The sequence below is a fragment of the Ixodes scapularis genome, unplaced genomic scaffold, assembly GCF_016920785.2.
Source record: "Ixodes scapularis isolate PalLabHiFi unplaced genomic scaffold, ASM1692078v2 PGA_scaffold4__175_contigs__length_147842914, whole genome shotgun sequence".
Taxonomy (NCBI): Eukaryota; Metazoa; Arthropoda; class Arachnida; order Ixodida; family Ixodidae; genus Ixodes; species Ixodes scapularis.
The window spans coordinates 101,300,057-101,444,235 of record NW_024609879.1 but is presented as its reverse complement, the minus strand read 5'-3'; the positions used below and the strand labels follow the sequence as shown (position 1 = coordinate 101,444,235).

Here is a 144,179-nt window from a genome sequence, read left to right as displayed (position 1 = left end):
ACAATCAATCAATATCTTTTCATATTACTCGATTCCTAACAAGAACACATTAAGGTTATAATTACAGTATTTGTTTTCTTTTCTTTCTAACACACTGATTGGTTTCGTGATTTTAGCGACACTTCAACTTTCAAAGGTGTGACCTTCACAGCGTGTGCATGAGGTGGGCTTTTTCTCATGTAGGGTCCTTTTGTGGCAAAGCACCCTTTACAGAGCAGAATGTCGTAATCTTTATTTATTTATTTATTTTGCTAAAGCCGACGACGATATATGGGTATCGGTGGCCGTGGGGGCAAGCGCGCACTAAAGTCGCTGGATTCCGGGAGAGTAGCGCCATTGCCTTCCCTGCCTGCTAGCCGGACACAAACAGATACTAACATACGGACGACCAAAACCTCGCAAGGTGATTGGATGATGGGTGTCCGTTGCCATGGCAATCGCCATTTTGGCCCCTCCACACCTTCCAAGCTTCGAGAGGGTCGTTCTAAACCAGTCGCACCAAGATTGCTCTGGAGCATCATCGTCCTGGAAGCGTTCCTCACCAATATACGCGTCTCTGGCATTGTGTATGCAATCAACTTATCAATCGCGCCCATCTCCACGGATCTCTTACGATGATATTGGTCTTTTTGCGAATCGGAAGACAATAAAATTAGTTTTGAATGCCTGCAAGCACCGACACCGCATGTGGTGGCGCTACAAAGATGTACGCTTGTTTCGCCGGTGCGTGGATATCAAAATCTCGGTATACAAGGAGCGTATCTATAAAGCTACCCATAACCAGCGAATTTAGATTGGCTCACCAAAAACGGAGAGGTCAAGCGGAAATTGCTCATTTCATGATCCAAAATGGCGATCATACGGGGAGCTTGGTGCTACTTTCACAAGATCCAGTGGCCTTAGCGCGCGCCAGCTCGGAGCATGTGAAGCGAAAGCTCGCGCTGTAGAACACAGGGACCCTGGGTTTAATCCCCACCCGTGCCCGTTTCGATACGGATGAGTATCGTATCGTTGTGCAGTCGTGCATCACTACCGCGTGATGCACGTAAAAGACCTCAGGCTAGCGGTTGTACTGCACTGGCTACATTTCTCATCTACAGCTGAAAAACCAGACGTCCATCGAGGCTGACAAACTTCCGGCTGTATTATCATACGCACAACATTATTATAAACGAAATAAACAGCTGATTTCAATTACGCTTACTAGTATCCACACGTGTTCTTTTGTGGTAAAGAATTATCATGAATCATACGTAAATCAGCTTTTTATTTTATATTTACTGCTCTCTTTTTTATGAGTTCGTCCAGTCCCATGATTATCATAGGAATGTAGCGTGTTGCGACTTAAAAAAAAAAAAAAAAAAAACAAAGAGAGGCACCTCCTACAAAGTTCTCTGCTCGCCCTGATTGGTGGATTCCTCCTCTCCACATACCACCCCTCCGGGGCTTTCTCTGCTAAAGGATAAAGAGGGATAGGTCGTGTAAGAGGAGCTTTTGTCCCAGTGAAAATAGTAACAGCCAGAAATTGGGCAGTTCTACGCCACCATTCGGTCGATGGCTCGGCATTAGCGTCACCTAGAATTGTACCTTCCTTTGTTTAGATGGAATACAGGTAACCCCGTTTTAAACGAGACAGAAAAGTGGATTTTAGATTTCAAGACGAATTGCTCGAAACTTGGAAACTGTTATTTCAAGGGATAATCCGGATAAATACCTTGACGCGCAGATTCACGCGTTTTCTCTTCCCCGTTTTGGTGGAAAAAGCAAAATGCGCCAAACGCGTCGCGTGGTTTGTAACCACCGACGTCACAGAATCTTGCTGCTGACGAAACAAAATACTGATTAGCAAACCGCTCGATTTTGAAATGCAATTTGTGCACTATTCCTTTCGAGTTAATTGGGTGTACGTGATAGGTTCAACTTATCAAAAAATAGAAGAAAAATTTCTTCTCCTGCCGTGAACCCTTATTTCGCCCTTAATGTTGCTAGGAGTTTTACGTTATAGGTTTGCGTTCGTACTACATTCAACCATTCTTCTATCTTGTGTACCTCGTGTTATTTTGTTTTCTTGACAATCATTTATTTTATCTTATCGGGAAGATGCCGATCATCTTGTCGAGTTTGTAACTTTCAGCAGAATTCATTTTTCTTCTTTTTTCTATTTGTGTACTATCGGAAGCAATATGAAAAAGAAAAGTTAATCTTTCTTCTTTTTAATTTCACGGCTCCCACAACCTTCGTTAAACCTCAACCAGTCAAACAGTACGTAGTTTGGGTCCTAAACTTCCGCTCTAGCCCTCGTCGGGACCATGACAAGTTCAAAATCTGTAGGTACGTCAAAAAAGCGAGGAGGTCTGTTCCTTTCATATTGTTGCTTGTACTGCCTATGTGAACCCCAAGGGACTGGTGCCTCGTCAGGCTTCTTAGCCTATTGTACTAGCCCTTCTTTCAAACCCCGTGTAAAAACAAATTAACGAGATAAAACAAGAGCTTAATGAGGTTCAAAAAGAAAGAAAAGGAGAGCTTTATTTTTTTTTCCTGATATCCGCTGTCTCCAGTAAATCAATACGCCCTTTGACAAGACCTGTACGTCTCATTTGTGCCCGTTGCGGGTTATTTTCTCCCCAAATTTTGCACAAAATGGCTTCTTTGTCATCCACGAACGAGAAAAAAAAAAGAAAGAGAGAAAGAGCATGAATCCATTTTCAATGCTGCTGAATAAATTCTCAAGAAATGTTTGTTCTGGTAGTTTTTGTTTTTTGTTTTTAAGAGTTGTTTTTTAAGGTTTGGGTGGGACGTCAGTACAATGTAAAATATATGTTAGGTACATTATTAGGTTTGTGTGAATGCTTTACTAGAAAATACAGTCTAATTCTCGAAAATCCAATGCCCTTGGCGCAGGCAGCTTTTGCCTAGTCGGAACATCTGGACGCGCGCAGCCTTTTCCCTTTTTAATTTGGAAGGGGGGGGGGGGGGGGGGGGGGGGGGGGCCTGCCGCCATCTATCGTCGTGGAAAGTCTTCGAGACAGCGGAGACAGACGTCTCTGCCGTCTTGGGAAATCCGGTATCTCAGTGCGTCGGCGGCAGCCCTCTTCTTCGGCGCAGCATAGCGCGATGCGCATGCGTTCTCGCGGACGGGGGGGTGTCCCCACCGCTAGGGGAGGATTCGGCGCTGTAGGCGCCTTGTCTATTGAAAATGAGCGGAATAGATTGTGTTCTTCTTGGAAAGTATTTTTTTTTTTTTATGCACACGTCAATGTTTTTGCTTGCATTCTCTTTTTCAGAAAAACGTGGGACAGAACGGAGGCAAGCCGAGGTTGGACCTGAACGTGGAGGCAGCTTGGGCGCAGGGATTCACGGGAAAGAATGTTACGACAGCCATCATGGACGACGGTAAGCTCAATGTTCCTTACTGAGCTTGGGGTTAGAAGTTAAGAGCAAATCATATGAAATAACAAGGAAGTGCGTAGAAAAACTCACAATCCCATTCGTAGACCGGATATTGTTTTGAGGTGCCAGAGATAAAGTTTTCAGATAAATGAACAAGTAATTATATATATATATATATATATATATATATATATATATATATATATATATATGTTATTCTAGCAGAAAAAAACATTAAAGGTATTTTACGTGCCGAGAAAATATGCGCAACAGTGTTTTTGTTCAAATTGAAAAAAAAGTTGGTATTTTGGGTCTTAACTTTAATATTTGTAAACTATGACTTTGAACTCTCTTCGGTTTTGCTGTTGTATGCATTTTGTTTTACAGTGTATTCGAATACCTCCTACATGTATTGTCATGAATTGCCGTAGTTAAACGAGTCCATTTCCTCGCTAGACATCTATTGCTTTTAGCCTTGTCGCCGAAAACCATTGTATTACTTTCTATAGATTTTCTTGAAGGATGTACATATGTATGTATGTATGTATGTATGAATGGATGCATGCATGCATGAATCCATTCATACATACATACGTATGTATATGTGTCAAAAAAAATGTATTCAAAGTAACATAATGTATGTATAACTATGTGTATCACCGTTAAGAAGCAGATCTCAAGAAATTATACGTTCGAAAAGCAATTATTTTTAGTTGCTCCTCCTCGATGTAAAACGGGGAAATATTATATATATGAATCTGAGAAGACATCGATTCGTAGCGAATCGGTTCATCCTAGGCGATTCGTTGCAACGTGAAGAATAAATTGTTTATGTAACTCTTACGATAGTCAGTTACGTCTATTGCTACAGTGTATAAGCTATTGGGGCGCATTAAATGTATGCGTAACGTAAAACAAGAAAAAAAGAGACATGATTTTAATAACATGTAATTGGAGAGGGCAAGTCAGATTAAAAAAGTTTCTAATTGTTTCCGGATTTTCTATTTCTCAATACGCTAGCTTTCATACAGAACTCTGAATTTGTTTATTATTATTTTTCTTAATAGACTTAGGTTTCAAATGACCTAACTCTATCAAAAGGGTGCACCAAACGATACTAAACTATTGTGAAATTTATAGTAAACGGAAATGCATTAGAATGTTCCGACTTTTGTGCATAAATACAAAAAAAATCATTATTCGCTAACAAGCAAAACTTTAAAACAATAAATATAAGTTCATCTTGTATCCGAAGCTAAACGCGCTCAGTTCAATAAAAAAGCGCAAGCCTTAAAAAGCCATTTGATTCTAGCGATATCAGTGTCGTCAAGCGTGTCCCGTCGCGCATAAGAACAACAAACTACGCCCTCAGTTGTTCCTTTTCTTGCTTCCCATTCTCCAGGGGTTGACTACATGCACCCGGACCTTCGGGACAATTACGTGAGTGACCCCTTTCCCTATGCCGCCCTCTCTTAACCACCGTGCGCATCATCGATCTCCGCCTTCTCCCGCGTCTCGTTACTGTTTCTCGCTGTTACGCTAGATGGCGCCCCCTGCTTTCACCGTGCTTCCGCGCGCTGAGGTTGTTAATTGCAAGACTGAGAAGAAAGGAAAAGCGGAGGTAGAGGGAAAGGGCGACGATCACGCCTCGTTGTCTGGCTAGTGGGTTCGAGGATTAATTAGCTCCTGTGAGCGTCGCGCGTGGAACTCCATTAGCGGGAAACAAGCTCTTAAGCGCCCACCTGGCAACAGTGCTTAGACAAGGGTCCGAAATCTGCGGCCCCGCGCCTCGCTCAATCTGTCACCGAGGGACGCGATGAAGGAACTGCCGCGTGCCGTTGTCGGGATCGTTTAGCCGGCTTTGTGCAGGTCCGCTGTGTCGGGGTTGTCCCTACTGGCCTAGCTCAGGGGCGAGCACGCTGCCGTCGAGATAGCTGAGAAAGGGGATGTTACGTAGCTAGGCTTCTCGTACAGACATATGTAGGCGTTACTAAGAACAGTACGTAAATACCGTTACTTGTTACTCGATCAAAACGTAATTAAGTACGTTACTCCTTACAGAAATTAGAAAAAAGTTTACGTTACATCAGCTCAAAATTAACGAGTTACTTTCTCGTTCCTCATAACGTGCCGTTTTTTTTTTTTTTTTTTTTTTTTTTTAAGCACAAGCCGGTTTAAATATTTTGGGCTGTTAATAATGCCTAGCTTTTTAAGACATTCACGGGCAGTTTTTTATTTCTTCTTGCTTGCAGTTTTTCTTTCTTTTCTTCTTTTTGCCTTGAAAGTTACAGACGCGAGCTGGGATAAAGCCAAATAGGTTAACTTGTATTCTACCCGTTCCTCTCCAAAAGTAAGCAAATACAGTTACTTGTTACTTCATTATTATGTACCGAAAATATGTTGCTCGTTTCTCCTCTCAAAAGTAACTAAGTTGCTACTTCGTTACAGAAAAAAGTAAGGTAAACGTTCGGCAGAGGGCTGACGAACGTTTACCTTCAAGAAACATGTAACTACAGCATGTCCACTAACGCTTTGAACCCACTTTAATGGTTCGCAAGAATCCGTTTCTACAGAAGTGTGACTAAGTAGTGGAAGCTTGGAGAGAAAATATCAGCGGACGAACGTACCTTGTTCAAAAAAAGAAAAAGAAACACCTGTGTCGGGCTTTCTGCCGCGGCATTCGCAAACGACGTCCTGACCGGGCTCGCCTAGTTGTATCTGCCGCCGACAGATGTCGGAGGCGTTGAGCGTGCTGGCCAGAGACGTGTATAGAGAGAGCTTGGTCAATGAGAAGTGCGGGCAGAGCCAAGGCGTGCACCAGACGCAGAAAGAGGGCTTGACATGCTCTCTTGGCCAACCAGAAGCCGAAAAGAATCGCACAGCGGTGGTAGCGAGAAACTGTTTTAATCGTAAGTATATGTTGGTATATGGTTTTAATAAGCGGGTAAGAGTGAAAGGCAGTACCTCTTCATGGTTGAAAATAGGGTGCACGTGACGTTTCGATCATGGTCATGCAGAAAGATGTCAGAAACGAATGTGCCGCTCAATAATGTTTTGCTCGGACAGTGTGAGACCGCTCGGACGGCAGCTTCCCGGCCCTCGGGGCCTGGCGCACGGATTATGTCAATCGTTCCTTAGAGTCGCACTCTTTCACCATGATTTTGGATGACCGTGATTGAAACATCACGTGCACCATACTTTCAGTCATCGAGAGTTACTCTGACGCACTTATTAAATCTGTTTCTCGCGACCACCACCAGGGTGTTATTCACGGCTTCTGGTTGGCCACATTAGAATTTTTGAAGACGCCCTGGAACACTCCCAGCCCGCTTTTGGCCAATGGCGCCTCCTCATTTGTCTCCTATACTTCCCAACGAATGGCCAAACTCTCTACAAATACGGCTCTGGTGCTGACTAGCACCAAAGCTGTATTACAAAGAGTTTCCAGCGGCTTGATCGGGGTTACGTGGTCACGTGGTTTATATGCCACGTTTGCAATACGACTTGCTACGAGGTGGCAAAAGCGTTGACCGTCTGTAAACGTCTCCGCCTTTGCACCTGCTTTCCCCCCACCAAGTGTGGCCATTGCGCTTGAGCGAAAACCAGATTTGTGAGAGATAAAGCGTTTGCCCATGCGCCGTGCCGATAGTAGTGCCACCACAGCGACAGGATGCCAGATCCAGCGTGGGTGTATAGCAGGGAAAGTGCAGAAGCCCAGATCGTCTGCAATCGGAAGGTTTTCAGGAGACTGGCGTCTAAATGAACTATCAGAAAATTTTGTCCGAGCCTTTGCCGATAAATACTAGAATAGGTTCTTCATTTTCGAGCGAGATTGTCTGCACTTTCTGAAAATGCGCCGACTCTCTTCTTTTATTCTTGAGATGCCATTGCAAGGCGCTCTCAGTTCCTTTCCGCTGCCAATACCTTTTAAAGTGTAGTGTGTTTTTTTACCTGTAATCACCCACAAAGAAAAATGACTCCTACATTTTCACATAGCATTAGCAAAGTACATTTCAAAGGCGAAAAGCTATGCATGCCACTTAGCCCCTGATAGGATAACAACGGCAGGGAGATCTCAGTTGTACTAATCCCTGCTTTCGCTAACACGTGGGAGTCTTGCGAGCTTTGAGCGTGCACCTGGAGCTAAAGCACGACGGGAAGCACCGAGCGTGTGCTGGAAGCTGGACGTTCGAAAGAGTCGTCCGGCGGTTTTCTTCTCATTTCGTTACGTCACCGATAAGATGCTGTGACGTCACTGGTTGTCAGTCACGTCACAATTTTGCGCGATTCCTCCCCTCCACCGATACGGGGCCAGAGACAACGTAACCTAGATATAAGGCCGTAGTGGTGAATATTCGACGTCACCTACTGAGGGCCTGCGCGGGGACATTTATTGGACAACGCGAGTTCTATGTCAGCCTTTGGCTCTGACTCGCATTCTGACTTATTACACACAAGTTCCGGTCAAACGCCGACGTAGCCGTTGTGCCCAATGTATGCCCCACGCCTGCCCTCGGTAGGTGGCGTTGTCAAATTCAGCACTACAGCTTTCTGTCTACATGATGTAAACTAACGTTTCTTACGTACTTTATGCGGCTCGTCGGTAACTTCGGTTTCTCAGTGTATTGTGCTGATATTTACTACAGAGGTGCTACCATGCGGTGGAAGGACGGGGTGAAGATATCAGCGAATGAGCTTACCTTGTTCAAAAAAGAAAAAAAAAAGAAAAAAAAACTGTTTCGGGCTATCTGTCGTCGCATTCGCAGACGACGTCATGACCGGTCCATGGCCTCCGAGATCCCGAAGCGCGCGAACACTTCTTCGCGCGCGCGCTTCGGTAGCTCGGAGGCCATGACCGGTCTCGCTTAGTTGAATCTGCTGCCGACAGGTGCCGGAAGTGTCGATCGCGCCAGCAAAGACGCGCTCCGGCACAGCGAAGTTTCCGAAGCTCCTCTGCTAAGTTCGGCGCCGGCGCGCTCAACGCTTCCGACATCTGTCAACGGCAGGTTTAACTAGGCGAGCCCGGTCATCGCGTCGTCTGCGAATGCCGCGGCAAATAACCCGAAAAAGGATTATTTTTTTAAAAAAAGGTAAGTTTTTTTTGTTGGTTGATATTTTCATCCCATGCGGTTTCACCTTTGTAGTAAATCTCAGCGCGTTACGTTCAGAAACCGATTTTTGCAGGCCGTGTGAAGTGCATTAGAAGCTTTAGATTACATTTTGTATATTTCGTTCCAGCTTAAGTCCAGACGCAGCCGACGCTACGAGTTAACGAAACCAATCAAGCAGTGTCAAAAGTGCATGTCACTTGGCTTGTTTTGTTTATGATTGATTCAGCGGAGATAGAACACTAAAAAATATATGACGAAGACTCATGAGGTGTGCTTTAAACGATGTCAGATTGGTGCCATCCGCTCGTAGCGTCCAGTCCTGAAGAGTCACTAAACCCCTTGCTGCGATAGTTTTTTTTTTAATGGTTATAACTTAATCAATGAGTTCTAAGCATCCTAAGAAACCAGGTTTGTGCGCGACCAATTTCTTTATTGAAAAGAATATCAAAATATCGACACTAGATGGCGTCAGCGGCAGACCTTTGCTAAAGCCCCTACCCGTGCCCCTCCTCGTACGACCGCGCCCTCTGGTGTCTACGATTGTTCCGAGGAAATTGATTTTTTGATACGGATTTGAATAGATAAATTGGCCATGCATGAAAGTAATGTTTGGACTTTACTTTTAGGGTGCTTAGAGCCCATAGATTGAGCCGTCTCGGTGGCTCCGAGGCGAGAGTTAATTAACGGCCTACGGAACCCCAGGTGGCGGGTTCGAATCCCGACCGAGGTGTCCGCAATCTGACTAGGCTTATTGCGGAGAAGGCGCCGTGTAACCGAGCTTTCGGTTGCACGTCAAAAGATCCCCAGGTGGTCCAAATTAATCCTCAGTCCTCCGCTGGGGCGTGCCAGATGCCCGTCGTTGGTTTGGCACGTAAAACCCTCAAATTTGAATTTTTTTTAGAGCCCATAGATTGAGCTATGACCACAAATAGGCTATCGCAGAAGGTGGTTTAGCGTCCCCTTAAGGTTACACGAAGTATTGCTGGTGTTTTCAGATGGCTAGAGCATATTGTAAGCGGGTAAACTAGGAAAGGGAAGCACGGGGAAAGGTTTGAGATAACCTCCCGTACAGAAATGTCAGATATGGCAATATCATGAATTGCGCCAGTAAGATCCCATCCAGGTTGTTTATCTTTTCTTTTATATATATATAATACAATAAAAATACGGTTGGGTATAGTTGGTTCATGTCATTTAACAGGTTAAGAGCTGGAACTGAATAAATTCAGTTGTAAGTGGCGCCTGTCCTTGTACGTGTTTCTCGTTTCTTCCGTGTTCCATTCCGCGCTTTTAACTTTTCTTTGTTGAAGAGTTTACAGATTTCTTAAAAACTACACTAATACGGTCTGTGCAGGTGAGTTATAGGACCAAGGGAGAATACCATACAAAAATAATCATCTCAATAATTGTAAAAATGAACTAAAATTGGTAATTAACAATTTAGTCGTCAAAATAGATATGGCTTCAAACGAACAGCAATTGCTGAGCGTCATCGAAAACTTCTAAATAGGTAAATTTAATAGAAATTTGGGGCATGTGGAAAATGCGCGGCGGTGCGCTCATGGCACCACTCGTGCAATCAGGGGCCGTGCTTACCGGGACTCTACATGTTCGCGGACTATAAATGTTTAAAAGTTGAATGTTTAGGCTATGCGGACTATCTACGCGTGCGACTATACACGTTATGTTTTTGTTTTTTTTTGTTTTTTTACAAAATCGTGTATTATACATTGTGCGGACAATTCACAGGGGCGGACTAGACATGATTTGTTTTTCAGTCGTTTATACCTTTCTACTTTTCATAACTTCGAGGCTATTCCCGGTTAAACTGGTGGTGAGAGCCGCACTTTTTCTTCGTCGCACGCACTGAGTCACAATCTCTATGGCGTCAAATTGTGCGCTAATAAAGTACTATACCTATAAAATATTTGTCAATACGTGTTTTGTGTAATAATGTAGTGTATGCGGACTATGCACTAGGTGTGGACTATCTAAAGGATTCTTTTTAATGAAATCGGCCCCTGTGGAATATACATCGGGTGTTGACTATTTGGCAAACACTTTTCTTTTTCTTCTTTGCCTGAATTGGCTCCGGCAGACTTAACGCTGGGAGCTGATTATAGACCGGAAAATACGGTGCTATACACCATGTGGCGCGAAAACAGCGCCCGCGCGGTTATTTCCGCCTTTTATCGTCCACGCTTTCGTGCCAACAGCCTTGCACGAGTGTTAACTTTAGCGTAGCACTGCGCATGCCACGCGTCTCATAATGTTTTTAAAATACTCATATTGTGGGTTTTGATGATGCTTAGCAAGTTTTTATTAGAAACCACATGTCTATTTCCCTCATTAAAACTGTAATAACAAATTTTAGTTAATTATTCCACTTATTCCACTTATTGTGACGATTTTATGACAACATTACATTCCCCTGACCGTGCAACTTACCTGACCAGAGTAGTGCAGCTTTCTACGGGTTTTTAAAAAAACATTTTTGAAGCCTATAATAATACCCTGTATAGCCATATATTATACAGTATGTAGCCATATATGGCCATACACTGTATATACTATATACTGTATACAGTATGTGGCCATATACGGAATTTCTTTACGTACTGTTACGTCACTATCGTGTTCCTTTGGAATCTCTAGAAGCATTTTAGAGTAAATAACCGCGACTGGGCATATTCATTTTGAGATACCGTCAATAGCGTAGAGCCGTGTCAATCACTGCATGTTGCATCACCTTATTTTCAGAATGCCAAGGCCAGTTACGACTTCAGTAGCAACGACCCCTTCCCCTACCCCAGGTACACAGACGATTGGTTTAACAGGTAAGGCACTGCGCTCATCTTCGTTTGACTCAATGTGTATTTGTGGAAATGTAAAATGCGTTCCTACTATCGAAAACCTGCTGTTTCAGGCAGGAATAAGACCCGAAGGTAGACATACGCTATCTGTTATTATACAGATAAAAATCTCAATTATGCGTTGACTTAGACGGTATACAAAGCTGAAAGATTACTCTTAAAAGTAATCAAGTTATGGGCTTTGTTACTCGAGCTGCAATGTAACAAATGACAAAGTCCCGTAAAGGGTGCGACAATGTTAGTGCAAACAAGCGATTCCCGTATTTGCTTTTCTTCAAGAATCAAAGGGCTGTAATAAAAGCTACTATATAGAAGAGCGAACACTGGAGAGGAGGTCGCCTCCTCTCCACCGTTCGTTCTGTTAGAATGGAAAGAGGTGGGAGGAGCTACCCCTGAACACTTAACCCGTCACCAACCATAGTATGATAGAAAGTAGTCATTTGGGGCACTAACCTATGCGGTAAAATTTGATGCCCGCATATGCCCTTTCGAAGGAAAATGCGAAGAAGCGTTCATGTTGTGTTCGCGCTAAGAGTGTCAAGCAGTGAACATGCTTTCAAGTGTGTCTTGTCACCGTTACAGCTAACCACAAGAAGTAACTGGGTTACGTTCCTAGTAAATCTAATATATCTCATGACTACATGGTACATTTGGGGTCGTGTCCACACGTGGCATATTCATGTTGTTTAAAGAATGTAAATTCTTGTATGTTTCAACATAACACTAGAAAGTGCAAGTGACGTGATTTACGATTTGCTCTAGAGTCTAGACATTCAACTATGTTATCGTTAAATATGTTTTTTTTTTTTAAATTGGCATACATTTAAAAAATATTTAGTTACTTAAGGTGTAAATACATTGCATCTCATTGATGATGAGTTAAATCTAATTCGGTTTTAAATTGATTTCAGTTTAGAAATGTGAACCTACCAAGAAAAAAGCTCTAAAGTTTGATTACGTATCTCAACAACAAGAAAATGAACGATGCGTCGTTGTTGATAAACTGTCTCGCTGATGGTGAAGTCAATTTTAGGCTTTTTTTTTTTTTTTTTGAAATCTGAAATGCGATATTTTAGTACGAGAATATTGTGCTTTAGATAGTAGCATCGCTGTTGATAAATTATGTTGCTAATGATTACAACAATTTTAGGTGTTTTTAATATAAATTACAATATTCTAATAGAACCTGATTCTGCTTCAGTTTGTTTGTAAACAACTCATAAGTTTTTTTGGTGAAGATACGTCAAGTAGATTTAATTCAAACCGTTGTTTGATGCCATATATATATATCCACGCTCGCGCCAGCTACACGCAGGCGGCACTATTGTTACAGTGCCTGGGGTCCGATTAGTGTTATTGTGAAAGAGAGGGCGCCGCAGCTTACGCGTAATCAGCCAATGAGACATTTTTGATCACCCGTTCCCGAGTTCACAATCGGATAGTGTTTTGGTAAAGACGTCTCACGAACATACAAATATTGAGAGAGATCTCGCGGCCTCTGACCTGGCAGACATCGGTTCTCCTTCATTCACCGGTCGGTGTCAGCTTTTGTAGGGTAGCAGAACAACTTGAAATTAGCAAACGAAGCCCGGGTTTTCAGTAGCTTCCAACGTGAAAGACAGACGATCACAATTTAATGCTGCGTCCGATCTCACTCCGCCGCGGTGCTCGGTTTGTAGCAAAAGATCAACATGTTTTTTCTTTCAGCTCTGTTAGCAGAAAATGTTTTCTTGTTGTTTTTTTTTGTTTTTTTTTTTTTGTTTTTTTTTCTACGCGTCTCCGATTGGTCTGTTTAGCGTCCTAAATGGCGTCGCAAGGGTCACCGGTGATTGTTACCGGCTGTCAGCACGCTGGTGGTCGGTTGTAAAAGCGCCGGCGAAGAAAAGAAACAGACGTAGAAATCGCTGTCGTCGCAGCGTCCCAACTCCCGGCGGATGGAATTTCCGTTGAGCGGTCAGTTACAAAGCGAGACGCAAAAGAACGGGCGTCTACCGTATCCGCATCCTTTGCTACGCCACCACCAGGATCGCTGCGATCCGTAGCATTTCGCAGGTGTGACGTCACCATCTCTAACTCGATTGATCCAAATAAAGACTTGACAAACGAATCAGTTGGGCACGTTTCCGAGGCACCATAGCGCACTACACTTCGTTTTATACGTTGTGTACAACACCTTCAGAGTCGTCTCATTTGCGCGAAATCGCGTTGTATATCCTAAGGACCAATGTATAAACATTTATACTTAGTTCAAAAGTGAGCGCATTGGTGAAGTTAAATAAAACAGAAAGAATAAACATAGGGACGGACAGAACAGCACCTCTTTCGAAAGAGGTACTGTTCTGCCCGTCCCTATGTTTATTTTCTCTGTTTTATATAAACATTCGCAATGGTACCTTTTGGTAATTAAACATAAGGAAGATACACAAAAAAAAGGGGGGGGGGGGCGGACAATGAATACTTTCAAGAATTCATCAGGATCAAACTCCGAGGTCGGTTGCTTGGGACAAGACATGAAAGCTCACGTGAACGAATTAAGTACAAAACGAGCGTCTTGATAACGGTAATTAAACATGAGGAAGATACATAGAAATGGGGGACGGACAACGAAGACTGCGTTGTCCGTCCCCCCTTTCTATGTACCTTCCTCATGTTTAATTACTGTTACCAACACTCTCGTTTTGTACTTTTTGGATCGGTGAAACTACCTGTGCCGTTTATTGTAACCAGTAATGACGCATATGCATTAAAAGGTTTTACAAACTGGATAACAATTGTCATAGATATATTTCTCGTTTGTTTTGTAGAAAATAACGAGGCTTTATTATATATAGATGCAGAGTATTTTATGAGAATTTCGAACACAATTGAAGCAACAATTTGAAATGATAAAAATGTCTGGACCATGTCTGTCCCCGTTTTCTTAAAAAAAAATGATGAACCACATATTTATTCCGCACGGCAGTTGCATAAATTTAAGTTAAACTAAAAGACACCAGAAAATCAATTCAGACGGTGGGGTTATTTAATTCGATTTTAGAAGCAATATAAAACTGGCTTTTCCAGCGTTTTTCTTTCTTTCTTTTTTGTAGCTTCCTGTATGTTTAAAAAGGCGTATTTGGGTAAATCGATAGTTAAGAAGACTGCATTTGTTAATATTTTTATTAAAATTTGAATTTGCATATACCAAAATCATTTGGTCTGTTTCATATGGGTTGAATTGGCAGGTTTGTAAAGCTGCTGGTTGCTTTGCGCTTCGTTCCCTCTTTAAAAGATTATCGATTCACTTTGTCCGGTAGCTATCTATTATTTATTTATTTCATAATACATTGAAGGCCCCGTTACAGGGCATTACAAAAGATAGGGGACACTAAAAGTTTCAATGGAAAAACAGATATACAAGCTCGTGAGCAGCAACACAATGAATGACAAGCTGAACATTTCAATATAGAACATAGTAATACAAATCCGTGAGCAGCAATAAAAATACAAATAAACACAAAAAAATAAGTAAATGAAGGGCACGATATTAACATGTTAAGACTCAGCATTGTTTGCACAGGGATCTAAATGTTCACCTAGTAGCTTTTTAAATACGTCCATATTATTAGTTGTAACTATGTTATCAGGTAAAGCATTCCATTCTAAATTGTCAAAGGAAGAAAAGAATTGGCGTAGGAGGTGGTGGAGGCAAATATAGGCTCTATTTTACAGCTGTTGTCTAGTCTTGGGGAAAACGAAATGGGACGTGGGAGTAAAATTTTCCTAAGCGTAGGGTTGTGGTGGTAGATCTTGAAAAACTGCGTCAATCGAGATATCTTCCTTCTTAAAGCGGGCTCAGAAAGATTCGCTCGCTCTCGCAAACCAGAAACACTAGTGTAAAAAGAATAATCAGAATAAATCAATCTTAAACCTCTGTTTTGCACACATTCTAGTTCTCGTTTAAGGTAGCTTTACCACGGGGACCATACGGATGCAGCGTACTTTAGCTTGGGGCGGACTAAATTTAGGTATGCGATCTGTTTCACTTTAGGGGGGCGAGTTTTAAGTTCCTTCGTAGAAAACCCAGTGTGCTATTTGCCTTAGCGATTATGTGATTAATATGAGTGGCCCATGTTAAATCGCTTGTTATATGAAGACCAAGATATTTGTAGGTTAAAGCACTACTGAGCACAGTGTCGTTAATATTGTGGGTGTAAGAAGATAGTGACAAATACGAGAACAGGTCAGCACTTTGCATTTATCAAAGTTCAACGGCGTCTTCCACGTGTCACACCAATGAGCAATTGATGATAAGTCGGTTTGCAGGGATGAATGATCGTCAGTATTCGTGATTGTGCGATAAATTCCGCAGTCATCTGTAAAAAGGCGGATGATGGAAGAGACACAGAGAGGGAGATCATTAATGTAGATTAGAAAAAGAAGTAAGTCCGTGTACGCTTCCTTGAGGGACGCCTGATGTTACGTTAGTTCGAGATGACTCCGAGTTATTTGCGACGGTGTATTGAGAGCGACCAGAAAGAAATTTCGATATCCAGGCCATGATAAGGGGATCAATTTTAAAATAATGAAGTTTGGTCAAAAGACGATTATGAGGTACCCTATCGAAGGCTTTTGCAAAGTCAAGGAAGAGGGCATCGACATGTTTTTTTATGTTCAAGGTTAGAGTGAATGTTATGTACGAATTCTAAGAGTTGCGTTTCACATGATAGTCCTTTCCTAAATCCATGTGGATTAACGTTGAGAAGGTTATTGGACTCAATATATTTTATGACGTTTGAAAATATGATGTGTTCAATAATTTTGGATGGGGTACTAATGAGCGATATGGGGCGATAATTAAGAGGTGAATTTTGATCCCCGGACTTGTGAACAGGGATAACACGGGAGATTTTATGGTCAAGGGGAATGTAACCAGAAGCAAGGAATTCAGGGAAAATGTCAGACAGGAAGAGAGATGATATGTGTTTCGTGTTTAATAAAATCTTGGAATTGATGAGTTCATCCCCTGTACTTGAGGTAAGTTTCTGATTGTGAAAGGTTTTTAAGACGCTAAACGGGTTGATAGCAATAGTTGATAGTGCTTTATAACGACATTTTCTTTAGCTAGTTTGGACTCATCTCAAAAAGGAAGGCACATATGGGCGATTATTGGTTTCTTGTTCTTAAATTACGTGGTACGTAAACGCACGCCCAAGTACTTAACCCGCATATTTTGATTCAGCGTTTGATACCGTCTATACTGGCGCTGAAACTAAATTTAAACAAATTGTGATAAATCAAGTTTTTGTTTTACTTACGTGGATGTTAAAATGCGGTATACTCTATCCCTCAAGTTTTACGCAACGTAGCTCCACAAAATTCTGAGTCTTCTCAGACATTGTGGCCATGAAATACGTTTCTAAAGCCACGCTGCTGCACCTGTGACTCTCACAACGCTTCGCAAAAGTCTTGTGAAGAAGCATATTAATGTAGACTCCAGTAAACTTTGAATATAGCTAGTTCTTTTTTATAACAAATTCGTTTATTTTTATTTTTTATTTTTATCTCAAAATTCCCCAATTGTCAACGTTTCTTAGATCTGGGATACCGATACTAAACGTTGTATAACATTTCCTTTTATCTAAAAAGTATCTTCCAAGAAATATAAGCCTGTTGCAGGTAAAGAAATTCCGAACAAGCTCCCCTCTCCACGTACCTTCTCCCCACTTCCAGCTTCTTTGTACGAACTTCGGCACATGTGAACAAAGAGGAACTATGTGAACAAAGAGGATTTTAGGCTGATCTTCGAAAAGTAGCTTTTGTCCTCATCGTGAATGATCTTTTGTGTCAAAGTTTATTCAAAGAAACCTCATTTCCCTCCTGCTTTGCCAGCGGAGGTAGCGCTAAAAGTGGTAAAAGGACCTTCTTTTATTTTTTTTTCTTGGGGGGGGGGGGGGGTGCGTGTTTTGTATTACTTGGATGGAAGAGCGCGGTTATACAGTCACACTCACAGGCACACAAGAAAGAAAGACTCACAGCGCTGACTAACAACTCAGTGATATATTTCTCCTTCCTCAAATCGTCACCTTCTTCTCCTTCGCCGTTAAAGAGATTTTAAACGTTTTAAACACAGAAACCAAATAGCCCATAAACATAAATAAATAAATAAATTACAAATAAAAATAAAAGAAAAAATTAATATAAAAATTAATACGTTTTAAAATTTTTAAATATTAATAAAAAATTTTAAATACAAAAATTTAAACTTAGAAATAAGAATAAAATTAAGAAATAAACATAAAAAATAAACGAAAATTACCCATCACTATTGGTATTTTGATGTTATCTCGAGATAAAGCAATTTTTTCTTTGATAAAGCTAAGGATGGGGCACTGACGCATTGCTTGTACAACATGACTATTGTTTCAGCTTCGATAACCTAGCTCATGTCAGCTGATTACCACTTCTGGCAATGACAGTGCAGTTTCTCAAGTGTGCTGAGCACCCGCAGTCCCGGCAATGGATGCCTAGGTTACCTGAGATTGCTCTGTTTATGGAATGATGTTCTTGTAACCGGTCATTCAGACACTCCCGGATTGCCCGACATACTGTTTACCGCATGAGAGGGTTATCGCATAAACCACTCCTTCAGAACACGGAACAAAATGGCCGTGATGCTTTTTTATACAACCTAAGGTTCTGTCGGAGGATGATTTGACTTTTTTAGATTAACTAGAACTGGCACGTAGCCAGGATTTTGTTTCGGGCAGGGGGGGAGGCGGGGCCCGGTTACCATGGGCTCCCCCCCCCCCCCCCTTCCCCTGGCTACTTGCCTGAACTAGAGAGCTTGTCTGGAGTAGGCAACCACGTAAACATCACTACGTTGATGTTTACGTGGTTGCCTACCTTTAAATACCAAAAGAATAATTTTGAATATAAGCCTCAATCGCTGGCCTTTGGTTTCGGTTCCTTTTCTGACATTGGGTTAAATCGGGATTTTTAATTTTCTGAAGGAGTTTTTTTGTGACAGATAATAATAAGTGAATAGGGTACCCCACTGATAGTAGCCTAGCTATCTGCGCGCCAAGGCTAGTTTTTAAAAAATGCGGGCATGACTTTTTGATGAAATTTTTGAGGCACAAGTTAACTACACCCCTCTTAACTAACTTGGAGTGCGCCGATTGATAATGGAGGAGTAGCTTTTTTACCCTCGTAGCATAGGACCAACATTCTGATGAGATAGAAAAATACAGTCTGAGGTCTAAGAACCTTAGGGACTCTTCAACCGGAAGCTCATGGGTTATGTCAAAAGGATCCAAACAATTCTTTTTTTTTTTCAAATCGAGGGGACATTGGATACGGTACTTGAAATGTCGTTTCTATCAAGGGCCAAGAAAATAAAAAAAAATTCAATACATAGCGGAACACTTTCACAACTTTTGAAGTGTCAAAAGACCGTTGTAGTATTTTGTCTTGATTTTCTAAGTATAGGTCACTAAAACGAGGTGCAATACAGGATCCAATGCAAACACCTTTCGTTTGTCAGCAGATGTTTCCATCCCACGTGGTGTAAGCAGCTTTTAGGTACACTGTAAGCAATTCAAGAAAACCAATTTGGGGCATTCCTGAAGCATTTCGGAAAGCGATAATGCCGAAAGGGTCAACGCAGGTTTCAATGCACATTAAAAATCATTCTTGGGGTATAGCATAATGCAAGACTTTGATGTCGATGGAGAAGGCCTTAAAATCACTGTTGTGCTCATTTAAGAACCTTACGACTTCATGTGAGTTGTTTAACAAGAAAGGGTCGTCAACTGTTAGCCAATTGAACTTCTCTTGTAAAAATAAGACCACAGACTTCTGCCACATCTTCATTTTTTTCTTTCTTTCTTTTTTATACAACCTAATTAGGTTCTATAAAAAACATCACACCCGTTTTGTTCCGTGCTCTGATGGGATGGTTTATGTAATTCCCCTCTCATGCGGTACACGGTATGTCGGGCAAACGGGGAGGTGTCTGAATGACCGGTTACGAGAACATCACTATAAGATAAACAGAGTAATCTCAGGTAACCTAGGAATCGATTGCCGGGACTACGGGTGCTCCGCAGACTTCAGAAACTGCGCTGTTATTGCCACAAGTGGTAATCAGCTGACACGAGAGGTTATCGAGGCAGAAAAAATAGTCAGGTTGGACAAGCCCCATCCTTAGCTTTATCAAAGAAAGAATTAAATTATCTCGAGATAACATCAAAATACCAATTGTGACGAATAATTTTGTCTAATTCTTCTTTGTGTTTTTTTTTTTATTTTAATTTTTATTAAATTTTTATTTTTTGTATTTTTATTAAATTTTTAAATAAAAAAAAATCATGATTTTTATTTTAGACTTATTTTGACTTTTATTTTAGTTGTCATTTATTTACTTATTTATTTACGTATTTATGTTTATTGACTATTTGATTTTTGGTGTTTAAGAAACTTAAAACGTTCTCTTTGACGGCGAAGGAGAAGAAGATGACGTTATGACGAAGAACAAATATATGTTGAACCAACTCGCCTGCATCGCCACATAACAAATATATCACTGAGTTGTTAGTCAGCGCTGCGAATCTGTTGTCTTTCTTGTGTGCCTGTGGGTGTGACTGTATATCCGCGCTATTTCATCCAAGCATGAATTACCAACTAGCCCAAGCCTCCGTATCATCAAGCGTCTTTTGTATTAACCACATCATGCACACTGCGCGATACTGTTAACGCAAAAACGACGTCGGCGCTTTTCCGCATTTTACACCGTCTATACTCCGTCTCATCCTACAATGGACTAAAGCCCAATCCTACAGACCGCCAAGTCCAATCACGAGCTTGTTAGACACCATGTGGTATATTTTCTCCGTCGTACGTATCAGTGCTCCAACAAGCGTCATGCGGAGGCCAGTTTTTCGTCTGCTTATGGAGCCCTCGCGGCGGCTCCGTCTCCTTGCTACTACTGAAGACTATTGAAGGGATTAAATACTTTCTGGAAGCGATGGGACGAAGAAATTCCGGGATTAGAACCAATGGTCATTAAAGAAATGAAGATGAGTCAGATCAAGTGCTCGACACACGTACACAAAGATTGGATTGGATTGTTATGGCTAAAAAGAAACGAGTATATTTCAGTTTTGCCTGCGCGCCCTCCAACTTCTCCAAGCAATTGACATGTTTACGAAATATGGCAAGAACGTTTATGAAACTAAATACCATGTACCTTCACTTCACCAATATAAAATAGCGCGCTATCATAATAGAGAGCCATATGCGTTAGATTAGTGCTCTTCGTACTCTGCGTATGGGAATTTCTCTCGCGCACTCTTTTGCAATGCGGATGGAAAGTTTTCTGAGGTAGTGCTCCGCCCGCCAGCCTTCGGGGCCCTAGTCCATCGCAGGGTGAGACGGAGTATAAAGTGCATCAAAATTTACCACTTGGGTTAATGCACCAATTGAAAACTTTTCACCACTTTTGATGACAGTCCTTCAGTGCGGAGAGAAACAGAGAGCGAACCGGCGATGGCTCGTTCGTGCCAACAGTGTCGCGGAGCGTACGATTAGCAGACGTAAATTTCTAACCTGCGGAAAACTAAAACTGAACCCGTTGGAACATTGCCACAATGTTTAGATAAACTATACGTACTGATCTGAAAACTTTGGAAGTTTACGCTCTAGTAATTTTTCCCCCTCAATGAGGAGCAAAATAAATTGAAAATAAATAAGAAGTTAAAAAAAAAAAACATGTTATAAAAGTGTTGATTGTTTTAAAGCAGATGTAACACACTTCGCGTGGTGTTGCCATTATGCAAACTAATACGATTGATGGTGTGTCCAATCCTGCATTTTTTTAGACGGGGCCGTGGGGTTTTATGAAAGATACACGCAACCAGGGACTTTGCCCCGAAGCCACGTCCATTGTTCTTCGAGCGATCTGATTGGTTGACTCCTGACATTGGCTGCGCTCCTCTGGGGCTTCGATTTGTCCCTAGGGAAAGCATTCTCACATAGACTGACGAAAAGATTCCATACCAGGTAACCTCAGGGACGAGGTATTCCAACGTCTCGTCGTGCGAGCGCATTTATCAAAGATCCCATCAACATCCAATAAGGGATGCCACTCTTTCGTCAGATGCGCCCGCCAAATATTACGTTTATAACCACGTATCTTTGGCGCTTCTCCCGGCTCGTAGCGCCAGTAGGAGTTATGCAATCAAGCCAATATGGTCACTGATAGCAACCCTAATTTAATGAAGAATGTCGTCTGATTATATCACACGTTTATGGGCGGGAGGCTAATGCTGCGGTTTTGGCTACGTTACCTTCGAAAAAGTTATACTTCTGAAACATATTTTGTGTCGTATTTTACGTAATTACACGCGGTAATTCAATATCAGATAGTATGGACGCGATCCTTGAAGTGTTGACGATATTTTATGAAGTAAATAGAACCTAAAACACTTTGTAATGCCACGGATGATTGCTCTTTCATCCTTTCAAAATTTCTTGGTTCGTTGACCTCTTGTAACCCATCCCATCCGCGATATGGATATAGGTTTCAATATTTACACTGCTTCGACTGTTTTTAAAATTAAATTATGTTTGTCTTTATTTTTGACAATTTTCTTTTATCCGCCGCCCGCTGATGAGTTTGTTTATTTTTCTTTTTAATGCGTATGTGCTTATTCGGAGCTATGTATACAAATAGACGTACTCCACAGGTATAATTATTGTTGAGCTCTTCTTTCAACCACGCCTTAACCAAAGTCAGCTGTAAAGTGACATAATATGTACAATACTTGCGACGACCGTAATGCTTCGGGGGTGGCCATCTTGACTTCCTCAAAGTTTCCTGATCACTATTAACACTGTCCTTTATCACACATCGGCATTGAGGCTACAATGTGTTCGCAACTCAACGTCGCTCTCCCGACACTAAAAAACGGAGGGCGATGAAACGTAGATCATCGACCCTTTTTGGCGAGAAGGCGCACATAATCTGTCGAGATTTCAATGTGACCAACCTTTTGACTTGCGCACTTTGCTTGTGGCTTGGCGAAATTACCCCTCGCGAACGAGGGAATAGTTCCCGCTAGGTAAAACATTACAAATAAAAGCAAAACACGTGTAACCTTCTAAGATTGTGGGGACAGCGAAAGTTTTACGAAACAGCGGCTTATAAAACGACCTGCGACAAAAATTCTCAAACGCGTGATCGGTTAGATGGACGCCCAGATGCATGAAAACACAATTCAACCAACAAATGTTTCAGCACAGCGGCCTTCACATTTTATTCCCTATTACGTTACAGAAAAAGAAGAAACCTTGTTCATTTTTTTATTTATTCGTTTTACTTCAAAGGCATCTAGCGATCTCTACAAAGTGGTGAGACTTGGAAAATGATAAAAGCCGTGTTTATACATTGTGCGTAAACAAAAGTCATATCAAATAGTGACAGATATCTCGATTTTATGCCTGCACGTATACATATATAAATCAAATTTATAACAAGTTAGCTCTACAGCTATAGAGACGCAACGACGTTAAAGCAGACGAAAAGCGGAAGACTTAATATAATTGTTTCGCTTTCATAACTAATCTTAATCTTCAAGATCAAATTTTCACATTAATCTTTAGCGAAAAAAAAAATATGTGTGTTTTTTATGGTATAACGTAAGGGAAGGAACACGGATTTATTATTGTTAAGAAAAACTCGGACCAACACGGAATATTCGGGCGGTTGTTACGCGATAAGGAAAATTAATTATTTGAGTCTCGTTTTCAAGGTTGTATACGGAAATTATATAAATTTAAATAAAAACTAATAAAAGCTGCAACAATAAAAAAAACTAATAAATTCGTCGCGTTTTTTTTTCCGCTTGTTCGCTTGTTTTTATTTTTGCAGTTTCTCAGGAAGGAATAGACAGAAAACATGTGGCACACTGCGCTCGCGCTACGAAGCTGCGGCGAAAAAAAAAAAGAATTACGTGCGAAAAAAAGCATGACGTCAATACCCTTTGTGGCGTCACGAATTATTTATGTAAGGTACACACACGTTATTTTGAAGCCCTGGTCTTACGGTGATCTCCTTCGTAATGCAGGATCTTTTATTAGATTATTTTCTTTTTTTTTTATATTACGTAAAAAAATAAGAAAAAGGAAAGGGAAAAAACAAAAATACGAACGAGAAAAAACGCTTCTCCAGATGGCTTGAGGAGGCTATAGGAAAGCTAGTAATCACAAATGATGTGATCGGTTTCTAGAGAAACCTTTTTGTAAAGATAATAGCCTAGCCGAGTTGTGTTGGAGTAGTCCCTGTTTCCTTTTGAAGCGACAAATTTCGAGATCTCCTTTAATCTGAGTCCCAATTTTCTTTTGAATTCTTTCAACGCCTTACACACTTCGTAGTTGCAGAACCTAAAGCCCGCGATAGCGAGAATATGAAGGCGGACTAGTGTGTTAAGAGGAAACGATAGTATTGAAAAGGCAATAATACGATTATTCTAGCAATTACTACGTAAGACGTTATAAAACAAATACAGAATTACTTCAAAAACAATTGATTATAAGTCATCTGATTACTTGTAACAATTGCGTGCAACTCTTTTGAAGCAGCGATAGCCTTTAACGTAGCTCAAAATAGTTCACGCCGAGCATGACGTCACCACACGCACCATGTCCTAACGTCACATGACATCACGTCACCGTGTGACGCCATGAGCTCACGTGACCAGTGACGGCGCGTAATATGATGACGTCACGTGACGTTACAGAGTTACGTGGCACCCTCATGTCACGTGCATCACCAAAAAATACGATTGATTTTTTTTTTTAAGGTGAAAGGTACATGTTTTTTCTTTCTTCCAGCTTTCAAAATTCCACCTTTAAAATAAGACTTCTTTTCGTTACTATTATCATGTCTATTTTTTTTACTGCAATTTTGTAACGATTCTAGCGAAACTTCGTTTAAAATCGCTCGTCGCTTATGCATGAGCTCTTCTATAACTGTACCGTAACCGATAAAAAAACAGTAAAAAAGGCGGAAAGCTTTGAAACACGAAACGCGGTTCGATATGCAATTCGGAAAATGGCATTCTTTTTTTTTTTTCTTTTTTTTTTTTGTACTTTTAGGGTTCGGAGGTATTACATAGGGAAAAGGCAAAATATAACATAAATATATGACAAACGCAACACTATTTTTAAAAGAAATGCAGTAAAACCTTGAAGCATTCAAGGTTTACATGCTACCGCTTCGCGTTACAACCGATTTGAAAGCCGACGCCAGTTTTCGCAAGGGGTTCGACGGACGGCAACCCCTTTTCAGAAACTGAAACCTCGCTTTCCAAGCTTAGGTTACAAAAGGCAATCGCTTCCGAGAAAAATAAAATAAAATAAAATAAAAAGAAACATGACGCCGGTAGCAAAGTTTAGTAGGTCGTTTTGCATTGAAATGGCGATACCCGATACTCTGCCGACGCCTCTGCAACATGCATCGTACCTGCATTTTTTTTTTTTTTACAGCGACGCTGTAAAGCATGTCGGATTTCTGGAATTGTTTCGTGTCGTCGTCCTCACGAAAAAAAAGAAAAAAAAACCTTCAGCGATTAAAGCGAAACGTGCATATCACGCGTACAACATACAGCACAGCATTCGTTTCAATAAAGAACAAGCACGAAACAAGCATCCGAACCAGATAATTGATCATAAGGCGCTCCTGATAACAATGCGAAGCACGTGCGCTCACCGCATGCGTTTCGCGGTAATGATTACTGTTGCGCAAGCTGCCGCGGCGAAGGCAGTTTGCGACGCGAGGAGTGACGTCATTAGAGCCTTTCGTTAATAAAAAAAAAAAACGTTTTGGTACAGTACGTTTACTTGTCTTTCGTCAATCATTTGGCATATACCCTTTTGCTGATTACAAGCATGAACTGCCACTTGCGTCCAAAGTGAATTCCGGTCGGGCCGTCTTTGGAAGCCTCTTGAGCTTGCTTATGTCACCAATGCTAGAAAGTATAAATGCTACACGGACAACAAAGTTGGAGAATTAACGAGGGCCTCCTGCTGTACAATATTACACCGTGGAGGAGACAAGAAAGTTTCCAAGAATGCTTGAACAATTTTAACAAATCTCGCACTCCTTCGTTCTTTTGGCGTTCACCTGGAGAATTGGGTGTTAAACGTTCCATCTACGTTTCAAGCAGCGGTGCTAAGGAGGCGTTTGTTCATTCTCTTTATAAACCGAAAGTTCTCAGGGACGTCAAAGACTGGAGCACCACCTGGTGACGTTTGCCATAAAAGGGTCTATAGTGCAGTAAGCAATTGCTGCAGATGATACCAGAGGTTCATTCTAAGAAATGCCTGCGCGTCTACTTCCCCACAAAACACTCGAAGAGCCAATCTCTGCGATCTACGAAATCAACTCAGCGAATGATGACGCGGAATATCTGTTTCGACCTCAAAATGAAGTCTGCGCTGTGGCTTTACGCAATGCAAGCATGACGCTTTCCATTGCGTAATGCCACAACGCGCACTTAGTTAATTTTTAGGTCTAAACGGGTGTTCCGCCTCATCATTCGCTGTGCTGATTTCGTAGATCGCAGAGATTGGCTCTTTGAGTGTTTTGCGGGTAAGTAGGCGTGCAGGTATTTCTTCGAGTGTTCGGTGTCTAACCACCTTCAGAACGTGGATTAGAGTCCCTACATTTTTTTTATCGCTTCGCGATTTAAATCTTTAAATCTGTTTTTGGTTTGTTTGGTTCCCAATTGACTCAGTGCACAAAAGACCTGCTGGTTGTTTCTGGGCACGTGAAAATAAAGATTATTATTATTATTATTATTATTAATATAATTATTATGCCTCCTTCTTACGCCCAAACCTCAATTGATTGGAATCGCCTTCCCTCAGTCACATAGTTATAATTATTAACACCGCTTACTTTAGACTTGCAGTTACTAATTTGTTGAATGATGTTTCGTGCTTGTTTTGTATTCTCGCCTTTTTTATGTTTATGTTACAGTGCACAGCCCTCTGCAATGCCCTGCGCTGCTTCCGAGGTTGCACGATTACCCAATAAAAATGCTGAACCGGGAACTAGACAAGAAGCGAGAACCTAACAGCCACACCCCGCATTGCTTAAATTGTCAGTGACTACAATAGGAAGCATCGCCTCGCAACAGTACCGTCATTATGTTTTATTTTTATGTTTTTTTTATTTTTTCTTTTGGTCATTTGTACGGGGAAGTAGCTGATGGTGAACGCTCGGCAGAAAAAACGTGCTGTCTACTAACCTAGTCTTGTATTTATAATGACGAAACTTCTGGTATGCTGGAAAACGTTTTAACCGGGACTTTCACCCCGTTCTGTTTTGCCACTTTTATACTTTTTACTGATTCCTAAATTCAACTTTCTTTTTTTTTTTTTTTTGTTTTGGCCAGCAGATATGTGAATTACGTGACTGGAGACAAGAGTAAACGAAATAGACCTATGGACTATTTGCATGGCTGCTTTCTGCGCGCTGCCATCTTAGTTCACTGGGCTGTGGGCTGCATTGCGAGCGTGCGCAGTAGACCTTTTGTGAAACATATCACACTCCGCGCATTAGTCTAACAGCCCAGTGACCGAGAATATTTCGCCTGGAATGATGTCTCTGAAGTGCCTGTCTCGCACCGCGAGAGCGGTAGCATCTAAGTGCGAAGCTGCCTGACTCGGAACGTTCCTTGTCCTGGCTTAACTGTAAAAAAATAAAAATACATCTTTTTTTTTTTTTTTTTTTGATGCAAAGAGAGCACGCAGACTTCAAGATATGATTAGGCAAGCAGCCGACGATATGCTCAAATACAAACAGAGTGTATTGTCTGTATTTTTCGCTTAAATGATGCTCGATCAACTATACCCAACTCCACGTCTTGTTGAAGGGTGTACTGGTTGCTGCAAAGTTGTATAGCCTCCCAACACAATTTCGAGTAACGATGCGATCTCATTAGCTACTTAGCGAACATTAGGTAGTCACGCTATCTGCATCACTTCCCACCAAACAGAGTTCATGGTCAAACCTTTTCTTACAGCTCTCGTCACTCGCTGAGCCATTCTCGGTGACTGGCCTTGTCGCGTGCTATAGTGAATAGTAGACATTGGACAATTGGCTTAGAGCAGTTGACAGTTTGTCTTAACCAATCCATAGGTCAGTAGAGCAATCCAACAATCCTTCTATGTTTTCTTTTTTCTTTTTTTTATTGCAGTCATGGAACACGATGCGCTGGAGAAGTGTCAGCAAAGCGAGACAACGGAGTTTGCGGCGTGGGTGTTGCCTACGATTCCAAGGTGGCTGGTGAGTCTTCTTGCACGATAATCTTTTGTCACGCTGAAAGGATACAAGACCCATTAAGTTTATCTCTGTTGGCGTCTCGCCTTAACACCTTTCGGGAAACGTGGACAAACATTAAAGAGATCTTAAAAATACGATATTAAAGTAATTTTAATGCGTATTTTCACAGTTCAAAAGCATAGTAGTGGTAGCTGTGCTGAACAATGTAATTACTCTCCCAGCAAATGTAATATAAAGTCAATTAGCCGATCACGCTAGGGGTCCCGCCATCGATAGTGTCTTCAGAGCTTGACAGTCAAGCGCTGGGAACATGTACAAAAAACCGTCCGACGGTTCCTAGGACTCGTCAGGACGACGCAATGCCGGCCAATCGTTGCGTGCGGTCACCTGACTCCGTGATAGGCCGAAGCTCGGTCAGATTTCCCATCCTTCCGACTCGTCGCACGATCCGTCGGACGTTTTGCCGTACATGTGTCTGGAGCTTAAAATTACATATCCTACCTTTCTTCAGATCCTCGGCCAAAGTCTCATCTGTTCAGTTGGTTTCCGCTAGTCATTCTGAGTTGTACTTTACTAAAGAAATATGTCTCAAAATGTTGATAAGAATCGAGCAGCAGCCCCTTAGGAAACAATGGTGAACAAGGTTTCATCCAAACGTTTAGGAAATGGCTTATAATGCGTGGGCTGTCAAATCAATTTATGGTGTGCTGGAAGCGTTCCAAGAAATTTAACTTTGAATTTTAAGAACGGCGTATATACATAGTCTCCTCACAGACGAGATTCCTGACAGCTCCCGAAACAATGATAATAGTGGCTAGACAAAAATACACTCGTGTTACAGTTACAAGCACCGATGGTGCTTTTATTCCGCGCTACAATCTTACGTCGGCATCCGAAGACTCATTATACGTTTCGTAGTCATCTTTGAAAATTTTAAATGCAAATATTTGTTTCCAAACCATAAAAGGAAGAGTCAAAGTTTCTTTTTTTGTATGTGTGTGTGCATTTCGATATTATTACCCGGACACATATAGCGCTAATTGAGTCAATAAAGTGGCAGGAGAATCTCACGTGGCTGTGCGATCGAACATGGTGATATGTAAAGTGCTGAATTCTTGGAAGCCTTTTCGGTGCTCGGTTGTCTTAGATTGTTCTGAAACATTCCCCGTAATCAACGTAAACAAAATGGTGCAGCCGGAAACAATTTGTTGCCCACTGCCTAATGTGCAGAGGGGAAAGCGTAAAGGGCGGGAGGTCAAGTATGACATGCATCTAACTTATCGATTGGAGCAGCTCCTAACCCAGCTCACACGATTAGCTACGTGAGTTTCTTAGTAAGAGCTGAGCACGTTGGTCGCCATAAGACGTTATACCGTAAATATCAACACTTCCAGTGACACCTAATCGGTTCCTCGTGCTTTCTGGTGTTGGATACCCCGAGGGAAATTTGAGGGTGCCATTTTGTTTTACTCCATTCGAAAGTCGACAGCTACAAACAAGTTAGCGCCTAATAAATGTGCTTCACGCGTGTTAAGAGCAATAGGCCCGCATAGCTCGTGGAGAAACCAGGGGCCCTAACCTACACGGTGGGGCCAAGCGGGGGGGGGGGGGGGGACCGGGACATCGCCTCCTGCTGCGATTGGTCAGCTCCGCACCGGTGACCAAACACAGCAGGCGGAGATGAAGCGGTCCCTTGGTCCCTCAGTGTAGATTAGAACACCAGGCTTCCTTTTTTTATTTTTTTTGCTTTTAAGAAGAAACCTTGCGCAATGGTAGGATACGCCAAGTGTCCCAGGCTCATTATGTTTGCCGTTCTCATGACTGGTTCTTTGGCGATCTTATCAACTAATGCCGTGTTCTGATTGGCTGTGAAGCGATAATGAGGTGATCGCGACTTGTTTCTGAAGTTGTCACCGACCCCAGCCTCAACACGTCCTCTGACCGGCGGACCTTCTGTCTGTGTACCCGCAGGTATCCGCATGCTGGACCAGCCTTACATGACAGACCTGATCGAGGCCAACTCGATGGGTCACGAACCGAACCTGATCGACATCTACAGCGCCTCCTGGGGACCGACAGACGACGGCAAGACCGTCGACGGGCCGAGGAACGCCACCATGCGCGCCATTGTCAGGGGAGTCAACGAGGTAACATTCGCCATCTTGGCTCTTTGAGTTTTTTAAACCTTCATGCTCTCGGTAGAATTCAATATAGGTGGCTTTCACGTGACGTCATCCACCATGCTGGTGGTCACTGCTAGCTGTCGTTGCCGAGAGAAACGAATTTGGTGGTGGGGAATGTCTGCTGGCTGAGGAAGGTACGCCCTCGCCAGTAAGATCGCCGCAGTGCCGCTGATGTCAGGTCAAGGCAGGCCAGATATGCGGAGTGTTCTCTGAACATTTAAAAAGAAAATCCCTACAAGCATGGTTCAGAAAAAAAGAAACACTCTGAAACAAAGATCAAGCAACTGCCAGCCACGGCGGATGCCAGGGATTGCAAAACTTACACGAATTAGAAAAATAATGACCTAAAATTTACTAGTTACTTCTTCATTTAGTTGAAATAAACGCATCGTTCCAAAAAGGAACTCGCTGAGCTTCATTAAAAGCCCCTAAATCAGTTCATTTGAGGAAGACTTGAAACGTGAGAAGCGCGCTGGGTGCGCTGAAATTTCCCCTCGTGCCGCGGGCGGAAGGCTGTTGATGCGAAACGCGGCTGATATTTTTATCATCCACGTTGTCGCCAAAAAGTTAACCGCGAAGTAAAAAGTATGAGCACAGTAAGCTACGCTCAGCGCTTTTTAAGCCCTGTGTGACAGTTTATTTACGCTTTATAGCCGTATTTATCTGTAGTCACTTCGATTCCAGGATGGTTCCTGTCTATTAATTAACACGAATGTAATTTTGTGTGTTCCTTTCCCTCGTGGTTCACGTCAGGGCCGACACGGCCTCGGCAACATCTACGTGTGGGCGTCCGGCGACGGCGGCGAGGACGACGACTGCAACTGCGACGGCTACGCGGCGTCCATGTGGACAGTGTCCATCAACTCGGCCATCAACAACGGCGAGAACGCCCACTACGACGAGTCCTGCTCGTCCACCCTCGCGTCCACCTTCAGCAACGGGGCCAAGGACCCGCACACGGGCGTCGTGAGTTTCCTTCCCCACAAAATAGCTGTACCCGTGTCGGTATTGGTATTTCCACGGCCACTTGATCACTGCCGCTTCGCTACGGCCTGCCGCTTCACCGGGAGATGTATCGAAGCAGCTAATCTATACTCCGTTTCACTTTAAGTGTGAGCGTAGCAGAAGCTACAAGAGCAAGCTCCGGGCTTTCAGTGTCCCTGTCAAGCACGCGCCCTCGTGCAGTGAGGGCCACGTGCTCGCGTTTGTAGCAATGGCTACGACGACCAGTTCGCGTTTCCCACTTTTCCCCCGCTTCCTCCTCTCCCCCTTTCTAGCCTGCTTACCTTTGTCCGTTTCCTCCTCCCCCAGGGTGAGGAGGATCTTCTGCCTTGCAGAATCTCGTGCCTGGTGGTCGACCTTTAAGCTGAAACGAAGTATAGCTTAGATTTCTAAGTTCGTCGCTGGAGGCGCGGCCCAGCGGACAAGAGTGGAGTAACTGTGCTCCGCTTTTGAGGGCGCGGTTATAGACTCCTTTAAGAATTATGCCCTCTTATGGTCTATCGGAAAATACTGCACAGTGGCGTGCGTAAAAGACACCATAAAATGGCAAGTCTGTCAACTGTAATTGGAAGTGAGTACTATAAATCAGTTAAATGGCGTACCGAGCGTTTGCTTACGTTTACTTACGTTACAAGTCACCGGTACATTCGTGTCTTGAATGTTGCGTACAAGGCTACTCTTTGAACTGTTTCCCACGCTCTACACAAAGCGCGGATGTTCCGGTGACTCTCGACATAAGCTCCCGTAACATAACGTAGCGTAAGCAAACGGCGCTGTGTGAACCGGCCTTAAAGGCTGGTTCACACAGCCCCGTTTTCTAACGTTACGTTACGTTGGGAAAGCTTACGTACAAGTCACCGGGGCATATGTGCTTCATATGAAACGTGGCTACCAGATCAAGGAGATAGCCTGGCAGACGACATTCGAGGCACGAATGTTCCGTTGACCTATACGTAACGTAACAAAACGCAAGAAAACGGTGCTGTGTCAACCAGCCTTTTGTAAATGCACCAGAAACAAGCAATGCTTTTGCATGACTCTGACTACGCGTTGCTCTCGTTCGTTCGCCGGCTAGAGCCGGCAAACGAGCGAGAGTCCGGTAGTTCTAGCTGCTACTGCGTCTAGTGCTACCAGACTCAATACCACTCACTGCGGCCGCTCAGAAAGCTTCCGCTTCCCATGGCAAGAAAGAGCCACTCGACAGGCCGTTCACAGTGGAGCGGGAACCATAATTCATCGGCCCTGGTATTTTAACAATAATCAGTGAGGGACAAAGGAAATTTTTGTAAGTAATTGTTTATTTTTAAGTGTTTTATTTGGGTGGTCTTAAGCTCACACACCCAAAACATACAAAAAAAAAGCCCCTTTTTCGTATTTGACTTTGGACAACTCTTTGCTCATCGATGTACCGTTCAGCTCCTCCCGTTGTTGCACCTTTTCAAGAATCAAGGAAAACGTTTGGAATAGGAACACTTTGGCGACTCTGTCTCAACTTGGCGTGTTTTTACACACAAATTGAAAGTGTGTGGTTTTAAGTGATTGAAATTATGTTCGGTGCTGAGGTCCCACTCGCACGGCTCGCACTGTGCACCACAATAGGCAGAATCAAAATATGAAAATTAACTCTAGCTATTTTTTGCGCACGAAATATTTCAGGGCGGATTTCTCGAGTGTTCTCTTTACCCGGTTTTTGCCGTGCACAGGCCACGACGGACCTGTACGGAAAGTGCACCAAGACCCACTCCGGAACGTCGGCCGCCGCCCCTGAGGCCGCGGGTGTCTTCGCCCTCGCCCTCGAGGCCAAGTAAGACGCTTTCCTCAAGGGGCTTCCTTCTAGGGAAGTTTGCAAGTCGGGAATGACTCCGCCGTTCAATCTTCTTAACTCTCAATATCTTCCCGCATAGTTCACGTGCATGCAAACGATACACTGCATACAGATTGATTCCCTGATTATAAACACGCTGGCATGCTTACGGGCGCTATGGGAACTGGGCATGGGAGAAATTAATCTGAAAATGCTCTGTTCTACAATCAGCGCTACTTCCTTGGCGTTACATCAGAAACAGATGTTCATGAAGGGAGCCAAGGTTTTTAATCTGTTTACATTTTTACTGTGTTTTAAAAATAAAATAACTTCAAAAATCTATGATTTTTTAATATAATTTTGTCGGCTTGACTTTGTGTAGTCACTAAATTGTTATGTATCTTACAAACCCTAGGTTAGCAGTCGGGCTTCACTGGGCAAATTGCCCATTTAAAACAAAGGCGTTTTTTTTGTGCAGATTAGTTTTTAGTTATTTTATATATAACGAATTCCACTCTGACCTTGTCCTTTGACTATACATGACACTGTGTCAACACATCGAGCATTGCTTTCCATAAATGACAGATAAGCATTGGTGTGCAACACAAGGGGTCCGAAAAAAAAAAGGGGGGGGGGGGGGGCGCCTTTTTACAGTTTACGCAGTAAGGTTACTGTCGGGTATCAAAGTGTCCCCGCCTAATATGGCGTCACACGTAGCATAAGTAGGCTCTACTATGGTGTGCTACGAGTTGGACAGCAAAAACCTTCAAGAGTGCCTCTGCCGATCAAAACAAAGCTCCAAGGTGCATTCAACAATAATCGCAGTTTTTTTTTTTTTTTTTATGCCAATTTTAAGACAATGACGATGACGGACACGCCCCTCTCTCCGTAACGTTAGGAAAAACAAAATGGTGCGTTTGTACTGAGTCGAGTAATAGAGGGTTTTAGAATAGGGGGCCCCAACGCTTTGAGTTCCTCGAGCAGCTTTGGGCGTCGCACAGACCATGCGCAGTGCAATGCCCCAAGCTGTTTGTGGCAACGTTCTCAGACCCATCAGTTGACAAGCTCCACGGAAGCGCGGCGTTCGAAAACGGTTCTCCTCTTTTGCCCGCACCCGAGCAGGTACGGGGGGGGGGGGGGGGGGGGGGGGGGGGGGGGCAATAGCGTTTCCAGCGCCACCAGGGGCAACACCTTCGCGGGTGACGGGGACGGACAGCTTTCAAACGACGTTGACTTTCGCGCATACTTTATACCTAGAAGCCCCAAAAGAATCACTTTCCACTGCAGGCAATGTGCACCCACAACGTTCCATCGGTTCCGGCGCTTCTGTCCAGAGGCGGGCTGATAGAGTATGGCGAGTGCAACAGAGTGGACGCGCCACGAAAATGTGTCGGACGTTATAGGAAGCTTGTCAGCTGACTTTGATACACTATATAAACGTTGGTTTGAGGGACGCAAACCTTTGGGGGTCTTTGATAGCCACGAGCGATCGTTCGATGGCTGCATTCCTTCACGTGAGGGGAAGGAAGGGCCCGCCGTGCTCGCACGCAGCTCATACCAATACTTCTCGAACATGGAACAACCTTACAGCTGCAAGAGGAAAAAAAAACACACGGCATTCGTGCTATGTGTTACGTGCTTGCGCTGTCTCTTGTGCGACCAACGATCATAGCCGGTCAGCTTGCCACAATCCACGGTGTAAGATGCACTCTTTAGGTGAAGACAGGACGGGGCTGAATGCGCGGCGCGAGGAATCAGATAGCGTTCGTTCGACGGGCATCCGAAAGGCTGCATTATTCCGCGGCCACCGTGCCCGCGGCTGACAGTGTCGCCGGCGGTCAAACGGCGAAACTGTGTGAGAGCGGAAAACATTATCTCGTTGCACTCTTAAAAAAAAGGTTCCTGTTGTCACACCTTTTAGGGTGCAACTTGCTTGTCCCTGGAGTTCGTCTCAAAAGGTAGCAAAGTTACCCCTACCGCTTGGGAGCAACTTTTACACCCTATGTCAGGGTGCACATCTGCTTTCTTGGGGAGACAACCTTATCACTAATAGGGAGGAATAGCCTTTATTTTTAAGGGTTTAATTTTACTCCTATTAAGAGGTAATAGGGCATACTTTTGAATTGAAGATTTCACCCTTTTTTCGAGTGACATCAGATGCTTTAAGGGTGTACCTTCCCCTCGTCTAGGGGGCAATAACATTGCCGCCATGTATCCTGCAGCGACCACTCAGCGAACTTCAAGGCTGCACGTTTTCGTTCAAAGGGCCGGTGGCGCCTTCTCGTAGTAGCCAGAGTATCGAATACGATAGCATTTCTTGCTGCTGTTCAAATTTTCTCTTTGATCGGCCCTCTCGGCGCCGAAACGTATACAGTAGAAGGGGGATCAGGGCTGTCAGCACCCGTCTCCCAAGCGGGCGAGCCGCGATTATTCACCAAAGTCAGGACGCACCCAGGTCAGGACGCTCTACCTGAAAATCACAGGTCAGACATGGCTGTATAAAAACAATAATAAATCTGCCGCGAAACCCTGTAAACTAAAATTGTATGCAAACATCACGCTCCTGTCATATTGTGCTAATCTCCAATAAAATTTTATATAAAAAGAGCTTTTTCCGTAAGTTTTTACGCAAAAGCACGATTTCTAAAAGCGAGAAGTACCAGCATTTCAAATTGAGGGGGGGGGGGGGGGGCGGTAGTATCTGTCTTTTCGAAGAGGTAACAAGCAAGGCACTTCCTTCTTCACCAGATTGAAGGTGTAAAAGTTTGTTATTCCACCCTTTCCGTAACCTTTTGGCAACCCTTCTTTTAAGAATGGTAGTTGGCGCTAGTGCCTGTCTCCCTCGAGAAGGTAATAAGCAAGGCACTTCCTTCCTTACCCAGATGAGGGTGTAAAAGTTGCTTGTTCTACCCTTCTGGGACCTTTTTTTTTTAAGAGTTGACACCCCGGTGCAGCGTGGTCTTTCTGCACGTGCGACAACCTCGCTGGAGCTCTGCGCGTGCGGAGCGTGAGGCGGCTCGAGCCGTCTTGTGCACACTGCTGCGTGCCTCCTGCGTCTTACACCGTGCCCACAAAGCCCCTTCATGTTTCAAAAGTAGCGCAATGTTTGTCGATGCACGAGGCACGTGCAACGTGCAGCCCTTGGGAAGATCATGGCGGCACGGCAAAGCACTGAGCTAGATTTCAGACGCTATGTTTTTCCTAGAAGTGGCTGGAGGCACGTGCCTCGAGCATTTCTACAACAATGAATGGCGCCACTTTTCCCAGTATAGAGGGGCTTCGTGTGCCCACGGATTTTTATTGGCACGTCGCGAGAAGCGCGCTGTTCTCACCTGAAGAGTATTATCTTACACCGTGCCACAATCAGACAGGGAACCTCTCAATATCGATTACGCTCTTTTCTGCGATTGTATTCCCCGGATCCCTTGTCTCGATCCTTTCCTCTTCACCGTACTCCCCGACCAATCTTATCGTACGTCGCTCCTAGGAGCGAGCGCATACCGAATTCCTCCCGCAAAAGATTTGATCGAGCGACATGCCGCGGGCTAATGCGCGGCTGCCTCCTGTTTTATTTCGGGCAGCAATTAGACTAATGCTACTCCCATTGAGCTCGCCAGTTTCGCTCGTGTTGTGCCGGATGGAATAGCAAATCCCCTATGCGCATAGCAACGGTCGCAAACCTTAACGTTAACGACCGCAGGTTGCTTGCACGGGTATCAAATCAGCTGCCGTTGTGGTGGTCTTGCTGCTGCAGCACGCACAGAATGCGGCAATATGAGCCATACTTTGTTTCCCCTGAAGTCCAGAACACGGTGTGGTCCAGACGCAACCGACGCTACGAGCTGATGGGTGTAATCAGACAGAGCCAAAAGCGTGCCATCGTGGTGTTCGTCGTGTTTCCGTACATGTTCTATCATCACTAAACCACTCATAAACAACAAATGCCTAATGACTTGCACTTCTAGCGCCGGCTTCATTGATCCGTTAGCTCGTAGCGTCGGCTGCATCTGGACTAAAGCTGAAACAAAGTATAGCCCAGCGGTGTTCAAGCCGGAGTGGCACAAAAGCCTTGCAGCAAACCCCAAGTGCGTCAAGTTCTTAAAAAAAAAAAAAAAAAAAAAAGGTTGGAATAGACTCCTTTCAAAAGTGAACGCCATCTAGTTGCCGCTGTTCCAAGAATCCGACTCCGCCATGTATGAGGAGAGCAAGTCGTCTGCTTCTTGCGCAGGAGTTTCGGTGACGTCAGAACGACGCCGAGCTCTGATTGGCTCTGATAGAGGAATAGGGGGTAGACCTCAAGGTTAGATGCCTTCAGGTCTGCCCACTATTGTTTTCAATGAGCCAGTGAGAACTCGGCGTCCTGACGTCATCACAACCGCTCTGCAAAAAGCAGACGAACTTGCGCTCCGCGTTGGACACGAGGGCTGCGTAAGAGTTCGGTGTGAACTCGGCTCAGTTCATGTAAAAAAAGACGAGCGACGCTTCGGCGTTCGGAGAGGACTCGGAACCAATGACAAGCTACGTTCCAAAGAAATGGCGACCATTTGGCAACGTTGGCCATTCCAAAGAAATGGCCAATGTTGCTTGACGGGGTTTTGAAAAAGAATCTATTGATTTGCCAAATGTCCCATTGTCGCAATGTGGCAGTCGGTCTTATAGCTCAGCATAACTGAGGCACCCGCCTTTTATCCCTTTTCGGCTTGCGCCAAACTGGGCCAACTCAAATTCCCGCTGACTGTATCCTTTTTGAGCGTAGCTTTTGTAGCATTGAATTTGTTTTTCTCAGCAAGAACAAGTAGGAATGGCCACCAGCAAGGTTCGATGGCGTCATGGGGAAGCCTTGCATATTGGTGTGGATGTGAAGCGTTCCTGTTCTTATCGCGGCTTGGCGGTATCTCTCTTTATCGCGTGCTTTCACTCTCCTATCTGTTGGCGATGATATACTCCGCCTCATCTTTTATTTGTTTATATATTCTTTGTGCATCCGGTAGGAGGTAGAGGCAAAAGGCCACGAAGCCTGACGAGTCCTCTGCCCCTGTCAGGTTTTCGCCTTTGCCTCTCTTCCCAGTCTGACACCCGAAAAGAATTAAGTATATAACAAGTACAAGGTGAGACAAGGTGTGTGATCGCCAACAGGCACGAAAACACGTATAGACTATAATCACAAAGGCTACAAGCGCGAGTTCCTTACATTTTATCGTTCCTTGGCTGCACATGTATGGGTGTACCAGACAAAACTAGATATAAATCTACACGCTACCACTTGCGGAACTTACGGTTAGCCCATGTTAATATAAAATGAAGATTAGTGGCAATTTCGATAAGTTAGAACGTAATTTAAACTTTTCATGCTTGAGAGATTGGGCTTAACAGGTCGTCGGAGATGAGAGTCTCACCTGGGTCAAACGTGTTCGGTTTTAATACAGAGTTTGTTTTAACAGCCGCCTTCTCTCAATACATTCATCCATAATGTTCCGGCGTTCAATAGAGTTTCGAGCCACACATAAAGTATACCTATTCTAACCCGTAGAGACAAAAAAAAAAAAAAAAACGGGAATCGAACGTGCGACCAAGTGATCGGTTGCCGGGCGTTCAAACACTGCGGAAAGAACAGCTGCATGAGGAACTGAGCTGCACTCCACGGTGTGTGTTTTGCGTTCAACACATTCTGTGCTCCCCGGTTTTTGTCAACGTGGTCAAGCTTGCATTTCTTTTTTTTCTTTACGATCATCAGCTTAGCCTGTACCTTGTCAAGTGTGCGACGCCAGTGCTCACTGCGCGCTTATTGCAGCCCGACGCTGACTTGGAGGGACATCCAGCACCTGACCGTGCTCACCTCAAAGAGGAACTCGCTATACGATAGCAAGAACCGCTTCCACTGGAAGATGAACGGAGTGGGTCTCGAGTTCAACCACCTGTTCGGCTACGGGGTCCTCGACGCTGGGGCCATGGTGGCCCTGGCCAAGATCTGGAAGACGGTGCCGCCCAGGTACCACTGCGAGGCCGGATCTTACCTTAAGACCAGGTGAGTCTCGCCATTTGCTTCCTACTCCGTTCGTTAAAATAGTCTAACTTTCAAATATCCTAATTTGCGAATACCCGCATTTTCGAATACCCTTCTAAATGGTATTCGAGAGCCTGCTTCGTGAAGACGTACGTCGGTTTTGCCCTATATTCCGTTCACTTCGAAGGTGACAGTGCTATAGAAGCTTCGTGCTCGCTCGACAAGTCGTACGTCTACCCTTGGCCGCGTGATCACGTCCTCGCTTCCACAACCAGGCGCAGAGAGGGGGTTCAGATGACGAAAGGGAGGGCGTTAATTGGTCCGACGAGCCAGTAGCTCCCATTTGAATGAGGCATAGCAACCCTACACCTTCCGCCTACGTCTATTCCGAAAGTGTTGCGGCACCGCCACATCCCCGCATCAAGGCAGTTGGAGAGTTATACAAAGTGTTAGAGAGGAACTTGCTCCTATTCGACCATCTGATTGCAAATCAGCTCATTGTTTCTTTTTCTAATAGATATTTTTAGCGCTCCTTTGCCGTAACACCGTTATTGATACTTCCATGTAGAAACAAGGTCAGAGTCGTACTGCGAAAAAAGAAAAGCGCTTTAGCCAACCGTCGTCTCCCCCCCCCCCCCCCCTCCCCATACTGGGCTGCTGGGGGAAAAAATAACATCATGTAAGGGGACGGTGAGTTAAAACGTGTTCGCTGCGGTAAGTTCGAAACCTGGCTTTGATATGGCGGTAAAAGTAACTGTGTAACGATAACGCTATACTAATACTCAGGGCTTAAAGTCTGGGGGGTCTCAGGGGGTCTCGGACCCCCTAATGATTTTAACGGATGGTCTGAGACCCCCCTCCACAGCCCCAGCATTAGTGAAATCAAAATCCTATCTTGCGATAAACTAGCTTGTTCTCAGGGATGTGACATTTAGGGATTAGCAATTTGAGGGTTGCAGGTACAGCATGGGCAGAGTCAGCAATGGGGTTTGTTTTATGTGCATCTAATACATCTCGTCAACCCCCCCCCCCCCCCTTCTTGCAGGGACCCCCCTCAACTTATGGGAGGCTTTAAGCACTGCTAATACTTCCTAAATAAACGTTTTAAAGGACCTCTACAATGATGCTGTTATCGCTACCGAAGCTCCCGGGCGCTAACCGCACATGGGCTTGCTACACAACGCATGCGCAATTGGCGCCTAATATTCTTTAAAAAAAACACAACTTTCTGACACGGCGTGGTACCGTCTTTACTAGATTACAGTACCATTACCACCATGTCGGAACCGGGCAAAGATTTTACCACCACAAATGAGACGTGTTTAACAACCATCATCTTACATCGTGTGCAACGCTGTCCTTATCTCTCTTTCGATTTTCCCGCGGCGCGGTATAACGTACGGAGGGTTAGAACGTTATTATCGCACTGCGTTTCTGAGCTCGGTTCCTACATGACTCTAACGCTAAAGCCACGGTCACACTGCTAATGCATCATACAAAAGACAGTCTGCAGAGAATTTGCTTCGGGGGTGTTTCTTCCTCGCATGAGGGCCCCGTCGCATCTGTCGTACAAAAACTGTCTGCCGACATCATGTCTGCAGCGTATGCCATGCCTTTTGTATGATGTACCAAGAGTGCGACTGCTGCTTTATGCCTACTCCGATGTCCTGGATCGTTGAAGACCTCTGCTGCACGCTTTTTTTTTATTCCAGCGAGTTCCGAACCAATAACAGCCTGAAGATTTTCATTGACACGGACTCGTGCGCTGGCACTGTGACCGAAGTGAACTACGTGGAGCACGTGCAAGCCGTCATCACGCTGAACGCCACCAGGAGGGGCGACGTCAAGCTCTTCATGGTGTCTCCGTCTGGCACAAGGTGAGTGGTCAATGGCAGAACACACCCTTTGGATGTCTCCATGCCGCTGCCCGGGTGACTTGTAAAAGGACTACAGAGTCAAATTTCTGTTGTTTAGCGAAGCTCGTTGGGTGTCACCCACACTTCGCGCGGCGCGAGTGGCATGAAATAGCAGACAGACGGACTTGTACGTAACGCTTTACAAGTAATGCGTTACTTGTACTGTCGAGACCGGTTATCACGAAGTCAACGGGAGTTGGAAATCACTTCGCTATATGCAGTATTTCGCTATAACCGACTTCGGTTAACGAAGTGCAAAAGGGAATGGGAAATCGTGATCGCTTCGCTGTAGCCGTTATTTTGTTATAACCGAACTCGTTATAACCGGTCTACTTAGTTACCTTTTTATGTAGCTAAGTAACCACACAGTTACTCTTTAAGAGAAGGAACGAGTAACGTATGTTTGTTCATTTTTTAATGAGGTAACGATCGATAGTATTTAGTAACTTGGGGGAACGTCTAAGGTACTAGTACCCAAGCCATCACCCCAGCTCGCGCCTGTAATGTGCTCGAGGAGAAAACACCCAATAGACATAACAATAAGTGCGCGAGGCATGTCAATATAGCCAAAGTTACCCCTAAATGAACGCGTTAAAAAGGAAAAAAATATATATGAACGATGACAAATATTGGAAGCGGCTACTGCTTTACAAAACGACGCATTCAGAGTGACGAAAAAATGACGCGTTACTTTCAAGCTGATGCAACGAGTTCCTTTTGAAGCAATGAGTAACCTACCTATAGCCAATGACAAGGTAGGAGAAAAGGAAGCTCCTCTCACCCCTTTTCACTTTATCGGAGCGAACGCTGGAGAGGCGGTCGCCTCCTCTCCAGTGTTGGCTCCGATAAAGTGGAAAAGGGTGGGAGAATCGTACACTTTATTCTTACCCTGTCACCAACTGTAGTGAATTTTTGAGTGAGTAACCAGTAGCGGTATCCAGTTACCTAATTCCAGTAACGTTTACATGTCTGGAGACAGGATGTTTGACTGCGTCGTTCTCCTACTCAGTCAGTCAAGGTTGCTGTGAACTGTCGAGCCTCACAGCATTAATAACGGCTGTGTCAAGCAGAGATCTACAACAGTCAGTAAGAGAAGGCTTCCCGCAGACCTTAAACAGATTTTTTTTTTAAAGTTAAAGTAGCAGAAGCTCGAATATTTGTGCACCAATAGAAGTGATAGAAGCAACGCCTTGTTATCGCGACCTCGTGAACCGAGCTACACGTTCAGTTTGTGGGCTTTGTTAGAAATGGAGAAGCACGCGTTTTATGTCATCATTACAAAGATATTCTTCAGTCTTTAACCTTCAACATCTCGCATGCGCTCTCACATTTTGTTTATCAACTAAATACAGACGTATCGTGTGTAAAGCCTCAGACAAAAGGCTAGTACACGATATACAAGAACAGTCTGAAGTCACTGTCTGATACAGGGTGTTTTTTTTTTAGCTGCACAAAATAAAAAAAAAAAGGATAGTGACATAGAGTTACTTAAGCCCTGGGGGAGTGTTAATGGCCATGGCGGCCTCTATAAAAAAGGTGAAATTAGGTAATTAGTTGGCTAATTAACTAAAATGTTTTAACTAATTTCTTATTTTTTTTACTTGAGTGCACATAATGGTATTTAGAGAATTGGAGCTCGACCTCAATGTAATCTAGCCCTGCCATCAAAGTTTGGTTAAAAAATTTGTAGTAGGTGTTACGAGGTTAAAAAATGTCACTTTGGTGCACAGCGTCAAACCGAAACTAAACGAGAAAGAGCGCCGGTAAAGTAATCGCTCCGCCCTTCCGGCCCCCGTTGATCGTCGTTATCGCAGCCAGCTTCGCCTAAGCAAATGGAGCCGGCCGCGATAATAACAAATCGCATGCCTGATAGGGCGGAGCGAAAACTTTACCGGCGCTCTTCCTTGCTTAGTTTCGGTTTGTCGCTGTGTACCAAACTCAAATTTCTTGACCCCGTAACACCTACTACAAATTGTTTTAATCAAACTTTGATGACAGGGCTAGACCATATTGAGGTCGAGCTTCAATTCTCTAAATACATTATGTGCCCTCAAGTGAAAACTTAAGAAGTTAGTTAAGACATTTAAGTTCATTAGCTAACTAATTACCTAATTTTACCTTCTTTCTAGTGGCCGCCATGGCCATTAACACTTCCCCAGCGCTTAAATTACTCTATCTCACGTTCCCTTTTTTTTTTTTTTTTTTTTTTTGAAAATTTGCTGCAGCTAGAAAAAACATCCTGTATATACAGGGTGTCACAAAAAAAAATTACACGGTCTTTTTTACCGCAAAAATAAACTAGGCATTGCCGCACGCTCATTCTCCTCCCAAAGGTAAAGCTAGAGGTCACAACCAGATGCCAAAGTTTCAGCCCGATCCGATACCTTAATCAAAAGTTATAAGGGATTTTCTGAAAATTTCAATGGGAAAATGGCGGCCGACAGAGTATTCAAACACATGGGGCTCTATGGCACCACAAACCGAAAACGGGCAAAAATGGGCTCCATTTTCCCATTCAAATTTTCAGAAAATCACTTATAACTTCTGATTAACTCATCGGATCGGGCTGAAACTCCGGCATCTGGTTGTGACCTCCGGCTCTACCTTTGGGCGGAGAATGAGCGTTCGGCGATGCCTAGTTTATTTTTGCGGTAAAAAAGAACATGTAAATTTTCTTTTCTGACACCCTGTATATGAAGCAAACATGCCTTGAACATGCTTGAGGCGTCGTCCACAGATAATTCTGGCACACACGTTTGCAACGGATACCGCGTCTTTTATATGATGTATGATTAGTGCAATTCTGGCTTTAAGAGACTCGGCAGGATCACAGTTTTCACGCTTGTCACGGTGAAGTGGCAGGCCGTAGCGAAACGGTAGTGATCAAGCGGACGTCGTAAAGCTCTCGAAGGGAAAGTGAAGCAAAAAGCTTTTTCTTTCCTTGTACGGCTACCCAGGTCGATGATTCTGAGCCGGCGTCCCAACGACGACGACCGCCACGACGGCTTCACCAAGTGGCCCTTCATGACCACCCACACCTGGGGCGAGAACCCCAGGGGCCGCTGGAGCCTCGAGGCCCGGATCGAGGGCGCGGACCCTTCCAAGAGCGACCCCAAGGCACGGGGCTTCCTCCGGGAGTGGACCCTCATGGTCCACGGCACCAGGGACCCGCCGTACGTCGACCTTCCGGCCCACGACAGCAACTCCAAGCTGGCCATCGTCAAGAAGGCCCACGAGACAACACAACGCGGCGGCAAAGCGCCCAGGCCGTAGAGGGTCGGCGGTCCTCGGGGCTGTATAGTGTGCCTGGAACGGGCCTCCGACTATGGTGCGTTTACCGCGTCAGAAAAAGCGGTCCCTTGATTTGCGCCCGTTGACGTCGTAGAAGTTTCACGCTGTCGCCGTCCTTCGGCTGCAAGGAGTTGGGATGCCGCGACGACAGCGACACTCGCGTTGTCTCGTGTGCTTTTGTCCAGAACTTGTACGCCCAACCGTCATGATTGGGACACCCGACAGCATAACACTACGACTTTTGTGACGTCATTTGTTGCCACTTCGGAGCCATTTTCGATGCATTGACGAATAGGACGCTAAACACGCCAGTCGGAGACGCGCTCAAGGCTCCTTACCGGTATCGCCGCCTCCTGACGTCATCTGGTGGGGTGTCGACATATGTAGATGGGTGAAGTTACGGCGCCGTCATTGCGGGAGAGCAACGAATGCAGGTAGAGAGATGCAAAAAAAAAACGCACTTATTTGTTGTGCTGTCCTGACAAAAAGAGAAGGAAAAGGGGTGGGTGAAGAAAATTAAGCTTTACCAAAAAGACTGCCTATGCTTTTAGGTCCATATGGACCTTAAAATTTCTGCCGACGTTTTTAAACACTTTTTTTTCTTTAAGCAGGGGAAAGTTGTTTTTGGCTAGATGTAAGTACAGAGGCTAAACCAATTCGCTGGGGGAAATTAATATTTTTGGTATGAACAGTTGCTGCACCAAAAATGTGGTACAGTAAGCAATCGTTTAGTAGGTTTCGCCAAACAAAAGATTACTCCATATTGCCTTCAAATTTTTCCGATATAAAAAAAAAATTGTTTTCCATATTAAACCTATTTTGTAATCAGGCCGATGTATGTGCGAAAGGTTGCCAGGCGTTGATGTCGTTTTACAGCGCACTTTATCGTGCGTCTGATGTGCTTCGGATGGCAGCGACCTATCTTCCTCTATTCTTGATGTGTACCAGATGACGTCATCGAGGCCGGTGGTTCGGTACTTGTAGCACTTTTGGCGAAGTCAGGGAGTCACGCTTCCATTGTTTGTGGGGGCGCGCTAGCTGTGAAGAGAGGAGTGACTGATGTGTGTGAAGAAGTGGCTGTTGACACGCGATTCTTCTGGGGAGAGTGTTTGTTAGTACTCAATAGTAGACAAGGTATAGCTTTCGATCACACTTCCTCCGATAAGCAGTGAAAACAAAATTACAAGGAATGTAAAAACGGAAAAGGTCGAGATTTGATGATCACAACGAAGGGCCATGATCAAAGCTATGGGTGTGTTCCAGTGTAACAAAATTATAAAAAAAAAATTTGAAAAAAAATGATTGTGATAAGAAGATTGTTACTTCCTGTAGCCTGCGCTGTAGGCTTTCAGTTAGCAGATGGTCGGATTGTTAAAATTGGTTGAATAACAAATTCGCATGCGTTCGAATAAGCAGGATTCATATATATCCACAAGTATGACTCCTACAATGTACGAAGCAGGCAGTTTACAGCCAAAATGTCCGTTTGCTTTAATTCGACTGAATCCAGGAGGGTAGCGCTATGACTTCTATCCTGCCGTGTTTGTTGCTCTTATGTAAACAAAACAAAAAAGAAAAAACATGAAAAACAAGTTGCAAAGGATCAAAGACGACAGAGTTTCGATGAGCTTGTGAATGTATGGGGGTTCGAGCAATGTGCCCAAATGGAGGTGTGTGGAATCCAAAAGTTAATGCGTGACTCCCTTATTTCTGGATCGTGCAGTGTCAGTTTAAATGCCACTTTAAGTGCCAGTTGATGCTCGAGTTTCACAACCTAAATGCGAAGTCCTTGGGTTAATTGGCGGTTGCAACAAAAAGATTCCAACACCGGGCTTATGAATTTTTTTTTTTTTGTCTACGTTTTAAATTTAGCTGGATTGCATGAAACCCTACATTAAATATATCAGTTATCTAGAATTGAAAAGTGTCGACAGTATACGGCCGATAAGTGTCATTACCCGTGATGAAGCCTGATATCACATTGACTATCATCACAAATTAATAACGATAGTCCCAATGTTCACCATCGTCATCATGATTGTGGTAAAAATGTCTACCATTGATCTCTAAGTTGCATTGCTGATGGTGCGATAGGTGCTTGGCAAAAATATGTTTCAACTATATGCAAAGAAGTGAATCTTTCACCGCATAAAGGTTGCATCCAAGTTTTCTTTTGACTATCAAATTATATTCATGGTGCTTTATACCACAACGCCTGTGTTCAGAAAAATAAAACACGTGCCAGAAAAACCCAAGGGCTTCGCAGGACTGAAAAGAAAACGAGTCAGAAAATATTAATTTTGGTTTCGGTTTTGCCTCTGTTGGTTCAATAGTTGCTTCTCCTCAAACATTGAAAATATTCAAATCGACCATTACAATGAATAACTTTTTTCCGGTGAGCTTTTGTCCGGGATTATATTACAGTTCGGTTATGGCTGACCAAGATGCTTCCTTCGTCACGTCGTTCGATTCAAGGCTACATATACTGGACTTGCAAGCGATAGAGAAAAGAGGCGTCCATCGAAAGCTGCACAGACCTCAAGATACCGTACCGCACCAGCAACTAAACTTCCGTCTCTTGTTTCTCGATTTTATCGCGTCACGTAGTCGGTGACTGAAGAACAACCCTGGCCATAAACCGTAAACGAAGAAACAAGAATGGTTCCTATAGACAGTTTTTATTCAGCTGTCGAGCCCTCTTCGAATCTAAGCATTCAAACTGATGTTTTATAGTATATAGTATATACGGCTTTCCGGCCTAATCAAGTTGGTTTACCGTTGCAGCTAAGCATGAAACGACTCATCTAAACAAGAAAAAAAATTAATTGTGAGTTTAGGGATTTTGGGAGATGGACTAACTACATCTACGGTACACAAAAAGTCAACGAGGTATACACAAAATTACAGTACATGAGTACTTCTAATTTTTTCTAAATTTGCCTTTTGGAAATGAGACAGGGATCTGTCTCTAAATTATTTTTGAACAACAAAAACGAAACAAAAGTTTAACCCAATCAGTTCTCTACAGTTTCCCGAACAAAATGTAGCAGCATGTTAACCTGTGATGATGGTGCCGCGAGCTTGATGGAGACATGATACTGATGTAAGGGATCCGAAAAAAAATTTCTAATATCAAAGCAACGCTTCTATTGAAGTATGACAGTGAGTCGATTGAGGCTGTCTATAGTTGCGACCTTGCGCTGTTTCTGTTTGTTTCAAAATAAAAAAAAAGACACAAAAAGTGCCAGTTGGCATACCGATGGTTTCCGGGGCCCCATATCCAGTCCATAACTACCCTACACGCATTCGCAAAGAGAATCCAACGTCTATCACGAATTGTTCTCATTTCTACGGATATCTTGACTTGCTGTATTGAGCCCCGTTCACTCTTGAGCTTTGGCCTATATTATAAAATCAACAAATACTTTCTGCTATGAAAAAAAAACAAAAAAACCTGCTTTGCCTTAACTTTTTGAGTATTTTAGTGGAACTTCTCAGCAGTCACGGTACAATTGCATTAGTTGGGGAGAATGGACTTTCTAGAAGGTCATGACACGGAAGGGGAGAAGCGATTGATTCCTCAGGGGAACAGATAAAATGGTCAAGAATAAGCTATTGAGATCTAAGCCTACACAGTTTTAAACAAATGGCATGTCCGTTTTGACTTTTTCTTAAAGTAAAAAGACGTAAAACTTTTAGTGCGACTTTCAGCTGGACGCCATCTTGAATAGATATTTTAAGATTGCTGAGAACAGATCGTGTGGGCCGTCTAGGGACCTCCAAAACATATCTTGAAAGTTAAATAACATACATTTTAAACAACGGGCTGCACTCCTCTAGCCTCCCCCCCCCCCCCCCTTCCACCAAAAACAACAACATATGAACGTACATGTTTTATTTGAATTTCTATAGGTTGGCAGCGTAGCCAGAAATAAACCTTAGCAGTCCCAATGACACTTCCCCCTGTATGCTAAACGTGAGTGAGAACCGATGTATGTTTTTTTGGGGACTGCTTTCACGGTTCACTGAGACGCTTTTGTAAAATTCTTGTTGACCAAGACCCTTTGGCAGTGTTTCTCTTTATATTCTTACGTAGGTCAACCTTGGGCTCACCTAACATCTACCGAAAAAAAGCGATCTTGTTAGAGTCAAGTCTCAAAAATCATGCCACAAAAAAAAGCATATAAATGTGAAAACTGCGCCATGAAATTCTCTTAATTACTACCGTGGAAAGTAGACAAATTGTTTTGACGAACCCTTCTAGCTTAATTTCGGAGCTATTTTGCTTTGGTTTCTCGTGGTATTTAAGAGAGCAAACTGTCAAACTATCTTTTCGCCAGTGTTCCTGTTTATGTTCATATTTCTATCTCCAAATTATAAACAACTTTTTTTTTGTGGACATGGCATTGTCATAGAGAAATTTCATTCGATCACACTCCTTCATTCATTAAGAACTGGCATGTGGTCTTCTCGGGTTATGAAAACATTAATATTTTTCAACCAACACATTTTCTTTTGAAATTCGGTTCTCTTAATCGAATAGGTTGCTTGTCTTTCCAGACAACTGGCAAATCTTTGTCTAGGATCTCTAACAAAGAATCGTGATGCCCTGTTTACACTGTCAGCCTCAAAGCGCTTGACCGCCCCCTTAACTGGTAATCGACCCCTTTCAGCAAACTCTACACCGGTCATGTGCAGGGTTCATATACTCCGCGTCGCTTCCCAAGAAATAAGTTTTAAAATTCCATTATCTCACGATTGCTGGAATGTAAACATACATCATCCGCAATCATATATAATATATATCTACTCAAGACTACGTATAGACGGAAGGCTGTGATGCGCTTGCGATATGCTGTTTGCAGACCATTCCTTCAGTAGACTGCATGGTTACACAGTGCAGCCCGAAAACATGTCATGCCTACTATATTGTCTTTATCGAGACCGAGAGAAATATTCGTGCTAACTCGACGGCACTAATATGCGTGCCCCCCAGTGATAAGCTGAGCCTTGGATGCATTGCCAGGCCCAATCTGATTTGTTTTGAGCAAGTTTACCCTCAACGAAAATTATTATATTTTAATCGCGTTAATTTTGCCTTTTTACGAATCCATAAAGTACAGTTCAAATACTGCAGATATATTTTCATCGTATAACAGAGAAATGGAATATACTTTGAGCATTTTTTTTTAATTTACTTTTTTTGGCAGTATCCTGGCAGTAGAACCTTTCCAAAAGCCCGCTCCAAGACCTGTCCGCCATTGCTTGATCCTATACGCGAAAGTGACGTCAGAGTTCGGAGATGACTCGGACCCAATCACGCGCTTCGTGATGATCGAGCGATTGAGACCACCAATGTTGTTCGATGGAATTTTTAAAAGGGTCTATCGAGGAGATGTGCGTGCGGAAAGGATATTTTACTGTAAAACTATTACATTGAAAATATACCTTAAATATACTTTCTGAAATGTTTCATAAAGAACTACAAAATTATCATATTTTAGAGTACCTCGTTTTTACCGTTAGGTATGCTTATTTGGTACACTGTTCTTCCTTGTATATTGGAGGGTAGTATTTTGCCATAATTACAACAAAAACAATTTTTTTTACCGTTTTGGCAATTTTTTATTAAGACAGCCCCACGAACTGGTGGGCTAATTGCGTACGCAGTACTGTTGAGACCGGTTATAACGAAGTCAACGGGATTCTAAAATCACTTGGATATATCCGCTGTTTCGTTATAACCGACTTCGGTTATAACGAAGTGCAAAAGGGAATGGGAATTCGTGATCGCTTCGCTGTAGACGCTATTTCGTTATAACCGACTTCGTTATAACCGGTCTCGACAGTAGCTCCAATTTTATCCGCCTGGAACGGCTGTTGTGTCATTATCACCTATAAGACAAAGCTTGCCCCCCCCCCCCCTTTCCATCCCTTCAAATGTCATCACTAAAGTGATCATGTTTGCACGACCAACACGACGTTAGTACACGGCGTCGTCAAGACGGGTACGCCTGCCACTTTGCTCTGCGGACGCTTCCGTCGAGCTTCGGATTGCCGTGAGGGGCGGGTCGGGAACCCACTAACGATGACGTCATGGGGAGGCCTTGTCTTGTAGGCAGTATTTGGTTGTGTACATATAGTCACAGAGCTATGACACCACTTGTTCTCCTAATCCACGCAACAAAAAAGAAAACGAAAAAAAAAAGATGAAAAACGAAAGAGTTGTTTATTGCTACCTTTGTAACCATTATTACGGCTGTTGAAACGTCGCGCTCTGTGTGTGTATACACGTTTTGGTTGCCCATATAAAACTGGATGTTATACTGGCAGAATTTAACGGGGGAAATTTCGCCCCGAAAAGTGTCACTATGAGTGTGGTTTATAGAGAGGTTTCGCGTGATGGTACTTCCCCGAGAAATCTCGCCGGACGCCATGTTGGTGAACCGTGTATGTTTTTCTGTGGTTGGAGGCAGTGTTTTTCTATACTCGGTCGAGTTCTTTTGTGTCGTGGTAGACAGCGTTTGTCGGAGTATAGTCGGTGACACAAAAAAAGCATCGTCTGGTACTCCATTTTTATTCGTATACCGGCCTTTATTCTGATTTATGATGAGCCGGCGATCGACCCGTGGGTGATCAAAATGGATGCCACCGGGGGCGACTTCGAAAGGAAACAAATAAGAGTAATTCCTTGAGTTTATGCGGTCCAAACACTTACCCGATCGTACTTACTGAGTTCTGTCATTGACGGAGTTACTCGCCACGCATCAAAGTTTCGCCAACACCAGAAAAAAAATAATAAACGACTGCAATGATTAAGCGTCTGCGTATAAAACAAATGACGAACGCCGTGTTCACCATTCGTTTACACGCGGTTCATCAACATGGCGGAACACGGCTGGACCGTAAGGGAACAGGGGTTTCGTGGAACCGCCCTGTCCGCATGTATTTCGCTCGACAGAAAGCGTCCAATCTATGTACACGTTTTATTCCAGTTCTGCAAGACCATCCGGTAACACGGTGACATCTCGATATAGGATACAAAGAGACAGTATACATATTATAAATATATACAGTATATGAAACGCATACGCGCCACTAAGCCGGATGAACGTGTAAATTAGATATTGTAAAAATTATTATTATATATATATATACACCACAGGTCTTTCTTGTGGTGATGTGCTGTTGTAAGATATGGCTATCTGTATAATAAATAAATTATACTTGTAAAAAAAAAAAAAAAAAAGCATATCAGTGTTTTTGGAAGTTAGAACGACGGAATTCGAAAAGCGATTCCGAGACGAGATTTCTTTTAAATATATTTTATGAAGGACTTTAAACGACGTGACTGTCATTATGTAGATTCCCCAATGTTGATTAAAACTGCAATTTGTTTTTACTGGCAATATTACTGTATCGTTTGATAGAGTTTGCGATGAATTATTAGGCACAATTTTTATTTCCTTTTCGCTCAGACACAAAAGGCCACACACTGCTCTACTTTCGGTTTGACGAGGCACGTTGCCTTAGTTTCTTTTCTTTCTTATGCGTGTTTGTTGTCATTAACTAAAGGGTTATTATATTTCCGATTATTTAATACATTACAAAGAGCCGAACAAAATACACACGGTTGAGGAATACAAAATATGCTGCGATTATAAAAAGCAACTCTTGTGGACGGCGTTCTCTGAGCCTCGAAGACATCAAAGCATATTCGATGCCCATGATAACGCGCTGATTCGTCTCTAAGCCCTGCTGGACTGACAAAGGAAAAAGGGTGAGTTTGCTACATTCAGAAACAACTTTCTCTGCGACGCTGCAGTAAAATGTACAGAAGCGCGCACTTGAGCGCCGATTTAAAGTTACGCACTCACACAAGTTCCGCTTCTCGTAGGTGTCACCATAGCCTCCTCTATACTCCAAACAGTTTTTCAGCGGCGAGGACCCGAAACACACATTTTCGCTCGGGAGAACTGTGTGTGTTTCGGCGTCTCGCCGCAGCGGGGCGCCAGTCACGTGTCTGCCGCTCCACGTTTTCCGTCTCGGTAACCGCTTCTCGTGGCGATTTGCCAGGTTTTGTCAGTATATAGGAGGCTATCATGTCACAAAGTTGTATCCGAGTGCTACAGGAGGGCGTTTTTGAGCTGCAGTCACGTTGTTCACACGTCACACTAAAGACGCGGAGTTCTCTGCAGAGATGTATGAGAACATTATCTGCGGACATACGCCTCAAGCAAGGTTGAAACACGCGCGCTTCATACATATGTATGTTTCGAACATGTTTGCAGACTGTCTTTTGTGCGACGTATTAGCAATGTGAGCGCAGCTGTCCTGAAAATGCGGCCTTACGCGGCCCTGCTAACTAGGAGGTGTTGGTCCGTGGCTGACATTCCTTCCCATGGACTTGCTGCGGCGCGACCAACATCAACACGAGCAACCAGACTGCTTTTAGAACCTCCTAAAATCTCTTACGACGACAGCAGAGGAAAAACAAGCTAGCGCCATCTATCAGGTAACCGTGGAACACTTGGCAGTTCCGCGTGTTGCCGCATGGGTGGCGGAGTTGGCAACGCTCTTGACTTCCACGCCGAGGAGAGTGGAGGAAGTTGCTGCAGCCCAGAGCCTCAACCCTGTCTCCTAGTGGGCTCGGTGTTGCGGTGACGCCAATTGGGTTTAATCGCAGAAAGATTGGCGACTCCCTCGCAGAAAAACAAAAAGGTAGGAAATACTTTTTTTTTTTTTGCCCGATTCTTTAAAGGTTATTCTGTCGATATCCATAATGCCCAATTATAGTTAAAAAATGCAAAGGAGGGAGGGGGGCAAGTTGTTTGTTTGTTTCTTTCTTTCTGGGGTAACGGGAAAGGTGGACACTAGGAGATTTGTGGGCCTCCGTTGATGGGTTAGGATTAGGAAAGGGGAGGAAAAAGGGAATAGGGGAGATTAAAAAGTATGAGAAAATGGGGTGATCTTTGAATACTGTGAGTGCTATGCAGAGTGACTCAAGATGTGGGACATGAAATGTTCAGCACAGCACCGCCGCGATAACGTCACCATCCCAGCCATGCAAGGAGCAGACCCCGAACCGACCGCAAGCTCCCGGGCAATGGGGCGCACGGCGCACGCCAGGCGCCGTGCGCCCCATTGCCCGGGAGCTTTTGTTCTAGCGTGGCACCCACATGACTGCCGGCCAAAACGTCTCTCCTCCTCCTCTCCCGGTACAGCCCCAGCTCAGCCCCGGCACCGCGGCACCGCTATGCTAAAACTCTCTCTGTTTCGCTGGAAGCGTGATCAATCACGAGCATCTGGCCGACTCCCTAATAAAGCTGACTGTCCTCAAGGGCTGTTTCTCGAAGGAATCGTAGAAGTGCACGAAAGCACTTTTTGTGTCGCCCCCCGGTGACCCTCAGATTTCAAGATGTCGCTGACAGTGGCATGTTTAAGTCCTACTTGGGTAAGGAGTACGGCAATAAAAATTGAAATATCCAAATTTCGTTCGAAAATGAATCAAGCACGACAGATAATAACCGTAAATGATAATCGCACGTTTGTATTTTGAACGACTGGCTATATTTTTCGTTCCGAGCGGTGCACTCGAGCAAGCGCTCGAAGAGAAGCGGATGAGGAGCGCGATCCGTCATGGGATATCCGGCGCAAACAAAAACAGAAAGAAAAGATTTCCCGCGTTCGTGGCGTGGCCAGGCTGGCGTGGTTATGAGCGTTGCCGTTGGTGGCATTGTCAGCGTTGTGGTGGTGTCAATAGCGTCAACGCGTTACAACCGAGCCGTTCGAAGTATTCGTGGGGTGACGAGCCTGTGGCTGGCCCAAGGAGCCGTAGCTTCCCAAGGAGGTTATAGGGGTGTCGCGAACTTTTGTCGAACCGGATTTTTAGGTCGAACCGGGTCGACGAACCTTCGCACTTTTCACCAGATTCGACCGGTTCAACATTGTGGGCAGTGTAAAAAAAAAAAAAAATTGGGTTGTGTGTATGTTTATACAGCCTAAAACTTGGTCTGCCTCACAGGGGCGACGAGTCTCCCAGCTGTAGATGAGCAATTTAGCCAGCGCAGTACAACCGCTAGCCTGGGGTCTTTAACGTGCATCACGCAGTAGTGATACACGACCGCACGCCGGTACGATGCTCATCCAGATCGAAACGGGCAGGGGTGGGGATTGAACCCAGGATCCCTGGGTTCTGCAGCGCGAGCTTTCGCTCCACGTGCTCCGAGCTGGTGTGCGCTAGCCCACTCGGCCACCGATCGGCGCTTATTTTATGGTCTATATGTGTTCGAAGGAGCAGTATCACATCGGACACACCAATATCTTGTTAAAAAAGACACGAAATGGAATTTTAAAACGAATTAAACGATTTGCCAAGAGCACCTGGTGGATGTCGCTAACGCCTCGCTTGTAATGCCCATCTAGGAACCTTGAGAGGTAGTGACGGTTATTGTCTCGCCTCCGGCCACGACGAGAGAAGAGGGGATGGAAGAACTACCCTCTTCACGAGTATCCCTTTTGTGTGACCCAGACGTCGCTATTGTCCCTCTACAAGATTATAGATGATTAACCCGTCACTCAAAATTCGTACAAAAGCAGCCGCTTCGTTGGCTGGAGCGACTAGGCCATCTTCTCGACGTCAGCCTCGCCGTAGCTTTGCTCATCCCGAGACGAACTACGTCACGATTGCGTCGGATGTCACGTGCTTTAAGCTGGGCCTTTTCAGAGCGCTTACCAGAGAGGGCTGTTTATAACGAAAAATACAGCCACCAGGCTCAAAATACAAACGCACGATTGTCATTTACGGATAATGTGGATCATATTCAACCTATTTCTGAACACGAAGGATGTATTTAAAGTTTCGTTGAAGTATCCCTTTAAAGGCGTACTTCAACGTATCCCTTTAAAGGGGCAATAAAAAACCACACGTTTTTTTTATTGCGTCCGATTTGCTCGAAATTTTGCTAAACTCACCAACAAACGTCACTAAAATAGTATCCCAAATATTAGGTCAAAATATCGTTTTTTCGCGAAGTTATCGAATTTAGAATTGTGGTCCTCACCGTGTTTTTCAAAGTGAAAGTCTCTACTGGCAACAATGAAAAAGTGACGTCAGTGGAAGGCAGGAGTTCATACTTTCGACTGTGGAATTTGTTCCCAACAGATTCGAAGCAGTTTCATGGTGTCAAATGAATGCTTTGGAAGCTCCCTCCAGCACTCGAATAACAGCACGGAACAAATGATTGGCATATTCTATTTTTAGGCTGCTTGCTCGACTGGCAAGCCTGCCTGCCACTGGCGTCGCGGCACTGAAAAGTGTGGGTATATTTAAATGTTGGTTTTCGCATAATTTTCATTTGCCAACTTCACAATAACTATTATGAATTTCGCGATAGTAAATAGCCTACCGAAAAAGGTAAAGGCCGTGGAGTCAGAACATATAGTTTGTTGAGGTAGTTTGAAAAACCTGTGGAGTATCCCTTTAATACAAGCATGTCTAGCTTTGGAGAATTTCTTTTTATGCAAAGGGTGATTTTATTTTATGAGCAGTTGCAATTAAAAGAAACCAATAGTAATCACTGAAAAAGTTAATAACTTAATTTTTTGTACTGTCTTAACTGAAATAACCAATCGGCGGTGCCCTTAATTCATTCCTTAGCCATCACCATCCAATCCGAAGCCAACTGGCCAGCCTGTCGCGCATGCGCACACGAGTCGAACCTCAATACAAGGTTCGTCGAACATTCCACTAAAAGGTCGAAAAAGTCGAACCTGGTCGAACTCGACCTCGGCCGGTTCGCGACACCCCTAGAAGCCTATGTCATGAAGAATAGAAGGGTAGGAGAGGGCATGACGTCAGCCGCGTAGCCTCCACAAGCCGTGCTCCCTTGACGCCTCGCCTCTCTCATTTTCCTCCTACACTCCTCACTTATCAGCCCAACATGACCACATCACGTGACCGTTGCTAGCCTTCGTCTAGCTTTCGATCTGATAAAACCTACCGGACGGAGCGCGCGCAAGCCTGCAAGGAATCCTCCTGCAATCAACCATCCATCTCGCACGTGACCTGTCACGCGCACAAATCGCCAGAGAGATCTGCAGTCACGCTGGGAACAATATCGTTTAAATTTTTGTGACTACAGGCTTCACCAATATTGCAACGTGCCCCCTCCTTCTACTTCTAATCTCCTTGAGCTTAGTCATAACAAGTTTAAACGACGTTGTGGCCAACATGACCGTAGATCTCTCTGGCAATTGGTGCGCGTGACATGTCATGTGTGGGATGGATGGTTGATTGTAAAAAGATTCCTTGCAGGCTTGCGCGCGCTCCTACCGGTAGGTTTTATCAGATCAAAAGCTAGACGAAGGCTAGCTACGGTCACGTGATATGGTCACGTTGGCCTGATAAGTGAGGAGAGTAAGGAGGAAAATGAGAAAGAGGCGAGGCGTCCAGGGAGCATGGCTTGTGGAGGCTACGCGGCGGACGTCATGCCCTCTCCTACCCTTCTACCCTCCTTGTAGCTCCACAGCACCGTCAGCTTAGGGGTGAACGGGCTGGGAAATTCAACTTTTGTTAAAATTATGAGCGACTGGCTAGTCTTCTAGGGGGATAACGTCTGTATCTGGGTGCACAAACGAAAGTCCGGGAAAGAGGGGAGTCCCTCCTTTCTGTCTTCTTGGACTGTTTGGTTCAATCTAGTAAAGTATTTGGTTCAATGCGCGATTTATGAGTTGAGAAGGAAGGCTAAGAAGAAAATGTTGAAGTTCCAAAGAGCGGCGCTGCTCCAATGGAACTTGTTACGTCATGACCACGTAGCAAGTTCCCCAACGTTGCTAGGTTGCCTCCCGAATAGGCTCCGCATTTTGCGAAATTTTTTAGAGCGCAGCTCTTGGGCGCCCATTTCCGGCTTGAGCGGCGTCGCCGTCGCCGTCGGCGTAATCGCGCGGTGCATTATGGGTAAATTTTCCCCAAATACCCGAGGTCCTCGGGTTCCTTCGGGAGGACCTCAGGAGGACCCCGGATTCCTTAGGGAGGACCTCGGCAGGACCTCGGGTTCCTTCGGGAGGACCTCTGGAAAACCTCCGGGTTCCTTCGGGAGGACATCGGGAAAATCTCGGGTTCCTTCGGGAGGACCTAGGGAGCATCTCGGGAGGACCTCGTGTACCTTCGTTGACCTCGGGGAGGGGGGGTCACGTGACCCCCCCCCCCCCGAGGTCACGTGACCCCCCTCCCTCCCCCCCCCCCCCCCCCCCCCGAGGTCAGGTGACCCCCCCCCGGAGGAAATTGAAGAATGAGGGGAGGAGGAGGAGAGGGAGGGGGTATACCCTCCCCTTAGTACCCTTCCCTTCTCCTCCTCAAGAGCTGCGCTCTATTTCGGCCTTACAGGCAGTTGTAAACGGCTTTCACTTTTTTTTTACACCGGCAATTATCAGTAGTTTATTTTAGCGGGTACATTTTACAGCGTATGTATATCGCCATGTGTCCGTCGCTGTGTGTCAATAGGGAGTTTTCGTAGACCGTGCTGCCCCCTCCGCTAAGCGTTCCGCAACGAAGAAGTTGCTACTGCGCCTGCGCGCCGATAGCCTTGACTGTGGAGTTCGTGCTATCGTAGCGGGTTGCGGAGGGTCTTGCGGGACGGTGAAAACGATCTACGAAAACTCCCTATTTTCAATCACCGTGTAAGCGTAGCCGTGTGTTCCTCGCCGGTACCTCGGCTCATGCGCACGCGAGCACAAAACTGAAAAACAAAATGCTCGTGCCAGTTGCGAAGTTGGGGGGGTAGAACCCAGGCCCCTGTGCCTCTGAAGCAGTAATCCACGTAAACAGCGTCTCGGTAAGAATCATGGCCCGGGGGGGGGGGGGGGGGGGGGGGGGGGGGGGGCAATGCCCATTTGTAGTCTACGCCTATGCCCCATATTATGGGTCACTCAGAAGCCTATAAGACGACACAGAGACGACAGATTGAGGTGCGCCCCTCTGGGCAAAACAGTGTTCGTTTGGTGCTGAAGCCTCTCGCCCAGCATGGCACGCAGTCTTTACCGTTCAGTAAGCTTTAGGAGTTTTAGTAGACCGTGTTTCCCCCTCCGCTAGCCATCCGCTACGAAGAAATCGCCACTGCGCCTGCGCGCCGATGTCCTTAGCTGTAGAGTTCAGGGTAGCGGAGGGGCTTAGCGGAGCGGGAAACACGGTCTACTAAAACTTGGTTCACCGGGGGGTGACATGTTTTTTAGCGGCATTTTTGATAGATAAAAAGTTCGAGGCAAGGGTTAGGGCATAAAATAGCACGAAAGGAGAAGAGAGCCTCCGAAAAGGCAACCCATTTTGGTTCGGAACATCCCAAAACTTTCGGGAGATTCATCTTTCCGTCGTCGACGCAGAATGCTGGCACTTTTGTTTCTTTTCCGTTTTACGTTCAAGTTCTATTTTTATTTTTTTTTTCTGGCAGTATTTCCTTGTTATTTCTCGCGCATAATTCCTTTTTTCCTCTCTTTTTTCGACTCGAAAAAACAAAACAAAAAACATTTGACACCTATGTTTTTTATACCATCGCGTGAAGAAAGACGACAAGGTACCGCAAGGCGCAGAGATCCACGCGCCGCGCGCAAAGCTCGTTTCCCGCTTCGATCGGCAGCAGCTGCCTTCTCGTAAGTACCACCCAGATAGATCTCGGCAAAAGTCCAGCAGCCCTCCAGCCGACGTCGGCACCGATCCCAACCACGCGTCCCCCAGGCAAGCTGCGCCAGCCAGCCCCGAGGCTGGCTGCCGCCGCTCAGGAGCATGATCGCAAGCTGCTCTTTTTTGCCGGCGGGGCCATCCTCGTCATCGCGCTGGCAACGTCCTTCGCGACCATCACCATCATGCGGGGTGTCACGCGGCCCAGCGGCGCCCGGCCGTACCGCGTGCAGAAACACCAGTCCAAGGCGTCCGATCTGAGACCAGTCCGACAGTACAACCCTTACGAAGGTCCACCACCTCTGTTTGACCCCAGCAACAACGGCAAGAAAATGGCAGCGGCAAAGGTCGAGCCACCAGCAGACGACAAGGCACTCAAGGTGGTGACAAGAAAAAAGTCGGCTAAGCGTGTTTTGTCTACCAAGAGGCGACGGACGACAGCTAAGAAACGCCGCAAGGTGACGCGTAAACACAAGAAGTCCACTTCGGCTAAGAAAACTACAGCAGGATATGACGAAGAATGATTCCTGCCTGGTTCGGCGAGAGAAAGAAGGCTGCTGCTTCTCGCTGAAGGAAGGTTTCAAATGTAAACACTTGGAAATGGTTCCCAGAGCTTTTTCTTTTCCCTTTATTTCTTTTATATATAATTTTTTTTCGTATCACAGTGACTTTTTAAAAGCGTGTCGCGAACTAGTCCCTGTGCTAAAAAAGATCCTGCTATGAAGACGAGTGTTCGTGTTCTTGAGAGCCTTTAGTAGAACCCAACAGTCTACGTAGTTTTCCCTCTCATTACAACCGCTGTGGCATGGCACGCGCTTTATGGCTGTCGAGAGTGTCGCTTTCTTTGTGGAGAGAGCCAATAAAATTCTGATACCCACCTGGCAGACATGCTATAACGACCATAGAATATTTTACCAAACGGGACGACATGACTTTTGATAATTTTTGGATTTATCGCAGATTCGCTAAATAATAGTATCGAGTGATTCGCCGTTACAATTCTTTGCATCCATTCCCCGGCGACAAAGAACTGCATTGCGTGATGACTCTATCGACTGCTCAATCCGACGAGGGAGGCTCAATGGCTCAATCGAAGTATTTCCGAAGGTGCCCTCCCCAAGAAAACAAGAAGCTTTGTTCGATCCCGTAACTGCGCGGCCTTGGACGTGTACAATGCGCGCTCTCATCCGTAACGCCGGAAAAACAGCGCGCAAACCGGCTGCGATGACGCCACAGCGCCGCACCGCCGCGTTTCGCCGAATTCAGCGGCGCTCCAGTTTATTGCTTCCCTGACGCGGCCACCATGGGCTGCTCCAAAAAATTCCTCCAGGTGGCTACCGTCGCGCAACCAAAAAGAAAAAAAAGAAAAAAAAAAAGATTTTGGACAAGCAACGGTGAGCAGCGTGAGCAGGCAGCATTTGCAGCTGAAAGCCAGCTGTGTTGTGTTTCGCGAGAACGCTATGTAGCCGCTTGGCTCTCGAGGGCCGTATGGTTTTGATTCTAAAGCTTCGATCTGTGCCCAAGCTGCCGCCAAAGCGTTCAACCCGAAGCCATGGCGTCGGTGAAGGTTGCCGTTCGCGCCAGACCCTTCAACCAAAGGTGAGCGTGTTTGCCGCTCTCTCAACCTGCCAAACACGGGTCTGAGTCATCGCGCTGGTAGATACATGACGGACGTTTTGGTGTCGGTGCCTATTCTTCAGTCTTTTTTGTTTATTTTTACCTCTATTATTTCTTGTTCGGTCCCTCTCGAGAAAACGCCGACGAAAACGAGCTCAGAACGTCGCTTAACACACTTCTTTTTTCTCTGCGAAGCATCGGGTGCTTTAACGATGTTGTCCCAGATTTTTTCTTCGCTCGACTCACTGTTCGTGCTCACCGTGTGGGATGTTTGGGTATTTTTGGGCATTTCATGGAAAGAGGGGCTACCTGTGTGCGCTGTGTAAACAACCGCTTCAGTGGAAGCTAGCTGCCGATTGCGGGGGAAAGCTTGACGCCTCACTGCGTTCCTCGCCTTGAAGCTCGGCACTGCGTTGCAGCTTTGGGCTTCGCCTTTCTCTTTCTCAACTTTTTCCCATTCGTTTTGTGTTTTCTTCCTTTGGAGCGCGCACGGCTCGATGAGTTTGCGCAAGGCGCCGTGAACAAAGCAGGCTCCCGTTCAGAGCACCGACACGCTTAAACTGGAAGGAGCAAACACGGCAAATAACAGCCGATAGTGCGGTGCGTCTCATCTGCAGAACCGATCAATCAAGGTTTTTCAGGTGGCTGATCCAAGCAGAAAATGAGTGGGACACCCGAACCAGGATTGACACATTAAGAGGCAGCCTGCGTTATACTGTTAGATTTGTGCAAAGTTAAATCAATCTCGCAGCATTTTCTTTTTATTATAATTATTTTTTTACGTTTGTAAGAAGCGTTTCGGCTTCACTGACTTCTTCAATTACTTTTTTACAGCCGGAAAATCAGTAAATCAGTGACCTCGGTGGAACATTTGCACTGATGTAGCGAACCGAAACAAAGACATAAAATCACATTAAAGCACTCGGCGAGTGTAGTGAATGTAGTTGGGACGGGCTGGCGAACGATCACGCAGACTTTTAGCAAGCTGATGTTCACTGCTCTTTGACTTCAGGGAGATCAACATGGAAAGCGGCGAAATCATTCAGATGGATGGGAACAAGACAACCATCTTAAACTTGAAGGTATGTCGACTTACTTTGCAGTGGTGTTTATTTCTTGTCAGGCTCAATCATCATGCTCCGCTTCATTCACAATTCAGCATATGACCTGCTCATCTGCTTAGGATAAAGATTGCTATTGCAGATATCCTGTGTTCATGGTTGCAATATTCAAAAGGAGTTTTAACTCGTGGATAATTTTATGCACTAACAGTTCCAGAGCCTTATTTCGTCACCGAACATAGTGAGTACACCAAGAAATAAATGTTCTGTCAAATCACTTTGTGTCCTCGTCCCCTCCACCCACACACATCTGTCCATTGTCTGGTGTTTCCATCACTTGCATGGATGGACATTTTTCACATTGAATTCGACTGCCACAGAGTCCATCGTCCGGTCTTGCTGTCAAACTTGTATGGACAGTCATAAATTCAGTTGCCGCAAAGCATGATGCGTTGTAAAGCCTCATCTTCACTTGAGTGACATGCACCAAGCACCGTTCACAAGCATGCCCAATGTTAGCAACTTTGTTTTTACACCTGAGCATTGCCAAGAAGCTTCAAAGAGAGTAGTGCCATCTTTTCCGGACTATAGTCCGCGCAACGTGCCTAATTCGAACATAAAAATTTTCATAAACGGCACACCTTGACAAATACCTGCTGTATTAGCTCACAAAGATGCTTGTATCATTAATATACTCTGTTCACAAATTTCTTCACGTCCTGTCACAGTGAGCAATTTAGAAAAAAACAAATCCTTGTATAGTCCGCACCTGTAAATAGTGATCAAAAAAACTGCTCCGACTTTACTCAACAAGATTAACAATTTAATCAAACGTTTCGTCTCCCATCCGGGAAACATCGTCAGTGAAACCTACAAGCAGGAATGAGGGAAAAAACTTCAACAGTCCTATTTAAGCAAGTCCGCGTACACATCGGGGAGGGGGCCGCGGTTGGAATTGCAAGCTGATGAGTCATCTCGGATGAACCATGATTCCACGAACCTGCGTGGACCCCACCTTTGTTCCCGTGCCAGAGTGGACGCATTCTCAAAGTCGAAACAGTGACCCGTAGTCCAACAATGGTCTACGAGTTCCGTCTTCGCTCTTGTCGCATGTGTGGCCTTCGCCACGTCCCTTTTGTGTTCGTTTAAGCGAGTGCAGCGCTTCCGGCCTGTCTCTCCAATGTAGGATGCAAGTTGCAATTCCAACCGCGGCCCCCTCCCCGATGTGTACGCGGACTTGCTTAAATAGGACTGTTGAAGTTTTTTCCCTCATTCCTGCTTGTAGGTTTCACTGACGATGTTTCCCGGATGGGAGACGAAACGTTTGATTAAATTGTTAATCTTGTTGAGTAAAGTCGGAGCAGTTTTTTTGAACATTATGATTCCCGGCTTTTGGAATATTTTTGCACCTGTAAATAGTTCATATCGGGTGAAATTTCACTTTTTGAATGTGCATAGTTCGCAAACTATAGTCCGGAAAATACGGTAGTTCTCCTGGTAGACATTTACTCAAAAATCTGTTGTATTTCTTTTCAATAACTCCCAGACATGACTGAACAGTTGCAATGTTGAATTCCATAGTCGTTCTGGAGCACTCCAGAATCACTAGACCTGGTCCGAGATGGAGCACACAATCCGAATGGAGTTGCTCGACCTCCAGATCCCCAGTGGAACATGGCCACCCCTTTGGGATCGACGGATGCTTTCCCGTCATTCACCTTCCCACGGTCTCGGCAACATGCCCGGCGAGAAAGCAAGCGATTTTTGCGTGCCAAGGGCGGGCTTCCGGTTGAATCTACCGAAATTAGCAAAGCAATCTTTCTCGGATTTGGATTGATATCTGGAGTAGGAGCTGATACAAAACAACAAGTCAAACATGTCTGTCTCAATCCTAATTGTCCAGTGAAATAGGCGCTCTCCAAAACGGCCAGTGGAATTCGCCATAAGGATGAAAGTTCCTTCTTTCGAAATGCAGGTATTGGTTACAGTAGAGTTCCATATAGTGTTACATATCAAAACACTACTCCTGAACCGTTTTGTTTAAAATAGGGGAAAATCGAAGAACCCCAAGTTGGAACTGTCCTTAAATGAAAAAAAAAAAAAAAAAAAAATAGGCTTCACAGAACGAAATCTTTAACTAGTACATCTTTGTCTTGTGTTGTCTTTGTAATACAGCCCCCACAGAACTGTTTGTGAGGCTGCTTTGAGAATGCACCCCTTATCTCATTCCATCCTTTTATTTCTAATGGGATGATTTCTTTGCACTGTATACAACTTTATTTTCACGTGCTCAATATTTTGCAAAGTTTAGGAAGTGTTAGTTTTGAGAATATTTAGTGATTTGCAGCGATATGCTATGTATTTGTTACCGCGGGGCTATAGGCTCATGAGGCAAATTTTTTTTTATAGTGTTTGGGTTGCTTAATTTGCGAAAACTAGGTCCTGAGTAAGATTAAGTCTTTTTCAGCATTCAATTTACGTCCATGTTTCCCGGAGGTTCGGAAATCCTATTTCCTCATCCCGTTTTGCTTAGCAAAAAATCGGATAAACCCCGATTTTTTGTTCGAAATCAAACATTTACACTAAAAATCACCGAATTAGTGGGAAAAAGTAAACTCCCTCCAAGAACCGCCCCCTAGAAACACGAAACTCCAGTTACAGGCAAACTTCTGCATAGCAAATTCAGCACAGTTTCTTGCATTTGCTATGAAAGCAATTTTCCCAGGATGCAGATGAAGAGATGCGTCTGGCCTTTTTGCTATCTTCCCCTTGCTATTTTCTTACAGCTATAGATAAGCCCCGTCTCAAGGATAGATAGCAAATGGCACATTTAGGGCGGAAGTCTTGAAGTCTCCTAGTATGTTGTGTACTGAGCCAAGGTTTTATGACTGAAGCCTTTTTATCTGATAGTATATACCTGCAGTTCTCAGTCACTCACTGTTTTGGGAACCTTTTCTGGACCCGCCATAACGCTGAGAATAAAGGTTTACACGCAGCATGCGCTCGCCTTTTCCCGTATAAAAGATTCCAAGTAAATAACCCAAATAAGGCGTTGATGAACGCACATGTAGGATGGCATTTGTTTTAGGTTCTTGCTTTAGAACAGTTAGTGCTGTGAACGCTAGCATGTGCAGAACATGTAACTACACTCGCAGCAGGTTCTTTGATCCTTGGATAATTTAGAAAAAAAGGTCTATTACGAAGGGGTATATGAAGCAAACTAAATGTGTACAAACCAACTTTAAAGCTTTAAAACAGAATAATCAGCCCTACTAACTTGGCACGCATGGTTTGGTCTATTTAGCTTTGTAGGACAGCCAGCATCAATAAGAAAAGCAAAAAAAAAATGCTTTTTTTGCTCGGCTTGATTAAGAGTTGAGGGTTTTGGGGACCCCAAGAAGGCCTTCAGGAACCCCTAAGGGTTGGTGGACCTCCATTTGAGAACCGCTGGTGCATACAGTTTCTACCTACATTCTAGGCGTGCCTGTGTATTACTGGTAAATGCAACTAAATTCTATTTTGTTACAGTTTGTGCTTGTTAGGACGAGCATACCAGGAACATTCTGTTTTTTTTATTTTTTGCGATTTATTTAAGGTTAGTTTTTTGAAACCGGAATTAACCCGGCTTTGATATGGTAATTTATTGGAACACTATGGTGGTTTGGGGATTGTCTTTTTAAGGTGTAATTTCACACTATGTGCTCTAAGCATTCTAGAAAACCTGAAATTCGGATCCTACATGGCCTTGTTTTTTTTTTAAATGCAAGTTAACATTGTGGCACGCCCCTTTTTTCAAGTGTAGCTGAGAGAAAGGGTGGAACATGACATTTGGTTGCATTCTCAATAGGAGAAAAGGCCACCCATGATCATAATTTTGGACTTTTTAGGACAATTAGATTGAGTTACTGCTATAAAAAAAAAAAAAAACGCTGAAAAACTGATTTAGTGCTTCTTTAAAGAACATATTTTACTTCAAGTTCAATAGTGAATATTTTAGATAAGTTTAGTGCGACTATGATGGGAACCAAGATGCTATTTATTTACGGCAGCAGTTTTATCGGAACTTCCCTTTTAGGTAAGGGATTACTAGCCTACCTTTGCCTTATAAAACTTAGTAGTAGCTCCTAGCAAGTGCCTGATACTTGTATTCATCTTTTCAAAATCATTAGCAGGCACAGACTGGGATCCAGGAAGACACATGATACTTGATTAGCACTTATGTCAATCATGGTTCCTTTCAAGTATTGCTTGTGCCTTTGGGTACTGCCATCGATTGATCAGGCTATTTTGTATGAACGTTTCGAGCTTGGAAGGACAAACTGCCCTGGTTTGTTAGGCCTCTGCTTTTGAGGGACGGTCTGATCACTGCTTTCCCACTGGCAACCACTTTTTACCATGTTCCTCAATAACTTCATAAAATATCTTGCGACGAGAGAACACACTAGTGCCATTTATTAGGTAGCTGTAAACACTTGGCATTTCCCTACATTTCTTTTATTTTTTAATGCGAAAGCATTAACTGGTCTCATGGAGCAAACCGACATCATCAGCTTTGAAACCACGCTAAGCGTTGACCGAACTGCACCTAAAATCCCCTTTTTCGTAGTTCTTTTTTTTTTTGACAGTGTTATAAATAACTATTTCTCATACACTCGATCTCTCAAATACAACAAAACCTTCGCTCTAGTGAGCGGCGGTTCCAGGGTCACCTCATAGTTGGCGCCAACATGCCAATGCGTTCTCAAGAGCTCAGTCGTAAACAAACACAAGTGTATGAATGGACCTTCACTTGTAAGACTGGCTACATGAGTTTTCTGACGAGTGTTGTCTGGTAGTGATAACATGAATACGAGCCTGCGCAACGCATACCCAAATTGAAACTGGCACAAGTGGTAATTGTTTCCATTGTGTAGGACTAGTTTAGTTTAATAATCAAATCGGTTATCTTTGAAAATACGCCACCTTGTATCTGCCACTATGTGGGAGCTGTTACACATTCCTTAGGTCAATCCATATCATCACTCTGCTGATAAGCTCTCAAGCCAGTGTCTTTGGTTATGCTCTGCAGGTGAACGTTTGTGTCTCGAGAAATCTTTGGGTAGAACACCTTAATTTTGCTCGAGTCATAATGTTAGCTTGTTGGTTTAAAGATTACATTTGTTGTAATTATGAGTACTGAGGAAAAAGGGGGGGGGGGGGGGGTGGTAGGAGGAGATTGAATAATTGCCAAATACACCTATTGCTAAATTACCCAAGCATCAATAAGAATTCTGAGAATGTAGGGTTATGTGCCACATGTGCTGGGATCTACAGCAGTAACTGCTACAAAGCAAAAACCTAGAACAAATGGCATCTCATACGCACATTCATCAATGCCTTATTTTGGTTATTTCCTTCTAATCTTTTATGCGAGGAAGGCAAGCGCATGTGGCGTATAGATCTACATTCCCTGCATTCTCCTTGATGCTTGGGTAATTTAGCAAGAAGTCTATCAAAGGGAGCAGCTGTTAAATTATTTAAAGGATGAGGTCAACCTTGCTCGGGCGTAGAAATGCCTTGCCGAGTGTTTAAATTGGTATGGTATCTTTTTTGTTGCTTTTGGTCGGGAATTAGTAACTTGTGGAACAATATAATTGGGGAGATTTGTGAGAAGGACTAAGATTCCTTAAAAAAAACCTGCAGAGAAAAAGAAAGTTTTTTTTAACAGTCTGGTTGGGACACGTGTGTCAAAAAATAATTTTTATGTGAAAAAACATTTTTTTAGAGCAATACTGACAGTGAGAGATTTATTTGGAATTCTGCGCGCGAAGTCTATGACGTCACTGGTCATTCCGGGATGACCATCTCGGTCTTGAAGGCAAAGCCGCTCCACTTCTCCTCCAAGCACCTGAAATGCCAAGAGAGAAAACAAGTGGAAAGGAGGTGACTGCTGACTAAATTTCGTCTCGCGCCGTCAATATTGCTCTAAAAAATTTTTTTTTTTTTTTTGTAAATTTTATTTTTTGACACATGTGTCCCAATCAGACTGTTTAAAAGAATTTATTTTCAGGGGCCCTTTAATGAAGCTGAGATTCTAGAAGTTAATGCCTTACCTTCAAATCTCAGAACCACATTTAGTGTGAAATGCTACTCTAATTTTCATGGGCAGAATGTGCACAGTTTCATAGGTGTACATATAGACACAACATAAATTTAAAAGAAGAAAAAAAAAAAAGTTTTGACAGAATGCTCTTTGGCAGTGTTGTTGGGTCACAATGATCATTTGGATATAATAGTATTTATTAGTGAAAAGCTTCCAAAATTATATTTGAATCGTTGCACATCAAGCTTCATTGTCATGTTTGCTGCAGATTTGCTCCATCTTGGTAGTATGTAAAGCTACTTGATAGTTGGATTTAGATTGAGTGAGGGATGCATGTTGACAACCCATGTCAGCACTTGTACTGAACTGGTCAAGTGGCCCTTCTACAAATGAGATGTCAAAAACCATTTTCAGTGAGACTAGCTTTCCACTCTTTTTAAACTTCCATACAACCAATGCTTGACTTTCTAGGGTGGTCCTTGTGGCTGAAATATTTCTCTAAAAGGTCGAACAGTGTGGGTATCTTTGAAGTGACTTATTTAGCTGTAACACTGCCAAAAACATCCAAAACGATAGTGGGAAACGTAATGCATGTCTGTGCATGCTCCACTCAGTTTGTTTGACTGTCTTCACTTCATGTGACAACACTTGTGTGACTGCACTGGGGTAAATCTGTCTCATGTGTCACAGGTGACTGCACAACAGGCCGGTAGCGAAGAACTGGGGAGAGAAAGGGTGAAGGAGTTCACCTTTGATTACTCATACTGGTCAGTGAACCAGAAGGATCCTCACTTCGTGACTCAAGAACAGGTGCGTAACCAAACCCATTCTGGGAAGGATACTTTTCACTGAGTCACCAGGCCCTTTGAATCCAGTACAACTTCATTATAATGAAGTCAGTTTGCAGATTAAGTTTATCTCTTCTACATCTTTCACATTTGGTTTACATGTCAATCCTGCAAATACCTGCACTTATCAGCATTACCGCAGGCTTGCTTTAACGTGGAGAAGAGGTGTGGTGTGCTTGTAATGCTGGTATATGCAGCGAAGTACTCGCATAATAGTAAAAACATTGACATAACAGCCTTGACAAATGCCCAACCTCCAGCATGCACTTCATGCCCTCCACCATGCGTCAGCTGTGCGCACGCGTTTGAGGTGCTCGAGACGTCAAAATGTCATTGAAGATAGGAAGCTTGCGCTGGAGGTGGCCAAAGCTCCCCCCTGCTGTTCTCACCTTGTTGGCAGACTTGTACGTAATTCGTTATATGTAATGCATTATTTCTATTTAGTTACTTTTTCTGGTAACAAAGTAATGACTCAATTACTTTTAGGGAGAAAGAATACAAAACATATTTTCTTTACTTTTTGATGATGTAACGAGTGAAGGTATTTAGTTAGTTCTGGAGGGGAAAATGTAGAGTGCAAGTTGCCTTTTTTTGGTTTTCACCACAGCTCGCGCCTGCGACTTTCGTGGCGGAAGAGTGCGCTCGAAGAAGTTGGAAAGATTCCCACAAGCGCGTTGCGAAAGCTAGGCGTCGTTAACGACGCAAAATATTGGAAGGCGGCTACTCTTGGGGGAGGGGGAGGGCAGACAGACGACACGTTCAAATTAACGAGAAAGTAACTTCTTAATTTAGAACTGAAATAATGCATTTATTTTTAACCTCAGTAATGAGTAATGTAAGTGCTCACGAAACTTGCACGGGAACTGCATGATTTTTTTTTCATGCAGCGCTGTACTGGATGAAGCTGAACAACGGCTCCTTGATGTAGCACTTCCGATTGGTTTGTTGAGTGCTACGTCACAAAACCGTTGCTCAGCTGCCGCCAGGATAGCGCTCCCATGAGAAACAACACTTTTTGTACATTCCTTTTAGGTTTGGTGAGCACTGTACTTAGTAGCAACTTTTTGAACGTATAACGGTATTTAGTTAATTTTTTTCAGTAACATGTACATGTCTGCTTGTCTGTGACCCTAGAGCAGTACATTGTGCAGCTTAAAGATAAACAAATAAATGAAACAAAAAAAAAAGTTTTTTCTTCTGTTGTGTTTTAAACAAGGTTTTTCAAGACTTGGGTCAAGAAGTGGTGGATAATGCATTTGAAGGCTACAACGCTTGCATTTTTGCCTATGGCCAGACCGGCTCCGGCAAGACGTTCACAATGATGGGATCCCCGGTGAGTAGGCCGTCGTCAGTTGTCCGGCCGTTTGCTGGCATAAGACTGATTGAATGGTTGAACTCTGGTTTGTCACTGTTTCAGGACAGCGAGGGACTTATACCACGTATATGTCAGGTAAGTTATTAAATGCACGCTTCATGACATTTTCTCGATGCACAAGTGTTATAAAAAAGTTTCTTTCAATTAATTTTTTTTTAGGACATAGTTTAATGATTTTTTTACCACCATGGCCTCGGGTCACCTGTGGGGAAGGTGAGGGGTGAGAGACAATAATTTAACCAACAAGTTTTATGCATTTAGTGACCTCTACTTAGATAGTGCGACGTGCCCACATTGTTTGTTTTCTCCCGAGATAGTTCTGGAAAGGCAGGGAGAAAAGTTGGGTATGAGCTCCTTTGTGCACTTAAACTTATGTGCACACTAATCTCGGCTTTCTCACATTTTGGGTGAACGTGTTTGAGGCCACCTACGAAGGTGTTATGTGAGATAGTGCCATGTATGGCATCAGCTTACATCCATTTTCTGGATACCTGGTTCTAATTCGAGGGAAATACAATCATGCCCATACAGGCCACAGTACTATAGCTGAAATCCTGAACCCGTGATTTCTCAAGATCCTGATTCTGCAAAAACGTTTTTTTGTCAGAAACAATTTGAATAAATCCATAAACTTGGGCAGTAAAGTTAAACGCTGAATCAGCCAAACAAAAACACAACTTATATCTGGGTTAACTGTGTCGGCCAGATTACACAGCTTTGAAGGATACTTTTAGTGTGCAAACGTTTGTTCAGCTGATGCAACCTCCGAGTAATACACAGACATGTTTGCAACACAAATATTCATTGTTGCTACTACGAGTACTTTAGTAAACTGTGTGATACCATATTTAAGCTTTTTCAGTCTGCTTTTTTTGTTTGTCCATAGCAAGTAAATACTTTCTACTAACAACATTTTGAAGACTTTTGTCTGCTGCCTTATATTTATGCCAACTTTTTTGCCCCCTAGGCGATGTACACAAGAATGAAGTTGAGTCAGAATTCTGGAACCACATTCCGCACTGAAGTCAGGTAAGAAGATGAGACTCCCTTTTTGAATGTTAGTTTTCATGACGATGAGAAAATGTTTCCTCTACTTTGTTTTTGAACAAAGTTTTACTGGTCTCTAAAAAATTAGAAAACCTTGTATATCGGGAATTTTAATTTTTAAAGCCTCTGACAAGTTTTTATATTGAGTTTTCATTAATAACCCTTAAATTTCAATATTAAAAGCTGTATGATGTTTCAAGCTTAAAATTTTAGTACATATAATTTTGCATTTGTTGTCTGCTTTATTTGGAAAAACCTAATTTTAACTATACTTTGTCTATTCTAAAATTAGTCCCTAATCTACTTCAATCTCAACGCTGATTAAGAGAAGTACTTGGTATAGTCTTTTTTGTAACTGTCCTGCAATTAAGCACTCTGGAAAGTACCATTCACTCTTTAAATGATAAATGCTATGAATTCTGAGTTTCTTTAAAAAGCCCCAGAACACCATTAAAAGCCCTTGTGATTTTAATAATATAAAAATCTATGTAGATTTTGTGTGAAATATACCGTTTTTGAGGAAGGGCGCAAACCCCTCTCTGCAGTTACCTTGAGATCTACAATGAAAAGGTAAAGGACCTGCTCAAACGGGAAAGCACCCAACACAACCTCAGGGTGAGGGAACACCCGAAACTCGGACCCTACGTGCAGGGTGAGTTTTCGCGTTTTGACGTTGCCGTCGGGGAGCGCTTTTCAGCAGTTTAGACTCTGTGTCCGTTCCGTAGACTTGTCCCGCCATCTCGTCATGGACTACTCTGACGTGCAGGAATTGATGGCACGGGGAAACGCTCACAGGTACGTGTCCACTTTTCTTTCTTCCTTTATAGGAAGTGGTTGCAACACAAACTGAAACAAAAATGTAACACATGGCAATATACCAATAAGTGTTGGTCTGATGATGACACAGTCTGAGGCGCTTTTAAAAAGAACATGATCCGGGATTGAGACTATAAGAGCGGGAAGCTGGTTCCAGTCACAGGCTGTAGATTGTAGGAAGGAGTGGTAAAAGATATTGGTGTGCGCATATATTATATATTTATTTGAGTGCCCTCGTGGACCCGAAGTAATTACAGAGGGGAGAGGCAAAACAATACAATGTACAAAACAAAGGTAGTACAAATGTGCTGTGAAAACATGAGTGGTCAAGGTTCGCATTAACAAAAATGGTAGGTTATTGCATCGTTCAATAAATTGACTGACAATAATTGAGACTAAATGTGTGGCAAGGTGCTCTAGTTTTGTGAATTCACTGTGTCTGGGAGTTATTTTTTAATTGCCCTCGACATCTTTCTCATTTTTTTTCTAGGTTTTTATAAGATCTTTGATACCAGGCTAACATCTCTTGAGGGGGATGCACCCAGGGGCGGATGCAGGAATTTCCTGAGGGGGGGGGGGTCAGGTGTTGGTCAGCGTACCATATGTTTAGGAACCACCTCCCCCTCTCTTTCGTTTTACGCCCTAAATTTTACACATGCGGAAATCAAGAGGGGGGTCAGGACATCCGGACCCCCCCTCTAAATCCGCCTTTAGATGCACCCATGCTATCACACTTCACAGCTTAACAACTAGAAGGCTTTGTCCTTCTATATTGTTATCAGCTATGCTGTGGGAGAGACTGTTAGGATTAGCTCTCTTACAGACCTCGTGTATTGATTAATTAAATAATTCATTAATTTCTTTTATGTACTCACAAACAGATACAAAATTTCTATACACTCCTAGCTCAGAGAGGTTATTGTAGTCCTGCAAAATAACCAACTGATCATGGAGGACCTGGAACAAGAAATAGCATATTTGGAGTTGTTAACTTCAGTAAAGGCCATACACTGTGACGCAAGATGCAAGATCGGCACTCTTTCGTACTTTACTTGTACTAGCGAGCCTCGACACTCGGATTCCACCTGCTGTTTGTTGTCACACTAAGGCTTGTTCACACACTTGCGTTTGCTTAGGACCACATTCTTACAATCTTTTATGACAACAGAACATGCTGGCACCATCTAGAAGGTGACCCTAGAACTGCATTTTACTGGAGTGAAGGTTTTGAAATATTCACGAGATCAAGTGTACACAATGTCTGTAAAAAATGGTCATGTATGAATTGTAAAAAAATTTTAAATCCCCTAAAAAAAAATTATGCGCAAGAAAACAGGAAATATATACGGAAATGCCAAATGTTCCACAGCTATCCGATAGATGGCACCAAATTGTTCTCTCATCGTAAGAGACTTTAGGAGGTATTAAGGCGCACAGTCGCAAGTGTGGGAACCAGCCTTCAGAATCGCTGTGCTATTTTTTCATACAACCAAAGCTTTTACCACTCGAGCGACAGCGCATAGTGATGACCACTTACATCAGGTCTGGGTCACAGTTATACCTTGAGCCTTGCAAGATCTAGCAAACAGAAAAAATAAAGAAATGAACACTCTTTTGTTTATGAACATTGTTTCGTTTCCAGAACGACTGCGTCAACGGCCATGAACGATACCAGCAGTAGGTCGCACGCCATCTTCACTCTCAACTTCACCCAGGTGAGGACGAAGTTAATCTGACCCTCAGCTCCTGTTTGTTCGACTGTCTGTCACAACTCCTGACAGGTATTACCAACGACCGTTTCGTTTTCCAGGCCAAGTTTGTCCGGGATCTGCCCAGCGAGACCGTCAGTAAAGTCAACCTGGTTGATCTTGCTGGCAGGTAAGATGGAGTTTTACATTGTCTAGCAACATTTACTTTATATTGAATGTCTTTAGTTCTATAGGTGCTGAACTATGCGCAGCTTATTTACTCGTAGAATAATCGTCTCCTCCGATGCAACCTTTGAGAAAAAGGTTCCAGTCTGTTTTTTTGTACAAAATAGTTTGTTGCTATGTGGAAAAAGGATAGATGACGATGGCTTAGAATAAAAATCGGAAGACGATTTGTGGTGATCTTCCTTGAGGAAAGTTATGCTGCAGGAATTTGAGGTTATTTTATTTGCGGGTTAAATCTAGCGGAAACATTACTGACGTATATGCAGAAATATCTTCCTGCCTATCTCGTTCCACTTAGACTTCCCATCAAAACAGTGAGATCTTTCAAGTTTGACAAAATCTAGTAAATTGTTCTCACATATTGTTCATGCAATACCTCTGGCAACGTCCATTATCTCGGGTTTGCTCAAGGGAGCATTTTATATTTGCCGTTACTTTAGGTGAAAATATAATACTTTTTCACGAATATGAAATAAAGGGATAGTAGTACTACCCTCTTAAACTACTGTCGAGACCGGTTGTAACGAAGTCAACGGGAATCTGAAATCACTTCGCTGTATCCGCTATTTCGTTATAACCGACTTCATTAATGAAGTGCACAAAGGGAATGGAAAATCGTGATCGCTTGCTGTAGCCGCTATTTCATTATAACCGACTTCGTTATAACTGGTCTCGACAGTGCACTGAGTGCGTGTTGTAATTTTTGCACTGCAGATCTAATTTTTTTGCTGTAATTATAACTAGCTTTAAGGTGTTGCAATGGTTTGTTCTGGGATACCTTGTGTGTATGGGAAAAGTTACATAAGCATGATCATGCTGAGAAAGATCACGGAGCACAAAATGTGTGGAATGTCAATCACCTGTCACGTGATGTCAGGATATCACGTGACAGCATGGTCTTCTTATGGGCTATGTGAACTATGGTTCCTATGGATCCTACGTATAAAGTGTAATGCTGGGATCTGACGTTGGAACGTAATGGTTTTCTCAGAGAAAGCGAGCGTATATGCGCATTTTGTGTTAACATTGCCTGTTACGTTCTTGGTTAGCGAGCGTGCAGATTCCACCAAGGCAACTGGCCAGCGGTTAAAAGAAGGTGGTCACATCAACAAGTCCCTGGTCACACTGGGCACGGTCATCTCTGCTCTGGGTGAGCACCTCTTGGTTCCCAACACGAGCTGAAAATATCCCTAGTTCCAGCATTTTGTTTTATTTGTTTCATTGAGTAGCCGTGCAAACACGTGTCCCCCCCAAAAAAAAACATACAATGTTTTTTTTACCGCTAAAGTAAATGACGCATTGCCAAGCACTTGTTCTCTGCCCAAACATAGTGCTAGCAGTCTGAGGCAGATATCAAAGTTTTAGAACTACTAACTCTGATGCATTCAAAAGTTGCGAGGGATTTTTCGAAAATTTAAATGGGAAAATGGGACCCGTTTTCGGTAAATGGCGCCATTCAGCGTCATGTACAGTCGCCGACCGATCTTTCAGACTTCGCAGGGAGCGAAAAAACGTCCGAATAAAAGAGCAGTCCGAAAAATCAGCAGATTAAAAATCTTGCCTTAATAATGTCTAAGCAGGCTAGAAAATTGACTGCATCTTTACATGGTGAATGATGTTGATTGGGGCGAAGCTCTGGTGGTGCTTGTCTGCGTAGACGCTGAGTTGCAGCATGTCGAGCCTTTCGTTAGTTTTCATCTATGTCGGAAAGAGAATGTGAGGTATGGAACGTGGTTACATATGCGTTTGAGCATTTGACTGCAGCGCCCTCTCGTCTAGAAACGTTGAGCCAATGCATGCAAAGTTTAACGCGATTATATATGCATTTGACCGCGGCCCCCTCTTCTGTATAGGCGTTGACCGGCTACATGAAACGTTTCATCCATGACATCCCCTGCTCTTCAGCTACTCGCACATCTCAGAGCCCCCTACTCGTCCTGCAGTCGTGGCCAAGGGGTTAAGCGATGGACTAGAAATCCACTGGGGTCTTTCCGCACAAGTTCAAATCCTGTCGGCTGCGCAAACATTTTTTTTTTTTTTTAATTTTTTGCTTTACACGAGCACGTGAGCTCACGAGCACGAGCACCAGCAAGATCGATGTGAGCATGGACACCGGAGGGACAAGGCTAGACCCTAAGGAGCTTCGCCCCTAAAAAAGTCGTAAATAGTGCCTTGCTTTATGTTACGCCTTCGCTTGCGTGTGGCCACTTTCTATTAGCTTGAGAATTGCTGCCTTCTTTTCTAGCATTATGGTCGAGTGCTTTCTGCGCTTCTTAGCGACACGTAGCGGCGGCGGAAGGACAGTTGGGGCCACGATGTCCAAGCCAGCGTAGACCGAAAATACAATTCACTGAGACGGGATGAGAGGCACAGGTCCACGACTGCAGAATGGCCAATGAACAAAGCAAAGTGGTAACAATGATGATGACAATGACGCACAGTTAGAGAAGAAGAAAATGACCGCATCTCCACGTGGTGAATGATGTTGATTGGGGCGAAGCTCTGGTGGTGCTGATGATACTGATTTTGTTCATAGGTAGTGCTGATGGTGCTGATTTTTTTAAAAATTTTTGTTGCTCATAGATAGTGCTGAGTTCCGGGTTGCGTTTCAACTTCATTAGCTAATGCATGCAGTTTAACTCGATTATATACGCATTTGACCGCAGCGCCCCCTCCTGTATAGACGTTGAGCGGCTACATGCAACGTTTCATCCATGACATCCCCATCTCTTGAGTTACTACCACATCTCGGAGCCCCCTACTCGTTCCGCAGTTGTGGCCGAGTGGTTAAGGCGATGGACTAAAAATCCATTGGGGTCTCCCCGCACAGGTTGGAATCCTGTCGACTGCGCAAACGTTTTTTCTTTTATTAAGAAGACAGATGGGATGGCAATCGATGTGAGCACGGATGCCGGACTGACAAGGCTAGACCCTAAGGAGCTTCGCCCCTAAAAAAGTCGTAGCATGGCGTCCCCTAGTGGTGGGACTTAGCAGAACTCAAGAAGCGCTGCCAAACCAAGCCAATCCACATGCAGCCAACATAAAATCTGAAATGGCGGCTTCTTGGCAGCGTTTCCCGCTGCTCGCTCGTTACGATTTTGTCCGAAAAATCGAACTTTCGGATTTTAAGCTGTTTGAAACATTGGTCGTGAATATGCAGTATTTATATTGGGTAGGTCACGGTTCCTCCTTTAGGTCCAAAATATCTAACAACTCCGAATTATCGGTGTCCGAAAAATCTGTTGGCGACTGTGTTCGAGGGCTCCGTTGGCCATCATTTTTCCATTGAAAATTTCAAAAAATGGCTTATAGCTTTTGAATGATATAACGGTTACTGGTTCTGAAACTTTGGCGTCTGGTTCATACTGCTAACACTACGTATGAACTGAGAATGAGCGTTCAACAATGCATAATTTATTTTTATTGTAAACTTTTTTTAAATTTTTGTTGAACTTCTTTTAAATTTTTGTTTAACTTCTTTTTAAGTTTTAAACAAATTAGATTAACCCTTTAACCACTCAACCCGAGCTGTACTCGTCAGGGAAGGTTGTACCAATATTGCCAATGGCGAGTTACACTCGTCCAGCCAAAATGATGGTTTGCTTTCACTGCCAAACACAAGACAGGTTCGTCCATCGGCTTTAGTTTCAATTTTCAACACCGGAAGGCAGGAGAGGTCGCACAAACATAGCGTGTTTTCGCCTTTGGTACGTATCTAGCCTTGTAACAGTGATCAGAGATGGCAGCGCGCTTGAGTGATGCCGGTGACGGCCCTCGGAATCGGGCTCTTCCTTGCGGCAGTTTGAACAGTAGCGACGATGAAGACATTGAATTTGTCTCTGAAAGTGAGTTGAACATGACGATGACCTCAGTGAGGAATTAGACGACGCGCTGGGTAGTGTTCGAGTGTGGCAATGCGTAAACGCTAGAAACCCGCTAGCTGCGCCTCCGAGGTTTCCGTTTTGTGCAGTGCCTGGGATTCTGTGGCAACCCACTGACGAAAACGACATTGTCAACTGGTTCAAGGTTTCTTTTTTGATTGGGACCTTCCCAACTTCATTGTGACAAAGACAAATCGCTATGCGGTTCCGCACTTCCCAGCGCGGGGTTCTTGATGGAAACCGGTGGACCGCGAAGAGATGATGGTGTTCCTTGCGCTAATAATCCTGCAAAGAATCATTACTTACGGAACTTTGTTAGCGCTACTACAGAGAAATGTCTAGGCACTTGATCTTTTGTTGTGGTGCGTATTTTCAAATAAATACTGCGCATTTCATCATGTGTTATTCTCACTCTTACATGCACTGAGGGAAAGCTTCCATATAAATCAACATTTTCTTTTAAATTTTTTCTGTTAATAACTGTCAGAAACCAATCAAGTACTAATGTAATTGCAAAATCAGAACCACATAAGAAAAAATATGTGCAAATAAAAAACTTTGGGAAAGTTTGTACATTTTTTTTCAAAGATTACTTGGTGGTTAAGGGTTAATCAGTTTCTCTGAGGTTTTCCTTGATGTTACGATTTTTCATGGTGATGGCATTATATGGCAAGTGTATGCCAACCGTCAAGATTTTTTACAGTGGGAAGAAACCGAGTACAGAAAGTTACGTCTTTGTGATCACAGTTCCAAAAATTCCCCAGAAATGGGGACTTATCCCTGCAATTGTCAGCAGTCTCTGAAAGTTTTCTTGGAAGCCTCCGGGCTCCTAGCAACAGTCTGGGGAACCATGCTTCATAGTACAAATATATTCGTATTTTAACAAAAAAAAAAAAAGATTTTTTTTTTTCAGAAAAATTGCAATTTTTCATTGTTTTATTGTGGGTGATTTAGTCAGTTGAACTAAAGTCCTGGCTCATTCCCTATGGTTTCAATGTGTTTGCTTGACCAGAATAATTAATGTATTTGTTTTTGAGTTTCTGGTTAACAAATAACATATCTGGCATTGCCAGGTGTCTTTTATTAATATTTGTGGTACGTAGGAATCAATTGGTAATGACTCATTCGACGTCCACTTGTCCACTTTCAAAATAATTTTGAATATGATTTTGACGTCCGTGACGCCATTTTTTGAAGACGTGAAAATATTTTGAAAAATATTTGAATTATTTTGATGTCTCCAGCTTAGAACTTTGCAGCTTCAGAGTCCGGACTGGGGAGCGATCGAAGGGTGGTGGTCAAAAAATGTCATCTTGCTTGCATGCAGCGTCGCGGTTCGCAACACATTTTCTGAAAACAAATGTTATGCGGTTGGCTGCTGTTTTTATGACCTTTTAAATGATGTGAAATGCAAAAAAATAAAAAAACTTATCAAAGTGTATTAGCTATCAGGCCATACATAATGTTTGCTTGGTTGTGCGAACCATTACAGAATGCGGCACCGCTGCTTTTTATGGTTTATTTCATGTGATTTATATAGACAAAGGAGCTGAATGCCGTGTCATAACATTTTGCAGTAAATTGAAAAATGTGTGTATCTCGTGCAGCCGTGCCAGAATCTTTGTTTGTCCGCACCGGTCAAGAAACATCAAGGAGGCAATGTTCGCATTCACAACCTTTTATTTAACATCCCGATCGTTTCGTGGTTAACTTGCCCGTTATGCACGAACGAAACAGAAGATCTAAACTAAACAACAATCTCACGAAACCCAGTTAAAAACAGGGTGGGAACCAGATGCGAAACGAGACAGCAAACATACGAAGACGCACTCGCACTTTATAAAGTTACAAAAAGCGTGCTAAATTTCTCAGTGTTACGTACTGTACGCACTTCCATTTTCCACGTGCAAGCAATACAGAGGGATATCCAGCTTGCCTTTGTTGTAGACGCAAAATTTTAAGTGAGACAGGTGCCAAGATGCGAGCTCAGAACGCTCAGAGTCACGCCCGAAAGGATCAACTCTCGAACCAGTCCCACACTCTGCCAACTAGGACCAAAACGTCTTAAGCATGCAACACAAGAATCCGTCAAAACGCCAACACAGCACCATCACTAAACAGAGTGAAACTTAAAAAGAGCTACCACGGTGACGGCTGCTGCATTGAGGAGGACGTCGAAATAATAAAGCCGCTATTTTGACGTTTTACGAAAGTGGCGTCGCAGGCGTCGAAATTATTTTTGAAATATTTTGACAGTGGACGTCGATATAGTCACTGCCTAATCGACTTTGCTTAAATAATCCCGTTCACGCATGCCAGCAAGGCACGTTGAGACGAGAGCCGTAGCTGTCGCAGAGGGTCTTAAATCACCGCTATGCCTTTTTTTTTTGTGCGTCAGACATTGCGTGTTTGCGAGCCAAGAAAGGGCCAATGTGACAGCTTGTGGCATTTCTTCCAGCCAGCTCGGGAATGAAAGTACAAAGAACAACAAAAATGGGAGGAGCAACAGCTGCGTGAGCTAGTCCACAAAAATTTCGCAACACCCCATTTTTTTTTTTGTTTTTTTTTTGCACAGAAAAGGGGGGGGGAGGGTGTATTTTAGGGTCGTTTTTTTTATGAGAAAATTGTCGTGAATGAGCGTCATAACGGGTGTCATGAATGAGCGACATGGTGGGAGCGTTAAGTGCATTAAGGTTATTTGTAAAGATTACGCATAAAGTTTGGGTCGGTGCAGTAGTATCAGATGCTATAACCACTAAGCTACTAGCACAGCTGGTCTGGAGAGGTAAACACTCTTATTTGGATGTAGGCGTTCCGGCGAGAGCGACAGGTCTCGAATGCAAACAATAAAATAAAATAATCAATAAAATGAGTACAACATTAAAAGTGAATACAAAAATATAAAAATAAAATAAATTGAAAGAATAAAATGAAATTGCTTAAATATACAAATAAGACAAATGAAAATAGTAAGAATAGTAAAAAAACAAATACATGTAGCATATAAAAATAAAATAAAATGAAAAGGAAAAAAAGAAATAAAACAATATTAAAGAGATTGCAAAATCTGGCATGAACCACACGCCAAGTGTGGTTTGTGCAGGAGACATTCTGTGCTTCCTGGTTTTCGTTGTCATGATCGAGCCTGTAAAATTTTTAAAATTTTTTTGATTCTTGAGAGAGTATTTTTTTGGTTATATTCACCTTTCAAAGCCAGTTATATTTTGGTTTTCATTAGCGGTCAAGCTACATGAGCGCTATCTCTACTCTATGCACCATTCAATAGTGAGTTTCTGGTATTGCATTGAGTGACCTCACGAAAAGCATAAGCGGCTAGAGAGACTCATCTTGTGACGCGAAGAACTTCGGAGTTCACCCTCATTCCAAAGTACCGGACTTTGAGCTGGTGTCAATTGAATGATTTTATGAATTGACATCATCACTGGATACAATTGTGCATGGTAACCCTGAAGCTAAAGAACAGCACTGTGGAATATGAGTTTACCATATCTGCAATCTGCAGTGTCTGTTCCGTTGCTGCGCAATGGTGTCCTTGCGTCGATTGCTAATTTCTTTGTTGCTGTTGCACCTCGGAAGATTGTTCAATTTATATTTTTAATCGTTCATTACTTCACCTTGTCGTGCAGATGTACCACTTCATAGTAGATCCTGCTTCTTTACTGCATGCTTAAGTCTTCGTGCTGAACTTTTAGAATGAGGTGACCTGTAAAGCATACTTTTTCATTGGTTCCCGGGGTTTGTTATAAAGTCATTTGGCCCTAATGATTGCTGATTGAGGTTTAATTACCGTGTTCATGGTAATGTTTGAGTCATTTTTTTATGATACAAAAGGGACAGGTGTTTCGGATTCTTTGGTATTTTTGCAGCTGAGCTGTCCACCAGTCACTCCAAGAAGCGTGTGTTCATCCCTTACCGAGACTCGGTGCTCACTTGGCTGCTTAGAGACAGTCTCGGTGGAAATTCAAAAACCATCATGATTGCCAGTGAGTATAATTGCTGTTTACAATAACGAAAGAGGGACATGGAAGACAAACAGACAACACAGTCTTTCGCTTGCTATCCCTATCATTCTCTATGATTTTTGGTGATTTCTAGAATATTCGCAACTCCAACGCCCTATAGGTGGCGGGGCGGTAGTTCCAAGATGGCGGAAGAGACGGGGATAGATTCTCCGGGATATCCCGTGCGCCTGCTCGCGCTGACGCTGTTCAGCGCGCTAAAAATGATTTATTTATCTACAAATGCGAAGCGGTTAGGGAGGGGTCATATTACAGGTGACGGAGATGCTGATGCACGTTAGGAAAACGAGCATGCTGATATTTAAAAGTTGCAGAAACCTCAAATTGCGAAGCTTTGTGGTGGGTGAGCGTGTTTTAGGCACCGGCCACGTTACTGTTTGTGGCAGAATATTTTTGAAGGTGATGAAGATATGTTTGCGGCTTTGCCTGGTCATTAGTTCTCTAAAAAGAGAGCCGCGAACGGTGGCCGTCAAGCTTCGGAAGAGCAGCGTACACAGTATTGGTGTCTTCGCGTCCCAGCCTCACAACTCGCTGCTCGCCGTCTCGGTTTTAGTGTATTGCAACGCGTAATGGTTCTTGATAGAAAGTTTGTTACCGCAGGCTACCGTGCGGTGTAGCATTACAACCGCGAGCTCGCACTGCGCCTTTGAAGCACAAATTTCAGTGCGCTCCATTAGCGTTGCCGTGCTCATCACTCTAAAAAAGAAAAAAGGAAAATGTTGAGTTCTTTCACCCCTTGGCACATATACGACACTCCTAAACTTCAGTTCGCCGTGCAGCCCACTGACGTCAAACTGACGGCCCCAACTTTTACGAAAGGCTTGATGACGGCGCATTATATTAAACAGCTAAAGTATGCGTCAAAGAGTACCGAAAAGAAAAACGAGGTTTTGCAGTAGGGCCAAGAAAAACCCGATTATTATTATTATTATTTCTTTTTTTAGAGTCCTTTACACTTACTTCATCTATTTTAAGAAGTTGCACAACTCGGCAATCAAGCCGCTCGTGAAGGTTGGTAGCGCTGGTTGAACGTCAGTGCGTTGTATGTTCAACCAAAGTTTAGGGGTGTCGTACGCTCTGCAAAAACTGCCTATTAATATAACCGGCGATCTTAGGGGTTTTATTTATTGCTCTATAAAAATACATATTTTAATATACCGTAAATTTTTTGTACCCTGTTATTTGCAACATTGCGGTCCCTCTGGTCAAAACTGCGTGTTCTAAGCTCTCGTCACAAACGGCTGGTTAAAACAGACCCGCGTTAAAATGCTTCAAGGATTTCTTTATTCGCTTTGTAATCACCTGAAAGCAAGTACGGGTATTCTGTCTTTTTGAAGTACTTGGAATAAATGGTCATGTTCCTTGTAACGGCCTTAAAACGCGAACCCAATTCCGATTTGTATAGCTCAACATACCGTTGCGCGACGAGTTTTCTCCTACTTATGGCAAAGAATAGACTTTCCGCAGACCGTACTATTGACTGCTTAATTATTAGCAGGAGCGTTTTCCATCACGTTGAGTACAGATTGAGCTGGCGGTCATGCACAATACCAGAAATCCGCAGCGTATGCGATACACGAAAAGTCCCTAATGAAATTTGATATTCCGGCCCTTCGTGCAAGGCTGTTGTAAGGCGGAGCACAAGAATTCCTTTTTTTTTAACGCGCTCACTTTTTTCGTTAAAACGGCTTCACGCATCAAGGCCGAAAGTCCCTGCCACCGTTTCCACGCCGCCGCTGCCGCCGCTGCCGTCCCCGCTCCTCTGGTTCTCCGTTCGTCCGCGGGAGGGCGAGCGGCGCGCTGGAGTTGCGAATAGCACTTACGGATCCAATGATGGCAAAATCCCAAAGCCTACATTATATTTTTTTTGTTCTTTTAGCAATTTCACCGGCGGAGTGCAACTATGGCGAAACGCTGAGCACGTTGCGCTATGCAAATCGAGCCAAGAACATCATCAACAAGCCTACCATTAACGAGGTCAGTTATTAAGAAGCACTAATTGTTAAATTCATTTTGTTGGTCTTACGAATGCAAGAATAAAGCTGACTGAAATACTTCAAACGTCAGCCAGTGGCAGATCTAGAGCGGGGGAATGTCCTGATCTCTCCCCCCCCCCCCCCCCCCCCCTCCCCCTTTAATTTCGCAATTGTGAAACTTTAGGTTGGGGAAAACGGGGGGTAGACGTGTTTTTTCATAATCTGATACATTGACCCTTTCACCCTCTCAAAACACCTTCAACCGCCCCTGCTGGTACATTTATGCGATGACGGCAGGTTTTGTGGGGTTTTGTTTTCGGATTACATGGAATTCAAAGCTAATGCAAGAAAGCGAATTTGAATTCTCTTGAGGTCAACTGTACCTCATAGTTAGCAGTGAGCACATTTTGATAAGAAACACTTTCTTGGGAACAGAGGAAGTTAGGTTGTACCGATATGTTTGCCTTGAACGCTGCCGTCACTTCGCACCATTATAGGAATCCTTGTCATGTGTTTGAGTGTATTTCTCCTACTATGGCACACTCCTTATCAGGCTTTACTGGATTACATCATGATTTTTGCTGTCGAAACCAGTGTGAATCTGCCTGGATGCATATACAGCATGTCCCCCCCGAATTATTTACAGGGTTTTTTTTTTCACTGCAAAAATAAACCACACATCACCGAGCACTCAGCCTGTGCCCTAATGTGGCGCTAGCAGTTGGAACCAGATGACCAAGTTTCAGAACTAACTGTTATCTTATTCAAAAGTTATAAGTGATTCTCTGAAAAATTTAATGAGAAAATGTGGCCCGTTCTTGCTAACTGGCGCCATTCAGCTCCGTGTATTCAAGGGTTCCATCGGCCACCATTTTCCCAGTTCGGACTGCTAACGCTGCATTCGAGTGGAAAAGGAGCGTTTGGCGATGCCTAGTTTATTTTTGCAGTAAAAAAAAAAACTATATATTTTCTTGGGGACACCTAGTAGTATGCAATCTAACAAAGCTAGGCAAATATATGAACATATCAAGAGAACCATAAATTTGGAACCAAACAGATAACATATAGATCTGCATACAAGGAAGTTAAACTGAGATAAATGCCGGCTTGGCAGAGACTTTAGTTCAGATACACTAATTCTGACAGTACTCTTCCCCGTGATAAAATGTTGTTAAAAATGTTTAAATTATGTTAACCATATGGAATTTGGTTGATTCTTTTTTTCTTTGCCTTTGCACCATTGTTTTTTTTTTCTACATTTATGTAACTGATTGTCCTATATACTTATTGACTGTCTGATTTGTTTCCAGGATGCTAATGTCAAGCTCATCAAAGAGCTACGGGAAGAAATAGCCCGTTTGAAATCCAAGGTTGGAATCGATGATGTAAGTTTGATTAAAGTCTCTCAATCTCGACAATGACATATAGTAACAAAGTGGTTAATTAGGCTGCTTGTTTCATTGTCTTAAAGATATGAATTGACAATAGGAACCAGGATATAGTAAGACACCACACATCCCCTTGTTGTGTTTTACTTCATCTTGGTTCTTGTTGTTTCTTTGCTTTTATAGTTAGACATACCAAATCTTTTCTTGCTAAAGTAGGAAAAAGATAATTGGTTCGACTTAAATTAATATTTGGTATGTGCTTTGGGTCTCTTGCAGGGTAGCACCTTGGTTATGGAGAAACTTCAGGAGAATGAAGCCAGGGTAAGATATACCTTACCTAAATTGGAGGAGTCAAGCTAACAAGTTAATCATGCATCAGATATGTCACCTCTCTCCGTCTTCATCGTGCAGGTGAAATTCCTGACTGAGGAGTGGACGGAAAAGTGGAAGGAAACCCACAAGATTTTAAAGGTTAGTCTTCAGCCCATTATTTTATATGTCTCGGTAACTTTTGTATGTGTAGATAATACTGCAAGCGGAACACTGCTGTGGTGTTTTTACAACCAGTTGATCGGATTACTTTATTTAAAGTCACAATTATGACTTTGCCATCCTATCGTGCTGCTTTATTTAGTGTATTTGCTTATTTCTTACAAGGCGCTTTTGAAACTCGTTACTAAAAGCATGCTGATTTCAAACGTACTAGTAGTCACATTTTGGAGAAAAAAAAAGTCTAAAAGAAGAAATGAAAGAAAAATTTTGGTGTGGAAGCTTAGTTATGAACAAAATGCAGAGCAACTAATAATTTAGTTACAAGTTGGTCGGCTTCACAGCACCAGTCTTGGTGGTAGGTTGCAGAGCTAAATTTTCGGAGCCACCGTTGGTGATACGACAAATTTAAGAATATAAAATAAAAGATGCGAGCGCAAAGTCACAAGTGCTGACGTGCGACAAACATTTACCTCTCCAGGAGCAAAAGACCCTCGGGCTGCGGATGTCCGGTCAAGGCGTGGTTCTGGATTCCGAGCGGCCACACCTGATTGGCCTCGGTGACGATCTGCTCAGTACCGGAGTGGTCCTCTATCACCTAAAGGTGAATTCACTCTTTTTCTTTTATTCTATAAATGCTCAGCCAGTTCACAGAAACATTTTTTTTTTTTTTCAAATATAATTAGGGGTTTATGGCAAGAATCGGTTGTCTCCTTTTACCTGTTTCTTTTTATATAGTGATTTTCAGGGGAAGTCCCCAGTATGGAGAAAATTTACTTAAAAATAGATTGACTTCCACCTGAAATAAAGCACAGCTCGTGCCGCCTAGGTGACTGGCGACGGCTGAAAAAAAAAATTGTGCTGACGATCACCCGACGTGATATGAGCGAACGGCGTCAGCTGGTTCGATATTTTGATGATATTGCGTCGTGGTTGACTGGAAGTTTCAGTTATGTTACGTTGTACAGTGTCTTGCGTTAACCACAACTGATAGCACACAAAACAGCTAGCACCAAACGTGTTCTTGCGGATGCACTGCGGAAGTTGTTCGGTCGCACGAGTGCGTCTATTCTGTAACGTTCCCTTCTACGTGCTGCTTCACGTTCACGCACAGCATGATCTTCACATTGAATGCGTTCTATCCTAGTGCTAAGGGTGAGACTGTCGGCGCCTACGCATCGACAACGTTCTTTCATGGGCGCGTTTACGCTGTGGAGCAGCCGCTGCTTGCTCTGGCGTATGCTTCGGTCGCTTCATTTTTGCGCGCAAAGGGTTAGAGGGCTGAGAGATCGGGCGACCGAAGGCGAGAAAGAGTGGGTGGCGAGGAGCGCAATCACACGACCCTTGGCGCAATAGCGATTGGCCGAATGCGCCGCTCCTCGGCTACAACTATTATCGGCGAAAGGGCGAGGGTATGACTGCTGTACTCACCGTCTCCCGGCACCATAGCCACCCGTGATAAACACTCGCATGCTCCGTTCATTTTTGCCAACACAACACTTGCCCAGTACAATGAGCTAGTGTGGCTGACACTAAAAAGTCCTCCTGGTCCGGGATTTCATCCCAGGACTTCCCAAGACTAGTGAATCCCAGACCAGGTGGATTTTTTTGAGTGGCCACCAGTTGCCTTGAGGGTGCAAGTTGTGCTCCATTTCAAGTGAAAGCCAATTTATTCTTACTTAGCTCTTTCTCGCTGCAATACGTTTTATGGTATCCTATCGCTATATATATTGTTATTACATGGACACTCGTCTTCAAACTCCTGTTGCTAATCTCTCGGAGTAATTTTTTCACATCTCTACAATTTTGCCATATAGTTATTCAATTTGGTGGCTGTATTACTAGTTCTCTGGGCTTATTGGGTGTTGGCTAGAGGTTGTCAGCAGGCGTTTTGTTCCAGGATGGCATAACGAACATTGGGACCGAGAAAGCAGCCATCAAGCAAGACATTGGTGAGTCATTCTCCAGCATTCTGTTGGTAACGATTGTTGACCGATTCCCTTTAGTCTTTTTGAACTGAGAATGAGAAAAACATTGATTTGTTTCTGCCACGCTATTCTCCGGTCACTGGCATAGACCAGGAGTGGCCAAGCTGCGGCTCACGAGCCGCATGCGGATCTTTGCGTGTTAAAGTGCGGCTCGCGGCTCCCTCCCATTTGCCCATTTGCCCCCCCCCCAAAAAAAAGGAAAGAAATGGAACGGGTTTTAAATCAAAAGACAGGTTGCGGTTTGTATAGTATCGTGCTACTGCTACCTTATGTATAATTGGACTGTTTTTGACGCGGATAGATTGTAAGTAGTTTGAGTTGTGTTTATTGCTCTAAACAAAAGTTTTTTTGTTTAGAGCCCCCCCTCCCCCCCCCCCTCGGCTCTTGGAAGGTTCATGGTCTTGTTTGCGGCTCTTAGGCCGAGTCAGCCTGGCCACTCCTGGCATAGACAAATAAACTGCCGTGTAAATCTTTGGTTACTTGTGTTTTCTGAAGAGAACTTTCAGCTTTCAAAGGGATTGTTCATTAAAGTCTGCCCGACAAAATCTGTAGATATCTAAGTTGTTTATGAAATATAGACCTAACATTTCTTTAAGCATTTTATAATATGGTATCGCTCACGACGTCTGTTTTTCTTTGGTTTTTACGCGATGATGCAGCATTGTAGCTGTGGTGCTCTGTAGTTGGTGACAGGTGTGCAATAGAAGCTCAGTCTCCAGCATGTGCTCTTTGCTCTCCACCAGTCTTTTGCCGCGCCTGCAAGGAAGTATTATCAAAGACAGAATGCTTATGTTGGAGGCAGAGCATCTACCGCATTCTTAACCTGGCTTTGACTATAGTGTGTATCAAGCAAGCCCCCTTCACCTAAAAACATTCAAGTACTGGCCTCATAGTCATCTCCCCTTGCATTTATGACTGACTGGCATTATATTTGTGTACATCGAGAGTTGCGGGGGTGTCAGAGGTGCGGTCTGTTTGCAGTGTTGTCTGGCAGCGGTATCCAGGACGAACATTGTGCCATTGAGTTGGTGGATGGTGGCGCCACCCTGTCGCCGAATCCCGGCTCCGAGTGTTACATCAACACCCTTCCCATCGATAAGCCCACCAGACTCACCCAGGGTAAGATCCAAGCGACCGATCGTAACTTTTTCGTCATTGAACAAAGAAGTTGAAATCGTTGTTGAATGTCGAGTGTTTTCAGCCCAGGCATTTTTGTAGTGGATACAAAGGGCGGTGGAAATGGGGAGGGGATAGATTAACTTGCAATATGTGCCCCATGGAAAGCAGCATAAGAATGCTTGATTCAATTTTTCATGCATTCATTTGCACGTCAGCTACCACAAGTATCTACGTTACAAGTATCTTAGGAGTTGCGAGACAAGAGAGGAAATATAGTGCTTTAAAACTTTGGTTATAGCTGGTAGTATATTTGTAGCTCTAAAAAAATAGAACTACTACAGAGCACAAATGCGGTAATCTTTGTGTGCTTTAGTCTATGTCTCGTTTGCACCGTGTCATTCTCTTTGTCTAGGAAAGAACTGACTTATTTATTCAGTTTGAAGGTAGCTTAAAAACAGCCACTACTGTTGTCAAAACCTGTATTGCCCACACTGTCCCATCAACTACCCGAGTACAGGTAACATGAGTTTTATGAGGGTACCTTCTGTTTTCTGTTCAGGTTGCGTAGTTCTACTGGGGTCGACCAACGTGTTCCGCTACAACGATCCCGCCGAAGTGCATAAACTGAGGAAGGAAAAGGAGCGCCGAGTGAGTCTTCTAATCTTGTGCATGATAATCTTCTGGTATTAGCATTACAAAAAGCATGAATGGTGATGGAAGAAAGTCACTTTTCTTGATGTCTCATATTTAGTGTTGTGCAAATGTTCGAAATTTCGAATAGTAGTTTTGAATAATACACTATTCGATATTCGCTTTGAGACGAACTGCGGCATTAGTATTTTTCTACATACCATTCATCGCAGCGGGTTAGCCCTGTTGTGTTCACCCCTTACCGTGCAGAGGTGCACTGCGGAGAAGTGACACCTGCCAAAGTGACCTCCACAGGTGTCGCTTCTCTGCAGTGCATCGGTGCTCGGTAAGAAACGCACTCCATGGGGTAACCCAGAGCCGTGTATACAGATAGTTTGGTCAATGGGAGGTGCGGGCAGAGCCAGGGCGTGCACCAAACGGAGAAAGTGGGCTGGACATGCTCTCTTGGCGAACCAGGAGCCTAAAGGAATCCCCTAGCAGCTAGGGTGACCACCCCCCCGCTAGCGAAATGCGGGACACAAAGGGGGAGGGGGGAGGGCGGGGCGGGGCTAGAGGTATTTTTTTAACACTCACACCACAAACCGAGGCTCTGTAAATACATTTAATATTCTGTGCTGTTTATACATCTGCTCACTGTATTACAGCAATTAAGCTGAAATAATTTTCAGTCCCAGTGATATACCTTTTTATACTAAATGTGTTCTTAAATGTGTCGACGTTGAAAACATAAAAATGGACTCTAGCAGAACTGAGTGCATCAAATGAAAGTGAGAAACAGTAAATCTTTTTTGTGAATGCTTACTTTTATCAACATGGTACTACACAGATTTTTAACATTATTTAATTCTTTTTCGACTGTTGTAATGTTGCAGGCTTTATGCCTTGTCGGGCTGTCGTCACTAAAAAAAAAAATCAACAGCAAGCATTTAACATTGACGCAGCGATTTGAAAATAATTACAATATGTTATATATAAACTTTTGGCAAACAATTTTCTTTTAAAATATTTTTCCACCAAGGGGAGAGGCACAACGGAGCATGCCAGTCGGGTCTCCTCCAAGAACGACGGTCGCTTCCGCCATGCTTGGATAGAAAATGGCGTACCATTGCAATTCACACGGTTACCAGCGACCTCCGCGCTTCCCCGTTGTTCGGCAACACCATGAGTTGCAGAGTGAATCTTACTACAGTCTGAAATGCGGGACATTTTGAAGATTTGGGAATTTCTTGCGGGACGCGGGTCACAAGCCCTCAATGCGGGACAGTCCCGCGAGTCGCGGGACGGGTGGTCACCCTAATCTACATAGCAGTAAACTTTTCAAAATTAAACTGTGGCTGTTATACAAGAGTACCGTATTTGCACGAATATAACGCAGTCACGAATATAACGCAAGGGAAGATTTTGATCCCTTAAAAATAAAAGTATTATACAATTATAACGTGCACTGATCGAGGGCACCTAAAGCTACCGCATTCAAGAGCGTAACGGAAGTGAAAAGAGGCCAAGGGTCGACACACATGTTTTTATTCTACTCGTCGTCGCTGCTCCTTGTCACTGCCCATGAGCATCGCGTTGTCCTCGGTACCATCAATGTCGTTGGGGAGACAACACTTGAGGAATGCGTGTGCCACAATTGAGCGCAACATAGCCTCTCACACGTTTGCTATCCCCTGCATGACTTGCGAGATTGACGCGTCTCGTCGGCATGAGCTCCTTTTTGCGATGTCAAGCCACCGGGCGTCACCACCAGGTCGCTCTCGGCCTTCCTGATTGCATTTTTTGTCCGTTAAGTGACCCCTGCAGTCATCTAGCACAAGCATTGAAGGGATCTTCACCGCTGCACCTAGACGATTGTCCCACATGATGCAAAGCTAATCACGCATCGTTGCGTCGTCTATCCAGCCTTTCCCGTTGCACCCGATGTGCATGCACAGAGGGAAGGTCTCGTTCTTTGGAGTCGTCTTTCTCTCGAAAAGGAAAAGGGCGGCAGCTCGCGTCCGTCGGTCGTACATGCAAGCGTAGCCGTGACTCGAGTTTTCTCGTTGCCGTTGTATGCTGGCGCTACCGCAAACGTCCACGGCGTAATTCAACGGCACGTCCAGAAACATTGGTGTTTCGTCAGCATCGTCGATTTGGCTAATTATGTAGTCATGGTGCCTGCGCGAGACGATCATGTGGCGCCAAAATGCCATCAGCTTCCCTTCGTACTTAGATGTGAGCTTCTGGCAGATAGAGGTCCTCCGGTGAAGCAAGAACCGAGCGCGACGCATAAACTTTTGGACCCAGGAGCGACTGGCCTTAAAAGTGTTGCGAGAGAGACCGGCCTCTCGTGCTAGCTCCCTCACCTTGAGCCGAATAATCTCTGCGTTCACGGGCGTCAACCGTCTGCGACATTTGCGTGCAAACTCTCAGAGTTTCTCCTCGAGATTGGGTTAATGATCATGCTTTGGTCCGCGGAAGGCATTCCGGGTAGGCACCACATGGAAAACCTTTCACGGGTTGTGCGCCATCCTCGAATTGTCAACTTCCTCACTCCGAGAAGTTGTGCCATTTTCGAGTTCCGGATCGCTTCAAACAAGAAGATTCCCTCCTCCTTGAAAGCTGCGATGTACTGCGTCCTTTTATACATTTTGAAGTCAGTTGGTACATGAATGCGAGATGACTGTAGTGCGAAGAGTGAAATGTACTTCGGCACACGCAGAACAAAGAAGTTGGGGGTTCAGTGCGATACCGGCGAAACAAAAGTGATGAAACACAAAACTTCGATGTACAATTTGGGAGTGGTTGCCCCCACCGCCTTTGTTGGTTGTCCCTCGCCCTCATGCACCTATCCACGTACGTCACTCTGTCCCTCGCGCATTCTTCTTCTTGGCTTCTCTTAGTTTTTCCCATAGCTTGACGAAGGGCGTGCGCCCGAAACGTCACTTGTTTCCTTTCCCCGTCTTTTTGTATGTCTTATCTCTGACGCTGTAAGTTTTGTACCCACTTTTACGTGCCTCGCGCACCGTTGCCGTGTGTGCTCAATGCATTCTACGATCACCAGAGCCACGGAGATTCCTTTCTGCAATTGCATTTTCTCTCTTTCCCCTCTTCCTTTGACTCCTTCCATTCCATCGAAGGGATGGCCTTCCCCCTTGCTCAGGCGCCCGGTGGCAGTGCTTGATTCCGAATATAACGCGACGCGCATTTTGAGGCCCACTATTTTTAAAAATAACTCGCATTATATTTGTGCAAATATGGCATGTGTTGGGGCATAAATGCCCTGACAAACTGGCGTAATAATTTGTAATTATTTGTTTTTAAAATAGAGATTGAAGAAAGAATATTTGCATACAGTAGCAAGGTTTGTAAACCCACTCAATTAGGTATAGCTGAGCATCTCTCTAGGTTTCATTTTATGTCAAATCCATCATTTACTTGCCATCCCAAGGCAACAGACTTTCTGAGATCCCAGTTTATTAAAATAGTTACTCTAAACCACTTATTTTTCACGGGCTCAATACTTTGCGATTTAGGTCAAAGCTTAAGTTTTCGAATAATTTGTGGGTTCTAATTTTCGCAACGCGGTGGGATCTCTATATAGATTCGAATGTGTTTACATTTTACTGGAATTGCTTGTGGGACCTATTTTTGCGAATTGTAGGCAATTTGCGAAATCCGTGAAAATTATGTCCTTGCAAAGATTAAGTTGTTTACAGTAGTTCAAAATTAGCTTATAAATTAATGAGTGAAAGCTTGGAAACAACCATCATGAGCTTAGCTGGGTTTTCATTTAAGCTTGGTGCAACAGTAGTGAAAGGCTTGGAAAAACTATTCGATGTTCAATTAGAAAATATTTGGCCAAAACCACTACTTGTTTCGAATTTTCGCTTCAAATTCAAAAGCCACTATTCGCACATGACTACTCATACCCATTTTTACACTTGTGTTTTATATTTTTTGTTAAAATGCAACTTTAAAATTGGTTGCAATATCTTTGCCAGATGCAACGTTTTTCTGAATCTCCGTAAGTTTCTGCCTCTCTTGCTGTTACACTTGTGGTTGGGCTGTTGAATCGTCTCTACTACTGCATATCGCTAAATGTACTTCATCGTAAGCAAAAAATTTATGATACTATTTTTTTGCATGTCAAGCACTTTGCCGTGGCCTGTAATTCTGATAATCATGCTTTACAGCTCGCTCCTTTTTAATTGTTTTTTTTATTATTTTTATTTTACTTGGAGCTGGTAGCCTTTTAGGTAATAAAAGGTCTGGGAGACGCGGGCACAGGTAATTAAATTCGTTGTCGTCCATTTCTACCGCAGTCAACGGTGAATCTGTCCCACCTCTCATTCCTGAGCCGTTCGGCCTGTGACATGACGAAGAGCACCGAGAGCATCTGGGGAAGCGGGTAAGTACCCGTGCTTTGATTCCGCATTACTTATTTCATCGGGACACTTCAATAATTGCAGCCAGGCACCAGCTCATAAAAACCTCATATTGTTCGAAGCCACCGTGCAATGGTACTTTGGTGGCAGCGATACATGATGCACAGTGACTGCCAGTTGTAAGAATTGGCAGCTATTTCTTACTATTTGTGGGAAGTGGCTTCTGTCTGGTTCAGCAGGTAACTAACTCGCTCTTTAGGGGTTTGTTAACTTTTGAGGCTGCTGTTACAATAAAAAGTGCTCTGTTGTCTTCTCATGCAACAAGTGCGCACAATTACGGCTTAAAAAATTGTACAGGATTTCGTTCACCGCAAGAATAAACTGCGTCGCCGAACGCTCAGTCTCTGCCGAAGTGCAGCGCAAGTGGTTCGGACCAGATGCCAAAGTTCCAGAATTAACCTTTTTCTTACTCAAAAGTTATTAGCGATTTTTTTTATACTTTCAAGGGGAAACTGGGGCCTGTTTTCGGTAGCTGATGCCATAAATCTCCACGTATTCATGGGCCTTTTGTCAGCCGCCATTTTTTTATTAAAAATTTTAAGAAAATTGTTTATAACTTTTAAATAAGGTAACAGCAAGCTCTGAAACTTTAGCATTTGATCCTGACTGCCAGTGCTACATTTGCGTGGCGAGTGAGCATCCAGCAATACATATTTAAAGGTAAACATTTGACAGAGATCTGTCTGGTTGGGAGTAATTAATATTAAAAAATTCGAACACCAACCAAGCCGTTCTGTAGGGACCCAACGTTTCAAGGCCAATTCGGCCTCTTCTTCAGGGGCGACTACGGCTATGGCCGTTGAGGAGCAGCGTCCTTTTCTTTTTCTTCTACGCGGTGTGTGTCTGGCTCTGGTCTTCTTCTTTACGGCTCTGCCTTTTTCAATAATGTGACGAAGCCCATTCACATAGGCGGATGGTAAAGCCCCTAGAGATCTGTTGATGTTCTGTGGCGTTGTTTGAATGTGCCATGATTCTAGGAACAGTCTTTTTCGAGGATTTGTCTCAACGTCAACGATGCATGCGTTGTCGAAGTCAATGCGATGGTCCTTGACGTCGCAGTGCTCAGCGACCGCGCTACGCTCGTGATCGAACTTGCGCACGTCGTTTTTATGTTGACGGATTCTCTCCCTAAAGTTCTTCGTTTCGCCGATGTATGAGGCCGCGCAAACCCCGCACGGAATCTTATATACAACGCCTTGGGCCCTTTCTTTAGCAGGGCGATCTTTTGGGCGTGGCATGAGTCGTCCAAGGGTAGACACAGGTTTGTGCGCAAATTGGATACCCTCTTTCGCAAGCACACGGGCCAGTGCCTCGCTTGTTCCGTTGATGTAGGGAACCCTTGGACGACTCATGCCACGCCCAAAAGATCGCCCTGCTAAAGAAAGGGCCCAAGGCGTTGTATATAAGATTCCGTGCGGGGTTTGCGCGGCCTCATACATCGGCGAAACATAGAACTTTAGGGAGAGAATCCGTCAACATAAAAACGACGTGCGCAAGTTCGATCACGAGCGTAGCGCGGTCGCTGAGCACTGCGACGTCAAGGACCATCGCATTGACTTCGACAACGGATGCATCGTTGACGTTGAGACAAATCCTCGAAAAAGACTGTTCCTAGAATCATGGCACATTCAAACAACGCCACAGAACATCAACAGATCTCTAGGGGCTTTACCATCCGCCTATGTGAATGGGCTTCGTCACATTATTGAAAAAGGCAGAGCCGTAGAAGAAGAAGACCAGAGCCAGACACACGCCGCGTAGAAGAAAAAGAAAAGGACGCTGCTCCTCAACGGCCATAGCCGTAGTCGCCCCTGAAGAAGAGGCCGAATTGGCCTTGAAACCGTTGGGTCCCTACAGAAGGGCTTCGTTGGTGTTCAAATTTTTTAATAGCAATACATATGTATATCGCCGTTAAAGGTTAACTTAAGATATAAACCTAACCCCCCCACACACAAATTCTGACTAATAAAAAAAGCTTTTCTTTCATTTATATTTTTTTAGGTACTTATTTTTGAGATACTTTTTAGATACTTTTTTTTTTAATGTTTATTTTTGAAAAGGTCGACTTGTATGCAGCGATATGTGGTAGCTTACTTTTTTTTTAGGAAAAAACCGTGTTTTCTTTTCAATTGAGGTGTGAGGCTCTAAGCCGCATTTGATACTTTGGCTACGTGAGTAGACTCTCACTCGGGAAGCAGGAACTGTTCTTGGTATTAGACTCGGGCAGCAATGTTAAAGTGTTACTAACGGTATTCAAAAATGAAATCTGCCGTCAAGGGGTACGTTGAAACACCACTTCAGAAAAGTATTCATTATCAATGTCCTGCAATAGAATATCCTTTTAAAATGTATTGTACGTAACATAATGGGATTTTCTTAATCTAATGGGATTCTAAGTTTCTGGGTTCTGGAATGAGTCTTCGCCTGTCATTGAGGATCCTTGAGAAGACTAAAAATTTGTTTCAGGGATCTTTTGCAGCCCTTATTTCTGATGAAATGCTTTTATTGCACCTGAAAGTACAGTTGGACATAGTTGTGGTTATTAGAGGGTGTTTATAATTGCTGCAGGTTTGAGCCACAGGATGATGCTGGTGACAACAAGGCGGAGGATGCAAGGTATTTGGTCATCTCATATTATTTTACTCCCTGAGAAGCCTCACTTTTAAGGTTTGCTTCGAACAATGTCAATAGTAACTAAAATACAAATGTTTTTCGATAATTTAGGGTCGAAGGAAAGGAGATCCATTTAAACATGGCATTAAATTCCATTTCTTAGTTCCTGTAACATACACAGGTGGCATTACAGGGGACAACACTTAGTTGAACAAACTTGCAAACAGAATCGGGCTTGAAAAACTAAAAGGAAAAGCATGTGGCATGAAACACAATCAGTGTTGACATTCTGTACCACAAATAGAAATCAATGACAAGTGCTTTCAAAAGTCTTTGAGTTATCGGTCATGGTGTCACGTGGTATCATGACGTCACGTCACGGTATCCTACAACGAGGTTACATGATATGATGCAAGGTCATGTTATACCACGACTTGACACTCTAGAACAATCGCTTGTGCTAACTTGCCTTGCCAAAGGGTGTGCACGAACCGACAAACAAATTTGTGGGAGTAGTGCATTTCACTAAAGCATCTCGTGCTTTAAAACATCAAGAGCTTAGTCCAGAGCTGTACCAAAGCGGATCGGGTAAGAACCGTTCAGTTGTTGAGAGGTAAAACATTTCCAGCGAATAAGTTTATGCGGTGGAAAAGGTAGACCACAACAAATTTCTCGGACCCTGTCGTTAAGAGTGGCGAGAGTCCGTTTCTTCTTTCCCGCGCTGGCCCTTCCAAGTTTGGTGTGGGTTGTCGAATGCAGAAACCATTCCGAGCACGTTGCAAACCACGTGGGGGAGGAGACGAGCGCCCACTGGAGGAAGGAGCAGGAGAATGTGGAGAAGCAGCTGTGCATCAAGAGGGAGGAGCTAAGGCAGCTCAAGCAGGAGACCGAGACCCTCAAGAAGATGGCCGACGAGGTGGGGAGCACATTCGGTCGACCATCCGCCATTCTACTAGCAAACTTTAGCCGGGGGTGGGCAAGATGCCAATTTTATTCTTGAAGGCCTATTCACACACTTGTGTTTGCTTCGGACCGAGTCCTTGTGATCTCTTACGACGACAGAACACACTGGTACGCTGGTGCCATTTATGAGCTTACCCTGGATTTGTATTTCACTAGAGCAAAGGTCTTGCGGTATTTGCAATGTCAAATCTATGTGCTCTCTATGTGAAATGTTTCTTTTTTAACGGTGTTAGAAGTCTTTCGAGCCAAAAAAAGAATGTATGATGTGCAAAAAAAAAAGGGGAATTATGCGGAAATGCCAAGTGTTCCACGGCTGCCTGATAGATGACGCCAGTAAGCTCTCATCGTAAGAGGTTTTAAGGGGAGACACTGGCTAGAGGTTTAACTTCTGAACTGCTCAAGTGATTGGTAAGGAATTTGCAGGGGAGAGTTAACATCAGATGTAGGTGCACTGTGCAAACTTTCAGCTTTCTAGAGCAACTTTACATACCTGCATAAGAAGATCTTGTTACTCTTCGTTAAGAAATCTATGATATACACAAATGAAGCTATTAAGCACCATTTTTTTTTTTGCTTGAATATAAAGGGGGGGATGTGGGGCTTGGGGCTATCTAGTTTTTCAAACTCAAATATAAATATTTCAGAAAGAGTGGTTACCTTAAAATGGGGGGAGGGGGTGAGGTGCATATTTGTCCTATCTCAATTCATGAAAATATAGTTTTTTTTTCAATGAGCACTTCAACTTAACGCAAAATAAAGTACCTACCTAGATAGCCCGATTCCCGAGTAAATTTCAGTTCAGAAACATCTTGATTGTGGTATCAGAATACTTTTACCTTTGAACAAGAGATTCCTCTGTATGAAATTTGCAGCAAAAAGGGAAACTGCGAAAATTGCATTCAAACATTAAACTCCTTTACTTTGTTACTGTCTCACAGTGTGATGAAAATATTTTATATCAATGTAACTATTTGGCTTATGGTTATCAAATTTAGTGTAAGGGTGTATTTAGTTTCTAAAACCGAAAACCTTAAAATTGAAAAATTAAATTTAAAAAAAAAAAATTTGAAATTTAGGTTTATGTTCCTCTTTAAGGAATAAAGTCATAAAGTGACAATGAAGACACTTCCGAGTGTCTTCTAAAAAGGAGAAATTGTTACTTTCCTATGATGGGAGTAGCCCACCCAATTTTTTCCAGGATTCTGAGGCGGATGTCACATTTGCTCGAGTAATAGACGCACTGTTTGCGAACAAGGTCCGCACGTCTAATTGGGTGCGGCGAGTGCGTGCATACCGCCGACTGTTGCTTTCTGCTTCAAAAGAATCTAGCAAATAAGGATGTCGAGAAAATGAAAGTTCTTCTGATTTGTAATCTGTGTAGGTAGCGTCTTTGCGTTAGGACGTCATTCCTGTCCCAAAGGTCGCCGGGTCACGACAATTGGTATGACATGCTTCGCAGGAAAGTGTATTCACAGGCTTTGTTCATAACTGGCATGTATGTTACTTGAAGACTCGAGGTATCTTTCTCAATACAGCGCTTGAAGACTAAATTCATTTTCATAACAAGAAAAAAGAAAGTTTTGTGCCTGGTTCATACGCCGTGCGAAGTAGTTCTTACAAGATTTGGTTGTCGGAGGAAAGACCTGATGGTTTCAGTGTTTGAAACGTGTACATTGTGATAACATATCTAAATCTTAAATGCACATACATATATCTTAATTATCTACATAAAGGGAAAATTTAGTAATGCTTGGTGAGGGGCCGAATTTTTCTTTACTACGGTTCTTGAGGTGAAAACAGGTATAGTGGATGTCATCAATACTTCTGCTGAGAGTTCAAGAGAGATAGGAAAGAAATGAATGTCGCTTTTAATAGAGGTGGCATTTAGTGTCCAATAAATCTTCGGCGTTCCCTTCAGGGGGGCTGCTGAAGGCTGTCATGAAATAAGAATAAGCGGCACCTTATTATTTCCCGCTTGTCTTTGCTCCCATTTAATGCACGTGATATATGCTTGTCTTTGCTGAATATCGCTGCTTAAGAGCAGCTCACTTGTGTGTATGGTGGGTGAGGCAATAAAAACATGTCTTCCTTCAGGGAGACATGTTTTTATGTACTAGTAATGTCACTATACTACTAATTTGCAGCTGGATAACTTGTGACCATTGTCTCGTTAGCGAGCAGATTGTCTCTACACCAAACTTGGGTGAACCAAATGTGCAATATTTTCTATGTAACTATTTTCCTGCCTTGGCTCATAACGCACGGCTTAACTGACCTGTCTTTGCCCTGCCACTAACTTTAAAATATAAGCGTATGAGTGGGTAATTCGCTTCCGCGAGTGAGTTTCGGCCACGTAGCTTATTTTTACAATTCCTGAAAGTTAAACTTCTGCACGTCGATCACTATCAGTTGTTCTAACATAACGGGGATTATCTTTGCCATGTGTTTGTTTATTTCTTACATTGGGTTTTGCTAATATGCAGTATGTGTATGTAGTGTTTCCAGTGGATCAGAATAAGGCAGCAGAGCATGTTTGTTCACATTTTGAGGGAATTGTCGATGCATCTGTCAGGCTCACAAACGTGCAGAGGAGGAGCAAGCCAAATTGGAAACGGTCACGGAAGAACTACGCAGACATCTGGAGCAACAAGTCAGTCAGGAAAAGGTAAGGCCATAAGTGATTGTCCTTTCATATATTGTTTTACTCTCTTGGTAGGGCAAATTAGTTTAATTTGTTGGAGGACAAGTGATTGGTCTACTGATTGCTTTCTTGTTTTGTATAGTGGCTTGTCAAGCATACCTTTTAAAGCCATCTTTCTTCCTGTATGATTGGTCAGACAGGCAGGAAATTATCCATTTAACTCTTAGTTTTTCTGAAAACTCCCCAAAAATCTGATGTACGTAAGTTTCAAATGCCACATCTGAGCTTTTCAGCACACTTGGGTCTGAATAATTTGGCCGTCATGATTTTTATTGATACGGAATGCTCTGCCTGGTGCATACAAGCCATCCAAAGGTACTTGGATATTATTTTAAATGGGAACACTATTTAATACTTTGAGTGGGTATTTAAGTATATATTGTGTCAAGGCGGTTGGGAGATGATTACTTATTTCATTATGCGGATAAAAGCAACATAGCAAAATATCACCGGAATTAATAAACAAATGGTGGCAAACTAGATGGCAAAAAGGATGGAGGGATACGACTGAGTAAAACCTTTTATTGTTAGCAATGCTATCTTTAAATTTCTTACAATCTGTAAGATCTTGCCTAGGGGAGAATATAGTAGAGGTACAGTAGACTCTCATTAATTCAAACTTCAGGAAGCCACGTTTTTTGTTTGAATTATCAGAAGTTTGAATTATGAGAAATTCATCTAAATATGACACAAGATAAAATTATGATTTATCATAGGAGTGGCTACGCATACAAAGCAAGTACTCGATGAGTTCCTCTACATGGGCCTACTGATCATAAGCGGATATGCCACACAAGAAACGTTTGTGAAATGTGTGACATAAGTTTATTTATTGCTCGAAAATGTTTATTGTGAACTGTTTAGACAGCACATGAGAACTCAAAACAAAATAAAGTTTGTTCATCAGGCCAAAAATTTGTCTAATGTGAACTATTAAGAGGGGACACATGAGCAATGAAACCGGGCACCGCACGGCAGCTTTCATAGCAACTTGCACGGATGCAATGACATGGACCATCACAGCGTCTGCGCAAGTTGCTAGGAAAATTTCTGTGTGGTGCCAATTTTTATAGCTAAGGGTGCGCACTGCTTGAGCCCCCTTGAGTGTGCTTCTCACTGAGCACTGGTACATTGTGGAGAAGCAACACCTGCAGAAGCAAGCTTTGCAGGTGTTGTCTCTCTTCAGTGCACCGGTGCTGGGAAAGAAGCGCACCCCATGGGGCCGCAAGTACAAAAAGTATGCATTACATGAAAATGCTGTTCGCATTAAGTGGCTTAGGAACATATTAAAACCATAGCGGGACAACCAAAATTTTGAAATTTGTTTGAATTAACCAGTAGTATGAAATACCCTTGTTTGAATTAACAAACCTACTGTACTTGCTAGAATTTTTTTTTTTTTTTTTGCATGGGAACATGTGTGTTTTTGATTTGAAGGGCTGCTCTTTTTCTTGTTGGATTTTTTTTATTTTAGGGTTCTACATCAAGGATTATTCAGCTTCAGCAAGAACTACGCTACCTGACGGCAAAGGAACAGGAAGTTCGCGAGAATTTTGAACAACTCAAGAACAGACTTCAGCAGGTGCTCCTTTGCTACATCACTCTTTGGATGGAGCCCATCAATCTGATGGTGCTCATCACTGATGGAGTTAATTGCCCTGAAATATGATGCCCTCTTTAAAGATGTATAGCACAAAGAAAAACCACTGACAGAAAGATTGCACCAAAGCACTGACTCAAAGAAAGTTGAAAGACGAAATGTGTCAGTACTTTGTCCCTGTCATCATCAGGGAAAGTGACAAAACCGCTAGCAAGCAGGAATCATTGATGATAGTGAGGCATCTTGCATGAATCATCTAGTGTTGCATTTTTTATGTCTCAGAATCGATTTTTCTGGTATTTATGCTAGGTGTCATGTCAATAACCTTTAATTTAAGGTCAGCATTGTGGTGTGTTCTATCTGTCCGTGTTTTGTCTTTCACACAGTGCGTCTTTAGGTATGGGAGAAGCAAACATAGTACTTCTTGTGTTGTGATTCTTACTATAACTTTTCTTTGTTTTCTAGGAACGTGTATTTGTGCTGAGCAAGATGGAAACGGAGCAGTCTCGGCTCTACGACGAGATCAAGAGTCTCGAAATGAAGGAACTGGACCTGAAAGAGGCCATTGCTCTGCACCGCAATGAGCTGCTCAGGGTTGAGGAGGAAGTGAGCGCAAAAAAGGAAGAACTCTCCACTCAGGTCAGGCAGATTTTTTTTTTTTAGAGCGCAGCTCTTAGGTGTTTGTTTCCAGCTTGAGCGGCGTCGGCGTAACCGTGAGGTCACGTAACTTTCGTGAGGTCACATGACCCCGGTGACGTCACGTGACCTGACCCCCGTGAGGTCACGTGATCCCTTTGAGGTCACGTGATCCCCTTGAGGTCACGTGATCCCCTTGAGGTCACGTGATCCCCTTGAGGTCACGTGATCCCGCGAGGTCACGTGATCCCCGCGAGGTCACGTGATCCCCGCGAGGTCACGTGATCCCGCGAGGTCACGTGATCCCCGCGAGGTCACGTGACCCCCGCGAGGTCACGTGACCCCCGTGACGTCATGAAGGTCACATGACCTCACGGTTACACCGACGGCGACGCCGCTCGGAGAAAGGAGTAGTAGATAGGATGAGGAGGAGGGAGGAGGGGTATATGCTCCCCTCAGTACCCTTCCCTCCGCCTCCTCAAGAGCTGCGCTCTAATTCGGTGTTACAGGGGGTTGTAAGCGACTTTCATTTTTAGTAAAACATATAAAATAGCGCAACAGAAACAAGGACAAGAAGTAAACAGGACAGGCGCTAACCAAAACTCTGTAGTTTGCGCGGCTAGACGTCGAAAGGAACGAAAGTTGCCCTCAGCCACACAGTCAGTGTAATACGTGTAGCACAGGACACGCAACAGGTCATAGAAGAGCCGGACTTGGCGCCAGAGTTCAGACCTCAGTATCTTGGAAATCCGCTTGACGTGGCCGAAGGACGGTCTGACGAATCCAAAAAACATAGATACTTCCGCGGGTACCAGTCCTTTCCTCAAGCAAAACGAGATGAGTCTTGCACGACAAGTAGCAAAGGCGATATGGCTGACCAGACACGAAGCTGATTCACTAAACGTAGAACATAAAAAAGGGCCCACTGTAGAAGAAATATAGTTTAGTAAGGTACGTTGTTGGGCTAGTTGGTTCATCTTAGTAAAACATATAAAATAGCGCAACAGAAACAAGGACAAGAAGTAAAGAGGACAGGCGCTAACCAAAACTCTGTAGTTTGCGCGGCTAGACGTCGAAAGGAACGAAAGTTGCCCTCAGCCACACAGTCAGTGTAATACGTGTAGCACAGGACACGCAACAGGTCATAGAAGAGCCGGACTTGGCGCCAGAGCTCAGACCTCACTATCTTGGAAATCCGCTTGACGTGGCCGAAGGACGGTCTGACGAATCCAAAAAAAGAATCAAAAAAAAAAAAAGATGAACCAACTAGCCCAACAACGTACCTTACTAAACTATATTTCTTCTACAGTGGGCCCTTTTTTATGTTCTACGTTTAGTGAATCAGCTTCGTGTCTGGTCAGCCATATCGCCTTTGCTACTTGTCGTGCAAGACTCATCTCGTTTTGCTTGAGGAAAGGACTGGTACCCGCGGAAGTATCTATGTTTTTTGGATTCGTCAGACCGTCCTTCGGCCACGTCAAGCGGATTTCCAAGATACTGAGGTCTGAACTCTGGCGCCAAGTCCGGCTCTTCTATGACCTGTTGCGTGTCCTGTGCTACACGTATTACACTGACTGTGTGGCTGAGGGCAACTTTCGTTCCTTTCGACGTCTAGCCGCGCAAACTACAGAGTTTTGGTTAGCGCCTGTCCTGTTTACTTCTTGCCCTTGTTTCTGTTGCGCTATTTTATATGTTTTACTAAGATGAACCAACTAGCCCAACAACGTACCTTACTAAACTATATTTCATTTTTATGTTATCCTATTTGCTCATTTCTAATGCTCACCTTCTTTTAAAAAAAGATGTCACAAACAGCTTGTGTCTTATAATGGGATACAAAACCAAAATAGGGGACATGTTAGAATAATTATTCTTGGGTATAAAAACAGGGCGCACATTAGGATGGGGTCTGGGAATGCCTGAGAGGCATTTTTCATCTGTCCTAATTGAACCTGAGACTTGGTATGTTTGGGTTCTGCTGTAGGCTTAACACTTTTGGCCATAGAAGTTTTCATTGTCAAGAAAGAATAAAAGCTGACTCACTTGCACATGCAGTTTCCTTAAGTGCTTGTGATCGGAAGGAGTTAGAAAAAAAAAGGGTGTGAAAGCTGCAATTTTTGAGGAAGTATGGAATGTTGTCAAAAGCAACTGAGGGTCAAAATGGTGAAGAAAAATGACTGGAATCGACTTTACTGAGCCGAGCACATTTCTAATGCAATGTTTTAATATGAATCTTAAAGAGCTGCTAATAAAGTGCTTATGCATGCAGGTGAACATCGAGGCACAAAAATCAAGAAAATGACACATGAAACACCACTATAATGAGGCTCAACTAAATCATGCTGTAAGAGCCTCAGTAAAAAAGAAAATAATAATAACACAATTTTTAATTAGTTTGTCATAATTACACACGTAACGCAAAAACCAGATGGCCTTCTAATATTGCAGTGAATGTGCTAAAAACAGAAAATTCATGTTTTCCTAAAACCTTTGACATCTGTAAATAACTTCTCGTACAGAAAGTTCCTAGTTAAAAGGCCCGTCTCATGCTTCTTACGAGTACTGGCCTTTTTTTTAACTGTCATTTGTGGATCTGTGTGACCTTTAAGGCTTTTGTAAGCGAAGGGCAGTGCACCGCAGCAGAGTGAACTGAAGGACGCCATATTGTACCTACAAAATATGCTTCGTCATGCGTGTCGTTTTCCTTGCTTGTAAATGAAGGAATAGAAGAGAGACCATTAGTCAGATGGCCTCCAAAAATTGGTTTCAGAAGTGGGGTGGGTCTCATGCCAAAGGAGACACGGCAATTTTTCATGTCTGGGATATGTGTAAAGAAATTAATTTAAATAAAGATGCCTCTGAACTAAAAGATTGAAAAAAAATTAATTTTATTTTTGCTGATACCATGCTCTAAATTTCTGGAATTTGCATGAATTGCAGATAGTTTAAAAAAACACACAAAAATGAAAAACGGAACGGTTGTGTACCACACAAAGTTAGGTGGGTGCCTAATTACTTAATAATATGTCCTATCTTACACTAAAATACAAACATTGAAAGACGCCATTTTGGGTCCAAATATGAGCTCTAAATAGAGACTTTAGGAGATTTTTTTATTTTTTTAGTCAACTTGGATTTGAGTGTTAGCTGCAATATTTTTTTTTTATTTTTTCTCATAGGACTTATTGAATTGCATCTGTTAAATTTTCAAAGCCTCATTTTGTTGCATTTTAATTAAATGACAAATTCACCAGTTCACGCAGAAACGGCCATATTGAGAGCTACAAAAAGCAATATGGACAGTGGTGCCCAGAACTTTTAAAGTAGCCAAAAGTTCAAACCATCTCATCCGTTTAACATATAAAAATAATGAGAAAAGTACTTTTTTGTTGTTGCTTAGAAATTATTTTTCAAAGGTGAGCCTCTCCAACCATGTCTCCTGGTGCCCACCTCGTAGGCGACACACGCCGACGTTTGCTAGCGAGGTGTCAATGGTGCGAGACGCTGCAGCAAGGGCTTCAATGCTCTCTTGAGAACGCATTTTATTCAGTTACAGCGGACGTCATCCTTACTTCTATGCACTCGTATCCTCTTTGTGTTATGTAATGATACTGACGTCTTAATTTTGCCCTGCTTCTGCCCAGGTAATTGCCGACAAACGCAGGCCTGCATTGTTTGCTTCCCGAGTTTGGAAGTGCATACTGCGCTTTAGCCTTGTCTGTTGTATATCCAGATATAAAACCTATCCATACAGGATAGCTCTTCACCGCTGCCCTCGAGCCTGACCAATAAATCTGCCCCCGCTCAAAGGTAGCCTTTCCCTCAACCCACAGACGAGTCTCCTCCAAGGGGAGATCGACCTGCTGAGGGGGGAGCTGGACATCTCGGCCACGCAGGCGTCGGAAAACTGGCGCTCCCTGCTGTCGCTCATCTCGGGAGCACAGGCAGACCTCCCGTTGCCTCGGTGCACGGCACAGCTGGAGCGGATCGTGGAGAGCATCCGCCAGCAGCTGGCAGACAAGAAGCACGCCCAGCTGGCAGAAATCCACGACGAGCGGCAGAGCATCGCCGGCCAGATCGAGGCGCTCGGGGAGAAGCAGAAGCTGCTCAGGAGCTTCGCAGAGGAGTCGGAGGAGGCGCCCGCCGACAAGGTGCAGTGTTACGGCCGTCCGCAGCTGTGACTCTTAAAGACTCTCAAAGACTAGGCTCATTTCACTTCAAATGCGAGCGTCATAAAGGTGGGAAGCTTCTGGAGGCGACATGACGTCACCAAAGGTGATGCCAAAAGTGTGGAGGGGCACGCCCTCAACTGTGATCGAAACCAAGAGACGCTATCGAACGAAAAGGGGCCCTCGAAGGTGACCAAAACGATTGTTGGTGCCAAGTCGGTTCTCCTTTTCGTCCAATAGCATCTCTTGGTTTTGTCCATCGTTGGGGGTGTGTCCCTCTACACTTTTGGATTCACCTTTGATGGCATCATCACCTTTGATGGCATCACTTCTTACCTCTATGGCAAGCATAGTGCAAGCGACCAGAGCAAGCTCCGAGCTTTCAGAGTTTGCCGAGCACGCACGCTTGTGCTGTGCGAGCATTGTTTGAGGCAACGTGCTAGGGCCTGTAGCTTTGGCTTTGCTAGCGCTTAAAGTGAAACAAACTATTGACGGTTTTTATTAAATGTCTGAACCTACTTTCACGGCTTCATCTTTAGACTGCCAGGCACTGTAAATATCTGACTCGCCCAAGAAAGCTGGCGAGCGAACTTGCCGCCACAGCTTTCTGTTCTAGCTGCTAGGTGCCGTTGAGTTCGCAGAAGTCGCCCATAGTCGATTTTGAGGCCTGTTCACACATGCAGGGAGAGAGAGAGAGAGAGAGAACATGTATTTATTTAATGAAAGGTTCACTCGTCTATGGAAAGCGCTAGTTAAGTGAGAATTCAGTACTGAAGCCAGTGCTGACTTTAACATTGATGCAGCATTTGCTAATGCGGTGCTGATATAACAGGGGTGAGTGAGTTTAGTGGGGCTGTCTCGTGATGAGTAAATGAGTCAACACCATCGATGCTACCAGTCTTACATTTCTCTTATTTCTTTAAATGAAAGCAAAATAATCAAATTTGGGCATATTAGCAAATTTCCGGCCAATCATTGGAACGCCAATCACATAGTTTTTTTTTTGGTCATGCGCACGTTGCCAGTTGAAACGCTTCTTCCAAACACTCGGCGTTTGTTCTGTCTGCACTAACTTGGACACGAAGATAAATTCAACAGTCTTCGCGAGGCATACCTCAAAACTTTTTTGCACTAATCAAAATGTTTTAGATGGTTACATTTGCTGTTTTACGGTGGTAGCTGTTAGTGTCCCTTCCTGAAAAAAAAAAATGCTCATGTATGAATGCAAAACCCCACTTTAAAGCAGAGGCACTCCTCTCCCTCTCCCCCAGTTCCTCATGCACGGCAAGGCTCTCCCTCGTTCCCCCGTCCCTCCCCCCCCGTAGGCCGTCACTTTTCTCGCTTTAGCGACGCTCTCGCTTCCTCCCCCACCCACTTCACCCCTCCGGCTGCCGCTTCTGCGAAGTACCCACGTGGTCGCGCTGCGCGGGCACGCTCCCTCGCTTCCCCACTGCCACCACCCAGGTTCCGCTCTCGTGTACTCTGCGCACCTCTACAGGACGGCTCGCAACATACTTTTGTTTCTTCCATCTGAGGCGCAGTCACAGGCGCCCCTGTTCTAAAAAAAACATTTCAGCCAAAAGAAGCATGTGTCCATGTCCTTTTCAAACACACGCAAGATCTTGCACAATCGTTCCACCAAAGCACACATCTCCTCACACGCGAATCCTACATCAATTCCACTGAAAGCAAAGAACCCATTGCAAACATTGTACAGCAATGGCTGAAGGGAAATCTCTTTCAGCGAGCCTTTCCATAATACAGCAGCTACTGTCGCCAATCGCAGCGCACTTTGTGTGGTTGTTCGTTTTATTTATTGTTTACCTATTTGTGTTTTTATATTTTGTGCAGAATGTGTACGTTGTTCATATTTAAGAAAACTGTTAGTCACCAACTCTCACTGTTTATACAGGTATTGAAGAATAATAAACTGAAGCAAACAAATGTCTAAATCTGCCGCGCCGTAATCCCCCACTTGTCCTTGCGAAGGCGTCGGACAAGGAGTCTTGGGACAAGGACTCCTCGGACAAGGACTCTGAGGGGGAGGAGGTGAGCACTGTGGTGAAGGGGCGCCTGGCCTTTGTGGACGAGGAAGTGCGCAAGCTGCGGGAGGAGGAGAGCTCGCTTGGCCGCAAGGAGGAAGATGTGGAGGTGGGCTGGAGGCACAACCTGGACACACTGGACTCTCTGCTGCCCCTGCTCGAGTCCATGGTCGAGGACCTGGACAAGCTGGAAGGTGCGTCGGGTTGCGTGCCGATTCCCAAACATTTTTTTCCAGATTAGCGTGGTTCAAGCGTCGCCGAGCCACTCTCTGATATGTGGCTATGACCAGAAACGTTCCCACGGTTGTATCTTTTTTGTGAAATGTTGCTAAAGGGTCAATTATGTAATTTCCTCACTCCACTGAATACTGTTCATAATGAATCCTTAAAATGTATAGCCTATGCAATATGCATTCATTTTTTCTCTGTGCAGTAGTAGTCGCTGAAAATTTGAAAAAAAATAAGCTGTGTTCCAGTGTCGATTACATTCCGCCAAAGTTTATCATGGCCATGCGCGGGGGTTGGCAACGCGTGGGGCATGTACTGCTCCACGCGTCATCAGCCCCAGCGCGGTGGAGGGTGCCAAGGAGGATTCTCAGCCTGACGTAAAATCCTGAGCATGTGCCCATGTCACAATAAGGGCCCACCCGCTTTTTAAACATTTGAACACTAAGCTAACGACTTGTGAAGCACCCACCCTAGACTTCTGAGCCCACCATGCTAACTGAGGTGCTATCTCGTATCAGATGCTTCTCCTAGCACACCGATGCAAAGCTGTGAAGCTTGATGTGCTTGCGCCAATGTGATGCAGTGAAACATGACACTTGCACACGCTGGTGCATGGTTGTCAAGCTTGACGAGCATGCGCCAGTGCTATGCAACAAGCTTGACGCACGTGGATGAGTGCAAAGTGGTAAAGTCCACCCATCATGTGCCCTTTTCTGCATGTTATCACAGAATCTGTCTTATGGGTCGTTTCCTACGTGAAAATCATTATGAACGAACACTATGCTGGACGTGTTACACAGAAAAGAAAAGGTAAATAAATAAATAAAACATAAACATGAATTTTTTGTGTGGGGCACAATCTGTGCTCTCTAATCTTCATCAGCATGATCGAGCTTGTGTAATTTTTTTTGTCGGACCTAGCTAACATCTCAACCCCAGTTTTTCAAGGTTGCCTCCAAATGTTGAAATAGCCGACATTTTTGCGGTAGGTTCACGAGGAAATGTTGAAGGGAGCGGAGGTTTCTTGGCTGTTGTAGAGATACACACCAACCAGTCAGGCAAGCCACTGAAACAGTCGAAGAGAAGACATGTAAGGATTGCAGTTGAGACGCTATTAACGCAAATTGAAAACACCGATCATTCACCGTTACGGCATGGTGCAGGCTGCATCTTGGAAAAGGAGCAGGAGGTGGCGGAAGTGGAGTCCTCCATCCACCAGAGGGACTGCACGCTGAGGGATATGGCAAGTGAGGAGAAGGCGCTGGAGGAACAGCTGCGGAAGGTCGAGGAGCGCAAGGCGGACGCCGACGGGGAGCGCCAGGGGCTGCGGACGTCCCTCAACAGCCTCGACGACAAGGTGCTGCTCCTCAGCCAGCAGGAGAAAGACATCCTGGCCACCCTGGGCGAGCAGAGGCACAGGTGGGATCTTGAGCTTACTGTCAGCGAGTGTCAGTTTCGATTGCAAGGTTCAGTTGTACTTTCGTAACTCTAGCCTAAGTGGAGTCTTAAGATCAGTTCACACAGCACCGTCTGCTTACATTACATTATGTTATGGAAGCTTACATTTGCTTATGTTGGTGGAACATCCCTGCCGCATGTGAGGCAAGCAGTTCAAGAAGTAACCTTGCACACGATGTTCGAGGCACAGATGTTCCGGTGGGTGACTCGTAAAGTAAAAAAACAACCAAACATTCCTTTGTGAATGGGCCTTTAAAGGCTGGTTCACACAGCGCTGTTTTCTTAAGGCTGGTTCATATAGCTCTATTTTCTAACATTACATTGTGTTAGGAAAGCTTATCTACAAGTCACCGGGACATCTGTGATTTATGTTAAGTGTGGCTACCAGTTTAAAGAGAAAAACATGCAACGTTCGAGACACAAATGTTTCGGTGGCTTCTACATATTGTGAGAAATCAGAGCTGTGTGCACATTCACGCTTTGCATTCCGCGTCCCGGGCTACTCCTTCCACTGGTTGCAATGCTTTGTATGAAGCACGAATGTGCCGGTGACTCACGGCCGGATCTCGACGTAAGCATACGTAAGCTTTGTGACCTAAGGAAACAGTGCTGTGTGAACCAACCTTAAGGCCCATTCCCACAGTAGTGTTTTCTTTAGTTACTTAGGTTACATTATAAGACAGCGGAACATCCGTGCTTTGTATGTCAGCATGTCATGTGCAAAACTACCTGGCTGCCATGCTTCGTACAAGGCATGGATGTCTTGGTGATTCCTATTTATTGGAGGGAAGCCAAAGAGCTTCGATTGTTTGTGCTGTCCTTGATGTTCTGTTTTGCCGGTAGGAAACAAACATTAGGGCATCAAACTAGATCCCGAACTAAGTGGACACTATGTTCTATTAAGCAACGTAATGCTAGTCTATTCTAATCTGTCCCAACTTAAACTAACCAAAATTTAGACAAACCGAAACTAACCTCACTCTGACATTATTATGACCTAACCTAATGTTAGTCCTTGTTATCCTGACCTAATCTAGCCTCATAATTATTTCTTACAATGGCCCGTTCACACACTTGTCACATGTCAGGACTGTGTGCCTTAAAACCTCTTAAAATCTCTTACTGTGAAAGAACACACTGGCCCCACTTGTTGAGTGGAACACTTGGCGATCCCGTTTATTTATCATTCTTTTCACGCATCTCTCTTTCTCTTAGCTTGAAAAACTTTTGTCAATGTTATAGAAACCATTTCTCGTAGGAAGTACATACATTTGACCTCGCAAATGCCGCGAAACCTTCGCTCTAGTGAAATGCAGTTCCAGGGTCAGCGTGCCAGTGTATTCTCTCGTCGTAAGAGATTTTAAGAGGTCTTGAGACACTCGACCATAAGAAGTCGCGAGTGTGTGAACGGGCTTTAAGTCTTGTAACTTGACTCCAATTTAGATCAGCGAATCTAATCCTGAACTAATTTAGATGTAACTTTTTCTAGCCATTCTAGACCTCTCAAGTCCTCCATGCAAATCACATTTTATATAGCTTATTGAGGTAGTTATCTCAAATACCCTTAACTACTCTTACAACCTCTCTTCCATCTTAACTATAAGGGGTTTTTATCACGTTACAGTAAGCACCTATTGCTACTGAAAGTCTTCCATTTGCCTTTTTTAAATGAAGGTTGCTTTAGATTTGCACTATCGTTTTCAGGCTGCAGGAAGAACTTTCAACGCTTAGCAATGGCAACGACTTCCCCGACGTTCTGGAGGCGAACTGCAGCGGAGCCACGTCACCTTCCATACAGAACGACTCTTATGCGCTCTTCCGGCCCGACGACCTTGGGCCCCTAACCTCCTCTCCCATTGGGTCCAGCAAGTCTGAAAGACTCCACCATAGCAACTGGGTGAGTTGCTGCTAGATCTCGTGACATGCAAAGCATAGAACTAGCACTGTTGCAATATCTCATAAGGGGGGCTTTTCTTGCAGGGGTTTTCTTGTATTGGGAAGCTTCAGACCAGCATTGTTGGGCTGTTTTATGCTAGACTGCTAGAGCTTTTCTAGAGGTGGTTTTGCTTGCAGCTTTAGGCTAGTATTGTTGGGGTGTTCCTTGTGGTTTTCTTTTATAGGAATACTTTTAGGCTAGCATTTTTGTGTTGCTTCATGCTAGAGTCCTTCTTGTAGGTGCGCTTCTATAGCTAATTGGCTCAATCTTTATATCTTTATTTGAGTTGCGTCTTAGCTAGAAGGCAGCCTTGTATCAACTTCGGAAAGGGACGACTCCCTCCATACAATTTATAATTGTTGTGGGATTCGTCTGGAGCGTATACAGATGGTGTGTTTAAAAGGAAGAAGAATATGATGGTGTTATAAGATGTTTGCACAGTTTCTCTGACCTTAATCATTTGTTGGAAATACAAGGCTAAAACGTAGCATTGTATTAAAACTAGTGCTACCTAATAATCCTCTCCTGAGGACTCCTAGGTCAGCAAAGTCTACTGAGGCAACTATTGCTTTTTGTACAACCATTTGAACTTGTTTTTGTGGAACATGGAACTTCTTTTGTAACTGTAATTAAGCCCTGAGATAACTTCAACTTTTTCAGCATTTTGCTCTACTGTAAGAAACTTTATTTTCGCAGGCTTAATATTTTGCAAATGTTCCAAATATTTCGTAGCCAAAAAATTTTATGGTTAGAGGTGATGTGCTGGTATTCATTATCATGGATTGATGAGCTTGCATGGTTAGTATTTTCCAGTATTTTTTTTATACCTCGAAATTCACTAAAATTGGGTCCTCACTAAAATTGAACCATTCACAGTATTTACATTTGCCCAAATATTTCTCTTTGTTGCATTCACCACAACCAAGTGCCGAGAGATAAAGGCACACACGCCGTAACAATGGTGACCCTCAGAACGAAAGATACGTTTCTTACGAAATTGTGTCTTCTGTGTTTGCAGGATCTTCGAGGGCTTGAGGAGAAGTTCCTCGTGGTTGAAAAGGAGCTCGAAACGCGGCGAAAAGCGTTTGAGGCCGAGATGGACGAGGAAGGCAACGATGCCTACCTGGGACAACTCAAGGAGATGGAGATCAGACACCAGGAACAGTTGAGTGCATGCATAGACCCGTTTATGAGTTCACTGCCTGGTGCGATAGCATCTCTGAGCAAACTCTCCGCACTTTTCGTGTCCGTACGCGCGCTGCGACCAACGAAGTAGGTGGCACGCATCTGTTATATTGTCATGAAATGAAAGTAATGAACAAATGTAAAACTAGAAAAAAAAAATGATTAAAGAGAACTTGGTTTACAAACTGATAAACTAACATACAACACATGTTGCGTCGGTGACGGAAGGGCGACCGTCTCGAAGAAGCACATTACCACTGCTTTAATACTTGTTGTACGTTCAGGAACGTTCTAAACCAGAATGCACGATGACAGCCAAAATTAAACTACATTAAAAAAAAAAAAAAAAAAAAAGATTAATTGATAAAAAAGAACCAGGACAAGCAAGTTCGAACCAAGCAGGTTTGCGTGACATCCGCATGTGTTCTGAACTCTGCCACTCATGCGCAATAGACCTACTTTAATTGTGCATATGGGGTGTAATGCGTTTAACGAATGCGATACCATAATTAGCTTACAAATGCAAAGACAGATGCCAAGGGTCTTATTATGTTTGCATGCATATTATGTTTATATTTTATAAGAGAGAAACATTTGAATTGCAGAGAGGCTACAACAAAAGTCTATGAAAAATAGGCAGTTATGTCAGAAAATTGTGTAAATTGGTTCTATATGCAAGGGAAGACTTCATGGATGTCAACGAAAAGTGTTCCTAGTGTTTCCACAGTAGTTCCCAATCAGTTTATTAAATAGATGTTTACGCGGTACTAAAGGGTGCAAAATGCTCTCGCATTTCAACGATGTTAATCTGCGTGGTAAGTTGAGCAAAAAAGTTTTTGCCTGTCCTACAACGTTCTTCTCTCAAAAGAATTTTCTCTGTGTGCCGATGTTAGGTTGCTGGACCTGATAAAGAGAAAGGCCGACAAGCTGAAGAGGCAAAATGTGGGACTCCTTCATTCGTCGTACTTAAAGTAGGTGTCCCTCAATTCTCAGCTTTTCTGGGTGCTCTCACCCCTAGTAGCTAAGTTCTTTGGGCCAAAATTTAGTTTTTGTTAAAAAGCCCAAAGAAGCCAAAGAAGAGCCAGCTTGAACCCCTTTGGCCCGAATCTGATGATATTGGCCCTAATTTGCGAAGCAAGTGCCAGTTTATCTTCATTGCTGGTAGGTAGTTGCGGCTGACATCTAGCATCTTTGGGCCTGAGTCGCCAATCGAGTCGAGAAAGACACGACTAATTTTTAAGCCTCTTGCTACGGCATAGGACCTACTCTGCAGCAGCACACCCAGTGTTACACCGTTGCAAGAGGCTTAAAAACTGGTCTTGTCTCTCTCTGTCGTACTTGGTTGCAAATGTGAACAGCGGTTTAGGATTGCCAACCTTGTGGCAAGTTAGGTGTTTTTATGGCATGCTCCTCGAGACAATGCATTTTGAGCTGCCTGTCTGGAATTCTTCGACCGTAAGAGAGCACAACTCTCGTTTTGTTACGTCACTACCGTAAAGTCCCGCAAGAATGTTCACCCAAAATGGAGAGATAAATGTTGAAAAACATGTGTTGGTCTATTTTTGGGAATGCAACAGCAAAATTTTATCCAAAATTTGTGATAAACACCGGGGTGCCCACTATAAACCACGTGACACGGGAACTGGTATCGTGGACACGGCAAATTCGCGTTTCACGATGCAATATAGGTACATGCGCGAACAACTCTCCCGTCACGAGAACCAATATTGTGTGCATAGATCGCTGACAAAAACGAGAAAACCCGTCACACGTACCACTATCACAGATTGTGCGGTCGATGTGATTCCCGTTAATCTCCGCTTGATGTCCGACGGGAAACACATGCCCGACTGGAAGGGGGGGGGGGGGGGGGGGGATGTAATGTCATTTTTATGTTACGGATATTTAGCCAGAAAAACGGGATTTTACAGTCGTGTGAAACTGCTTGGATCTTTTGTATCTAATCTCGGGAAAAGAATAGGCTGTTGGGCAGGCTACGACAAGGACTCTGATAGAAGCTTATGTTCTGTTTTATTTGGCTGCAAATCAGTATCTGTGTCCCATTGTTCATTATCAATGGCATAGCTGTTTTTTGGTTTGCTTTTTGTGAGAAGATATTGAGAGATTATTTTCTAAGAGAGCTCGTATCCTTGCAAGATGAACAGAGCAGTGTGCAAAACTTTAGTAACCTGCTGAGTTTTGTGTCTACTTTTGATGCTTGGTGGCTTGTATTTTGAATAATATTTAGTTACTAACAAGCATCTTGAGAAATTTATTCTTCTCAGACAGTTTTTAATGAAGCCCTACGTAAGGTGCCAGTCATGTCGAGAGGGAGTTTTATTGTAATACTTACAAATTCGCTGTCAAAGCAGTCATATTCCATCAGAACTTCACCCGATTAAATAATACGACTGCTTTTCTTGTTTTGACCAGTGTCTAACCATATTTTTGAACACTGTTGCAGCAACTCGGTCAGTTCTGGCAGACATCAGCACATGACTTCCCGATCGCTGGTAGGTTTCTTTCAGTTGCTTGGCTTTTTTTTTCTTCAATCGTACATTACCGAGTGCTCATCAACCGATCCCTCGATCGCCCATTTCAGCCAATCCTCCCAACACATCCACACTTCGGCGTGGAACTTGGCACCGAGGAGTGCCCGATCCGCATCTCCATACCCTCGTACACGTTGAGGGGTAGTGGATCTAACGCACACATAGAGTATGAGGTGAAGGTGAGCACAAGTTTCACGAAGGACTTCGGCGATCGACGCTGTAGGAATTTTTCCGAGAAATTTCGGGTGCATGGCTACGATGGAAGTGTCGCATGGCGTAAAAGGGGACATTGTAATTCTCGGTAGCACTCTACAGCTATTCTACTTGAAGAGCTTGAACAAATAAAGGATAATGAATTTTGCGCAAGTTCTTTAGTCATGCTTGACGAAGTCGTTGTGCTATGTCGAAAACGGTTTTGGTTTGGCAAATCTCTGCGCAATCATTCATGCGCCGAGACCCATACTGCACCTTCCAACTAGAATGCCATTGGTTGTTGCTACGGTCGCACGATCGCTTATGCCAGCCAGTGGGAGTGAGGTGCAACCAGCGAGGGATCGTAGCTGCGACGGTGACACTATTGCAATGGGCACCAAGGTTCAAAATGCGTCAAATTAATGAATCTGCTAAATTTGGCGGGCAAGACCAAGAGATGTCGCCCACAACATTTAGCGGATGGTGGTCACATGACTACAGTTGCTACATGACATGGTCGAGCGACATTGATGACATCACTTTCATGTCGCTTTTTCGTGTCAGTCGCTTTTTTGCCTTTCCTTATAGCCAGCCTTGTAAGATATTTTGTGTTAAAACTCCAGATTTGCCTCAGAATGACATCTGACATTTTGCTTGCTATACGTGGCTTGCATTGACGTCACATCAGCTACCATTGTGTTGGCCTTGCTGCTGAGTGTATTTTTTACAGCATACTTTTCTCAACAAGAGCAAGTAGTTATGACAACAAGCATGATGTGAGGATGTCACGTGCGAGCCGTGTATTAAACTTAACCTTTTTTGTGGCCGAGTCTGTTGGCAAAATGTTGATTGCCCTGCCTGTTACTTCCCGCTGTATTTTCTTTTAGAATCCTACTTTGAGGCATGTTCAAAGTCGACATCTTAATTTGATATGGGATTCGAAGCCCACCTGATTGCAAGAGCAAGCGTAATCGAGAACATTATGCATAAAAAGTTTGCCTGACAAGAATCTGATGTCGACACGCAATAACTTTCAGGTTGTTGTCATGGACGACAGCTGGACGTTATACCGGAGGTACAAACGCTTCAGGGAACTGCATGACTACATGAAGCTCAAGTACAGAAACAAGGTAAGCTGACTGTGTGCATTGCTTGCAGTGCAATGATAGAATGGTTTCTAATCTAAAATGCTGTTTTCGCAATGGTTTTGCATTGTCGGCTGCTATCATTTTTTACTGATAGTTTTTACCTTGGTATATTAGTGTCAGGAGGCATTTAAGTAGATTTCTTTATTTTGTATTGGCAGTTTGGCAGTCAAACCAAATGTGTCCCATTACCTGAATCCAGGTCATGTAGTTAAAAAATTTGGATAAACTTTGTTTTTCCCTCGAAAATGGCAAATAATGGTTTCCCACATTTATGTTTTAACTGCCACACCTTACAGCGATTTTACAGTAAACAATTGATACTGGTTTGCACTCGCTTAACTTTCGCAGATTGAGAAGTAACACAAAATATTGATTGTGTGAATCTATTGCCAGGGCTTGAAAATTAAGAGTCAGTGTGTCCCAGGGAGCAAAATTTTGTTTTATGAAATATTTCACACTGGCACCATATTGATAGATTCTCTGTAATCTTCCAGAAATACTAAAACTGACAGTTTGTGTAAAAAGTCATTGGGGTTTCGTACCTGTGCTTTGTGATGTCCTTTGTGCAGCTTCTTAAGATCTTATTTTCATGTGTTTTCTTAAAGGTTTCCTTGCCCTATTTTCCGCCGAAAATACTCTTTGGAAATAAATCGCAAAGACTAGTGGAAGAGCGGCGAAGAATGCTGGAGGTGAGGCCTTGAATCCGTGTTTACACGTGTACCTCATATTTTTTTTTTTTCATTTTCTTTTGTGGTTAGGGTTATTAATACCGTAATATCCCAAGTCATCACCCACCCACCTGCCGCATGAAATTTATAAAATATTGGGGTGGGCCATGTCTTGGTGGACAAGCGCAAAAAGTTTAGAAAAAGTTGAAGAAACGCCCCTCAGTCAAACCCGCATATATCGAACTCTCAAAAAATTGTGAATTTGTTCGATATATCGTGTAATTCGATATAACAGTTTTAATTAATTTGACTCAAAAATCCACTTTTTGCTGACATATTACACAATGAAATAGTCTTGCATCTCTTGCTGCCTTTTCTTCTTTGCATCCTCTATAATGATATTTTTCTACGCTATCGACGGACCCCAAAATGCTGAGCCCGCTGCCTTCTTTATTCGCGCATTAGCGCCAACTATGACGAGAGCACGGAGCACGTCGGAGCTGGAGCACCTTTTCCTGTAGAGCGCCGTTTTGCTCTGCAAGTTGGCTTTCCCGTACGGCAGGTGGCCGCGTCACCTGCCATACGATACACGCAATGATTGGAAACAGCAAAACAGATCAGTTAAAAATCAGGTAGACATAGTCAACGCGGACAAGGCAAGATAAGAGTCACTTACGATCATGTAAGCGACGTTATCGCGTGCAGTCACTGAATTCTTGCATCATACCCCGGCCACATGTCAAAATGAATGTAATTTCGATCGAATGACATTATGGGGTCGACAAATCCGCTTGCGGCGCTCGTATAATCACTCAAGACCGCGAGCTGATTAAACCCTATATCACTGAATGAAAATATATTAACTTTTCCATGTGGCAGGGGTACTAAACGTACTACTTAGTCAACTAATTTACTTCTCCATATGGACTCAAGCTGCCTTAGAACAAAATATAACTTATTTTGTGTACAATAATAGTATTACCTTAATACAGTTCAGATTCTAGTATAAACGCGGTAAAGGCAATAAAACAACATTAGTAGAAATAAGCACAGAACCACAAACAATGCACTTTCAATAATCACACAAACTTGTTTTTCACCTTCCAGTGAAAACTAGATTACCGCGCATATTTACAAATGTCGACGCAACTGCACACGAATAACTACAAAGAACAAAATTCCAATCTATCACGCGATTAAAAAGCGATTGCAGCATTTTACTTGCGTCCTACATAACCAAGAAAGCCCGTAAATAAGTTGTTTCTCACTTGTCAATCGTATCCATACGTCCCACAATATCCGTGACGAAAACATTTGAACACAAACTCCAAGAAGCCTCTCTGTCGAGAGAGAGGTCTATCGATTAATCGACCAGAGTCATCGTTGGCTAGTTGTCACACGTCACTCAAACTGTAGCAGGACTTGTTTCACGAATCCACGTTAATGCCGTAGTATCAAGCAAACGCAAAAAAACTACCCGAGACTACGGTGATGACAGAAATACGACGGGAAACAAGTCTCAAAAGTACCACACACGAGAGCAGCGGCGACGAAAGGCTTAACGTCGACCCATCTGTTGCTCGTGTGCGCTCCCTGCGACAATGACTGGATTTTTTTTCGATTTCCTTCCCTTCGTAAATGTCTCAGTGTCCCTTTTCAGACAGTCAGCAGCTCACACACAACGTAAATTTACCAGAATCGGAGCCCGTATGAGGGAAGATGTCACTAATGTCGCATCGAAATGATCAGAGCCGGTTCATTCAAAAAGTGTAAGGAGCTGCGGGACAGCCTGTAGTCCCGCGGTTACGGGGATATTCTTAAATATAAATTTGCTACTCTCAACCTTGGTAACGCGTCGTATATTACGTTTATAATATATATATAATAAATTGTACAAGACTGCACCCCTAAAACATATATTAATGTCGGATAAACGCACACGAACACCACCGCGCCGCTTGACAAGAAACATTTTTTTCACGTTGATAGCATCGATAGCAGATATTTCCTCACATAGTTGAGCCATGTCCTTCCTTCCTCCGACATTGTGACGTAACCTCTCGGAGCGCTATGGCCTTCTTCTCTAGGATGTGTTGACGGAGCACCCGCTCCCTCCGCAAAAGAGATTTTTTTTTCTTCCAAACAATCAATGTGGCAATCGAGAAAAAAAAAAAATAAAAGCCAGCGTGCTTTGCATGCTGGTTTTTCTCCAATGCGGCCGCTCGCTTTGGGGAAAAGCCAGCTTGCAGAGAAAAACGGCGCTCTTGGCATTTCGATATATTGCCAGCGGCTGCTATTTTTGTTATATGTAACCATAGTTTTTGCTATATATTATCACTGCAATATTACTGTACACAAAAACTGTTCGATATTAGGAATAATTTTATGTAAACGGGTTCATTGTAGTCGGGTTTGACTGTACAGTTAAACCTGGATATAACAAAATTGATAAAAGTTTGCAATATTCGTTATTGGAGGATTTCATTACATGCAGTTTTCGCGGAAAAACTCATAAAGGACATGTGGAAAGAAAGCGAAAATTAAAAATCCACATGGGCAAACTCACCACGTCATTTATTTAGTGGAAAAGAAGTCTGTAAGCTTGCCTTGTGTCTTTCGTGCGAGCGAAGGCAGCACGCAGCACTCAAAGGACACCAAAGCGTTTAGAGCGCTGTCGTTGTCCTGGGAGCCGACGACCCGGCGTAATACATCGATGGCATCTAAGACCTCCCTCGCGATAGGCACCAAAGGCTGCTCTGCTCGCCTTTGGTGGCAATTGGACAAGAAGATATCTGCATTTTAGATACAGTCGCCGACCGATTATTCGGACTTCACAGGGAATGAAAAAACGTCCAAATGATAGAGCAGTCCGAAAAATCAGCCGATGGAAAAACTTGCCTCTATTACTTTCAAGTGGGCTTAAAAAAGCTGTGAATAGTGCCTTGTTTCAGGTTACGCCTCCGTTTCCGTTCGGCAACTTTCTGTTAGCTTGAGAATTGCTGCCTTCTTTTCTAGCGTTATGGTTGAGTATTTTCTGCGCTTCTTAATAACACATTGCGGCGGCAAAAGGACAGATGGGGCTATGACGTCCAAGCCAGCATTGTGCGAATGAGATAAGAGGCGCAAAACCACGAGTGCAAAATGGCGACTGGTGACGCGAAAAAACGCAAAAAGCAAAGTGATAATAATGATGATGATATGACAAGCAGCTAAATGAAAAAAAAAGGGCTAGCATAGCGTCACCTAGCGGTAGGACTCAGGAGTACTCAAGTAGCGCCAGTAGCGCTGCCAAACCAAGCCAATCCATTTGCAGCCAACATAGAATTCAAAATGGCCGCTTCTCGATGGTTTTTTCCGCTGATCGTTCGCAACGATTTTGTCCGAATAATTAAACTTTCGGACTTCAAGTTGTCCGAAACATTGGTCGTGAATATACGCTATTTCTATGGGGTAAGTCACGGTTCCGCCCTTAGATCCGAAATATGGAACAAATCCAAATGATCAAAGTAAAAAAAAAAAAAAGGAGATTGCGGTGGTGCGAGTTTGTCAAATCAAGGTTATCCAGCGCGAGCACTTCGTTACATGGAGTTCACAAATACAAGCGCTTCTATGAAAATCGCGTCGGGGAATTGAAGAAGTTTGTTAAATAGAGAATTTCGTTGTATACAGGTTCGTTACATCCAGGTTTAACTGTAGTTCAACTGCACAGGAGATACATTAAACTCTAAACTGGAATTAGTTTCAATGTTTCATGCAAGAAATATTTATGAAAGGCCGTTTTACTATCGCAAAGGCCATTGCTTGCATACGCGTGATGAACACTGTGGATCGGCATACAACGGAAATGTTTGTTTCGTGAGAGCGCATTTTTTCTTTCTCATCTTCATTAGTGAAAAAAAAATAGTCAGCAAGAAAATAGAAAAACCAACCAGGTGCAACGAGCGAGTGGGCGAAAGAGGCAAAGAAGAGCGACGCTGGGGGGGGGGAGGGAGGGAGGGGAGCGGAAAAGCCAGTGATCGAGTTGTGCAATACTTTGGTGTCAGGCCAAGTTGGGTGCCTTGTCAATCACAAGGACTCTCGTATTACTTTCTTGTTTGGTGCACACATGCGTGCGTCCGTGTGCGGCATGCTATCAACGCAGGTTGAGGCGGCGTTGCTGCGTGGCGTGGATGGCGCCACAAACACAGAACTCGAAATGGGACGCCTTACAAACATCTGCGTGGGCTGTTCCTGCAAATCTTTATTTACACATTGGCTTTGTCTCAAACATTGCACAACCTACCAACCACAGTCACAACGTGCCGGGAGAAGGAGCGGGTTTGTGGTGACCGTTGTATTTCGGCGGAGGCGGACTTTGACCTTACACTCCGCAGTTACACTCCGGGATATGAAACGTTCGCTGATCTTACAATCTCTGAATAGGTTACTGCTTTTAATATCTGTCCAACTTTTTTTATTGTCCGACCAAAGTTTTTTGGAAGCAAAACAAAATTTTATTTTGTTACCTCTATCGTTTTCTTTCTGCACGCATGTACTCAAACTTAGGGGTCGTGGAAATTGGGGAGGAAATGCGTAAACAACGGGAAATGTCTTTCCTCCCTTCGTTTTACTAGTCCTCCGACTATAAGGCCTGCGGCCACGTCATTTGGGTGGGATGAAAGTTTGCGGATTGTGGAGTCCGGCGTGGTTGTATTTCTAGGAGTGGGGCGATCACTCGTTGCTTATTTTGCAAATCGATATTCACCCAAAAAGTGGGGTCGGCGGTGACTTGGGGATGAGTGATGACTGGGGATATTACAGTAAGTAAGGACTAGATCAGTTTTAAATAGTTGAAAGTCAAGGGTTGGTTCGTAGTTCTAAAAAAATGAGCCTGTTCTGGATAAACCTTGTTTGCTTGTACTGTTTTAGTTTTTATTGGTAGACCCCTATAATGTGTTCAAAGAGCGAAACAAAACCTAGAACTGTACTTTTCGTAATGATTGAAATGATTGTACAAAGGTGAAAATGTGCATGTATTTGCTTGAAGCAAATCGTTTTAAGAGCAGCATAATTCTTCCTTTCAAATCAGTGCTGTGTAGCGAACAACAAAATTCTCAATGTTTACTCTGGATAAGGTTGACTTGATTATGTTTTAAAGTCCAGCACAATGCCTTAAAAAGTATGGGGTCATTATTCAACATCAATTGGCTTTTGCTTCACTTCAGTTTCAGTTAAAGTCGTTCAATAAACCATTGAATAAATATAATAGAACTGTTGTAGAAGATCATTCTGAGACGACAGATATTAAAACAGGAACTTTTGTATGCAATCCTTGAAGTTTTGGGGCTCCTGTGATGCTTTTGCATGCTTCAAACACCTTATTTAATAATGCTGCAATGTTTCTGAAGTTGATATGCACACCTCATTTATGGTATGGCAGATCAGTTCACATGATACTCTATTTTAGATGTTGGGCCATAGAGCAACGGACCATTGTTAAACACAAATATAATCTTTTCTGCATTCAGTTGATCTCAAAGTGTTTCAATTTACGGAAATTAAGGGCTCAGTATTATAAGTTATAGACGTTTCTGAACCCTTTATAAAATAAAGTTTTGAATTCAAAGGATTAAAATACATTTTTATTTGAAAGGTTTTTGGCAGTCTATAAAACTCCCAAAAATTTAAGAATGCCGAGTCTCAGTTGCTTGGACGGGATCTTCCAGGTGTACCTGATTGAACTGGTGAACGTCTGTCGACGGGACCTTACCTGCCCGTTGCACCGGTCGGTGCAAGGGCTGTGCAAGCAGCACATGTGGGAGTTTGCACCATTCTTCCGAAAGGGCTGCTTCGAGACCAGCAAGCACAGCACGGGATGATGCTGTCCGTTTTTACACACCTGCTTCCCATTGTTTGCGGTTGTTTTTTTATGCTGCTGCAGACAGCACAACTGTTTGTTGTCCCATCCCTCCCATGTTATTTTATGAGAGGGACCCGATGTATCATAATTCTATGCATGCATGCCTGAATGGAGACTGCATGTGGCTGAGGTGCAAAGGGAACGGGCTTAAAGGCCAACATACACCTCATGCTTTACACTTTTGCTTGCTTCCTTTTTCCTCTCACACCCTCTTCCTCCTTTGTCACTCGTCTTTCTAATATTTCTTTGGTCGGATGTAACTGGCAATCCTGATTCATTGTTTATAAGAACCTGAATTCAGGTTCACCCTTGGTCCAGCGTACGTTGAGAGTTGATCTGGATCCAGATTCATCTTTGATCCAGTTGAGATTCATGGTTGATATCAATCCTGATAGTACAGATCAACTTATGATGTGGAGTTTGTCTGGTCTAAGTTTATTTTTGACACAGGCTGAATTGAGAGTTGATTTGAATTCAGATTCATCTTTGATCCAGGCAAGATCCAGAGTTGATCTGGGTCTCAATACAGACCAACTTTTGACCTGGATCCACATGCACCTTTGGTGCAGGCTGGATCCAGATTTGATCTGAATCTAGATTTACTTTTGATCCAGACCAGATCCAGATTTGATCTGAATCCAGATTTACTTTTGATCCAGGCTAAGTCCTGAGCAGATCTAGATCTCATTGCAAATCAAATTTTGATTCAGAATCGGTGTAGACCCAATCCTCCTCTGATCCAGGCTAGACCCAGAATTTTCTTGGTCCCAATAGAGATCAACTTTGGATCCAGACTCTATTTGGTTTAGGGCTATCCTGATCAACTCTAGGTTCCCTCAAAGTTTAATTTATGTGTTCCTTTATTCTTTCTTTTGCCACCACCTTCACAGTTTTGGGAGAGGAGGCGGCCGGAATGGTCTTGCTTGCAAAAAAATTTAAGGTGTACATTGGCCTTTAAGTGCGGTGCTTTTTTTTTTATTCGTAGGCAGGGGTTGTATTTATGAAAGTTGTGCCTGAGAGAGTATCCCTCTGCAATGCATGAGGGTTGAATTTGCACACAGGGTTGATTACTGTTTTTTCAAGATCCAGTTTGCACTGGGATTGACGAGAACGCTGTTCAAGGGTTTTGTTCAAGACATCTAGTTATTCAAATGCTTGGCTTCCCATCAGATGGTGCCGGGCTTGTTACAGTTGACTGTTTTTCTCTGCCCGAGCTCGGTGTATTTTTGTTCTCAACATCTTCAACCCTTCCTTTTACCATGACAGTGTATTCTTGCTGGTCTGTTCGTTGAAAAATTGGGCAGAATCAGTCTAAACATCAGTACCAAATTTTGCACTCCATAAACATGTATGCAAAAGTGCTATTGTGATAAATAAGGCATCACTTGGGGATGTGTTCGTTATCCCTGTGGAGCACGCTTGCCGGTTATTGTGCTCAAATATTTGCAACAAAAACAAGTCGCTGTACATTTTCTGCAGAACGATCGCCTCAAAGCCCACCAGAAAAAGAAAAGGAAGCGCAGTTTTTAAGGTAGTTCTTAATATGACAAAAAATTTATTGAGCTCTGGGAAAACTTGTGCAAGACCTTGACAACGAAAATTTATTATTCATTTTTTGCTGTGCAACTTTTTTTTTATGGACTGTTCTTGAAGCTGAGCTGGCAGCAAAAGCAATGCAATGGACTTCATCACTGTGCGTAGCAATACTGGGTGTGCCTCTAGAAATGATGCATAGAACTTGATCATATCGGAACATGCGTGCCTTACGTCGGAAGGGTGCCCAGTAATGAAATAATTAATTTGAGCCTTAGGTAAGAGTGGGACGCTTCCTATGGAATTGTCTTGTTTTATTGCTTTGCTGGTATTTTAGTTGGCAGTTGTCACTGCGCACATGATGTGATCCTCATACTTCGCACAATCTTCGAGATTATATGTGTAAATGACAGCGCTCGAAGAGTGTGATAATTTAATAAGGCTTGGCCGCATCACGTACTCAATAGATCCCTTTCGAAAGAGTGCGCCATCTAACAGCTGCTGCGCTGTTTATCCGTATCTTCCATTGTTTGGGCTGACACAACTCTGAACGTATATTGGACACGAGGGTTTCATCAGCGTTCGGCGTGAACTCTCGTCCAGTCAAACGCTTCGTACCCAAAATATGGCAACTAAAATGTTGCTTGATGAAATTTTGAAAAGGGTCTGTTACAGTACCGAAAACCGCTCATTGTTTGGTGTTCTGCTTCGACACAATTGGTCAAGTTGAAGCGCCGATGGTTTTAGTATTTTTGTTCTTTGTTTCTTCAAGCGTGTACATATGGATGATAGAGATTAGACTTGCTCAAGTGTACTATAGAATTGCTCGTGGTTAGGTAACTTTTTTTTTTTTTACACGCACAGAGATTTGAGTTGGGGAGTGTTTAGCCAACCTCACATGATCTGAGTTATTTATCTTGACTGCATTTCACTCGACCGTTTCTTACTGAATGGTCAATAAATGTTTATTGTTTGCACATATGCAATTTTCTGTTTCAGTGAATGGGAGCCATTTGTTTGTTTATTTGATACCTGCACGGCCCAGTAAGCATTACAGTGGGACGTTTGCTAGAAATTATGAACGTATCGCACAGAACAGCACTAAACAAATAAAAAAAAACTATCGACAATAACAAGTAAAAAAAGAATTTCGGGGCTCATCTCTTCGCTTTAACAAGAAAAAACAGGTTGCAGTAAGACTCTGCAAGGATCCTTATTTGGTAGTAAAACGCTAGCAATCATTTTAAACGGAGTTAAACAATAACCAAAAACTAAATTAGAGGCGCTATCAAGCAGCTCCGGTGCAGCGTCAGACTTGGCTACTGCGCAACGGAGGCGCACAACTGGGCACGCGGCGGCGCCAGTGCTTCTGTCGCGGCTACGACGTCACTGGAATGCGAAGACAGACGAGGCGCGCGCGGCGGCGGCGGCTCCGGCGCGCCAGCTGTGCGCCGTGTGACGTCACTGCTCCTCGCGCATGCGCAGCACGGCACTCCAGGAGCCACGCGAAACTGCTCAACCTCGGCCAATGTAGCTCACGCTACAAAAACCACCTGGCGGATGCCTGGGAAGCTTTGATGGAATGTCGTGACGACATCGGATCGGTAAGAGAAGTGCCACAACGGAAGATGCTCTAGGGGTATCGCAAACTTTTGTCGAACTTCAATTTTGATGGCGGACCTCATGGTTCGACTGGTTCGCCGCACTTCGAACTTTCACTAAAGTTAGAAGTTCGACTTAGGGACAGTGTTGCCCGGCTTCTACACGAATATTTCTAATTTTGGGAAACGAATAATTTAGAAAGGATTTTTATATTTTATAAAATGGTTACCAATGTTTACACCATGTAAAAGCAAAAAGATGCCCTTTAATGCTTTCGTTAGTAATGTGAACCAGTGATGCCAATACACCCAACAATTATTGCACTTTTCCTCCGCCAAGTGGAATCAGCTTTTTTTTTCTTAATTTTCGCGCATACGCACAAAAGTTGAACTTCAGTCGAACCTTTGTCGAACATCACGTTGAAAGTTCGCAAAAGTCTTACTTGGTCGACCTCGAACGTGGGAAGGTTCGCGACATCCTTATATGCTCACTCTGAGATTATATAACAGCGGACTTGACCTCCATGGTTTCAGCTCTCGCCTCGACAATCTTGATGCTGTTCAGCGTGCGTTTTTCTTGGAACTGTTCCTTTCGCACCATTTTACGGCGAGATGCCGCGTCACTGCGGGCAGAGGGCGGTGGGAACAGAATTTTGCATTGTGAGACACCAGTACACAGGCTTCCGAATGACGAGAAGCTCTGTTTCCTGCGGAGTCATCTTGCGTGCCCGTCCGTGGTACGTGCCCCCGAAAAGTGATTGCTCATGAGGCGAGCACCTTCGGGATGAGGACTACGTCCGAAGCTTCAGTGAGCTGAAGAGTGTATTTGCCGAACAGATACAATCGGTTGAACCCAGGAGTTCACCTAGTGTCTTATAGCAAAGCTGTTTATGGCTAGGGTTCCTTGGATTTCTCGTGTGCGTCAACAAAAATGAAAGACGCTTACAACACGTTGTAATGCCGAATTAGAGCGGAGCTCTTGAGGAGGACGAGGGAAGGGTACGGAAAGGACGGTATGGCCCTCCTCCTCATCTCGTGCGCTTTCCTCCTCCCTTTTCATCTACTCCTCCCGTGCACCTCCCCCTCCTCCTCACTCGTCCTCCTCCCCTCCTACTCACTCTTCCTCTCCTACTCCCCATCCTCTCTCCTCCCCCTCCTGCTCCCTCCCGCGCGGTGCATTATGGGAAACGTCCCATAATGCAACGCGCGCGTCACCGCGGTGCATTATGGGACGTTTCCCATAATGCACCGCGCGGTCCAAGGCACCGCATGGTCGGGTACTTCTTGTTGGGGGGCAACTTCGCCGAAAAGTCCTCGAACAGCAAGTCTTACAAATTGGAGCGGAACATGTTGGGGCTCATTCTGCAGTTCCACATGAAGCCTTCATGTTGCCACCCGCAGAGTAACCAGCATGTCTGGAAACAATGGCCAGTAACGCTTCTTTCCACGAAGAATGAGCCTGCAGTAGCTTACAAACCTGCCAAGCAAATCAACGCTTCCCTTGTGCTCATTATATTGCTGGATTGACTTGGGCTGTTGCACTTGAATTCTCTTGCATTGTGTTAGACCGCAGCGGGTCGTGTTCACCATCGGATAAACACTGTCATAGTTGCAAAACACACATCTGTTGTCATTCCATTTGACGGCAAGCACTTCTCCGTCGCAGAACATGTCGAACTTCCCGCATACTTTTCTGCTGAGTAACTTGGTGCCATTCCAGCGGGCACTTTTTCCGTCTCGCCTCTTTAACAGTTCCTGTTGCTCGAAAGCGTTTCCCAAGGGTCATGCTAACGGATTCCTCAAACAACCACCAATGGATCTTCCTGTAATTTTTTTCACCCCCTTTTTTGTATTTTACCTCTTAGAGTACGTCGACGCCCTTGGATACGGTCATCCATATCACTCGTGGAAAGAACCACATCCATACCACTCGTGGAAAGAACCGCATTCATATCACTCGTGGAATGAACCGCATCCATCGTTTTAACTACACACGCACGCACACACACACACACACACACACACACAGACACACACACATCACAATCAACGCACCGCTACTACGGAAATCCAGAGCGAAGAACAACCGGCGGCAACTGAGCACGCCCGCATTCCACCGCGCCGCGGCGCAATACCTCCTAGATAACAAAGCCGTGGTGCTGAATGAGGTGGCGTCATCAGAGAAGGTCAACGCCGGGCACAGATTGGACACGACGATTGCGTCAACATTTGGCTCTAACGTGACTCGAAGCCGAGCGCTGACGCAGCACTCGTCTCCAATCGGTGTCCAGTGTCAGCCTTCTCTGATTAAGCCATCTTATTCAACACTACTGCTTTGTTATCTAGGAGGTGTTGCGCGGCGCCTCCTCCACTCTGGCTCCGGGCCAGCTGTGCACGTGACTTTGCCGAAAACGAAAGGGCTCGTTTTGACGAAAACCCGGCGGTGTCTGTCAGTTTGTCAGCGCCGGGGAGAGAGGGAGAGGTTGACGCGTGCTCACGTCAGCGCTTCGGACCGATGTAAACGTCGCACGCGGCAACTGACAAACGAAAGACACCGCCGGGTTTCCATCAAAACGAGCTTTCTAGTGCTAACGCATTAAAAAAAAAAAAGTCCAGCTTCTCGCGGAACTTTACTAATTTCGCGTTTCATGTATTGAATTTAGATACCTGTAGGTGCATTTGAAATTAGCTTTACGCTATTTTATCAAAACGGTTCAGATTCCAAAAGCACGGTTTCTTCCCTCGACAAGCAAATCTTGCAAAAACTGCTTCGAGTAACAAATAAAAAGAAACTCATTATTATTTTATTTATTTTTTTGATGGGTAGAATATAGAGCTGAGTTTCAAGCGCAAAGGCAGCGCGCAAAGCAAGGGAATCGATGTAAGTTGTAACACATGAGCGACGAAAATGGGCGCCGCGCGGCAGTTTCCATGGCGACTTGCGCATACGCTGTGACGTGGCAGCTTGGCATAGGTTCACGTCACAGCGTCCTGGGCTGTTGCTATGGGAGTCACCGCGCGGCGCCCCGTTTTGTCGCTCATGTGTTCCCTGCATTAGAGGCGCACTTCGGCGGGTTAGTTCCGGTTTGTAGCTGTGTACTATAATATTTCTCGTCGCGTTGAGGTCACAACGAATTTTAAAGCGGTAGCTTTCTACGTCGGTCAAACCGGAACCGCTAAAAAAACCTAAAAAAATATCTAACCGGTGCCAAGGATTGAATCCTTGTAGCCGGCGTGGAAGCCGAGTGCGCTGCTGACTGAGCTACGGAGCCAGCACGCAGGAACGGGAGGAGCAGAGGCAGGTGATGTGAGAAAGCACGCAGAGCAGAGGGGAGTGAAAAGGGCAAGAAAGAGAGGAGCAGAAACAGGTGGTGTTGAAGGAGCGTGCGGAACGAGTAGAATTGCAGGGAAGCGCGCTTCCCCTTTCTTGGTGGGTCAGAAATTTCAGCGCAAAAGCTTTGTATCCGTGTGGTGCTGAACGGAAGAGCGCGCAGCGTCACAAAGAGGCAACGGTGTGACGTAATTGTTTCCGCACAAAACCCTGCCTTAGGCACCACCTGAACTAAGAGCACCACCCACCCCAGGCACTGAAAGACGAAGGGTAACCCTGCCCTAAGCACCACCCACCCCGCAAAGCTGCCGGATTTAAACGCGTTTGGCAGAATGACCAAACATGAAACCATTTCACGTCACGGCTTCCAGCGTGAATTCTGCCACTGTGCATTATGGCCTCCCAAAATGAATATTTTGAAAGTTAGTCGAGAACGTTTTAGTTAATTAGCTAATTAATTAACCGATTTTGTTTCTGTTCGAGTCACCCCCAACTTAGCCCCAGGGCTAAAAAAAATCCTAAGGCAAATTTCCTTTTTTTAAAAAATTCTGGTCCCCCTAAACTGGTGGACTCAATGGAGCGAAAAAAGCGACAAATTTCGCCCTGCGCGTCCGCTCTGCGCATTGCGTCAGTAGAGTGGCTGTTGCGCGGCTTGCAAAGCAAACATGCCGCCGGGCGAAGTTCGTCGATTCTTCGCCGCATATTCGCTCCACGGCGCAAGTTCTTAGTGATAAACTTTCAAGCCTGGGATTGGGTCATGCGAATACTCGAAACCTTCGAATATTGAAGCAAATAATGTCGTATTCGATTCGAAGTTCGAATCGAATAGGGCTATGCGGCAACTTCAAATATTCTCGAAAAATTTCGAAGTTTGAATTGCTGCAAAACGTGCCTTGAATGAGAAAAAAAAATGAAAGCCGCTTACAACTCCCTGTAACGCCGAATTAGAGCGCAGCTCTTGAGGAGGAGGAGGGAAGGGCACTGGGGGGGGGGGGTTAAACTAACCAGGGGGGGGTCACGTTACCTTGGGGGTCACGTGACCCCCAATGCCGATGATGTCATCACTGACGTCACTGATGACGTCATCAGTGACGATGACGATGCGGGTACCGATGACGTCATTAGTGACGTCACTGATGACTTCACCAGTGATGATGACGATGACGATGCGAATGTCGGAGACGTCATCAGTGACGTAGCTGATGACGTCATCAGTGATGATGACGATGACGATGCGGATGCCGGTGACATCAGTGACGTCACTGATGACGTCATCAGTGATGATGACGATGACAATGCGGATGTCGGTGACGTCATCAGTGATGATGACGATGACGATGTGGATGCCGGTGACGTCATCAGTGATGATGACGATGACGATGTGGATGCCGGTGACGTCATCAGTGATGATGACGATGACGATGTGGATGCCGGTGACGTCATCAGTGATGATGACGATGACGATGCGGATGCCGGTGACGTCATCAGTGATGATGACGATGTGGATGCCGGTGACGTCATCAGTGATGATGACGATGTGGATGCCGGTGACGTCATCAGTGATGATGACGATGACGATGCGGATGCCGGTGACGTCATCAGTGATGACGATGACGATGTGGATGCCGGTGACGTCATCAGTGATGATGACGATGTGGATGCCGGTGACGTCATCAGTGATGATGACGATGACGATGTGGATGCCGGTGACGTCATCAGTGACGATGACGTCATCGGGGGGTCACGCGACATCGGCGGGGGTCACGTGACCTCGAGGAGGGGGCCACGTGACTTCGGGGGGTCACGTGACCCCCCACGAGGTCACGTGACCTTGGTGGGGGGCTCGCGCGGTGCATTATGGGACATTTCCCATGATGCACCGCGCGGTTACGCCGACGCCGACGGCGACGGCGACGCCGACGCCGACGGCGACGCCGCTCAAGCCGGAAACGGGCCCCTAAGAGCTGCGCTCTAAAAAAGATTAAAAGAACAAAAACGGTATGCAGAACGTACTTGAAATGTGTTCACCAACCAATAATGAAAAATACGAGCAACAAATATACTTTCTCGAATCTATTGCAGATTGCGGATGCAGCTGACACCAAAGTGTGCGCAAATGAGTCAGCATTTTTTCTCCTTAAATAAACCACATGTCATTTTTCACCACCCGTCTTGTTCATTGCTTGTTATCCTGACCTTGATTCACTATCATGGAGGATTTACATTGCAGACGATTTTTCTGGGCAACGGAAGTGTCTATATTAGGAGACAGGACTGTATTGAAATAAAAGTATTCGTACAGGCGAGCTCAGGGAACGATCATGGAAGAGAACCCTTCAAACCAGCGGCGTATCAACTTGTTTTTTGAGGTGGGGGGGCCAAGCCAGCCCCCCCGCCATCCAGGGCCGGGGGGGGGGGGGGGCTGCTCTTGGTTTCCCTTGGGCGCCACCGGCAAGTGTTTGCCCTGCCCAGTGGTGGCTTAATTAGGGGGGGAGCAAAACGTGCCTGCCCCCCCACTCTGAGAACTGGGGGGGGGGGGGGGGGGGGGGCAAGCGCCCCCCTTGTCCCCCCCCCCCCCTTCGCCCGGTTGGTACGGCCAAGCTTCTGACCTTGTTGTGTTTGTCCCTTTTATTTTAGAGCGCAGCTCTTAGGGGCCCGTTTCCAGCCTGAACGGCGTCGGCGTCGGCGTAACCGGGGGGTGGGTTCACGTGACCCTCAAGGTCACGTGATCTCCCCGAGGTCACGTGACCCCCCCTCGAGGTCACGTGACCCCCCCCCCCCCCCCCGAGATCACGTGACCCCCCCCCCCCCCCCCCGAGGTCACGACTACCCGCAGGTGACGTGACCCCCCTCAGTACCCTTCCCTACTCCTCCTCAAGAGCTGCGCTCCAATTCGGCGTTACGGGGATTTGTAAACGGCTTCCATTTTTTTCTTTATGTTCCCTACAGTCTCAGGGGTTCTCTACCGTGACTCTATTTACAGTCGCAGACTATTCGCTTCGCTTTGAAGTTGGATACGATTCGAAATTATTCGTGCAGAGGAACTATTCGCTTCGTACTGAAAAATCACTATTCGCACATTTCTACGGAATTCGGAAAACTTGACTACACATGCCTGTCAGCGTTGTCGGACTGGCTGCTAATTCCGTTCCGATTTATGACGTTTCCCCCAGTCTGGCAACACCCATTGTGTGGTCTCTCCGGCGATCGCGCCTCTCACTGTCGTAGCGTGCACTAAAAGATCACCCAGTGTTGCTTTCGTTCGCTTTCAGGCAAATAAAGGCTGCTGGACACTGCCACAAATGGATGTAATGGAACTGGTATTTTGAAAGACATAGTATACTCATTTGTCTCGACACTTTGCGGGAAGGAACGCTGGGACTACAGTCACTCAATAGTCAGCAGCTTATTGAACTAAAAGGCTAGTGGCGTCTGGAACCAGGAGCCCGACGTCGGTAGCTTGTAGAAACAAATGCGAGCGTCTTCGTTGCTCTTTGGGTTGGTTCGTGCGGGTTGGCACTCTTTGTTTTGTATAAATTATTTAAATACCCCCCCCTCCCCCGCAAAAAAAAAAAAAAATGAAAAGGAAAGTTTTGGTCGTCACATTGAAATGCATGTGCGTGTGGGGGTGAGGGGAGGAGTGAGGTATACGTGCCGTTTTTCGCTCCTCATCGCCCGCATGCGTGGATCACAAAACCAAGCACTCACTGGATGTACCGCAAGCTTCACAATGCCTCGCAAGAGGAAGGAGCGTACACGAGTGGCGGAGTATACCGTGAGTCTAGCCTTCATTGAAGACAAGCAATGCTGCCGCATATATCGACGTGGTCGGCAACAAAACACCGCAAAAAGCACAACCTCGTTTCTTTTCAGTTGTAATTGCGGATTGAATGGAAACTTTGGAGAACAGTTTGTTCTCGAGATAAATTGTTCTCTCCATAGTGTTTGAGGCGGACCCTCGTCGCTCTTTAGCTCTTCACGTACTTCTGTAGCTCTTCACGTACTTCTGGAGCTCCTCACATGCATGTTTATCTTCTGCGTGGTATTCGAAGTTTCTGGTCGCCGTGCATTGGCGTGTTGGCCAAGATTTAAAATCCACATGCCTGTACTGATTATGTTGGTCAAATTGGAAGATGATGCTAACCAGTCTCAATTTTGTTTCTTCCACGCTATTTTGCAATGGCCGTAGACCGTAGCTGCACGGCCATTCTGGACCACTTCTATAGCCTCAAAGTGTACCATGCATCACTAACCATCGTCCTCTCGAAGTTTCTGCGCCTAACCCCCTCTCAACCCCGCATTTTTTAAACTGTTCCAACGATCTTGGCGTCGATTTGCGTCGGCGCGACGGCGCATAACGCGCTCCCCCTCCCCCACCCCTCTCCCTCTTAGAGCGCGGGGAGAAAACGACAATTTTGATCGCCGCTTATTCGGAGAGCCACGAGCGCGGCGGCCTGCGAAGCCCCGGCCCATTATCTGGAGTAAATTGGTGCTCAACTCGCGCAAATAAGAGGCGACAGTCACGCCAAAGGGAAAATGAACCCCAATTTCGGCACTCAGAAAAAAACTGAATGCGCTTGTTACAAAGGAGAGAGCGCCAGAAAGGAGGGGGGGTGAGAAGGCAAATTACACGGACACAACATACAGACGGACTCTGTTGATTTGCAAGCGTGTGTATACGGTCTGAAGGGCTCGGTGTATCCGTCATTACATCATCAAAGCCAGCAGTCAGGGTTCCGGATGATCCATACAAGGCGAGGGGAGAGAGCGGTCTGTTGTGTTACTCGGCCCGAAATCGACATGGACTGAGAGGGCCTCTCGGTCTGGCGGCTGGGGGGGCTTTCTCCTTGAAATGATAGTGTTCCGTGGCACACGGTTGTTAATTGAAGAACACGAGAGACGCACAGGGCTGTCTCGATTGCCGGACGAGATGAGGAGGAGGAGAGGGGGAAATCATCTTGAGCCCGGTCAGGCGGCAAACAAGCGAGGGAGGGGGGTGTCCCTCCGATTATTATTATACGGTACTTTTTCGTGCGGGCAATTTGCACTTTTTATGATATCGCATGGAAAGAGACTGACGGCGGTGGGTAGACGGGGAGGAGGAGGAGGGCAAAGTGGGGAGGAGAGGCGGGGGGTGGCAAATGATAGAGGAAGGACTGGCAACGCGCAGAAATACAGCACGCAGACACTCCGTTTCAGCGAGTTGTCCGTCTCGTTCATAAAAGGGACGCGCATTGGTCGTCTTTCAGTGTAGGTCCCTGCTGGTCCGACGGGTGGCCACGGAGAAGGAATCAACGTCAAGGAGCTCAGAGCTCGTGCATCACCTTGCCTTCAAGTGTCTTCAAGTCTCCAGATGTCCCCCACGAAGAAGGATGCTCAGAAGTGAACGTCGAGGGTCTCAACATTCGTGCATCAGCTTGTCTTCAAGTCTCCAGATGTCCCCATCCTCAGCTTATGCGGGTGCTCAGATGACATGGTGTATGCCACGGAGTTTTGCCAGTCCTTCCATGGACACGCTGGAAGTTCGCCCTCACAATCATTGCATCGAAGTACCTTTGTGCCTTGGATGACGGGCCACCATTTCCCGTGTTTCGCTGTGTTTGGCCGTGATCGTGAGAAGTGTTCTCCGTCGTGTCGTTTAAAACGCCTACATCTTGACCTTGCGTGCTGGGGAGTCTTCGATAGTCATCGAGTTCAGCCGTCACCGTGGATGCCACACCGTTTTTTTTTGCAGTGTTTTTTTGCGTCGACGGTGGTCTTCAAGCGCTTCCTCAGTTTGCCCGTTGAAGCCCTTTTGATGCAAACCGGCTGACGTACCCTGGTCTTTCCTACTAAGGAGTCTTCGAGAGTATCTGGCCAAATGGTGTTCTCTCAGAAGAATATAAGACGCGTTAGACCACTCCACATTATCAGGACTAGCTGATAATGTCATTCCTTGACATCACCTTGGCATCCATTGATGCGTACCGAATATTACCCTCCAGATGTTTCCTGCCTTTACATGCTAAGGTTCATCAACGCACGTTGTTCCAGGGATTATGCTGTATCGATATCCTTTGATATTTGTCTGTGTCCGGCCAGTGACTTCTGGATAAGAACTTTGACTCCCTGGCTGGTGCACGTTCTTAATTTTCATTTGATAACTCTTGATTTGGCACTTTGACCTTGGGCTTCGTTTATCTCAGACATGTTTCCTCGCATTGCAGATCAGTACAACTAAGTCTGCTTGGACTATGACAGTATGGGTCATTGTATGGCCCGCCTTGTCCCGTGATTAGATTGCAGGCCATCTGGAAAAAAAGTGACAAGAGAAAAAATGCTTTACGTCACATCTCAAGCAGTTTCCTCAATTGTTCCTCAAATCAAGCTTCCCCAAAGAGGTGTGTTCTCTTTAATTTCACTAGTGATGGAATTTCCGCAGTCCGTACCCCTAAAGAATGCCTCTATATCATCCCTGTGGGAAAGTTAATCCGATGTCAAGTCGCTCACAATGATGATGATCAACAGAATGGAATACCCACTTATTCCCTCTTTCAGTCGTGATGAACGGAGGACTACCATACCGGTTAAAACGCGCGTTCACCAATGCGGTTGACACGGTACCAAGAACCTATCTTGGCCGTGGCCACGCGATGACGCTTACCTGCTTGAACGATACATAAAGAATAATGCACGGTAGACTATTTTGTTGCTGCCTTTTGTGTTTGCAGGAAAAGCTTGACGTCTTCTTGTCACAGCAAGACATGGCGTCTCCGGTGGGTAGCATAGTCCAAGCACGTGTTTTGAGCCGTTTGAAAACAGGCGCCATTGTGGCGTGTCCAATCACGTGGATGGCATAGTCGACCAAGAAAACAACTGCACTTGTCACGCCGTTTGAGCTCAACTGGCTTCCACTCAGCTCTGTGATTGCTGTCAAAAAGTGATTTTAATTTTTCACGAAGTGTTTTTTTTTTTTTTTACTTTCTTTGTTTCTTGTTTCGCTTCGAAGATGCTCACGGATACCACGTGACCGGCACCTTCACGCGTGCTGATATCGCGTGTTTGCAATGTGAATCGTAGTGAATCTGCAAGACAACGCGTCGATGCAAGGAATTAATACGGAGCTCTGTCTTTGCTGCTTGGTCGGTGGTCGGACCTGCGGAAATAGATGCTCGGCAGTGGGAAGAGTTACACCCGTTACGAAGTGGAATATCGAATGGCTCCAGTGGAATTGTTTCAGGTCAGTGAATGTGTCTTGCACAATTGACGATACTTAGCTGTTGCGTGAGTGAATCTTTTTCCTTTTTGATTTCTTGTGTGCAAAGCTTTAATGACCCAATCTGTCAAATATGGTATTCTGTACTTACTGCTGACATTGTTGATATTTTAGTCCTGGTGTTATTGGGCTGTATCACGCGGCCATTTTTGCAACCCCCACTAAATCTCCAATGGGAAATGGAGAATTTATAGATAAATAATAGTTCTACAACCTTCAATTTACCGACCTTATTATTTTAGAGCATGCATACAAATACTGGCCGAATAGTTCCGATCCTGTTTTTGTCCGTATTATAAGCGATTGTGTGGCTACCTTAAAGCAATTTTTTGTTATGGGGACGACCTTATTTATCAAGGTTAGAACTTTAAAAAAATTCTACCTTAAGCTCTTTTTTTATAAACTGGTGGCGCTTTTTTTTTTTTTTTTGACAGAAGACGTAACGGTGGGATGCTATTTGTAACCCCTTTTGTAATTTTATTTCAATTGTGCGCCTTAAACGCTAATGTGTTTTCTAGAAACTTGTTTATCGGGTTTAAAATTAACGCGCAAAAAAGCGGCTCTAGAAAGCGATGCACCATTATGTCAGGTATACTGTTGGTAGAAATTTGGTGATCCTGGTGATCCTCAGACCTTCGTCGGGCGTGCGTATACAAGTATCATTATTTACTATTATCATAACCAAAGGTCAGCCATTTTTTTTTTAATCTAAAAACGAAAAACAGTTATATTTTTCTTTTCAGTTCGATCTTAACCAATCTGCATTTCGCGTTTGAAGCATGAGTGTCCCGTCCAAATTCAGGTCCATTTTTAGTTCATGCATTAGAAGTGGGCTGTGTCTACCTGCCCTTTTTTGTTTGAATTCGTACCCTAGTTACTGACAACGCGGGGAAGTACAGTAGGGAGGAGTTTCAGCTGTCCCGTCTCTAGCGCGAGCTTCCTCTTGCTTCCACAACCCTTCAGTGTCTCGTGAGCGTCGAGCGTGCGCGCGGAGTCAAAGCACGGCGGAAGGCAACCAGCACGTGCTGGAGGCGGGGCGTTTGAAAGAGACGCCCTACCGTTCTCACTCTGTCAGAAACTATGGTGCTCTATGCGGAGCGAAAGTTCGTCTGCTTCTTGCACGGGGGTTGCGAGGATGTCAGAACACCGAGCTCTGATTGGCTGATTGAACAAAATAGGGGTAGACCTCAAAGGCATCTAGCATTGAGCACATCCACTATCCTTTCAATCAAAACCAATCAGAGCTTGACATGAGTGTGACGTCACCGCAGCTCCTACGCAAGCAGCAGACGACCTGCTCTCCGCATAGTTTTAGTGACAAACATTCCATATATTTCTCCGGCATTTGCTTCGATACTGGGAATCGGCGGACCGATTTCACATATCGTAACTACAAAAAAAAAAGTATTCGAGGGGGATTAATTATCTTTCATTCGACACTTGCGACATAGTAAAAGGGGCGTTACGAAAATATTGTGTTAGGTGTAATTAGGTTTTCTTATCTCAAACTGTTTAGTGCATCTCCTTTCCTAGAATGCCTCGCGCGTAAAAATCTTTGGGAGAAAGAAATGCTGCCAAGTATGGCGAGATCAGCATCGGCGAAAACTAAAATCCTGATATTGTGACAGTGTAAAAGTGCTGCGTACTTTAAATCCCATTGAAGAGTTGCGAAGTGCACGTCGATCTTTTGTCGACACGAGTTCACATTTTTACTCATTTGAATGCAATGTACCATAGACTTACTCGACTGCACTCTGCTTTGATAGGGCTCCCAAATACCGAAGAAAAAAATATTACGACCACGCACGACGAAACGCCTAGCATCCGCTTCTGTCTCATCAGTTTAAATATTTGTTCTGCGTGCGGCAAAAATTTAGGAGAGTTTATATCTACATAGAGCTGTTTTTCCTCGTCCTTATGCAAGATCGGTGCTAGGTTGCAGTTCGTATATTTGAAAATAAAGATTGACGTAATAATTGTGGTAGTTGGTGAGTTTGTGAGCGCAATGAAAAGATGGAAAAAAAAAAACTTGGGGCTTAGGTTTTAACAACAGCTTCGACTGTCTCGTACGTTGTCAGGGTAGATAGCAGTCTAAGTACAACCTTATATGTTTGAGAGTGCCAGTGCTATTAATATTTGCGAATGAGCCTACGGCACTCTGCGATTGGTGCGTCGTCTGTAGGGCGGGCGGAGCTTCGTTAGCTGCAAGTCCGCAATTCTGGTCTTAATTTACGACCATTTTATACCGCGCAGCTGAACAATCGTCTTGCAAACGAAACTCGCGCCGCAGTCCCTTTGTAATCTTTCGGAAGATTTACAGCCTGTCCTGTCGTTTACGTAACACCAGACAAATGCTCGTGAAATACTGCCGCTGCCGAGAGCCCAGAACAAAACCTGTTTAAGGTGAGAGAGAGAAAGAGAGAGAGAGAAAGAAAGAGAGAGAGAGATACGGGTTCAGCATTTACCCAACAGATGGCGCTGGGTGTCCTATACGCGAGCGTTGTGCACCTTCAGACTCTAGCAAACTTTTCTTAAAATGAAGCTGATAGGCGTTGATATATTTTTGTTTATTTAATATCATTGCGCGTGGTTATCTGAATTTTTGATTAAAAGCATTCACAATTAGGTATGATAAAAATTAGGAAATGCAGATAACTTCAGAGATTTTGAAGAGCTAAACTGCTGAATATTAGCAGGACTCTTTGCTCTACTTCGTTCGCAACGCTGTATATCATGAAGAGCTAGACTCGGCGACAACTTTTCTTGGGAATGCTGTGGAGGGTACAGGCACGCGTTCGCTCTTCCATTTTGAGTGTTGAATAAAGCTATGCTCGGGTTCTCCCCCTCTCCACTTCATTGCCTAAAAAAGTTGCCGCCGAATATAGACTGCTGCACTCGCATGCTCGGCTCTGTAGATCAGCTCCTTTTACAAATAACTCGAATGTTATTTATTCTAAGCAATGTCTTTTGTGATTTTTAGTATTGATCCAAGAGGGCGTGCCGGTGCCGAAAATGTAGTCTCAACATCTTGGTAAGCCGAGAGGGATGAACAAAGAAAGTGGACAACACACAACGGTCTCGGGTTACTAAGATGTTGAAAGTTTACAAGCTCGCCTGCATCTTCTCTGTTATTTCTAGTTTTATAATTTACTGAATTTTACATTCTGTTTTCAAGAACAGAAATGTCAAGTTTGCTGCAGACACTGATTTTGAGCGAACTTTGGAAGTGTGTATGTTTCAGGGTTTTCTGTCACAATTTTAAAATTTGCGTTCGCTATTGGACAGATCAATCGGAACATAATTCTAAAGCAGATTACATGATGTAGTTCCCGGGGTATAGAGACAAGGAATTAAGATCGAAGGGACACCGCACAATAAAAATACCATTTGACTTCCATTAGGAAAGAAAGCAATTGTTCATGTTTCTTAAAATCCGGCAAATGCATGTCGTCGCATCCCATGTATGCCGTAGAAATAGACACAGTTCTTCTATTAAACTTTTTATTCTCTATTTTATTCTCTTTTTAGTGTGTGTGTGTGTGCGTTATGATTGGCTTTAGCCTTGTCTTTTTTTATAGTACACCCTTTGCAGGGCGTGTTCCCATACAAAATAACTTAAACCAATTGGTAGCCTCTACAGAACCATTACTGTATAGTTCATTCATTATTATCCGGAATCGATTGATAATTTTGTTTGTTTTCGCAAAAATCTCGAAGGTCTTGTCTTTAAATTCATAAAACTGTCTGTCTATAGAGAAAAGTACTATACATTGCAGCAAAATTTACGAAAGACGTCTAAACTGCATTGTTAAAAAATTTAGTTGCGTGAATATACGTAGATGTTCTGAACAACGCGCTGGGGTATAGACAGATAGACACCAGCTGAGGCATTTTAAATAAACGGTCGCTCGCGCCACCTAGTCAGTGTTGCTAATACCTACAACTGATATATATCTAATATATAGCACAGTATGCTGGGTTACGCCACTTGAACATTTTTGAAAAGTTACGATCTCTGACATCTAGTGAATACCGCCCGTAATGAAGTCTAGTCGCCCTTTGGACTTCATGCGTCTCTGCGCAAGTGTGCTCTTAACGCACCTCTTCGCTAGAGTAGTCTATAGCGCCATGACTTGCAGATAGAAAGTTATATGGCGTTAACTTTAAGACCTTTTTACACTAAACGAGCCAACAAGAAGCAATCCGCCGGCTGACTTAAAAAGAGCATATCTTTTTTGTCTGAGAAACCTTACGCAGTACCTAATTTGAGCATGTTGTTTTGTGGCTGATTGGTGACGTTCAAAAGCAAAAAAGAAAAAGGTTACTAACAATGTTTGGAATGTGAGCGTGTTGGTTAGCAGGTTATATATAAATGATAGATATGGACAGTCAGAAAAGCAACGCAGACGAGACCACTTTGTTGTGTATGTGTAGAAATGTTTATCTGACATGTTTGCACGAAGTGTTCGTTGTTTGTTCGCCTGGTTTAAGTATAGCATTGGTTATTTTCTCTGTCTCTGAGACGCGTTCGTCGTTCGTTCTCCTTGTATAACGGGGTCGAAGGGCCCCAACTCGCGAGAGCGACAAACAACACTCAGTTGCTGCCAGCATGTTAAATAAACAATGCTAGCAACCTTTTTTTTTAAGCATTTGGATACCATCATTACATGGTCACGAACAAGCGCGGCACTGCAGAAGATTTCTCGGGTCGCTAACTGGCAGACAAAAAGTCTGTGTTGTCGCGCTAGTGGGGCTTGTCCGAAGAAACCGGCGTCAGAGACGAAACCCGCAGTTCAATTGGTTCAAACGAAATCAGTCACTGACTCGAATGCATTGAAAGTATGGGTCGGCGAGTGCCTGGAGAATGATTGCAGACCTTATGATATGTTGTTATCCGGGTTTTTTTTTTAACTTTCTTACTGAACTGTTTTAATTATTGGTTTTAGTGGTCATGTTGGAATTGCAGTATTGACGGCGATTACTATTAGAGGTCAGTCTAATTTTAAAAATTATCGAAAAGGTAAGCGTTCTAAAAACAATTTTCAATCGAATTCCGTTTCTTTTTGCCCATATTTGGAAATTGTTAAAAAAAAAAAAAAGAAAGTTTCGCAAGCCCTGTCCACAATCACGCTTTGTAGGGTAACGTCGTCATTTCAAAGAGGTTCGTCACTATATCGGCAGCGTGTCCTTGGTAAGTGCGCCGACGAAACAAGCGACAATGTGACAACCTAAGCGACTACGTCACACTTCCAAGACTCATTGCAGGCAGCTTGATCCGCTCTTTTTGCGCGCATTTGTGAAATCGAAAGAAAAAAAAATCGATCGATTAATTTCTCTAAAACGATTATCTTTTCGCAATTCTTTTTTAAAATCAGTCTGACCTCTAATTGTAATTGCCGTCAATATTGCAATTCCAACGTGACCCCTGAAATCAATAACTAAAAAAGTTAATTAAGAGATTCCAGTTTATTAGCCAACTTACCGTGACAATTATTTCCTCATATAATGTCCGTCTCTATATAAAAAAAATGTGTTCGAAATAAAATTAAGCACCCTGTATATGCTTTACGAGTATACCAGATGGACGATGCGTTTTTGCACACCGTTACGCGATCCATAGGTTATATGAGGTGGATTCTGGATAAAAATTAATTATTCTAACATAAAGCGAAAGCGCGTTACATCGCTGGAACCGTAACAGTAACGCGTTTATTTTGAAGCCGCGGAACCCGTAACGGGAAAGCGTTACAGATAATTCACCAGCTCGCCTGCGGTCTTACACTTTACAAACATGTATAACAATTTAAATTAGAATGTACTCTTTCCATATAGAGGCACTCATTTTTTTTTTTTTTTTTAGTTTTTCATGTAGTACCAATCATCTCATGATCGATGTATGAAAAAAAAAAAAAAGAGTCACTATTCAGCCGATTCTCAAATGAAGCCCGTCTCGGGGATCGATAACTAAATTATAAATATCTGTTTTTTTTATCATAATTATTTACTAATGATGTTGCTTATATAACGCGCGTTAGCAGCGAAATATGAACTTATCACAACATGAAGAGATAATACAGATGCGTCTATAAAAAGATACAAACTATTTGAGCTATTTCCTGCGAAAGCGGAGTGTAGTCGATTTAATGTACGCCACTTTAATATTTGCAACATTGGAATGGCGAGTTGCCATGCGGGAGCGGTCACCGTCTAAACTAACAGTTTCTGGTGTGGACATGACTCTATTGTGTTAGGCAGGTGCATGACTTATTTAAAATTGCATGACGATATCCTTTCCTATGTTCAATTAGGTGCGGTCAACATATGCTTTGCATTCGCGAACTCTACTCTTAATGTATTTTTCTACTTGTGTGACAGTCTCTGAATGCTGTACTTGCGAAGTGAATAAGAAACTTTCTTCCCTACTCGTATGTGATCGTAACTTAATTTCTTGAAATATATATGTCAAAACTACGGCCCAACCACCCTATTTTAAGTGTTACTCATTTTGTTGTTGTTTCTTATACAGCTTTAAAGTTGACTGACATTAACGTAACGCGAAATAATTTAAACGCGAAATTATTGAATACAATAAAATTACTTTTACGTTCAAATTATTTGAAGTAATTTTTGTAACTACGATACTATCACCCATATTGAAGCGTTGTTGCCCTGATACTGCTTAACCAGTTGACAGTTTTACATCTTGAAACTTGTTTTACTCAACCTGGAAAGAGGGGGCTTATAATTATTTGTCGGAATTTAGAGCAATAAAAATGGGAAATAATTTTTTTTTTCAGAGCACATATGTAGCCGAAATTAGGGGAACAAATGACCCCACGCGTGGACTTTGTCAAATAATCCTTAGCTAACCTCAATCTTTTGTGCCTCCTCGGTAACATCCAACATGGAGAAATACAATTTACGACTGTCATTTATCAACTGTCACAAAACGCCAAACGTGAACCCACCTTTGCGCAAGTCGGTCTGAAAACACGATCTGGGCGACAAAACACACGTTTTAATGTGCACATATTTCTTAAACCCACGTTTTCGTGTCCCATAAAACACAGCCTACGTGCATAGCGGTAAAGTACCCAATTAAAAGTTTAGAAGTTACTGTAATTAGCTACAGTTTCTAGAGACTAATTACAC

General features: G+C 44.0%; 2 protein-coding genes and 1 non-coding gene across 3 annotated transcripts in view; all 3 read left to right on the top strand.

Annotated features, from left to right (window-relative positions):
• The window catches only part of LOC8034786 (neuroendocrine convertase 2), a 182,824-nt gene extending 137,471 nt beyond the window's left edge, over positions 1-45,353 (top strand). The window contains exons 4-13 of the mRNA XM_040206566.3: positions 3,285-3,393; positions 4,793-4,830; positions 11,262-11,338; positions 27,619-27,707; positions 29,676-29,851; positions 30,641-30,853; positions 32,593-32,693; positions 38,485-38,718; positions 40,410-40,574; positions 43,571-45,353. Coding sequence (XP_040062500.1) covers positions 3,285-3,393; positions 4,793-4,830; positions 11,262-11,338; positions 27,619-27,707; positions 29,676-29,851; positions 30,641-30,853; positions 32,593-32,693; positions 38,485-38,718; positions 40,410-40,574; positions 43,571-43,886 — 1,518 coding nt within the window. The 3' untranslated portion in view covers positions 43,887-45,353. The remainder of the gene's footprint in view (positions 1-3,284; positions 3,394-4,792; positions 4,831-11,261; positions 11,339-27,618; positions 27,708-29,675; positions 29,852-30,640; positions 30,854-32,592; positions 32,694-38,484; positions 38,719-40,409; positions 40,575-43,570) is intronic.
• Positions 45,354-59,965: 14,612 nt separating this feature from the next.
• LOC8034784 (kinesin-like protein KIF16B) lies at positions 59,966-125,821 on the top strand. The gene is made up of 37 exons (XM_029986693.3): positions 59,966-60,177; positions 61,208-61,277; positions 68,029-68,148; positions 69,403-69,519; positions 69,604-69,636; positions 70,529-70,590; positions 71,154-71,260; positions 71,334-71,403; positions 73,067-73,139; positions 73,235-73,302; positions 74,408-74,508; positions 81,127-81,243; positions 83,159-83,256; positions 84,566-84,640; positions 84,920-84,964; positions 85,055-85,114; positions 85,614-85,736; positions 87,033-87,084; positions 88,102-88,239; positions 88,799-88,887; positions 93,195-93,280; positions 95,886-95,933; positions 96,690-96,846; positions 99,466-99,558; positions 101,069-101,176; positions 101,660-101,833; positions 105,664-105,981; positions 107,989-108,235; positions 109,433-109,688; positions 111,432-111,624; positions 112,682-112,827; positions 113,742-113,819; positions 115,313-115,361; positions 115,451-115,579; positions 116,630-116,722; positions 117,346-117,429; positions 123,114-125,821. The coding sequence occupies exons 1-37, from the start codon at positions 60,131-60,133 to the stop codon at positions 123,264-123,266; spliced, it is 4,077 nt and encodes a 1,358-aa protein (XP_029842553.2). The 5' UTR covers positions 59,966-60,130; the 3' UTR covers positions 123,267-125,821.
• On the top strand, positions 76,128-76,209 carry Trnaf-aaa. The gene has a single exon. It is a non-coding gene; the product is annotated as a tRNA-Phe (tRNA).
• Positions 125,822-144,179: the final 18,358 nt, after the last annotated feature.

What these genes read in the sequence shown, in the direction of transcription:
- LOC8034784 (XM_029986693.3), top strand. Translation starts at nt 60,131, where the DNA reads ATGGCGTCGGTGAAGGTTGCCGTTCGCGCCAGACCCTTCAACCAAAG. An exon ending in AAAAACCATCATGATTGCCA is followed by an intron (nt 81,244 to 83,158) that starts GTGAGTATAATT and finishes TTGTTCTTTTAG; the next exon opens with CAATTTCACCGGCGGAGTGC. An exon ending in GCCCACCAGACTCACCCAGG is followed by an intron (nt 88,240 to 88,798) that starts GTAAGATCCAAG and finishes TTTTCTGTTCAG; the next exon opens with GTTGCGTAGTTCTACTGGGG.